General features: G+C 46.6%; 3 protein-coding genes across 6 annotated transcripts; 2 read left to right on the top strand and 1 right to left on the bottom strand.

Annotated features, from left to right (window-relative positions):
• Positions 1-16,360: 16,360 nt before the first annotated feature.
• Positions 16,361-26,744, top strand: LOC138661854 (uncharacterized). The gene is made up of 4 exons (XM_069746796.1): positions 16,361-16,577; positions 21,177-21,528; positions 22,470-22,642; positions 23,927-26,744. The coding sequence occupies exons 1-4, from the start codon at positions 16,398-16,400 to the stop codon at positions 24,041-24,043; spliced, it is 822 nt and encodes a 273-aa protein (XP_069602897.1). The 5' UTR covers positions 16,361-16,397; the 3' UTR covers positions 24,044-26,744.
• A 17,385-nt stretch (positions 26,745-44,129) lies between these two features.
• On the bottom strand, positions 44,130-102,833 carry SAE1 (SUMO1 activating enzyme subunit 1). Its single transcript, XM_069746795.1, has 9 exons — positions 102,676-102,833; positions 100,784-100,895; positions 95,338-95,511; positions 88,203-88,345; positions 67,005-67,104; positions 62,016-62,121; positions 52,590-52,734; positions 44,680-44,749; positions 44,130-44,590 (listed from the first exon to the last, which is right to left on the bottom strand). The coding sequence occupies exons 1-9, from the start codon at positions 102,765-102,767 to the stop codon at positions 44,495-44,497; spliced, it is 1,038 nt and encodes a 345-aa protein (XP_069602896.1). The 5' UTR covers positions 102,768-102,833; the 3' UTR covers positions 44,130-44,494.
• A 7,726-nt stretch (positions 102,834-110,559) lies between these two features.
• Positions 110,560-142,945, top strand: ZC3H4 (zinc finger CCCH-type containing 4). 4 transcript variants are annotated; one of them, XM_069746791.1, is made up of 14 exons: positions 110,560-110,893; positions 128,397-128,607; positions 128,797-128,907; positions 129,038-129,245; positions 129,413-129,558; positions 132,505-132,598; positions 132,695-132,813; positions 135,459-135,560; positions 136,593-136,706; positions 138,614-138,721; positions 139,140-139,912; positions 140,007-140,227; positions 140,929-141,165; positions 141,491-142,945. In XM_069746791.1, exons 1-14 carry the CDS (start codon positions 110,802-110,804, stop codon positions 142,858-142,860), a joined length of 3,906 nt encoding a protein of 1,301 aa, XP_069602892.1. In that variant the 5' UTR covers positions 110,560-110,801; the 3' UTR covers positions 142,861-142,945. The 4 variants fall into 4 exon arrangements, with proteins under 4 accessions (XP_069602892.1, XP_069602891.1, XP_069602895.1 ...); XM_069746790.1 differs by having other exon boundaries at positions 110,560-110,911; XM_069746794.1 differs by lacking the exon at positions 110,560-110,893 and adding an exon at positions 111,304-111,387.
• Positions 142,946-144,179: the final 1,234 nt, after the last annotated feature.

The raw sequence follows: 144,179 nt of genomic DNA, 5'->3' as shown, positions 1-144,179 counted from the left end.
GTGAACAATGCTCCAAGAGTGCACAATGCTGCACAAGTGGACAATGCTCCAAGAGTGGGCAGTGCTCCACAAGTGAACAATGCTCCAAGAGTGCACAATGCTCCACAAGTGAACAATGCTCCAAGAGTGCACAATGCTCCACAAGTGGACAATGCTCCAAGAGTGGACAATGCTCCACAAGTGGACAATGCTCCAAGAGCGCACAATGCTGCACAAGTGGACAATGCTCCAAGAGTGCACAATGCTGCACAAGTGGACAATGCTCCAAGAGTGCACAATGCTGCACAAGTGGACAATGCTCCAAGAGTGCACAATGCTGCACAAGTGGACAATGCTCCAAGAGTGAACCATGCTCCAAGAGTGGACAATGCTCCAAGAGTGGACAATGCTCCACAAGTGGACAATGCTCCAAGAGTGCACAATGCTCCACAAGTGGACAATGCTCCAAGAGTGAACCATGCTCCAAGAGTGGACAATGCTCCAAGAGTGGACAATGCTCCACAAGTAGACAATGCTCCAAGAGTGCACAATGCTCCACAAGTGGACAATGCCCCAAGAGTAAACAATGCTCCAAGAATAGACAATAATTCAAGAGTGGATAATGCCCCAAGCATGAACAATGCTCCAAGAATGGACAATGCTCCAATAATAGACAATGCTCCAAGAGCGGGCAATGATCGTTGAGTCGACAATGCTCCAAGTGTGGACAATGCTCGTTGAGTGGACAATGCTCCAAGAGTGCACAATGTTCCAAGAATGAACAATGTTCCAAAGGTGGGCAATGCTCCAAGACAGGATAATGCTCCAAGAGTGGGCAATGCTCCAAGAATAGACAATGCTTCAAGAGTGGACAATGCTTCAAGAGTGGACAATGCTCCAAGAGTGAACAATGCTCCAAGAGTTCACAATGCTTCAAGAGTGGACAATGCTCCAAGAGTGCACAATGCTTCAAGAGTGAACAATGCTCCAAGAGTGCACAATGCTTCAAGAGTGGACAATGCTCCGAGAGTGAACAATGCTCCAAGAGTGCACAATGCTCCACAAGTGGACAATGCTCCAAGAGTGCACAATGCTCCACAAGTGGACAATGCTCCAAGAGTGCACAATGCTCCACAAGTGGACAATGCTCCAAGAGTGCACAATGCTCCACAAGTGGACAGTGCCCCAAGAGTGAACAATGCTCCAAGAGTGGACAATGCTCCACAAGTGGACAATGCTCCAAGAGTGCACAATGCTCCACAAGTGGACAATGCTCCAAGAGTGAACAATGCTCCAAGAGTGGACAATGCTCCACAAGTGGACAATGCTCCAAGAGTGCACAATGCTTCAAGAGTGCACAATGTTCCAAGAATGAACAATGTTCCAAAAGTGGGCAGTGCTCCAAGAATAGACAATGCTCCAAGAATGGACAATATTGCAAGAGTGCACAATGTTCCAAAAATAGACAATGCTATAAGAGTGCACAATTTTCCATGAGTGGACAATGCTCTAAGAGTGGGCAATGCTCTAAGAGTGGGCAATGCTTAATGAGTGGGCAATGCTCTAAGAGTGGGCAATGCTTAATGAGTGGGCAATGCTCTAAGAGTGGGCAATGCTCCGGTGTTCTTGTCTTATGTTTACAGCCCACTAACAATGAATGAGTGTCAGGAGTCACTGAAAGCTGCCATCAATCAGCTAATCACGGGGAGACTATTGTCATCCCTAATACTATTCTGCAAAGTAGCCTTCTTACGGATGAGTACACACTCTGCATAAATTACTTTGCTTTAAAAAAAACTTTATCCATGTGCAACAGAAATAAGTCAGTGCATAATCGAGAGCTCGCTGCGGATTATCTTCTCCTCAATATGTCAATTTTAATAAGATTTAGCACAGATTTAACCTTTCATAATGCATAGGGTAAAATCCTCATCAAAGTCTACACCAAAATCTGTATTTTTAAAACATGAGGGTTTTTTCAGTATATACAGTATTTTATCCGCTATTTTTAACATTCACGTGTCCTTTTTTCCTGCAAAAAATAAATAAAATTAAGACATGTCCTGCTTTCATCCATTTTGCGGATTAAACCAGACATCAGTGTCAATGGCTCCGTGAAATAAAAAGCTAGCCCATGGATGTCATGTTTAATGGCTTAAATAAAGGAACAATTTAATTTTTCCTTTTTAGAAAAACAGATGCAACAAGGATTAGAAAAAAATCACAAATGGACCAAAAATGGGTCACGGAAAAAAAACGAAGATTTTTTTTTTTTGCAACACTTTTTCAGGTGGGTTCCAGGTAGAATCCGCCGGAAAAAGATGTCGTATGCACATACCCTAAAAATTCTCGGCTGTATGGATAAATTAATATCTATTCTATAGTTTGTCCTAATGTGTATATCTCCAATCTTCTTCATCCCTTAAGGGCACATACGTCTATAGCTCCATTATACCGATAGCATCCATCCCATAAGGGATAATGGTGTCTATAGCTGCAGCAGATCAATAATTTCCATCCAGTAAGGAACACTAATGTATATAGCCGCACTAGAATAATAGCTTCTGTCCAAAGAAACAATAATGTACTGTATGTGGCTAAATCACAAAAGAGTATATGGCTGTAACCTGGTGCGAAAAATGCAGAATAAAAAGAAACAAACTGCACTCAAATAATACCGAAACACCAAGCAGAGGTTAAAAACATATAAACTATGAATAATCAATAAATCATAATGAGTCATCACCTCTTATATAAAACTTAAATAATAGGTATAAATTCATATACATAAATTCCAACAAAAGTATGAATATATGTAGTGATGAGTGGACGTGCTGGGATAAGGTGATATCTAAGCATGCTCGAGTGCTAACCGAGTGTCTTCAACACCCGATCCTTTTGTTCTCACGGAAGATAAGCCCCCATTAAAGGTTTACGACGAAGGGAGGGCCCCCCGTACAGGAGCCGATCTTGGCTAGTAAATGATCACCGATTGGCTACATACAAGCTGCGAACATTCTACTACAAACATTCTACTCTCGTTCTCGGCAGCACGTCACCTGTTTACACCAGTTAATGTGCTGCCAATAATGATGATTTTTATGCCACCATAAAAATCATTACACGGGATGAACTTTTTACTCATTTGTCAGGCGATTGCCCAACTATTTAGAGGGGTCTATATTCGCTCCCATTATTGGCTCCTCGGAATGAACAATCATTCCCCTCTACCTCCTGAGAACATTGGCTCCCTCGGCCGGGTTTAGCGTTTATATCTACGTGTTCCGCCATCAGCTAAAAAATGGGTTTGGTCAGCTTCAACATCACCAATACTTATATGTCATGGATCCATAGGTCTCCACGTGTATGGCCACCATCTATGGATTCCTCAAGAATATGTAACATACCACCTGTTTGTTTTGCTCCTCTAAAAAAATGGATTGTTTTTCATCCATGTGATGGTCCACTTTTTCATCCATTCCGTGTTTCTGTTTTGGGTGTCATCCAATTTTCATTTACCGAAAAAAAAAACACAGATTGAGGTTTCCCAAGCCCTTCCTAGCAGATGGTTTGTGAAAAACGGACAACATTAGAATGTAATTATTTTAATGACCAATTGACTTTAATGGGAAAGTTCTGTCCCATAAATTGACCAAAATGAGGCACATATACTTTTTATTTAGACCATCAAGCTTCAAAAATGGGTATGTGAATATAACGTGTCTGTGTGCTGTCTTGGCTTGGCTTACTTCCCTCTTGCTGTCTTGGCTTGGCAGAGCGTTCATGTATTTTCAACAGGAAGAGAAGATAAATTTGCTGCCAGACTTCTTGAACATCGACATATGTTCGCTGAAAATAATGGGATGAGCAGCGCCATTGGAATTCCAATGATACAATGCTTCACTTCCAACATGTTGGGGGACTCCTATACACATGAGATGGTGGCCGGTTTGGCAAAATCAGTGGGTTTGGCCAAATTTCATCTGATGAGTATGGTGGATCTAACGTCTACTGATGACTACTCCTTGACTGGACCAAGGTTTCCTTCCCGTAAGAGACACCGATCTTTATCTCCACTAGACCATGAGTTTCCAGCTTTCGTGGACGAGTTTCCAGCTTTCGTGGAGGGCCATTGGACTCTTTTACCATTTTGCCCTGGTTTCGTTCTCTACAATATCTGCCTATGTGAATAGTCAAGGAGGTTATAATGTGTGTAAATAAGGTAATACGAACCTAGAATTCCTAAAATGAATCTCAAGTAGCTCCCTTCCTTATCTAAATGAAACTGATAAGAGCCTATAACGTTCTTAATAGAACGGAATTAAGAAAATGTCAGCAGCCGGATTGGGTCAAAGTGACCCTGCTCCTGCATGAGAAGACTCTCATGAGATGGGTGAGAGGATCCGAAAATTTCTCACTGCTGCAGTACACAAGCCTCCTTGGCATAACCTGCTTTTAACCTGAAAGCGAAGGATATGTTGTAGGTTTTCTGCTCTTAATTCAGCCTCGTGAGGCAGCGTGACTGGTCTGTATCCCCATATCACAAGAACATGCGGAGATGTTCACCACACTTGGTCTTGACCTATGCTGGTGCTCATCTCCGGAAAACCCACAGAAACTTGGCACCGAGCAGCAAGAGCTCATTAGCTGAAACTTCTGTGCCCACGAGAGAAAGCCTGGAAAGCAGAGAACGTCCTCACCTCGTACATTGCAGTGGAGGATATTGTAGAAATCTATTACATCCTTATCAGTATGTCATTTGTGGTCAGATCCTTATAATTTATTATTAACATTATCGATGTGGATACACAAGGGAGGGAGGTAGCCCCTGAGCAAAAACCACAGGACCAAACCCTCCAAAAGAGATTCACTGGACCGACCTCCTCCATCCTGAGAATAGAGAGAATATAGAACTTTTTTGCAACCCTCCCCCTTTCTTTAACCTTTTGGCCCTTTGTCTTCCTACTGAGATGAAAGACAACACCAAATTGATGGGGGGAGGGGGGTCAATATCTAGGGCCCCATGTGAACCTTGGGGAATATTTCTATGGACTGAATCTGTGTGCAAAATATTGTATCTAAGATTTATGTTTATTTTAGTAAAGCATTTCCTCCAAAATGTTTCTGTTCCTGTTGTTCCTGGAATGTTAAAAATAGAATAGAGGATAGAGATAGATAGATAGATAGATAGATAGATAGATAGATAGATAGATAGATAGATAGATAGATAGATAGATAGATAGATAGATAGATAGATAGATAGATTGAATCCGTCCTTTCCTCAACCCTCACTCTACCAAAATGCTTGTGCACGCCCTCATCATCTCCCGCCTTGTCTACTGCAACATCCTTTTCTGTGGCCTCCCTGCTAACACCCGTGCACCTCTCCAGTCCATCCTTAACTCTGCTGCCCGACTAATTCATCTCTCTCCTCGCTACTCCTCCGCTTCCCCCCTCTGCAAATCTCTTCACTGGCTCCCATTCCCTCAGCGTATCCAGTTCAAATTACTAATACTGACCTACAAAGCCGTCCACAACCTGTCTCCTCCATATATCTCTGAACGAATCTCTCAATATCTTCCCTCACGTGATCTCCGGTCCTCCCAAGACCTCCTACTCTCCTCCACACTTATTCGCTCCTCATCCAACCGCCTCCAAGACTTCTCCCGAATATCCCCCATCCTCTGGAATTCTCTGCCCCAACACGTCCGACTATCAAACACAGTCGGATCCTTCAGACGGAACCTGAAAACCCACCTCTTCAGGAAAGCCTACAGCCTGCACTGACCCCGCTGCCGCCTCATCACTACCGAAGCTACCGCCTCAACCTACTCTCTCTTTCCCCACCATCCTGTAGAATGTAAGCCCGCAAGGGCAGGGTCCTCGCCCCTCTGTACCAGTCTGTCATTCTTAGTTTGTTTACTGTAAGTGATATCTGTAATTTGTATGTAACCCCTTCTCATGTACAGCACCATGGAATCAATGGTGCTATATAAATAAATAATAATAATAGATAGATAGAGTAGCAAAGCCAGGTAGAACTGGGTTTAATCCTAGCACTGCAGGTCTTAATTAGATGCACCTTACTAGCTTTGACTAAGAACCAGGAAATGGGTTCACCTCGTGTCAGTCTACTGGGGATTGAGCAGAGTGGAATGTGTTGAAGCTGGTGAGTGACCAGCCAAAATGTGAGCTGTATCTGAGAGGGACAAGCCAGTGTCTCTCTGAATGGAGCCTGCACGGGTCAGCTAGGAAGGCTGAGCAGTCTGTGTGTTTGAGCTCAGGCTGAAGGTGATACGGAGACTTGTAGGATGGTACCTCTTCCGTGTGTAAAGTTTGCTCTGAGAGAACGGATTTTATACATCACCTTATTGTATCTGGGAAGAAAAGACTTCTGGTATTGGCAGTCTCAGAAAGAAGTTGCGAGGGAGAGGACTGTAATCTGTGAGTGAGCCCACACTGACATATATGTGCTTGAAGAATTAACTGTTTATTTGCTGCGATACTTTTGTGCCCAGAAGAGACTGGTTTTGGTTTTGAATCCCTTGGAGGTGTATGAAAGCAATTAAACTGCACCAAACTGCATTGCCTGTGTGAACACTGGGTAATGCCTATCTGAGAGAGTGAATCCCTACGATAGATATATAATAGATAGATATTAGATAGATAGATGTGATTAGATATGTAATGCCACCTCTTATCTCCTGTGCTTTATGTAATATAAGCAGCATCTTCCGCCAGACTAAATGCGGAGTCAGGGCTGAGCTGAGCGTCTGTAATGGCCGACTTCAACGTTTTCACTTTTTGTGATATTTTCTTTGTGTGGTGGAACATACACATTCTTATTTAAAGGCTTCCTCCAAACACACAGGAGAAAATAGAGAATTGGTTTAGTATGATTCATCGTGTGAAGATACAAAGTGGCACTTGTTTTTGTGGTTGTGCTCAGCGCAGCATGCCCACGTGGTTGGGCAGTCACGCTACTACGCTCTGTAATATAGAGAGGAGACTCGCTCGGAAGGATGATGAAAGTGATAACTGGCGACTGTCCTCTTCTGGCAATGATTTTTCTGCCACGGATAAACATCTGCAATAAGTGACAATCACTTAATAAGGCTACAGTGGCTTGCAAAAGTATTCACCCACCTTGGCTTTTTACCTATTTTGCTACATTACAACCTGTGTTTAAATATTTTTGAGAAACATATAGGCAGAAATTAAATTTATGGGATCAAATAACTAAAAATTGTCATGTGCATATGTATTCACCCCTTTTGCTATAAAGCTCCTAAAAATGTCTGGTGCAAGCAATTCCCTTCTTAAGTCACATGCTTAGTGAGAGGATGTCCCCCTGTGTGCAATCTGTGTCCCATGTCGGGCATGTAGTGCAGCGGTGTTCACACAGTGCGACAAATAGGCAGGGACCACAGAAAGTTCAACATAAAATGTCTTTATTCCAGAAAACTAAAAAAAAAACAAAAACAGGTAAGCGATATCCTCCGGTTCGCAGCTGGGTCCTCCAAACAGTTTGTGTTCAAACTCGCTTCCGTGGGCAGTTGCACCGCCGTATGTCTTGGGTGCTTCAGCAGCTTTGAACTTCCTGGCTCTGTTTTACATTCACACAGGTCTGGGTTGCACAGAGCCTCCTGCTCTGCAGCTTGCAAAACCAAAAACTGACAAACCCAAGACAAAACTGAGAGTTTAAATGGGAATCGTGGACATAGAGCCATTCCCAAAACCTGGACTGGAGGGAGTGAATCGCCCCAATACCAAACCTACAAATCCCTCCAAAAATAAAAACCCATGTCGGGTTTTCCAAAAATCTGACTTGGTCAACTACTTCAACCAAATCCTCACTCGCTTTTACTTTGCCTTGTAATCACAGCCGTTTTGTTGTAATCACAATGCGTTACAGCGGGTTAAATATGTCTCTATACGCATCCTGGGTGACACATACCGGCCCTCGTATATGATCCACCTCGCAGGCAGTATAAACATACCTTTTTCTGAAAGGCCACAGAGGCTGCAACACCATTACCAAGAGGCAGCACTAACCAAACACCATGAAGACCAAGGAGATCTCCAAACAAGTCAGGGACAAAGTTGTTGAGAAAAACAAGTCAGGGCTGGGTTATAAAAAAGAATCCCAATCTCTGATGATCCCCCAGACCACCATCAAATCCATTATCATCAAATGGAAAGAACCTGCTCAGAGAGGGCCACCCACGAAAACTCTCAGCCCGGGCAAGGAGGGCATTAATCAGAGAGGGAACACAGAGGCTAATGGTAACCCTGAAGGAGCTGCAGAGTTCTCAAACAGAGAGTGCACTATCCGTCCATACAACCACAATAAGCCGTACACTCCATAGAGGTGGCCTTTATGGAAGAGTGGGCAGAAGAAAGCCTTTACTTACACACAAAAATTGTAAGGCTCGTTTTAAGTTTGTCAAAAACATGGGGGACTCCCCAATTGTAAAGAGGAAGATGCTGTGGTCAGAGGAGACCAAAATGTAACTTTTTGTCCACCAAGGTAAACGCTATGTCTGGCGCCAAACCACTTCACTTCAAGAACACCATCCCCACAGTGAAACATGGTGGTGGCAGCATCATGCTATGGGGATGTTTTCTGCAGCAGGGACAGAGAAAATGGTTTCAAATTGAGGGGAAGATGGATGGTGCAAAATACAAGGATATTATTGTTCAAAACCTGTTTCAGTCTGTCAGTGATTTGAGACTGGGACGGAGGTTCACCTTCCAACAAAACAATGACCCAACACATACTGCTAATGACACACTAGTGGTTTAAGGGGAAACATGTAAATGTTTTGGAGTGGCCAAGTCACGGGCCAGACCTTAATCCAATTGAGAATCTGTGGTCAGACTTGAAGATTTCTGTTCAGCAGACGAAACCATCTAACTTGAGGGAGCTGGAGCAGTTTTGACATGAGGAATGGAGAAAAATCGCAGTGGCAAGATGTGGAAAGCTCATAGGGACTTATCCAAAGCGACTCGCAGCTAGAATTACCGCAAAAGGAGGCTCTACAAAGTACTAACTTTAGAGAGGTGAATAGTTATGCACACTGAAGTTTTCAGTTATTTTGTCCTATTTGGTGTTTGTTTTACAATAAAAAGAAAACGAAATGTTCACAGTTGTAGACGTGATCTTTACATGAGATGATGCAAACCCTCAAAAAAAAGTGAAATCCCACACTGTGAGGCAGCAAAACAAGAAAAATGATAAGGGGGTGAAAGTTTTTTTTTCAAGCTACTGTATTTCTGCATGGAAACAATGGTGGGTAGTAACACACAGATTAACCCCATTGAATGAGGCAAATCGGCAGGTGGATTTTTAGCAAATCGGAAACAGAAATCACCCAACAACAACAAAAATCTCCCAAATGAATGTACCCCAAGGTAATGGATACATGTGGAGGGTATGCTGTGGATTTTCCATTCAGAATTTGCTGCCTGAAAATCCACAGTATAATGCAGTAACTGAAAATGAGATTTGACCCAATCAACCCACACTCCTTGTAGAATCCATGCGGGAAAACTGCATGGCATGTCAATCTGAACTTCGAAAAATGAAATACTTTTTCTATCAATTTCAGTTGTAAAACCATGGTACCTTTCATGTGTTCAATTGTTTTAAGAGTTTTTTTCCACTTCAGTTTTGGAAAACCGCCTATGCATGTCAAGTCAACCTGCTCCAAACTAGGCAGTGTCCAATCAGAAGGCTGCAAAAAAAAAACTCTTCAGGAGAAAAAGCAACTTCAGGAGGAAACTACTCGGTAAACTCTCCTTTTTTCGGTAAATTTTTGGAGAAGTTTTCCTTTTCCTGAAGAGTTTCCTGAAACAATTTTGAAAAGCTTTGGAAGAGTTATTTTCTGAAGCATTTTTGTTGTTTTTGGATTGGGCAGTGCCTAGTTTAATCAATGTGCACAGTAAGTTTTTTGAGGAGACTTTTGGAGCAGAAACTCTGCAAATCATCCTCCGAATCTCAAAACTTTTCAAAAACGTTGAGTTTCCACTCAGTTTCTTCTTCGAACACTCAGCAAAAAGACTCCATGTGCTCATAGGTTGGGTATGTGCACACGGCGTCATTTAGACGGCAGCGCGACTGCCGAGTTTTTCCAGCTGACATGACATTAGACAAAACATGTGCACAGCAATCTGGTGTTGACATTGCCATGCACTATGTTCTTTTTATGGGGCGCTTTTTCTTAATCCACCTAAAAAAGCCGCGGTGTGCACATACCCTTCAAAGGTTTCTGCTTCAAAAACTCAGTAAAAAAGACTCTATCTAATAGGAGATAACTTCCAGACTTGGTTCAACACCTTTATCAACCCATCAGGTTGTTGGCCTTCCTCTTCACCTTGTTCCTTCTATTATTCCAGCCATGATGTCCTTCTCCAGTGATTGCTCTCTTTGTGTGATGTATCCAAAGTAGGCAAGTCGTAGCTTTTGAGTGACATGTCTGGCTTGATTTGTCCAAAAATCTATATGTTTGCTCTTCCTGCTATCCATTTTATTGATAAGATCCTTCTTCACCACAACATAACCATGTTACCACCAAGGAAACACATGCGGTCATCATTGTTTTCCATGAAAAAGAGCTTTACAGGCAAGGACATTGCTGCTTACAAGATTGCTCCTAAATCAACCACGTATTGAATCATCAAGAACTTCAAAGAAATCATCAAGAACTTCAAAGAAAGATGTTCAATTGCTGTGAAGACGACTTCATGGAGACCCAAAAAAGTCCAGCAAGTGCCAGGACCCTCTTCTAAAGAGGATTCAACTATGGAACTGGTTCAAGACCATTGCTGAGCTTGCTCAGGAATGGCAGCAGTCAGATGTCAGTGCATCTACACTCACAAAATATTTTGGAGGCTGGCCTGGTGTTAAGAAGGGCAGCAAAGAAGTAATTTCTCTCCAAAGAAAGCATCAAGGACAGACTGACATTCTGTAGGAAGCACAGGGATTGGGCTACAGGGGGCTGGAGTAAAGTTATTTTTTGATGAAGACCCCTTCAGACTGTTTGGAAGTATGATTGTCCCTAGGAGAAAAGATGAGCGCTAAAATCAGTCCTGTGTTTGCCAACAGTAAAGCATCCTGAGTTGGGTGGGGGTTCCTCATCCATGGAGGGGGCTCACTCACAATTTTGCCTAAGTATAGACTGGTATCTAAACCTCATCCAAGAAGAACCAACCATGCAGGAGCAATTTGGTGTTCAATGCTTTTTCCAGCATGATGGAGAACATGTCACACAAGGCAAAAGTGGTAACTGAGTGCTTCGGTGAACAAAGCATTGAAAGTTTGGGTCCATGGCTACAAAACTCACCTGTGGTCAATCCTCAAAAAAAAACAGGAGGACAAGCAAATACACAGAAATAGTGATAATCTCCAAGCACTGATTGCACAAGAATGGGCGGTCATCAGTCAGGATGTAGACCAGAAACTGATGTCCAGCCGCCGGGGTGAAGTCTTGAAAACTAAATGATCAACACTGTAAATATTGAGTGTTTACATAAACGTTCTATATTTGTCAATAAAAGTTTAAAACTGTATGAAATGCTGATAATGGGACTGCCGGGACCACAGACACAGGATCTGGACACTGAAGCTGCAAATTGTGTCTCAACATTTTGGGCCACGACTGTAGCGTTAGATAAATGTTGGGCAAACAAGCGTCCAGCCGACATATCTCTCTATGGGGAGAGAGGAGTCAACCATTGCCAGGATCAACAGAAGGATTGGGAGACTAAATTCCGACATGACCATCTCATGTCTGCAGCGCACTCGGGTGCCGATGCACCGTTTGATCCGGTACTCCGCGAACACCTGGCAGGCGTGGTGGCATGCGAGGGCACGGCACAGAGCAGATGGCACGGGGTTTGGGATCACACGGAGGGTTTATATCAGTTTAGCAACACTTCTGGACGTCTAATATAATGCGAAAACTTTGTAATCAGCCCCCATGTGACCGTTCTTTCCGCTTCCCCTCATATTATGGAGTCAGGAGATGCTATGAATAGCAGCGAAGCGGCGGCACATGGACTGACGCTGGGTGTTCTGCAGCAGCTTTGGATGCTGCTGCTGCTGAGCAGAGCCAGGATCTGCCCTCTTCTGCTCTCAGTTCCCTGGCAGTCCCAGCACATCTCATGCAGCAGCTACACAATATATTGCGCTGATTGGTCCGCGCCATGTGAATGGAGCCGAGGATACATCCAATGGCAGCGCTGCAATCGGACGGAGGACCAGTGAGGAGAGAGCGCCGCAGCCATCCAGGATACAGCGTTCATCAGCATCTCCTGGAGACACTTCCAGTTAACCCGTTCCCATGTAGCTCCCAAAGTAATGAACCAAAACAACAGCGCGGAAAAAGAAGTGCGAAACCAGACGAGGCTTATGGAGACTAGTGATAAACCAGGGCAGGATTACAGCCACCAACATGTACCAGAATGGGGATTATACTGCAAAGGGTTCACCCCAAGCGAGAAGTGAAGAGCAAGCATTAAACCGGGCAAGGGATTAGCGGGACATGCATGTAACTACGGGGACAGATATTACACCGGAGTAGGATTATACTAATAGGTATTAATGCAGGACTGGTATAAAGTCACACCTAGTCATCTGGCAGGATTATAGTACCAAGTCCCGAACCCGAGCACCGGATTATAACACAGAGATTAAAACAGGGCAGGATTATAGCGCAGAGATTAAATCAGGGCAGGATTATAGTGCAGAGATTAAATCAGGGCAGGATTATAGTGCAGAGATTAAATCAGGGCAGTATTATAGTGCAGAGATTAAATCAGGGCAGGATTATAGTGCAGAGATTAAATCAGGGCAGTATTATAGTGCAGAGATTAAATCAGGGCAGGATTATAGTGCAGAGATTAAATCAAGGCAGGATTATAGTACAGAGATTAAATCAGGGCAGGATTATAGTGCAGAGATTAAATCAGGGCAGGATTATAGTGCAGAGATTAAATCAGGGCAGGATTATAGTGCAGAGATTAAATCAAGGCAGGATTATAGTACAGAGATTAAATCAGGGCAGGATTATAGCGCAGAGATTAAATCAGGGCAGGATTATAGTGCAGAGATTAAATCAGGGCAGGATTATAGTGCAGAGATTAAATCAGGGCAGTATTATAGTGCAGAGATTAAATCAGGGCAGGATTATAGTGCAGAGATTAAATCAAGGCAGGATTATAGTACAGAGATTAAATCAGGGCAGGATTATAGTGCAGAGATTAAATCAGGGCAGTATTATAGTGCAGAGATTAAATCAAGGCAGGATTATAGTGCAGAGATTAAATCAGGGCAGGATTATAGTGCAGAGATTAAATCAGGGCAGGATTATAGTGCAGAGATTAAATCAAGGCAGGATTATAGTACAGAGATTAAATCAGGGCAGGATTATAGTGCAGAGATTAAATCAGGGCAGTATTATAGTGCAGAGATTAAATCAGGGCAGGATTATAGTGCAGAGATTAAATCAGGGCAGGATTATAGTGCAGAGATTAAATCAAGGCAGGATTATAGTGCAGAGATTAAATCAGGGCAGGATTATAGTGCAGAGATTAAATCAGGGCAGGATTATAGTGCAGAGATTAAATCAGGGCAGGATTATAGTACAGAGATTAAATCAAGGCAGGATTATAGTGCAGAGATTAAATCAGGGCAGGATTATAGTGCAGAGATTAAATCAGGGCAGGATTATAGTGCAGAGATTAAATCAGGGCAGGATTATAAAATTGAGATTAAATCAGGGCAGGATTATAGTACAGAGATTATATAATATAATATAATACCAAGTATTGAACCAGATTCTAATACAGAGATTAGAGCGGATATGATAAAATTGTGACATGTGATAACAGGAAGAACCCCCACTGCTGCCACAACCTAATAGATTACAGAGTAGGAATGAACCTGTAATGCATAGAGAATATAGACATAACACTACAGAGCTCCGGTACTATAGAGGTCAGCCAGGGAAACAGGCATTGGATTAGCAGGGCCATACTGGAAGTGGTGCATATGTTTCTATTATACTTTTCCTCTAATTGTTCCACTCCTGGTTTTGGCTACAAATACTGATGTAAATACTGACCAAATACTGCTAGTGTGATGGCAGCCTTACACACTCTGTGTCATTGTGTCCAGGAGGAGCTCACTGACAGATTCTCAGTTAACTCATTCTGCAGCCAGCAATAGATGGTGTAACACAGAATCTATAGAAGGCAAATGGAGAAAAAGACAATTACAAAACAATGATATTCTTTTTTAACTCAAAATACACGCAATTAATAAAAGTGTCCTGAAAGGTGGACAATTCCTTTAAGCTTTGATCACATGTTTTTTTAGGATCACACACAAGGAATAAGAGCTATGATGTAAAGTCATGCAAAGAGTGACCACTGGGCTCTGACAGGAGGAGCTACCGACCAGGGCGATCACTGGGATCTGACAGGAGGAGCTACACACCAGGGAGATCACTGGGATCTGACAGGAGGAGCTACAGACCAGGGTGATCACTGGGGTCTGACAGGAGGAGCTACAGGCCAGGGCGATCAATGGGATCTGACAGGAGGAGCTACAGACCAGGGCGATCACTGGGGTCTGACAGGAGGAGCTACCGACCAGGACGATCACAGGGGTCTGACAGGAGGAGCTACAGACCAGGGCGATCACTGGGCTCTGACAGAAGGAGCTACAGACCAGGGCGATCACTGGGGTCTGACAGGAGGAGACACCGACCAGGGCGATCACTGGGGTCTGACAGGAGGAGCTACAGACCAGGGCGATCACTGGGCTCTGACAGGAGGAGCTACCGACCAAGGCGATCACTGGGGTCTGACAGAAGGAGCTACAGACCAGGGCGATCACTGGGGTCTGACAGAAGGAGCTACAGACCAGAGCGATCACTGGGGTCTGACAGGAGGAGCTACAGACCAGAGCGGTCACTGGGGTCTGACAGGAGGAGCTACAGACCAGGGCGATCACTGGGGTCTGACAGGAGGAGCTACAGACCAGGACGATCACTGGGCTCTTGACAGGAGGAGCTACTGACCAGGGCGATCACTTGCGTCTGACAGGAGGAGCTACCGACCAGGGCGATCACTGGGGTCTGACAGGAGGAGCTACAGACCAGGGCGATCACTGGGGTCTGACAGGAGGAGCTACAGACCAGGGCGATCACTGGGGTCTGACAGGAGGAGCTACAGACCAGGGCATCACTGGGCTCTGACAGGAGGAGCTACAGACCAGGGCATCACTGGGGTCTGACAGGAGGAGCTACAGAGCAGGGCAATCACTGGGGTCTGACAGGAGGAGCTACAGACCAGGGCGATCACTGGGGTCTGACAGGAGGAGCTTCCGACCAGAGCGATCACTGGGGTCTGACAGGAGGAGCTACTGACCAGGGCGATCACTGGGGTCTGACAGGAGGAGCTACCGACCAGGGCGATGACTGGGGTCTGACAGGAGGAGACACCGACCAGGGCATCACTGGGGTCTGACAGGAGGAGCTACAGACCAGGGCGATCACTGGGGTCTGACAGGAGGAGCTACAGACCAGGGCAATCACTGGGGTCTGACAGGAGGAGCTAGCGACCAGGGCGATCACTGGGCTCTGACAGGAGGAGCTACCGACCAGGGCGATCACTGGGCTCTGACAGGAGGAGCTACAGACCAGGGCAATCACTGGGGTCTGACAGGAGGAGCTACCGACCAAGGCGATCACTGGGGTCTGACAGGAGGAGCTACAGACCAGGGCGATCACTGGGGTCTGACAGGAGGAGCTACAGACCAGGGCAATCACTGGGGTCTGACAGGAGGAGCTACCGACCAGGGCGATCACTGGGCTCTGACAGGAGGAGCTACAGACCAGGGCGATCACTGGGATCTGACAGGAGGAGACACCGACCAGGGCGATCACTGGGGTCTGACAGGAGGAGCTACAGACCAGGGCATCACTGGGGTCTGACAGGAGGAGCTTCCGACCACGTGAAACTTTTCAGCCAACTGTAACTTGTGACAGCCCATTTTGGGATGAAATATGTAAATGATGAGATGGAGGTGACGTCATCACTGCTGTGCATTGGGATTACTGGATTACATCCCATAATACCATTAGTGGGTAAAATCCGGGATTACATAGACAATAAAGGCGCAGCAGCCAATATTCGGGATTAGGATTGTACAGGGGCATCAGGGGTTAACGTTAACCCCCGGCTGCCCGGCGCCGAACTGACACCGCGCGGGATCTGCATGTCCCAACATGTTGATGTTATGGTGGGCGTGGTCTGAGCGCTGAGTGGCGGCCCTGGTGATGGGCGTGGCCTCCAGGTCTCCGCTCTCAGCGGGCGTGGCTTGTCCAAGTTGGCTGCTGGCTGCTCCAGTTATGCTGTTAGTGGAAGTGTGCGAGTCGTGTGTGCGCGCAGCCCTCCGTGCGACCTGCGGGAGAGCGACCTGCGGGAGAGCGCCGTGCTGCCCCGCGCCTCACCGTGCTCCCGGCCGTGCTGCGGACTGTGCTGTCTATGGGAGACTACTGCACGAAGCCCATGTCACAGCTCTGAGCCGGGTGAGTGCCGCGTATCTGCTCCCCGGAATGTGTGTGCTGCCGGCACCCGAGAGGGACTGCACCCCGGGGGCAGTGCACAGCCCGAGGCTCAGCAAGGTGCAGCGCCGGGCGCTATGGATATGTGCGCAGCTCTATACCTGCAAGCACCGGAGATTTCATTACCTTGCTGCCCCCCAATTGGGCTCCCCTGTCCCACCTTGTTTCCCCCCTCACTTGGGCTCCCGTGCCTCACCTTGTTTCCCCCCTCACTTGGGCTCCCGTGCCTCACCTTGTTTCCCCCCTCACTTGGGCTCCCCTGCCTCACCTTGTTTCCCCCCTCACTTGGGCTCCCCTATCCCACCTTGTTTCCCCCCTCACTTGGGCTCCCGTGCCTCACCTTGTTTCCCCCCTCACTTGGGCTCCCGTGCCTCACCTTGTTTCCCCCCTCACTTGGGCTCCCCTGCCTCACCTTGTTTTCCCCCTCACTTGGGCTCCCGTGCCTCACCTTGTTTCCCCCCTCACTTGGGCTCCCGTGCCTCACCTTGTTTCCCCACCTCACTTGGGCTCCCCTGTCCCACCTTGTTTCCCCACCTCACTTGGGCTCCCCTGTCCCACCTTGTTTCCCCACCTCACTTGGGCTCCCCTGTCCCACCTTGTTTCCCCACCTCACTTGGGCTCCCCTGTCCCACCTTGTTTCCCCACCTCACTTGGGCTCCCCTGTCCCACCTTGTTTCCCCACCTCACTTGGGCTCCCCTGTCCCACCTTGTTTCCCCACCTCACTTGGGCTCCCCTGTCCCACCTTGTTTCCCCACCTCACTTGGGCTCCCCTGTCCCACCTTGTTTCCCCACCTCACTTGGGCTCCCCTGTCCCACCTTGTTTCCCCACCTCACTTGGGCTCCCCTGTCCCACCTTGTTTCCCCACCTCACTTGGGCTCCCCTGTCCCACCTTGTTTCCCCACCTCACTTGGGCTCCCCTGTCCCACCTTGTTTCCCCACCTCACTTGGGCTCCCCTGTCCCACCTTGTTTCCCCACCTCACTTGGGCTCCCCTGTCCCACCTTGTTTCCCCACCTCACTTGGGCTCCCCTGTCCCACCTTGTTTCCCCACCTCACTTGGGCTCCCCTGTCCCACCTTGTTTCCCCACCTCACTTGGGCTCCCCTGTCCCACCTTGTTTCCCCACCTCACTTGGGCTCCCCTGTCCCACCTTGTTTCCCCACCTCACTTGGGCTCCCCTGTCCCACCTTGTTTCCCCACCTCACTTGGGCTCCCCTGTCCCACCTTGTTTCCCCACCTCACTTGGGCTCCCCTGTCCCACCTTGTTTCCCCACCTCACTTGGGCTCCCCTGTCCCACCTTGTTTCCCCACCTCACTTGGGCTCCCCTGTCCCACCTTGTTTCCCCACCTCACTTGGGCTCCCCTGTCCCACCTTGTTTCCCCACCTCACTTGGGCTCCCCTGTCCCACCTTGTTTCCCCACCTCACTTGGGCTCCCCTGTCCCACCTTGTTTCCCCACCTCACTTGGGCTCCCCTGTCCCACCTTGTTTCCCCACCTCACTTGGGCTCCCCTGTCCCACCTTGTTTCCCCACCTCACTTGGGCTCCCCTGTCCCACCTTGTTTCCCCACCTCACTTGGGCTCCCCTGTCCCACCTTGTTTCCCCACCTCACTTGGGCTCCCCTGTCCCACCTTGTTTCCCCACCTCACTTGGGCTCCCCTGTCCCACCTTGTTTCCCCACCTCACTTGGGCTCCCCTGTCCCACCTTGTTTCCCCACCTCACTTGGGCTCCCCTGTCCCACCTTGTTTCCCCACCTCACTTGGGCTCCCCTGTCCCACCTTGTTTCCCCACCTCACTTGGGCTCCCCTGTCCCACCTTGTTTCCCCACCTCACTTGGGCTCCCCTGTCCCACCTTGTTTCCCCACCTCACTTGGGCTCCCCTGTCCCACCTTGTTTCCCCACCTCACTTGGGCTCCCCTGTCCCACCTTGTTTCCCCACCTCACTTGGGCTCCCCTGTCCCACCTTGTTTCCCCACCTCACTTGGGCTCCCCTGTCCCACCTTGTTTCCCCACCTCACTTGGGCTCCCCTGTCCCACCTTGTTTCCCCACCTCACTTGGGCTCCCCTGTCCCACCTTGTTTCCCCACCTCACTTGGGCTCCCCTGTCCCACCTTGTTTCCCCACCTCACTTGGGCTCCCCTGTCCCACCTTGTTTCCCCACCTCACTTGGGCTCCCCTGTCCCACCTTGTTTCCCCACCTCACTTGGGCTCCCCTGTCCCACCTTGTTTCCCCACCTCACTTGGGCTCCCCTGTCCCACCTTGTTTCCCCACCTCACTTGGGCTCCCCTGTCCCACCTTGTTTCCCCACCTCACTTGGGCTCCCCTGTCCCACCTTGTTTCCCCACCTCACTTGGGCTCCCCTGTCCCACCTTGTTTCCCCACCTCACTTGGGCTCCCCTGTCCCACCTTGTTTCCCCACCTCACTTGGGCTCCCCTGTCCCACCTTGTTTCCCCACCTCACTTGGGCTCCCCTGTCCCACCTTGTTTCCCCACCTCACTTGGGCTCCCCTGTCCCACCTTGTTTCCCCACCTCACTTGGGCTCCCCTGTCCCACCTTGTTTCCCCACCTCACTTGGGCTCCCCTGTCCCACCTTGTTTCCCCACCTCACTTGGGCTCCCCTGTCCCACCTTGTTTCCCCACCTCACTTGGGCTCCCCTGTCCCACCTTGTTTCCCCACCTCACTTGGGCTCCCCTGTCCCACCTTGTTTCCCCACCTCACTTGGGCTCCCCTGTCCCACCTTGTTTCCCCACCTCACTTGGGCTCCCCTGTCCCACCTTGTTTCCCCACCTCACTTGGGCTCCCCTGTCCCACCTTGTTTCCCCACCTCACTTGGGCTCCCCTGTCCCACCTTGTTTCCCCACCTCACTTGGGCTCCCCTGTCCCACCTTGTTTCCCCACCTCACTTGGGCTCCCCTGTCCCACCTTGTTTCCCCACCTCACTTGGGCTCCCCTGTCCCACCTTGTTTCCCCACCTCACTTGGGCTCCCCTGTCCCACCTTGTTTCCCCACCTCACTTGGGCTCCCCTGTCCCACCTTGTTTCCCCACCTCACTTGGGCTCCCCTGTCCCACCTTGTTTCCCCACCTCACTTGGGCTCCCGTGCCTCACCTTGCTGCTCCCACAAGATTGTGTTGCTGCACCCCGTTTTACCTTGTGAAGTTGCTTCACACCTTGTTGGACCCTTTCTGCATTTCGTATTGGACCCATAATATTTCTACACCTTGTTACTGAACCCTTAGATTTGATATCCCACCCATCGGATCTCTGTATTGTCTTTTTGCACCCCAAAGATTTGTGTAGTTCCTCGCTGCACCCCTGGGGTCGCCATATTGCCTCGCTGCACCCCCGGGGTCGCCATATTGCCTCGCAGGGACCTGTGTTGTCACCTTCAGGATTTTTGGGCTCTCTGCACCTTGTGGATCTGTCTGTGTTGGCTAACTCTTAGACTTTATCATTGTTCTGGGGTGTTTCTGGCTGTGATTTTTGGGGTGAATTTGGTTTTGCTTGCACAAGGTGGGGTGATGTGTGTGCTGAGGGGCTACAGAGTGTTTATATTACTGGGGGCTATTCAGTGTTTAGTATTGCTGCATTGCTATGTATTGCATATGATATATATTTATTTGAGCTGTGGTCCGCAGCCTCTGCCCTGACATGTTCAGAAGGGGGTTTCCTGCTCTCTTGACTTTGAACTTGTCTGGTTCCTCCTGCCGGTCTTGCAATGATCCACCCTCACCTTCCAAAAAATAGTGTATGGGCGGCCCTGCTCCCTATTGTTTGCACTGCAGATATAGCGGATTTCTCTGTCCGTCCGATAATGCCAGGTATATAGATGATCTGCACGGTGTGCGAGCCATCCCATATAGCGAGCACACGTGGAGCAGATACCGGCTATAATCTGAGATTCTCCTCTGCGATAATGACCGATAGAAGAAAGATGAAAAAAGGGGGATCATAGGGCGAGAGGAATGCATGTAACAGCTGGATGTCACACTCCAGAGATCAGAATGTCCAGCGCTGAAATCAGACTGTTGCGGAATGTTGTGCGATATCACATGGCAAGGTGGTCATCTCATGTATATAGGGACCCTGGTATATATTCCTCCCCTCCCCCGGTGTATACATTACAGTAGAAAACAAGTGCATTGTCCTCTCTCTCCAGGGTACCGGTCACCTGTTTTGTTATTGTTGTCAGGTTACTGGGAGAGAAGCCTGGGATTGTTTTTTGTTAAAGCCCTCGTCTCGTTTCCTTAAGAGCGTCCGACACAGGCTGGGTCATATAAGGATTTTTACACACCAGTCTGTAAGATTTGTTTACAAACAGTGAGGGTAAGAAGGTGGCGGCAGCGCCCTCTACTGGTCACTATGGTGCCTTGCAACATAGCGGCACAGTGGCGAGAACGCTGCAACGACTGGGATTGCAGCGCAGGTGGAATTCGCTCTCTTAATCACAATGGGGGAAAAAATCCTAAGATTTCCCCTAAATATATGTTATGTCAGATTATACAAGTCAGTTCTAAAAAAATTTATTGTCTTTGTTTTTTTTTTTTTTCATTGTATCAGATTACAATTTCCAAAATGGCGAGACCACTTCATGATGGGAGTACCTCCGAACCCGTGGGAAAAATCCAATCTGAAGCCAGCCGTACTTTCCCCCCTGACGTCAGTGCCTGCGAAGCTTCTTCTTCTTCTACCATCTGTGAACAGAACTTGCCAGTGAGCCATCCCACTGCCCCCGCCGCCTCCCGCACCTTAGCGTCCGCGTGCCAGCGACGCCCCTCTCCCAGTGAAAACCACTGCCAGGACAGACTTGAAATGGTTAACAGTTGTGACCTTGAACCTTCCTCGACCACTTGTGAGCGGAGGCATTGCTCTTGCCCAGAATCCTTCAGCACTGGCGAAACCACTTCTTACGGTAGGTTGTGAAAATCTGAATTCTTCTTCTAAAATCGGTAGCATCGCACTATTACATATGTAACAGCTGAATCTGAGGACTGTGGCGGGTTAAGTCTGTGATAATTTAGGTTTACATTCAGGGGTACGGCACATGCCCCAAGTTCTGAGACGATGCCAACAAGACTTGTTAGGAGAGATTGCGAGCTCTCGGGGACCCGCAGATGGGCGAGACCTTGAAATGGCCACCTATTTGCATAGTTGCCATCTCACGTGATATAGTAATGTGTTGTGTGTCTGTCACTGACCAATTAGTGGTCTTCCACTCCCTTTCATACTTGGTCAGTGACCATGCTGTCCTTTTGGGTGTCGCAGTAGTGACATTGGGTCTCTTTGGGAACTTTCGAGAAACCTCTTCTCGCCATACAAGTTCACCTTTTCACTCCAGTTTACCAAATCGTTTTTGTTGCACATGTTCCTTTTTTTCTTCCTGTTTACGAAGCTGCACGTCTGGCCACGTGCCAGTTCTCCCGAGACCAGTCATGACACCCTGGCAGGAGTCCAGCGTGTCTGGAAGTGTTGGCTTCATGGTTACGCTGGCAGTGTCATGTGCTGGAATGATATATACTATATTATTTGAACTCGCCCGACTCCACCATTCCCAGCCTGTCTGAGCGTTGGTAACGGGGGGGTGTTATATATACGTTGCATCAGTGGTGACGGCCATATGACTGAGCGTCTGGATTGTCCCTCTATGAATTGAGGGGTCGATGTATGAAGACATATGGTGTAACTGCTGAGGTCATTCCCCTACATGGGGGGGGGGGGGGGGACACTGACATTGCATGCAAGATAGATGACATTTGGTCTTCAAAAGAGGTGAAACTCTTTAATTTTGCAAAAAAAAAAACAACCACCGCTGTGATCTGTATCCACAACTAAGTCTCCGATTCTCCATGCCAGGTCTCAGGCATACGGCCCATGAACACTCCCGGCTGGGGATGGACACAGATGTTTCTAATCAGAATGACGCCCAAGGAGATCGCCCCTTGGCAGGAGACATACCCGTAGAGCGGGAGATTGCCCTACGCCTGCGCAGGATTGGGGACCAAATGAATGAGCGGTATCTGCAAAGGGTAAGTTTTGATGCGATTTTACCCCCTCTGTGCCAGCGTACCCTCATTGATGTATCCAAAGTATTGTGTGAGACAGTTTATGCAGTCACTTAATATGGACATTGCAGGGTTAATATCTCACCCTTGGGGTGCAATAATCAGAGTTACAGCCATACCCCATAATTCCTGCATTGTGATCCCCCCCCTGCACGAGCAGCACACCGTGTCTTCCCTTTGTGCTGCAGATTCGCTGTGTGCTCGGCTCTGCCCGCTCTTCCTCCTTTTTATACGTGTTGCTATATTTAACCCATGACTCAGACGCCTGCCGGGATCCTGGCTCCTCCCTGCGCTGCCACCATCTGTCTTATTTATCTCCTCCCGCAATGACTAAACCTCCTAATCCACATGATCAGGACCTGATTGAGCCTTGCCAGAAGGGGTTAAGTTGCTGGCGCTGCTTTGGTGCAGCCTTCGCCCCGAGATCAGTGATAAACTAGAGAAATTAGCGCACGTAAAAACAGATGAAAAAGCGTCTGAGCTGTTCCAGCATATTTGGGGTTAACTAAAAAATATATATATTTTTCTTCTTTGGCGCATCGGACACTTGTTTATTTTCTAGCAGTTGGTCTCTAACCCACCCCCCCTCCAACCCCCCCCCCCCTTCGCCCCCCCCCCAAAAAAAAAAGTTTCTTAAACGGCATCTCCACAACCAAATTAATATGGCTGCAACAATTGAGCATTGAACATGCTTAGTTTTTAGTATACTCCATTATTAACTACAAGAAGAGAATAATATAAATCTCAAATCTTGAGGCAGCGGAGAGCCCCTAAATGTGGATCGAAGGGGAAACTAAGTAACTGCACCCTCTGGTGTCCATATGTAATCATTGCAATACTGTAATATCAGTCTCCGTGTAAATGAGTTGTAAAACATGTCATAGGGCTTGTTCACGCTTGGTGTTTGAGTTTTTTTTTTCAAATGCAGTTGATTACAGTAACTGGAAAATGAAAATTTCTAAAATCTCATTCGCACGGTCAGTTTTTTTTTTTGACCTGTAAAACGGAGTATTAAAAAAAAAAAAAAAATCTTTCAACATTACCTTTTTATCTTTTTTTTTCTCCATTAAGATGAAAAATGCATGTACCGGTAATTTCAACTTTTTTTTTTTTTTTTTTTTTTTCCACCCTAGAATTTTATGAAAAGAAAAAAAAAGCATCAAAACGCTACATGTGAACATACTCATACACAATATTAAATTTTGATGGCTGACATTTAACATGGCTTTTTTTTTTTTTTCTCCCCAGAGGCAGAATGGACAGCGGCATTGGTGGCATCCTCTGCGCTGGCATCTCACTCAGATCATCTCCGAGATTGTGGCTGCCTTGTACAATCCACTTGTAGACATTTTACCGCAGAACTAAGGCATCTTGTGCCATGTGGACTACTGGTACAAAGAATGGGGCATTTTTCCAATGCCTACTTTCAATCCCATGCTGATTTGACTTCTGCGGGTCGGAAGTCACGAGACGCGGAGAGTCTCCGGACAGCGCTATGCCGGAGTCCATTGGGCGTTAAGACAATGATTTAGAAGCGTCTGAGTCCAAGACTCTTCCATCAGATATGGGTTATGACCTGCGCGAGGCGTCGCTGGCGTCCATAAAGACATGGCGGATATGGTGAATGCCTTATCTTCCTACTGAGCTCACTGTCAGACTTTTCGTATGGAAATCAAGTGGGTGTTTGTTCAGTAAAGACATTGATAAGATGGCTGTCACAAATGGGGATTATTGGGAATGTGATTTAAGTGGTGGTGTTGAAGTGAAGGCATTCTGAAGAGTTTCGGTTGAAACAAAACTATGGCACATTCTTTAAAAAAAAAAAAAAAAAATTGAAAAAATTTTTTTTTTTACTGAGTACATGGAAAACTTTGTAGCGAGGGGTGACTCCAGTCTTTTCACTCCTCCTCCTAATGCACTCCTGTCTCTGGCTGGAAAGGGTCATTTCTCTGAGCCATACTAAACTGCCCTTGCAGCCAAATTGTGGAAATCTAGACAAGCCATACAGAAATCTTGCTGGCCTCCTTTTTTGCATGCTTTGATCGGCCCAAGAATCCTACCTTCATATACATAGAGCTCAGCATGTCGCCACTCTGTACTAACCTACATCCTGATAGCACTTAAAGAAAAAATAATAAACCTTTCTTTTCCACCCAGTCCAATACTTGACGTTTAGTCCCTGCAAAACTTTCGTATTAAAACTTTTTTTTTTTTTAATCTTCCTACAACCATTTTTTTTTTATTTGCTAATCATGGAAGGAAAAAAAAAATTTCTTCCAGGAAAAAATAAAAATTTAAGTGGTGTAAAAATCCATAAGATCCATTTACCGTATATTTTTAGTTTTTTTTTTTTTTTTTTTAATTTTTTTTTCCTGACCCAAAAGGAAAACTTTTAGATCTCAAAAGAAATGAAAATTTTGAGGTTTTTTTTTTTTTGTCCATCTAACCCCTCCCGTCCCCACCACTTTCTCCTCTCGTCTTACTTAAAGGGAACCTTTCACTTTCCGTATGTAATGTGACTCTCATATTGCATATGGTGGACGCCCTGTCTGCTAGTGGAGCGGATCATGATCAGTTCTTGCTGCTTTCTCGAGTTATCGTGCACATTTGTTTATACGATTTGGAGGGAGGCATTAAAGTCCATGTATCGTGTCTGCTAATGGATGACGTCCAAGACCACTTATGCACTATACGTTTCTCTCACAGGGCTTATACCACAGGCATCTTTTCATATCGGTTTTCTGAGTCTCGCATATCAAAATTCAATGCTACCCATGGCAACAAGTCCTAAAACTAGACTTCACTGCGCTGGACTAACTAAAACCCAAGTTTTGAATGGTTGCTATGAGCAACAAGGCTCCTGTTTACTGGCCAGCTGTGGTAAAAATGGACTTGAGGTGTCCCTAAGGGTCTTAATAGGTTACTGCCATTTTTCAATCACAAATTAAGGAACCCTTAATACCCTCTGTCCTACATTACATGGGTTAATTCCTGATCGGGCCTTGCTTTTGGTTCAGCATCTGAAGCCTTGACTAAAGTTTTGTTACCCATAGCAACCATTTGTTTTGTTCCCCAGTGCAGACTTGAAAATGAGTACTAAGGTTTGATTGGTCTGTAGACCACCTTTTTATATATTTTCGGCCATGTTGAATTGAATCACTTTTGTCAAATATCTGGAATCTGGCTGATATGACTTTTTTTATCAGTCTCCATATTGGTGCTATACTCATGACCTTTTGTATGACCACTCAGTCTGTTTTTCTGCATAGGGATTGATGAACCTCTAGTAAGGGACATACAGATGCCCATGTCCTTGTAAAATTTGCACTCCCTGACTACTTCTAATTGACTCTTGGAAATAATTTGATAACGCTGTTGTCACCCTGCGGACCTGTTTAAATACATGTAGGGATTTAACCGAAGGGCTAATCAATCCAGATGTATAGGGCCTTGACGGAGGCGATCTTCTTTCTGCAGCCACAATGTTTAGTTTCCCACTCTTCACAGCAATACCTCCCCCCCCCCCCAGATTCATTGCAGTCTCGCTGTGCGTGATTCTGGCGCCCCCTGTAGGCGAATGGCGGCTTCAGGTTCCATATTTCATTCCATGTACCGGTGACAGATTTTAATAAAATTTATTCTAAAGAGAATCAATTTAAAGGTTTAAGATATTGAAATTTTATTTTTATTTGTACAGTTTATGAAATGCTCTCTATATTTTTGTTTACAGCAGAGATGCTGAGAGAAATGGAGACGAGTATATTTATTTCTGGGTAGTCCACATACTGCATAATCCGTACAATAACCTGTCATATTTCACAACAGTTCTTATTTTCCACTAATCCAAAATAATAAAGGCCGTATCTGTCCACCATCAGGGCAGAATCCGGGGGACTTCTCACTCCAGGCTGTTATATATGTAAATACTGTACATCTGTGAAACAGAAACATCATTTTCTTTTTTTTTTTTTCTTTTCTTCTTTTTTTGTTCTGTATATTTTGTGATTGAGTTCTTTTTGTACATGGATTTTGTATTTCTTTTCAATAAAATTTGGATCTGAATTATATTTGTTGGCTTACGGTTCATTCTTGACACTTGCGGCCAATGGCTGATTCCCAGCTCTGGGGGGGGAGGGAAGGACTACAAGTCCAAGTATTGTCAAAGCAAACTGCACAAGGTTTTGCTCGATCACTCCAGTAGTCCATGACTGTAGTCTACATTGTGCTGTAGATCATTAAAGGAGGTGTGCGGCCTAAAATTACAAGTGTGCAGCCACTCTTACCTGCAGATTTGTGAATCCTCACATTGCGCACAGTGTGTGGTGTGAGGATTCTGCAGGAATGGCGGTATTATGACCGCAAGCATGCGATATACATACTCCTGGCCACAATCTGACTAGACTTTAATCATCTAGTCTGATTGTGGCCGGGTGTATGCATAACACATACTTGGGGGTCACATGCCCGGCACTGACAGCGGAGAATCCACAGTGTGCCTGATGTGAGGATTCACACGATTGCAGTCACACAGGGTGAGGTCAGATTTGGAGTTATAGACCGGACAACCCCTTTAACAATACAAATCCAATGATTGCTGATTAGGCTTTAGTTAATACTTATGGTTTATGATGGGCTTGGACTGCGACTATAAGACCCATGAACAAAGGCCACTGCAGCAAGGCGATGACCCCCATATCCTTATGTAACCAGTGCACACTACATATAGTGGTGTGACGGGGTGCTGCGCCAGCCATTCCCGAGGTCTGATAATACACAGCAAATACTCAAGTTTCTAGCTGTTATATTCTAAACCTGTTGCTTTTGATTACAAGGGTTGGGACCATTATCTTGTTTTATACTCAAATACTCTGCATATACCGTATTTGGGTGTAATAAAAAGAAAAAAACAAACATGCAATTGGGTTTGATTAAAAATGTTGCACCCTTTGCCTTCTATAGCCTCTGCATTGTACTGTCTATTGCTGGCTGCAGAATGAGTTAATTGAGAATCAATCAGTGAGCTCAATTTGAGGGGAGAGTTTGAGGCCTGCAGAAAGAGCTCAAGCCCGCCAATTTTAACTTACCCATGGGGTAGCATTTGGTATTGGGCACCATGACAACAGTAGATTTAAAGGGATTGTCCCACTTTTGGTGTGTGTGTAATATATATATATATATATATATATATATATATATATATATATATATATATATATATATATATATATATATATATATATATATATATATATTTTTTATTTTTTTTTTCACTAGCAATTTTGCACAGTTTGACTTTTACAGTCTTTTTCTTTTCCTGCACAATCAACTTTAACCCCTTAATGACAGCCAATACGCCTTTTGACTGACCTGAGATATAAGAGAATAGCCTCCCCATACAGGTGACAATCCAGCAGCTGTCGGCTGTACACTATAGCTGACAACTTTCTGCATCAGCCACGATCAGTGTTTGCACCGTCCAAATCTGTTTAACCCCTTAGATGCTGCTGTAAATAGTGACTACATCATTATAAATGGTTAACAGAGTGTGGGGGCTTCCTCTTTATCCCAATTGGTGCCCTCAGATCATGATTTTGTGGTCCTGATGTTTGCGATGGCAATTCATGACCAAATAGCGGCCTTAGAGTCTGACGGCTGTAGTAATCTGTTCAGAAGTTAGAGGCATTTAGGTGGTAAAAATACATTTTCATTTCTGTCATACCACTTTGCATTAATTCCTGTAAAGCACCTGAAGGGTTAATAAACTACCTGACAACAGTTTGATATGTCAGGGGGTGCTGTTTTTAAAATGGTATCACGTTTGGGGGTTTCCCAATATGAGACCCCTAAAGTCACTTCATAGATGGATATAAGTCCCTAAAAAAATACATTTAGTAAATTTCCTTGAAAAAATGAAAAATTGCTGCTACATTTTTAAACCTCCTAAAATCCTAAAAAACTAAAATAACATTTTACAAATGGCGCTGATGTAAAGCCGACATGTGGGAAATGTTATTTATTAATGGTTTGCTGTGATATGACTATCTGGATTAAAGGGATAATCATTCAAATTTTGAAAATTGCTAATTTTTTAACATTTTTCTCAAATGTTTGATATTTTTTATAAACACAAAATATATTGACCTAAATTTACCATTATCAAAGTATAATGTGTCACGAAAAAACAGTCTCAAAATCACTGGGATTTGTTGAAGCGTTGCAGAGTTATTACCACATAAAGTGACACTGGTCAGATTTCAAAAATTTGGCTCCGTCACTAAGGGGTTAATATGGTCTGTAGTCAGAAGTCAGCGGGAGGAGGACAAGGAGCAACAAACCCCCGGTCATAGCGCGCTGACTGATGGATTCTCAGTGGACTCATTCCGCTGCCAGCAATAGACCGTGCATCATAGAGAACTAAAGAAGATAAACTGTTAAATTTAATTTGTAATGAAATGCAATTGCAAAAGTGATTTTTAGCCCCAATTACATGTACTTAAGTAAAAAAAAAAAAAGTCCCCAAAGTTGGACAACCATTTACGTGTGATGTGCGGCCTACATGGATCAGACTTTTTTTAAAAATTTTTTTAGCATATCCCACAAATAACTGACCGGATTGCGATTTGGAGAATTTAGAAGCCAAGTTTTCATCCTGTACTCTTGTCCATCCCTGAAAAGGTTTTGCAATGGGACGGCATCCATTATCCTGCTGAAAGAGACCACTACCATTAGGCCACTGGCTTGTCTTCTTCCCATCCTGGTGCCACTTTTAGGGCTCATTTCCACTTGCGAGTAAAACGGACGAGTGCAATCCGATAAAAAATCGGATTGCACTCGGACCAATGTTATTCAATAGGTGTCTTTTCATTTGCGATTTTTTTTTTTCTCAGCCGAAATCGGACTGAGAAAAAAATCGCAGCATGCTGCGATTTGCTGCGAGTCTCGGACGAGACTCGCCAATGCAAGTCAATGGGTGCGATAAAAAAAAACGCATGGCATACGGAACATCCGTATTCCATCCGTTTTTTACGGATACCTTACCATTCTGTGTCATAGAACACTGTAAATAGTCCTGTAAATGACTGTATAAAAATAGTTACAGAGAAAAAAAACGGATTGCATACGGATGTAAAACGGATGGTGCGATTACAAAATTGCATTGAACTTGCGTGACAAACGCATACTTTTCATCCCTTTTTTCGGTCCAGATTACTGACCGATTTGTCTATCACAAGTGGAAATGAGCCCTTACACTGAGGGTCGGATCAAAATTAGCAATGCAAGTCTATGGGTCGGTGAAAAAAATGGGATAGCACTTGGATGACATCAGAGTGCAGTCCGATCTTCACTGGCTTACAATGGAAAAGGTGGATAATTTTTTTCCTTTCTCCAAGTACGAGAACATTGGATAACACTCCGACGACACACTGATTTAAAGGCTAAGCGGAATAATCAGTAAATGTTTCTTGTACTTGGAATAATCAGACATTTCATTGAGGCCTAAATAGGAGAAAGGGAAGAGGGAGATGCAGTAATCGCAGCAGTATTTCTCCCTCCTGTAGGTCTGCATAGGAAAAAAAGGGAACTGCATTTAATATAAATCTACAGCCACGCAAAGGTTTTTTTTTTTGCTTTTACTATTTTCCATGGTTTCCCCATATTGCAGTAATACATTGTGTCAGTGTAGTGCAGACATGTTCCTACTGACAATACGAGGCCGAGTGGGCGACGTCAATCAGGAAAATTCCATAATAAACACTAGAGGAAACGTCACAAATATCCTCCAGGTGGGATCTGCACCCACATGCAAAATAACTGTGCGCTTTAATAATTGTCCCCTCGCAGCTGTCCTGGGATTCCCATAGGACGCCTGTACCGAAATGGCCTCTTGGTTTGCAAGTCCCTATTGTCCCAGGGAGAGAGTGACGTAACACAACATAACAACTCGCTGTCCTCATCGACCCCGGAAGTCAGCTCAGATGACAGGGTGGTGAGTGACGCCAGCAGACATGGGACGTAGTGTTTGTCTCTGGTGCCCAGGTCTGAAACACGGAAAGTGCCACAGATTCAGTAGAGAGACAATTTTGGAAAAAATGTTTATTTTTGCATCAAAAAAGTCACACATATTGCACTGCGATCATCACCTTAGAAAAAAAAAAATGGAACAAATCTGGGAGCGTTTAAGCATTCAATAAGGTTAAAGTCAGATTTATGAATAGAGACATTCTAAAAAGTCACAATCCCGCTCTAGAACGAGGTCCAAAATCCGTTTGTGATGTCATTACCAAAACTTCTTCCCTTAACAGAAATGTGCCCGCTGTTGCCTTTCCCAGGGCAGGGCCGACTCCTGGACTGTGTGGGAACCCTTTCATTTACTGGCCCTTTAAAAAAACAAAAAAAAAACCCTCAGTAATGGGAAAATCTGTCTTCACTGAATACAGATTTTAGGTCTCGCTCAGGCTGGTTTCAAAACGCATGCGTTTTTTAAAAAAAACGCATGGTGAAAAAACGCATGTAAACGCGTGCAAACGCTGCGTTTTTTTGACGCATGCGTTTTTGCATGTGGTGAAAAAAAATGCGGCGTTTTGATGCGTTTACATGCGTTTTTTCATGCGTTTCCGCTTTTTAAACGCATGCTGAGAAATGTGTGACAGCTGCCAATCATCAAAATAAAGTACAAACCCACTATAAACAGAAATAGTTAGAGATAGGGATCCTAACCCTAACCCTAAAGGGATCCTAACCCTAAAGGGGTTAGGGGTAGAGTTAGGGTTAGGATCCCTTTAGAGGTAGGGTTAGGGTTAGGATCCCTTTAGGGTTAGGATCCCTTTATCACCTTTATGGTGGGGGGTGGCATATCAGTGTGTTTTCTGTTTGTTTTTTAATAAAAACGCATGCGTTTTTAACGCAAACAAACACGTGCTTAAAAACGCATGCGTTTACATAGACATCAATAGGTTTTTTTGCCGCGAAAAAACACATGCGTTTTTTTGCGGCAAAAAAAAAACTGCAAAAATTACTACATGTAGCATTTCTGCAACACAACGCATGCATTGCAAAAACGCATCAAAACGCATGCGTATTTAATGTTAAATACAGGGAAAAAAAAGCATGCTTTTTTTGCGTTTTTTACCACAAAAACGCAAAAAAAAAAAAACGCAAATGTGAAACCAGCCTCACAGATATCCTGCTGTTATATAATAAACTTGCTCCCTTTAGTGCCTTTCATTTTAAAAATAAATGGAAAAAAATGAAGTGAGAGCCCCTCCCAATTTTGATAACCAGCAAGGGTAAAGCAGACAGCTATGAGCTGATAATATCCGGCTGGGAAGGTCCCTGGTTATTAAGCCCACAGCCACCTGAGAAGTGGCACATCACCTGAGATTAGGCACTTTGCCTTCGCTCTTTCTGATACCCTGGTGCGTTGGCAATCTGGGTAGTGGGTTTTAAGGTCCCGCGCAGGTCCGACATAGTCCTACGCCTCCCACAACATTACCCAATTTCGGCGATAAAGGGCTATGGAGATTGTTTGCAAGGCTTTATAGGCTTATATCTATGGAATTGGGAAACCTCATGAGAGGCGCTGGACTATATCGGATCCCGCGGGACCCTTATTTTCTAATTAATTGGTGAACGAGGGGCAGGGTCTTGTCTTTGTTTCTCTCTCTTTGTATGGCAGGTAGTCATTTGTGAACTACGTCGGACTTGCAAGGATACTTATTTTCATTAAATTGGTGAACCAGGGAAAGTGTCGGAGTGTTTTGTTTTTTTTTTTTTAAATAAAAGTATTTTTTTTGTGTTTTTTTGGGGGGATTACAGGGTTAGTAATGGGGATTTCTGATAAACACCTCTCCATTACCTTGATGCCATCTGTGATTTTGGACAAATAACTAGGATCAAGGGTGGGTTTGCCAGAATCGCGTCAGTTTTTTTTAATACGACCATGGATGGACGTTGTGTCTTAATGGATTAAAAATAAAGATGTATATTATATTTTCCTCTCCTGTTACTTAGGCGAGGTTACTGATTGATTTCCTGTTTGTTAGACAATCCCTCCATGTGTTGCGGCTGTTGAACAGAAGCGAGACATGCAGCCGCAGGCACTCGGAAATTTTTCGAGCGTGCCGAAGGTACTCTGTTAGCACCCGAGCATGGGAACACCTTATCCCAGGGGTGTCAAACTGCATTCCTCGAGGGCTGCAAACAGGTCATGTTTTCAGGATTTCCTTGTACTGCACAGGTGATAATTTAATCACCTACACAAATAATGAGTTGGTGATTAAATTATCACCTGTGCAGTACAAGGAAATCCTGAAAGCATGACCTGTTTGCAGCCCTCGAGGAATGCAGTTTGACACCCCTGCCTTACCCAACCATCACTAATTGATGTCTTTTGAACAAAAGGTAACAATGTTATTAGTACAGACACACCATCATCCCAAATCCGTACTCCCCTCAGTCTTTATTATTAGACCTTACTTGTTTGTATTGCTACGTATGATTAATAAAAATATATTGAGCCTAAAAGGAAGCGGCTTTACTACGAGTCCTGGATTCCTGTTTTGCAGTCGCTGCTACCGGGAACACGACGGTTTGAGCTCAGCTCTGAGGACGATGACATGTCCTTCCTGTCTGTGACTATCCTCATGATTAAACCTCAGACTTATCAGCATTAGTTTCCCTCTATAGGCTGGACAGTGAGTCACGGGACAACGTATTCTGTGGGATTTCCAGGATGCCCCTGAAACAAAGTCTTGAAGAAATCCTACACAATGGATGAGTGACGGGTCAGCCAATGGTGGTCGTACCTAACATGCTTTGTCTCCTAGTCAACAGAGAAAGGGGGGAGGCTCCTGCTGCAGATAGTCGTCTTAGGCTGGAGTCACACACTACGTATAAAAAAAATAAAAAATAAATAAAATAAAAAATCGGTCCGTTTTTCACGGGTGAGAATCGCACAAATGTTTCATGAACAGTGATCCATGTGCAATGCGAGGATGTGATTTTTTTTTTCTCCAAAAAATATCCGTGTGTCATCCATACATAATGGATTCATGAGCAAAAGCTGGTAATTCAATTGTCGGCTTTTGCCAAATCCTTACCGAACCCGACAGGATATGAGACATGGTTTACATACAGTAAACTATTTCATATCAGTTATATTTTTATATATCCCTCACTAATAATGTAAGAAGTGTCTGTGTGTAAAATTTGGGAGCTGTAGGTGTTAAATTAAAGGGTTAATTTACAGAAAAAACTGGCGTGGGCTCCCGCACAATTTTCTCCGCCAGAGTGGGAAAGCCAGTGACTGAGGGTAGATATTAATAGCCTGGAGAGGGACCATGGTTATTGCCCCCAGCCAGCCCAGAAAAGGCGCATGCATTGGTATATGGGGTAATAAGGGGTTAATGTCACCTTGCTATTGTAAGGTGACATTAAGCCTGGTTAATAATGGAGAGATGTCATTAAGACACCTATCCATTATTAATCCAATAGTCAATTAATCCATTAGCAGCGCTCCCGGTTGTAAATGCTCCTGATATGGATTGCAGCGTGGAACATGACTGTACGGCGGACAGGTATGGGATAGTGTTGGTTTTTTATTTTGGATTTTTTACAGAAGAACGAGGGCTTTGCTTGGATTGAGCGTACAATAAAGATGTTAAACCTGTGTGTTTCTTTCTTTCATTAAGAGACTTTATTCTTAATGTGTGTGTGTGTGTGTGTGTGTGTATTTTTAACCCTTTCCTACTATTGGATTAATAATGGATTAATGGATGGGTGTCTTATTGACACCACTCCATTATTAACCAGGCTTCATGTCACCTTACATTAGCAAGATGACATTAACCCCTTATTACCCCATATGCCAATGCCACAGGGGAGTGGGAAGAGAGAGGCCAAGTGCTGGGGGCAAATGTTTTTAGCCGGGGGGCAATAACTATGGTCCCTCTCCAGGCTATTAATATCTGCCCTCAGTCACTGGCTTTCCCTCTCTGGCGGAGAAAAATGCGCGGGAGCCCACAACAGTTTTTTTGTGATTTAACCCTTTAATTTAACACCTAGAGCTCCCAAATTTTACACACAAACACTGCTAATATTATTAGTGAGGAATATGTAAAAATATAACGGCTATGCAATGGTTTACTGTATGTAAACATGTCTCATATCCTGCCGGGTTCGATAATGATTTAGCAAAAGCCGACAATTGAATTACCGGCATTTCTGCTATCTAGCTCTGTATTAAATATTATATACATATATATATATATATACATATATATATACACATATATACACACATATTATATATATATATATATATATATATACACACACACACACACATCTATTATATAATTATCTAAGGGTCACTTCCGTCTGTCTGTCAAGGAAATCCCAAGTCGCTGATTGGTCGCGGCAAAACAGCCACGACCAATCAGCGACGGGCAGAGTCCGGCGGCAAAATGGCCGCTCCATACTCCCCTCCAGTCAGTGCTCACACAGGGTTAATGGCAGCGTTAGCGGACCGCGTTATGCCGTGGTGTAACGCAGTCCGTTAATGCTGCTATTAACCCTGTGTGTCCAACTTTTTACTATTGATGCGGCGCAGTGGTTAGCACTGCAGCCTTGCAGCGCTGGGGTCCTGGGTTCTAATCCCACCCAGGACAACATCTGCAAAGAGTTTGTATGTTCTCTCCGTGTTTGCGTGGGTTTCCTCCGGGCACTCCGGGTTCTTCCCACATTCCAAAGACATAGTGATAGGGATTCTAGATTGTGAGCCCCATCAGGGACAGCGATGATGTGTGCAAAACTGTAAAGCGCTGCGGAATATGTTAGTGCTATATAAAAATAAAGATTATTATTATCAATAGTAAAAAGATGTAATATTAAAAATACAGTGGGGCAAAAAAGTATTTAGTCAGTCAGCAATAGTGCAAGTTCCACCACTTAAAAAGATGAGAGGCGTCTGTAATTTACATCATAGGTAGACCTCAACTATGGGAGACAAACTGAGAAAAAAAAATCCAGAAAATCACATTGTCTGTTTTTTTATCATTTTATTTGCATATTATGGTGGAAAATAAGTATTTGGTCAGAAACAAACAATCAAGATTTCTGGCTCTCACAGACCTGTAACTTCTTCTTTAAGAGTCTCCTCTTTCCTCCACTCATTACCTGTAGTAATGGCACCTGTTTAAACTTGTTATCAGTATAAAAAGACACCTGTGCACACCCTCAAACAGTCTAACTCCAAACTCCACTATGGTGAAGACCAAAGAGCTGTCAAAGGACACCAGAAACAAAATTGTAGCCCTGCACCAGGCTGGGAAGACTGAATCTGCAATAGCCAACCAGCTTGGAGTGAAGAAATCAACAGTGGGAGCAATAATTAGAAAATGGAAGACATACAAGACCACTGATAATCTCCCTCGATCTGGGGCTCCACGCAAAATCCCACCCCGTGGGGTCAGAATGATCACAAGAACGGTGAGCAAAAATCCCAGAACCATGCGAGGGGACCTAGTGAATGAACTGCAGAGAGCTGGGACCAATGTAACAAGGCCTACCATAAGTAACACACTACGCCACCATGGACTCAGATCCTGCAGTGCCAGACGTGTCCCACTGCTTAAGCCAGTACATGTCCGGGCCCGTCTGAAGTTTGCTAGAGAGCATTTGGATGATCCAGAGGAGTTTTGGGAGAATGTCCTATGGTCTGATGAAACCAAACTGGAACTGTTTGGTAGAAACACAACTTGTCGTGTTTGGAGGAAAAAGAATACTGAGTTGCATCCATCAAACACCATACCTACTGTAAAGCATGGTGGTGGAAACATCATGCTTTGGGGCTGTTTCTCTGCAAAGGGGCCAGGACAACTGATTCGGGTACATGAAAGAATGAATGGGGCCATGGATCGTGAGATTTTGAGTGCAAACCTCCTTCCATCAGCAAGGGCATTGAAGATGAAACGTGGCTGGGTCTTTCAACATGACAATGATCCAAAGCACACCGCCAGGGCAACGAAGGAGTGGCTTCGTAAGAAGCATTTCAAGGTCCTGGAGTGGCCTAGCCAGTCTCCAGATCTCAACCCTATAGAACACCTTTGGAGGGAGTTGAAAGTCCGTGTTGCCAAGCGAAAAGCCAAAAACATCACTGCTCTAGAGGAGATCTGCATGGAGGAATGGGCCAACATACCAACAACAGTGTGTGGCAACCTTGTGAAGACTTACAGAAAACGTTTGACCTCTGTCATTGCCAACAAAGGATATATTACAAAGTATTGAGATGAAATTTTGTTTCTGACCAAATACTTATTTTCCACCATAATATGCAAATAAAATGTTAAAAAAACAGACAATGTGATTTTCTGGATTTTTTTTCTCAGTTTGTCTCCCATAGTTGAGGTCTACCTATGATGTAAATTACAGACACCTCTCATCTTTTTAAGTGGTGGAACTTGCACTATTGCTGACTGACTAAATACTTTTTTGCCCCACTGTAATAATAAAAAAAAATAGTTACTCACCATCTGTCGGCCCCTCAGATCCAGAACAGGCCTTTACCGCTCCTTGTGACGCGCGTGTGACCACTCCATGCATTGCGATCTCGCGAGATGATGACGTAGCGGTCTCGCGAGACTGCTACGTCATCATCTCGGGAGACTGCAATGCACTCTTGGGACCGGAGCGCGCGAGGAGCATCGGTAAATGCTTCGCCTGGATCCGGGGGCCAACGGAAGGGGAGTATATAACTATTTTTTATTTTAATTCTTTTTTTTAACAGGGATATCGTGCCCACATTGCTATATACTACGTGGGCTGTGCAATATACTACGTGGGCTGTGCAACATACTACGTGGCCTTTGTTATACACTACGTGGGCTGTGTTATATACTGCGTGCGTGGGCTGTTATATACTACGTGGCTGTGTTATATGCTATGTGGGCTGTTATACACTCCGTGGGCTGTGCTATATACTACGTGGGCTGTGTTATATACTACGCGGCCTGTGCCATTTACTACGTGGCTGTGCTATATACTATGTGGCCGGCCGTGAACAATCAGCGACAGGCGCAGTCCAGCCGCGAATTGGCGTGGGATTTGAACCACGCTTCGCTAATTGGTCACGGCCGGCCGAATCCTGTGTATTCAATGTATTATTCTAAAATATTCATAAGTAAACTATATACATATTCTAGAATACCCGATGCGTTAGAATCGGGCCACCATCTAGTCTACTATATAATTGTCTAAGGGTCACTTCCATCTTTCTGTCTGTCACGGAAATCCCAAGTCGCTGATTGGTCGCGGCAAAACGGCCACGACCAATCAGCGACGGGCACAGTCCGGTGGCAAAATGGCCACTCCCTACTCTCCTGCCATCAGTGCCCGCTCCATACTCCCCCCCTCCCCCCCCTGAGTCAGCGCTCACATAGGGATAATGGCAGCGTTAACGGACCGCGTTATGCCGCGGTGTAACACACTCCGTTAAGGCTGCTATTAACCCTGTGTGACCAACTTTTTACTATTGATGCTGCCTATGCTACGTCATCATCTCGCAGACCGCAATACACTCTTGCGACCGGAGCGTCACGAGGAGCATCGGTAAATGCCTCGGCTGGATCCGGCGGCTGACGGAAGGTGAGTACAATGTGTTCCAAATTATTATGCAAATTGGATTTAAGTGTCAAAGATTTAATTGTTTTGTTTTTCAAATAAACTCATGGATGGTAATTGTGTCTCAGGGCTCAATGGATCACTGAAATCAATCTTAAACACGTGATAATTTGTTTTCCTGGTGATTCAAAATAAAGGAAAACTACTTAAAAATGATGTTCCACATTATTAAGCAGGCCACAGGTTTCAAGTAACATGGGGAAGAAAAAGGATCTCTGCTCACTAAAAGCATCAAATAGTGCAATGCCTTGGACAAGGGATGAAAACATTAGATATATCCCTAAAACTTTAGCGTTATCATTGTACTAGATTGTGGCCCGATTCTAACGCATCGGGTATTCTAGAATATGCATGTCCCCGTAGTATATGGACAATGATTCCAGAATTCGCGGCAGACTGTGCCCGTCACTGATTGGTTGAGGCAACCTTTATGAAATCATCATCGCCATGGCAACCATTATGACATCTACGTCGATACTGTGCCCATCGCTGATTGGTCGAGGCGAATTCGTGGCAGACTGTGCCCGTCGCTGATTGGTCGAGGCAACCTTTATGACATCATCGTCGCCATGCTGTGCCTGTCGCTGATTGATTACTCTCTATATTGTATCTAATTTATATAGAGAAGCTAAAAGTGCCAGAATACGTCATATATAGAACACTGCTGCTGTTTGGGAAAAAAAAAAAAGTGCCCCAAAAAGTAAACTTTTTAATAATTTGCTATAAACTTTACAATACAGTGTAAAAAATGCTGCGTGTGATTCCATCCCAACAGGGCAGCTAGGAAGGGGTTTCTAGATTAGAAAAATAGGGAAGCTCAAGAAATATGTCTCCCCCTCTCCTCAAATCTCTGGTTTTCTGCTTATCTAAGTCATGAATTGGGTAAAGGTGCAGGTTTCAATGTTCCGGCTTGGGCAAACAGGTAACATATTGGAAAAACATGGCTGGTTACTTCCCAAAAAACAAACACACACCAAAACAGCGCCCCATCTATGTACAGGTGATATGTGGTATTGCAGCTCAACCCCGGGTGAGATGGAGAACAGATGCAAAACCAGACATAACTTATTAACGTGTGGTGCAAATTTTGGAAGGACTCCTCTAAAAGGAACATATAAAGATACGTAGCTACTAGTGATGAGCGAACGTTCTTAGATAAGGTGTTATCTGAGCATGCTCAGGTGCTAATGAGTGTCTTCGGCGTGCTCAAAAATTAGGTTTGAGTCCCCGCGGCTGCAAGTCTCGCCGCTGTTCGACAGTCGCAGGGATTGCCTACCAAACAGACAATCCCTGCATGTGTTGCTCGAACATATTTGTTGAGCACGCCGAAGACACTCGGTTAGCACATAAGCATGCTCAGATAACACCTTATTCAAGCACATTCGCTCATCACTTATAGTTACCCAAAAGTTTCAATATATCATTTCCTGCCGTGACAATATGGCTGCAAAGATGTGGAAAAGGAATACGTGTCCCAGCCGCCAGCCTCAATCGGCGCCACCGGTGGCGGAGCGCAGCGCTCAGCACACGACCCGTACGGCTAAACAATATGAAAATTACCAGGCGAGGCATAATGTTCCCGCGGCAGACAGCCCGCCTACGTCTTTGCAACTAGACGAGGGAGCGGAATTAACCTGTCTTTCGAGAGAACAGTGAGTCACAAGTAGAAGACATAAGGATTCTTTAACCTTACATAGCCCGACTCCATTACATACGGCTGGGGGATTCGGAGCAGCCATGATGAGGGCGGAATGACGACAGCGGCGGCAAAAAGGAGGCGAGGAATCAAAACGGTAAATGTGACAGCGATCGTGAACTCTCCATGGGTGATCGGCGGGTGCAGAAGCCTCGGAAATGCGGAATATTCATCTTTCCAAAACTCATGTTCATTCCACCGCTTGCATCATTCCCTAAAATATTCTGAAGGATCGTTTGGTTAGGTTTTCTTGGCCACCAGTTGACATTAGGTTTTGATAACAGGCGGCTACATTTACCCAACAATGCAGACGAGCTGAAGGCTGATATCAAAGCAACCTGGGCTTCCATAACCTCTCAGCAGCACCACAGACTGATCGCCTCCATGCCACGCCACATTGATGCAGTAATTGATACAAAAGGAGCCCCGACCAAGTATTGAGTGCATTTACTGATCATACATTTCAGTAGGCCAACATTTCGGATTTTAAAATCATTTTTCAAGCTGGTGTTATAAAGCATTCTAATTTACTGAGATAATGACTTTTGGGTTTTCATTGACTGTAAGCCATAATCATCGACATTAACAGAAATAAATACTTACAATACATCACTATATATGAGATTCATTTTTTGTATTGAAGAACTGAAAAAAAATTTACTTTTTGATGATATTCTAATTTTGTGAGAGGCACCTGTATAGTTTTAGCTAAAGAGCATCTTTGCAATTGGGTTTCAATAAACATTTTGCCTTCTACAGCCCCGGTCTGGTCTTTTGCTGGCTACAGAATGAGATAACTAAGAATCCATCAGTGAGCTCCCACAGACAGGAGTTTAGGACTAAAGGATACGTGGACCTTTTCAGATAAATTCCACATGAAAAAAAAGCACACCATGTACGTAACCTTTACAGCAAATAAAAAAAAGGTAAGAAAAAGTATAAAACATACGCACTGCAATGTCAAAACGACTTGCTGTGCTTACGCTCTTGTCTTAGGCTGGTTTCACACGTCAGTGGCTCCGGTACGTGAGGTGACAGTTTCCTCACGTTCCGGAGACACTGACTCACGTAGACACATTAAAATCAATGTGTCTCTGCACATGTCAGCGTGTTTTCACGGACCGTGTGTTTGGAAAACACGGAGACATGGCAGTGTTCGTGGGAGCGCACGGATCACACGGACCCATTAAAGTCAATGGGTTCGTGTAAAACACGTACTGCACACGGATGTTGTCCGTGTGCAATGCAGGAGACAGCGCTACTGTAAGCGCTGTCCCCCCCGCATGTGGTGCTGAAGCCCCATTCATTTCTTCTCTCCAGCAGCGTTTGCTGGAAAGAAGGAATGAATAATCTTTTTTTATTTTTTTTATTTTTGTTTTTAAAATAAAGTTGCCGGTAATCTGCCCCCCCCTCTGGCATTAAAATACTTACCCAGCTCCCTCGGCGCTTACATCCTCTCAGCGTCGCTGCTTGTCCTGTATGAGCGGTCACGTGGTGCCGCACATTACAGTGATGAATATGCGGCTCCCCCTCCCATAGGGGTGGAGCCGCATATTCATTACTGTAATAAGCAGCCCCACGTGACCGCTCATACAGGAAGAGCTGCGACGCTGAGAGGATGTAAGCGCCGAGGGAGCTGGGTAAGTATTTTAATGCCAGCGGGGGAAGGGGGGAGAGGGGAACACAGGGGGTGGGAGGGGGCAGATTACCGGCAACTTTATTTTAAAAACAAACAAAAATAAATTAAAAAAAAAAAAAGAACGCTGCTGGGAAGAAGGGATGAATACCGGCTTCAGCACCGCACGCAGGGGACAGCGCTTAACTCTAGCGCTGTCTCCTGCACGGTCCGTGTGGTCCCCAGTCGGCACACGGCTGCCGCAAGTGTGCCGTAAGCACACGGACACGGATAATTCCGGTACCGTGTGAGACTGGCCTTATTGAGCTTCCTCCAACTACTTTGAGAGCCGTTAAGCCTCTATAAAAAGTGACATCCGCTTGGAACTCACAAGTATAAAGTTACAAAATGAAAAAAAAGAAAAAGAAAAGCAGCAGTAGAAAAAAACAACCAGGACACAAAAGACTAAGCTGCAGGAAAAACACTGCCTAAAAGACATTGTGTGCTATGTCAGGAGTACGTGCACACAGTCTTTTTCAGGAAGATTCTGCTCAAAAACTCTCCTGAAAAAGCATTGGTGAAACTCAAAACAATGAACACATGCATGTCTATGTAGAAAACACTTGCCTTTCATATGTTCAGGCTTTGGAGCGTTTTTTAACCTCTTCCTGTTTCCAAAGATGCAAAGTGGTTAAAAGAAATGACCCGACTGTTCCTCAGGCGTTTTCTGTTATGAAGATGTTCCTAATGGAAAGACTACAAAAATGCCACAAAGACACCCAAGGGGTTATTGTACGTCTTTTTGAGACTTCGTCTGATATTACGCTATGCTTTATTCATGAATTAATGGATTTCCAAAAACGTTAAAAAAATCACCCGATGTAAAAAAACAAAGAAACAAATAAACCCTAAAAAAGTAGAAATACAATATAAATAATAATTATAATGTCTCATGTCCGTTTGAAAATTAGTTTTTTCATCTCTTCCAAAAAATTTTATTTTTGAAAACGACGAGTACTGTAGGTGAAACCCCTTTAGGAAAAATGGCATTTCTTGGGGGAGTTTTTAGCTTCCTAAAGCAGTTTTTAAGAATTTTTCTCTCCCTGAAATATATATATTTTTTGTTTGGATAGGACAATGCCTAATTTGGAGCAGATTCCTTCAGGAAACGCTTAGGAGATGTTTCATGTTGTCAGAAATCCGCTGAGAGGAGCTCAGAAGAAGAAAGATATGGTTATAAACGTTTCAGTCAGGAGCTCGCTGACGGATCCTCAGTTAACTCATTCTGCAGCCAATAATAGATAATGGAATACTATAGCACTATAGAAGGCAACAAATGCACATTTTTTTAATCAAACCCAAAAAGGGGCGACAAATCCAAAAAGGAGGTCAGACAGAGCACAAAGTGACTGCATATTCTCCAATTCAATGGCCCAGTCGGTGGTTTCGCCAAAATGCTGTTTTTCAGGCGGAAGCCGTAACAGAGCCACTGTTTCGAGCCAAAAATGCAATGTGAGCCGGCCTTCGGCAACGTCATCAACAGTGGATTGGTGGTGGTCCGCTGTCCCTTCAGTCAGAGAAAAACAAAAAAATTGAAAACCCCTGGGTACATTGACCATATATATATTTTTTTTAATTAATTTTGCAGTTTTCCAGCGCACACAGCATTTTTTGCAGTATCTCTGAAAAGTTGTTGCAGTTTTGCCCCATTCACTTTCAATTGGATTTTCAATGAAACGTTTTAGGAGCAAATGTAAAAAGGATCCGTCAGCAGGTAAAAAGTGGCCGGGGTTTGGCAATACCTGGTACTGCCCTCAATTTTTTTTTGTTAGCCGCCATATGTTTCCAGCACTATGGCCCCATCTGCTGCACCCAATGTACTAATTTCTATGGACATTTGCCAAGGGGGCGTGGCTTACAGGGTAACTATGCAAAGCAGCCAAAAGACACGTCACTTAGAGAATGCTATGAGCGACGGCCCCTTGGTAAAGGCCACCATTACCTGGATATCGGGCGGATATTCTCACAAACAATGGCTGCAAAGCCCCCCTGTGCGAATATGGGAGTGCGGGAGTCGGCCACCAGCGCTGCACTCACTGTCTGAAGAAGGAGCGATCGCTCATGTTCAATAATGCTCCAATTGCACGTAGGATTTCGCTCCCATTGATGGTGGTCTCACCCTGACCCATGCAGAACACCATACCCATAAGATCCTACTCTGGAGCATAAGGCTGCGTTCACACAATTACTATTTACAGCACATTTTCCTGCTGCAAAAAAACAAACACGCTGCATAAAAAAAAAATAATAAAAATTGACTATTGCTCCCATTTGTTTCAATGGGTGAAAACAGCTTCTGCCGCTATCTCTGCAGACGGCAGATCGTCATGTAATTTTGGGCTACTGATGGGGCCACCTGAGCCGTGGCAATGTATTATAAATGTAAGGATAAAGACTCTTCATTACGATTTTTTTTTTTTATTATTGAAAATGAAAAAAAAATAAAAATCAGAACAGCAAAAATACAGCCAGTTATATAAAAAACACCAGGAAAAAAAAACGCATTGCGGATGGTGCGACATTTCACGGTTTCCCAGAGGCCAGAACACGTTCCACTTTCCGTTTTCCTAGAGCCGGTGTTCACCAAAACCTTCATTCGGCATCTTTATTGGAGAATAAAGAGACCCGGAGGGAACGTCGCGGCTCGGCGTCGGGTTTGCAGTTTTTGTTATTCCTGCAGGTGATGACCTGGGGGGTGCGATAAGGCTACAAAAAGTGGAGTAAAATTGGTCCGAGCATCACACGTCTCCCCGTTCACCCTCAGCGATCACCACTTGGCCCCCAAACAGTCCACAATGCCGCTGCTCTTGAGCCCGTCGAAGAAGAAGAAGTTATTATGTGGGGGGTCCCGCTGGGAAAGAGCCTGTCCACGAGAAAGAATAGGAAACATAGTAAGTGACCCACCGAGATGCTGGAGGGTCCGAGTCTGGAGGTGCTGTGTGCGCTCAGTACCTTGACCACCTCTTGGCCCAGAACACCACCTACGACCGCACAGACGGGAGCCATCTCTGAAAAACAATAGCTGCGGGAAAAGGAAAAAACAAAAGACAGAATTACAAGGGGTACATATCCCCGGAAAAGTGTGATAGTTGCCGCTCGCACCTACCTTTAGATGAAGCAGTGGCCGCACGAGCCCATGGCTAGAACTGAGTGTGCACCAGGGTTGGACAAAGTGGACACGTCAGTAGATCATGGCGGCCGGAGCGGCGCCCTATGAACCGCCTCGCACCTGCTCCTTTAATAGTAGGATCAGATGGCGCCGTGCACGGTGTAAAGACCTGAAGAGGCGCCTGGGATGGAGGAAGGTCGCAGGGCTATGGACCGGGCAGCCATGGACTACCGACATGGCCACCAATGGGAAACTGGTCCATGAATAATATGTATGGCTTTTGCGTATAGTTATGGAAGAGGCGAGCTCGAATACCATGTTGGATGGGGGCACTATTGATCTTTTTTTGCAAAAAATGATGCCTTGATGCAACATTGAATGACGGTGTCCGTAATTGTAAAGTGATGGGGGCCGTTTTCACGGTGCATCGAGTGCCCACCTTCAGACAATATATGGGTATGGGTGATATAATGGGGTCTGTTATTGGCGAAAACTACAAAAACGACCCCAACAGTGTAAAATCACACTACCACCAAGCCCCCCAATACCGAGTCCTTTTCACCCCTCTGCGCTCCCAAATAGACAGGGGTCTTGTCGCTGCCGAGGGCGCTTGTTCCTGTGGGTATTACGCGCACGGCTGGACACAATTACTGGTATTGTAGTGGGGAGTGATGCCGTACGGGCGCCACATGTGGCCTGGTGCTCACAGCTGGGATGATGAGACCTTACATGACGCCGTACGGTATTATTATCATCAGGCGATATTACAGTGTGTAATGCTGCACAGCGGAGCAGGACATTTATAATATGGAGCTTTCAGCAGCAAAATGGTGGAAAAATGAGGGCATTTTGTGTGTTATGGATTAGCGGCTTCATTTCATTCATTGCTGTATTTAAAGGGGACCGGTCAGCATTAACCCTTTGCATAGAATACATCATGACTTTAAACGATACTTTTAGCGAAAAATTATTCAAGGAGCTGCACTTGTCGGGACCAGGAGGAAGAGCTGCAAGAAAGCAGAGAGTCTGCTACTATGATCGGTCCTCCTTTATGGCTTTTTAGTTACCCCCAAGGAGGGAAGGAATTAAATTGTGGTCATTTTATCACCGATATGCAAATCATTATTTTTATATATTTTATTTTTTATTGTAAAACTTCAAGCCATTATAGAAAATTGCAGGAGGGTGCACATGATCGCAAAGTGCTGGGTGACATTTTGACAATTGGCTACTTTTGGAAAATGTGAAGGCTACGGGCGAATTATAATTACGTGTTTTTAGGGCATGTGAGAAGTATTTGGACCGGCGGCAGGTCTCCTAAACCAAACTCAACAGGCTCATATCCAGTTCTGAAACTGCAGAGTCACGTGGTCGGTTCTGGACATCGTGGTCCGCACTTGGGCAGTGAATATCCAAGTGTGAAAGTTTACTTCTCTCTCTCTCTATATATATATATATATATACGCAAATACATATATTTATACACACACACACACGCACCACGAATACATATACTTTTTTTGTACATATTTTATTTTAATACATTTATGCTACTATAAATATAATTTATGTATATATTATATTTATATATTTAAATTAGAATAAGGTTAGATATTAAGAAAACAATTTTAATGAAGAAAAAGAGGTGTGTATGTGTATGTATAATATATACAGTCATGGTCAAAAGTATTGACACCCCTGCAATTCTGTCAGATAATACTCAGTTTCTTCCTGAAAATGATTGCAATCACAAATTCTTTGGCATTATTATCTTCATTTAATTTGTCAAATGAAAAAAACACAAAAGAGAATGAAGCAAAAAGCAAAACATTGAACATTTCACACAAAACTCCAAAAAACGGTCCAGACAAAAGTATTGGCACCCTCAGCCTAATACTTGGTTGTACAACCTTTAGCCAAAATAACTGCGACCAACCGCTTCCGGTAACCATCAATGAGTTTCTTACAATGCTCTGCTGGAATTTTAGACCATTCTCCTTTGGCAAACTGCTCCAGGTCCCTGATCTCTCCACTGGTGTTCTATGGGATTCAGGTCTGGACTCATTGCTGGCCACCTTAGAAGTCTCCAGTGTTTTCTCTCAAACCATTTTCTAGTGCTTTTTGAAGTGTGTTTTGGGTCATTGTCCTGCTGGAAGACCCATGACCTCTGAGGGAGACCCAGCTTTCTCACACTGGGCCCTACATTATGCTGCAAAATTTGTTGGTAGTCTTCAGACTTCATAATGCCATGCACACGGTCAAGCAGTCCAGTGCCAGAGGCAGCAAAGCAACCCCAAAATATCAGGGAACCTCTGCCATGTTTGACTGTAGGGACCGTGTTCTTTTCTTTGAATGCCTTTTTTTCTCCTGAAAACTCTATGTTGATGCCTTTGCCCAAAAAGCTCTACTTTTGTCTCATCTGACCAGACAACATTCTTCCAAAATGTTTTAGTCTTTTTCAGGTAAGTTTTGGCAAACTCCAGCCTGGCTTTTTTATGTCTCGGGGTCTTCCTGGGTCTCCTACCATACAGTCCCTTTTCATTCAGACGCCGACGGATAGTACGGGTTGACACTGTTGTACCCTCGGACTGCAGGGCAGCTTGAACTTGTTTGGATGTTAGTCGAGGTTCTTTATCCAACATCCGCACAATCTTGCGTTGAAATCTCTTGTCAATTTTTCTTTTCCGTCCACATCTAGGGAGGTTAGCCACAGTGCCATGGGCTTTAAACTTCTTGACACTGCGCACGGTAGACACAGGAACATTCAGGTCTTTGGAGATGGACTTGTAGCCTTGAGATTGCTCATGCTTCCTCACAATTTGGTTTCTCAAGTCCTCAGACAGTTCTTTGGTCTTCTTTCTTTTCTCCATGCTCAATGTGGTTCAAGGGATTCAAGCTTCAGGAGGCTAATTTGCATATTCCAGGTGCCTTCTGGGAGAAGCGAAGTCTCCCTAAGCTAGAAGATCGTTGGGTACAGCCGGGACCAGCTGCTTCGAAAGCATCACCAAACCAGGGATTCAAGCTTCAGGAGGCTAATTTGCATATTCCAGGTGCCTTCTGGGAGAAGCGAAGTCTCCCTAAGACTAGAAGATCGTTGGGTACAGCCGGGACCAGCTGCTTCGAAAGCATCACCAAACCAGGGATTCAAGCTTCAGGAGGCTAATTTGCATATTCCAGGTGCCTTACGGCGCGCGAATTTTTGCCTGTAGGACATTATTGCAAGAGAGCTTGGCTGAGTAGATTACACAAGAAGGAAAACACACAGCAAGTCAGCAGGATCTAGGAGCAACATGGCAGATGTGACAACCTACATGGTGAGCTGCAGCATGTGCTACATGTTCACAGATCGACCAGAAGAAGAATCCAATTTCACCTGTCAGAAGTGTAGACTAGTGGCCCTTTTAGAAGAAAAGGTGCGGGGTCTGGAAGAAAGAATAGCAACTTTGAAACTCATCAAAGAGAATGAAGACTTTCTAGACAGAACAGAAGCATCTCTACTGGTCACAGAAGGTGAAAAAAGTGTCAGAGAACCTCCAAAAGCAGATGAGTGGAAGCATGTGACCAAAAGAAGCAAGAAGACCATGGAGAAATCACCAACCACACAACTGAAGAACCGATATCAAATCTTTGTAGAGGATGAAGATGGCACACCTAAGAATGAAGCAATACCAGCAAGCAAAAAAGAAAAGGGCACACAGCAACAAGTGACAGCAAAAAGTACAGCCAAGAAGCAACGAAGAGTGGTGGTGGTGGGAGACTCACTACTGAGAGGCACAGAAGCAGCCATCTGCAGACCGGACATAACTGCAAGAGAAGTATGCTGCCTTCCAGGTGCGATGATCAAGGATGTGACCGATAGGATACCAAAGCTCTTCAGCTCCAAGGACGTCCACCCATTTCTTCTGATACATGTTGGCACCAATGACACGGCAAGGAAGGACCTACCGACAATCTGCAAGGACTTTGAAGAGTTGGGGAAGAAAGTAAAGGAACTGGATGCACAGGTAGTTTTTTCTTCTATCCTTCCAGTAGACGGGCATGGCACCAGGAGATGGAACAGGATCCTTGATGCAAACAACTGGCTAAGACGATGGTGCAGACAACAAGGATTTGGATTCCTGGACCACGGTGTGAATTACTGGTATGATGGACTCCTTGCCAGAGACGGACTACACCTCAACAAACCTGGGAAACACACATTCGCCAGAAGACTCGCTACACTCATCAGGAGGGCGTTAAACTAGAAGAAGAGGGGACGGGAAGAAAAACATTAGACTCGAACAAAGACGACCCAGGAAAACATACTCTGAAGGGAGGTAAGAACATTTCTAAAACAATCCACAGTGAGGAGATTGGAACAAAACAAAATCCTCTAAACTGCATGCTCGCAAACGCCAGAAGCCTGACAAACAAGATGGAAGAACTAGAAGCAGAAATATCTACAGGTAACTTTGACATAGTGGGAATAACCGAGACATGGTTAGATGAAAGCTATGACTGGGCAGTTAACTTACAGGGTTACAGTCTGTTTAGAAAGGATCGTAAAAATCGGAGAGGAGGAGGGGTTTGTCTCTATGTAAAGTCTTGTCTAAAGTCCACTTTAAGGGAGGATATTAGCGAAGGGAATGAGGATGTCGAGTCCATATGGGTTGAAATTCATGGAGGGAAAAATGGTAACAAAATTCTCATTGGGGTCTGTTACAAACCCCCAAATATAACAGAAAGCATGGAAAGTCTACTTCTAAAGCAGATAGATGAAGCTGCAACCCATAATGAGGTCCTGGTTATGGGGGACTTTAACTACCCGGATATTAACTGGGAAACAGAAACCTGTGAAACCCATAAAGGCAACAGGTTTCTGCTAATAACCAAGAAAAATTATCTTTCACAATTGGTGCAGAATCCAACCAGAGGAGCAGCACTTTTAGACCTAATACTATCTAATAGACCTGACAGAATAACAAATCTGCAGGTGGTCGGGCATTTAGGAAATAGCGACCACAATATTGTGCAGTTTCACCTGTCTTTCACTAGGGGGACTTGTCAGGGAGTCACAAAAACATTGAACTTTAGGAAGGCAAAGTTTGAACAGCTTAGAGATGCCCTTAATCTGGTAGACTGGGACAATATCCTCAGAAATGAGAATACAGATAATAAATGGGAAATGTTTAAGAACATCCTAAATAGGCAGTGTAAGCGGTTTATACCTTGTGGGAATAAAAGGACTAGAAATAGGAAAAACCCAATGTGGCTAAACAAAGAAGTAAGACAGGCAATTAACAGTAAAAAGAAAGCATTTGCACTACTAAAGCAGGATGGCACCATTGAAGCTCTAAAAAACTATAGGGAGAAAAATACTTTATCTAAAAAACTAATTAAAGCTGCCAAAAAGGAAACAGAGAAGCACATTGCTAAGGAGAGTAAAACTAATCCCAAACTGTTCTTCAACTATATCAATAGTAAAAGAATAAAAACTGAAAATGTAGGCCCCTTAAAAAATAGTGAGGAAAGAATGGTTGTAGATGACGAGGAAAAAGCTAACATATTAAACACCTTCTTCTCCACGGTATTCACGGTGGAAAATGAAATGCTAGGTGAAATCCCAAGAAACAATGAAAACCCTATATTAAGGGTCACCAATCTAACCCAAGAAGAGGTGCGAAACCGGCTAAATAAGATTAAAATAGATAAATCTCCGGGTCCGGATGGCATACACCCACGAGTACTAAGAGAACTAAGTAATGTAATAGATAAACCATTATTTCTTATTTTTAGTGACTCTATAGCGACAGGGTCTGTTCCGCAGGACTGGCGCATAGCAAATGTGGTGCCAATATTCAAAAAGGGCTCTAAAAGTGAACCTGGAAATTATAGGCCAGTAAGTCTAACCTCTATTGTTGGTAAAATATTTGAAGGGTTTCTGAGGGATGTTATTCTGGATTATCTCAATGAGAATAACTGTTTAACTCCATATCAGCATGGGTTTATGAGAAATCGCTCCTGTCAAACCAATCTAATCAGTTTTTATGAAGAGGTAAGCTATAGGCTGGACCATGGTGAGTCATTGGACGTGGTATATCTCGATTTTTCCAAAGCGTTTGATACCGTGCCGCACAAGAGGTTGGTACACAAAATGAGAATGCTTGGTCTGGGGGAAAATGTGTGTAAATGGGTTAGTAACTGGCTTAGTGATAGAAAGCAGAGGGTGGTTATAAATGGTATAGTCTCTAACTGGGTCGCTGTGACCAGTGGGGTACCGCAGGGGTCAGTATTGGGACCTGTTCTCTTCAACATATTCATTAATGATCTGGTAGAAGGTTTACACAGTAAAATATCGATATTTGCAGATGATACAAAACTATGTAAAGCAGTTAATACAAGAGAAGATAGTATTCTGCTACAGATGGATCTGGATAAGTTGGAAACTTGGGCTGAAAGGTGGCAGATGAGGTTTAACAATGATAAATGTAAGGTTATACACATGGGAAGAGGGAATCAATATCACCATTACACACTGAACGGGAAACCACTGGGTAAATCTGACAGGGAGAAGGACTTGGGGATCCTAGTTAATGATAAACTTACCTGGAGCAGCCAGTGCCAGGCAGCAGCTGCCAAGGCAAACAGGATCATGGGGTGCATTAAAAGAGGTCTGGATACACATGATGAGAGCATTATACTGCCTCTGTACAAATCCCTAGTTAGACCGCACATGGAGTACTGTGTCCAGTTTTGGGCACCGGTGCTCAGGAAGGATATAATGGAACTAGAGAGAGTACAAAGGAGGGCAACAAAATTAATAAAGGGGATGGGAGAACTACAATACCCAGATAGATTAGCGAAATTAGGATTATTTAGTCTAGAAAAAAGACGACTGAGGGGCGATCTAATAACCATGTATAAGTATATAAGGGGACAATACAAATATCTCGCTGAGGATCTGTTTATACCAAGGAAGGTGACGGGCACAAGGGGGCATTCTTTGCGTCTGGAGGAGAGAAGGTTTTTCCACCAACATAGAAGAGGATTCTTTACTGTTAGGGCAGTGAGAATCTGGAATTGCTTGCCTGAGGAGGTGGTGATGGCGAACTCAGTCGAGGGGTTCAAGAGAGGCCTGGATGTCTTCCTGGAGCAGAACAATATTGTATCATACAATTATTAGGTTCTGTAGAAGGACGTAGATCTGGGTATTTATTATGATGGAATATAGGCTGAACTGGATGGACAAATGTCTTTTTTCGGCCTTACTAACTATGCTATGCTACACAAGGACACAGGACAGAGGTTGAGTCAACTTTAATCCAAGTCAACTGGCTGCAAGTGTGATTTAGTTATTGCCAACACCTGTTAGGTGCCACAGGTAAGTTACAGGTGCTGTTAGTTACACAAATTAGAGAAGTATCACATGATTTTTCAAAAGGTGCCAATACTTTTGTCCAACCCCTTTTTTATGTTTGGTGTGGAATTATATCCAATTTGGCTTTAGGACAATTTTTTTTTTTTTTCATTTAATACAAATAAAATGAAGATAATAATACCAAAGAATTTGTGTTTGCAATCATTTTCAGGAAGAAACTGAGTATTATCTGACAGAATTGCAGGGGTGTTAATACTTTTGCTCATGACTGTATTATATATATTAGAATACAGGTAGATATTATAAAAACCAAAAGAAAACCATTGTCCTTTATTGAGGGGCTTTGTGCGGCCCCTCTCAGACTCTCTTTGGGGTGGTATACACTCGGCAAATTACCTTGCAAAGTCTTCGGCCAGCAGATCGGGGTTGACCCCCATTGAGTCCAGCAGGTCGTTGCGGATCTGCAGTAACACTTCGCAGTCCCCCTGGAAGCTGCCGGGCTGGGGGTCTCTTCCCTTGTCTGTGCGGAACTTCATTATAACTGTAGAGACAGTAAGGATGGGAACACTAGATTATAGGAGAGAGGACATTATATTTTACCTTTACAACTGGAATAAAGCAGATTGTAGAGATATTAGGATCCACAATGAAGGGGCTTCTTCTATTAACTCCGAATTCCCACATAGGGTATGTGGAAGTGAGGTTTCTATAACCAAGAACCCCTTTAATAGAGTGTCCCAGCCAGTCACATTCAGCTAGATCAATGTGGCTGTCACTGGGACCCCCACTGGTCCCGCCAAGCTGGAAGACTATCACTACAAGTTAGAATGGAGTAGTGGTCTTGTGGCTGAAGGATCAGGTGTCCCTTGTTCTCAAGATTAGTGATCGGGCTTCCCATTCATCTATCCAGTAGGTTTCTGGCTGGAATATCCCTTTAAAGAATTATAACCATCCCCATAAATGGATATTGTTGGATAGAGATTGTAATAAGAAGCACTTTTGCAATTTACTGCTTTTTAAAACATGCAGCCGTTCTGGAGCTAGTAACAGTTTTCTTCATGGCCCGTTGCCTAAGCAGCCAGCCACCCCTGCCATTTTGCCAGAAAGCACCATGATGAAGCTGCCAGGATTAGGAGGTAACGTCACACTCCAGCGATCCTGATCCAAACAGTGCTTACAAGCTCAAAAGAAAACAGATTGTAAGTACTGCACACATTTTGCTATCAAGCAGCGGTGGTCGGTGTCCTAAGCAATGTGCGGTCATCAAAAGGAAAATGTTAATATCTCAAAGACGGTTAAAAATGTTAATAAGCGGTAAATGGCAAAATCACTTGTATTTACAAGCACCATCCAGCTATGAAGATGGAAACATTACTTTTAGGGACTTAGGCCCATTCAATTTCCTAAACCCAGCGAGTAATGGGCCTCATGGCTTCGCATGTTGACTTGATCAGCCCTTTGGACGTATCCATCCTATATTGTCTGGTGACAGCCTCCCCTCCTCCCCTGCAGACCGATTCTAGACACTGGCGGCTGACAAATGCAAATCTTACATATTCGGACGGAAAATCTGAGCCGCATTTATCATGGGAGATGGTGGAGATAAAGCCCCTGACGTGGGAGACCACCGTCGTCTCATAGCCGCTGGATCCAGAAACAAACACGAGGCAGCGTGCGGGGGTCTCATGGCTGCACTGCCCCCTACTGGTAACAGAAGAGGCCGAGCCTCTTATATAGCTACATTACAAGCAAGTCATCCTGTAACTTTAAGTATTAAACATTCCAACCATTACTTTAAATCAAGAGCCTTTTTCTTAAATTAAAGACAATCTGGGTATTAGGGAAATTTAGATCCATATGTGAATAATCCAGATTTCATAATGGCCCCCGGAGTGCATAAAAGGGGCCGACATCTTACATTTCATGCAGCTCATTTGTCAGCTGCTCTGTACAGACAAGGACAGAATGTGCAGAGCCATCACAGAAGCTAGTGTATGCAGCTCTCCTGTCACTCCCTGGTTATTTCAGAAAGGGGCTAAACAGAATCAACTCCAAAACACTACACAAAATCTATGATCTATATTTTTAAATTGATTGACATTTAGTATTTCCGTCAAATGGCTTCTCTTCCCCTGCCCGCCATATGTGCGTGGTTGACTGAGCGTGCACGTGGCTTCAATGGGGGGACAAAAAAAGGTAAAGACGCCCGTCCATGTCAGATCAATGACATCTATCGCCCCCGTAGACTGACCGCTCAGCTCGGCCAAGTGCTCGTGGGGTCTCTATGAGGGCAGTTCACACGACTTTGCTCCAATTTGCAGCTGCCATAAAGCGCACACCTCCTCCTTCATGATCTATGCCAAGGAAGCATAAACTATTCCCCTCCGAGGGCCACACTGCGTCACTTCCAAGAGCCACAATAAAAGTTAAAGGTCATTTCTGCCTCCTGGTTATAAAGGCCTGATAGATTGGAGTCCAGATAGTGGAATCTGCTCCTAAGGGAAGAATCGGGGTTCCCGTTCCCCCTACACAACACTCTGGACAGAAGGCGGCTGTGGGGCATGTGGCTCTGCCTTGGAAACTCAGCAATGGGGAGAGCCACAAACACCGACGTTAAAGGGAACCTGTCACCCCGTTTTTTCAGATTGAGATATAAATACTGTTAAATAGGGCCTGCGCTGTGCGTTACTATAGTGTATGTAGTGTACCCTGATTCCCCACCTATGCTGAGAAATAACTTACCAAAGTCGCCGTTTTCGCCTGTCAATCAGGCTGGTCAGGTCGGGTGGGCGTGGTGACATCGCTCTTTTCTTCCCCAGCTTTCCGTTGGTGGCGTAGTGGTGTGCGCATGTCGCAGTGACGAATCCACTGCGCGCACGTGAAGAAGCAGCGCGCGATCTGCGCTATTACCCCCTGTCATCGGTGGGGGCGGCCATCTTCCTGGGGCCACGCGTGCGCAGATGGAGTGCTCTGCTGCACGGGGCTTCAGGAAAATGGCCGCGGGATGCCGCGCGTGCGCAGAAGAGATCGCGGCGGCCATTTTCCCAAAGCCGAGATGCAAACTCGGCTTTGGGAAAATGGCCGCCGCGATCTCTTCTGCGCACGCGCGGCATCCCACGGCCATTTTCCTGAAGCCCCGTGCAGCAGAGCACTCCATCTGCGCACGCGCGGCACCAGGAAGATGGCCGCCCCCACCGATGACAGGGGGTAATAGTGCAGATCGCGCGCTGCTTCTTCACGTGCGCGCAGTGGATTCGTCACTGCGACATGCGCACACCACTACGCCACCAACGGAAAGCTGGGGAAGAAAAGAGCGATGTCACTACGCCCACCCAACCTGACCAGCCTGATTGACAGGTGAAAACGGCGACTTTGGTAATGTATTGCGCAACATAGGTGGGGAATCAGGGTACACTACATACACTATAGTAACGCACAGCGCAGGCCCTATTTAACAGTATTTATATCTCAATCTGAAAAAACGGGGTGACAGGTTCCCTTTAAGATCTACGGGCTGGACATAGATCTGTCTGATAATTTTCCTCCAGACTGTCAGCCATTACATGTCTCACACTGGTAACACCTCCTTCCATTTACAATAAGCTCTGGAGGCGTTGTCTTGGGGAGATCTATGTCCCTCCCAGAGATCTTAACAGCTCATTTACATAATAAGAAAAATGTGGATTCCTCAGGAATAAAGACATCGGATCGCAGATATCAAGGTATCATTTTATTCACCTTCCTATGACCTACATGTCCATATAGACGATTTAGGAGGAACGATCCTACTACCAGATTCCCCTTTAAGACTTTCCCTTGTCTATGGAACTAACCACAACTAGAGGAAAGGTAAACTGATTTTTTTTCTTCCCCCGGAGTCAATAATTTTTTTATTAATTGCAGAAGAGCAGCGAGGTCCCAGGACAATACATCCCCACCCCGCCTGGCGCTCAGGTTTCTCGCCCCTCTTGTTTATGCTCATCTTTACTGTGACCGGGATATTATTCATTGTTCAAGTGAGAAAAAAAAAAATAATAATTCAGGACACATGCCCAAAGCAAATAAAGTAATGGAGTCTGCTGGGAGGGAGTGGTGGCATCTGTCTTATCGCTTCCCCCAAGGCTTAGACGACAGCAGCGTGAGGGCATCCAAAAATAACAGCAGCTTCTGCGGCTCATCTTCCAGAAAGGGCAGGTCCCGACCCCCCGAGCACGTGCCGTCCCCACCTCGCCCGCTGCACAGCCGTCCTGCAAAAACAATGGAGGCAATATCTGCCTGCAGAGGCGAGGGGAGGCAGCGGGCACGATCCTGCGCTAATGAAGCTAGTGCGGTGCAAGAACTCTGCTTGCGGTCAGTTCATAACATTCTGCAGAGGCTAAAACTCCATCCATTGACTTCTATGGGGCTCGAGTGATTGTTCTATGGATGTATCTGAACATCCGGACGTCTGTTAAAGTAACCACTTTGAAACATCTTTTCCTACAACTCGGCAGGTCCTCGGTTATTCCTCCTGGAAAATGGGTGCTACCCAGGTCATTCGGTCACGCATCTACACGCTTCCTCACTATCCAGTCACAACTAAGGGTGTGCGTAGGGACGCAGCCGCTCCACGAGGGGAAGCGGACCACCCAGATCATTTATTCATGTATTTCCAGGAGGAATAACAGAGTGATGCAAGGAGAAAAGAAGAGCTGACAGTTCACACTGCTCTTAGGGTCCTTTAAATATTATGGGTGGCACATCCCCGTAAACCAGGAGAGATGCACGTCCATAAACGACCCAAAGCTGCAGATGGATGAATGAACTTGTCGTCTGACCGCCGCCATATTTACACAGATCAGCATTGGTGGCAGGATGGAGGCTCTGGATGACCTGGTGTAATATTCAGAACGTGGCTCGGAAAAAGCAGAAAATGGCCCAAATATTCACATACATTTGGAAAGTCAATCAATGGAATAGGGTCCCGAGCCCCCTGTACCGCCGCGGCAAGGCCAAGCTCGGATGCAGCAGCACTGAGCATGCTCAACCTCCGCTCCATCCCATCTCCTGCGGCTGTACAGGGGACTCAGATGGTGGGTTGCCATTGTGAAAAAAATTATAAAAAAAAAAAAAGCTGCTGCCGGTGAAGCTGTAACAGCAGCGGTTACATAGACCGGTCAAATCTGCTGTACTTTCCTAGAATCGCTGGTGCTCTCTCGCCCTGCCTGGACTTGCTGGGCGACAAAAACGCCCCAAATGATCCACTAATATAGACACCACTGGACCACAGGGATGGGTGTGAAATTTTGCTCAAACCAGAACCTGGAATTACCCTTTTAGAGCTTGTGGAGCGAGCGCGGCTGAGGCTCGGGAGGAATGTACGTCCAACCCGTACCCCTCCTGCAGGTCCCAGCACAGGAAACCCAGAATAGCGGAGCAGGTGCACGCCACACCCGGGCCTGGCAGAACACAAGGACGCCCTTCAGCACCGTTTCGGAGTCCAGTTGCCACGTGGGGGTGGAGTGGGCCTGGCAGACGGCAGCAGGAAGGAAGTTTTATAAACATGGACAAACATTATGATAAGAGAAAAAAAAAAAACCTCGAATGTTAGAGCTTCAGAAATCAGGCAGGAGAAGGGGGCTGGATACCAAGGAGCACACACTGCAGCTCTGCCATACGCCCGTCCTACAGAGATGGCACCAAAGGCCCAACAAATGCCCCGCACTGGCACCACATACCTGCAGCTCATCCAGCTGGATCCTACATTGGGCAGTGTGGGGTTCATTTAACGTGGGAACCTATGGGCAACATACGCTACCATATACTACAGAGGTATACCCCACACATCCGTGAGAGCGTACCCACTGGTTTATATGGGATATCAGGTTCTGTTCTGATATTTTGTGTTATTCCACAGTGTTGGAATATAAAGTACCCACTGCTCCAGAGTCCTGAGGTGGCGGCTTTATACCACTCCTTCCGACACTCTGCATTGTGCTTGGTGATGTAAGGCTGCACGCAGCTGCTCAGCCATGAAGCTCCCCCGGGGGTGCAGTTTGTGCTGATGTTATACCAGAGGAGGTCTGATGGGGTCATCACTTGGCGACCTCGCCCTCTAACTTTACGTGGTAATGATTAACCCCTTAACCAGTTCAAGACTGGGATATTTTCACCCCAGGAACATTTTGGGGATTTTTCGCACATGCATTTTTAACGGTTCTAACATTTTTTTTCTAATAATTTTTGCTACTACTTTCTACTATTGTTCTTTGCAATATATTTTTCATACCCCATTTACCATGCAGTAGAATTAAATTAACATCATAAAAGGGATTTATGTGTCACTGATCCCTGCAGGAGCACAATGGGCTGAAGCCAGGAGAGTTTCCTCCCTCTATCAAACACTTTCAATGTCGTGATCATTTTGAGTGCAGCATTTAAAGGGTTACACTGCTGACATCGGTGGAGACTCTGCTGCCAGCGGTTGTGGCGGGGGTCCAGGCTGTTTATCACCGGCACCTTTAGCCGCCATCTCTTCGACAATAGTACTTACAAGATCATCGTGACTAGCAGATCCGTCATGGTGCGGGAAACAGCAGCCCACTCCTGATGGGTATAGCTGTCATTAAGAGGTTAAGAGATGCACTCCCATACTTTTTATCCATATAGTTTATCAGAACATTGAAATACCACCCAAACGCAAAATTCGACTCTGACAAGTAGCCAGCACCCCCTGAAATCTATTCTATACTTTCAGGATGACAGATGCCCCCAATGTGCCACGGACTTGGTAATAAAAGTGCCATGACCATCACTAATCAGACCAAGAAATACCTTAAATTGCGAACTGAGTCCTAGCCGAGACCTAACCGAACTAATAGCCGAGACCAAGCCGAACCGAGTAATAGCAGAGACCAAGCCGAACTGAGACCTAGCTGAACCAAGTAATAGCACCTAGCCGAACCGAGTAATAGCCGAGACCTAGCTGAACCGAGTAATAGCAGAGACCAAGCCGAACTGAGACCTAGCTGAACCAAGTAATAGCACCTAGCCGAACCGAGTAATAGCCGAGACCTAGCTGAACCGAGTAATAGCACCTAGCCGAACCGAGTAATAGCCGACACCTAGCCGAACCGAGTAATAGCACCTAGCCGAACCGAGTAATAGCCGAGACCTAGCTGAACCGAGTAATAGCACCTAGCCGAACCGAGTAATAGCCGAGACCTAGCTGAACCGAGTAATAGCACCTAGCCGAACCGAGTAATAGCACCTAGCCGAACCGAGTAATAGCCGAGACCTAGCTGAACCGAGTAATAGCACCTAGCCGAACCGAGTAATAGCCGAGACCTAGCTGAACCGAGTAATAGCACCTAGCCGAACCGAGTAATAGCACCTAGCCGAACCGAGTAATAGCCGAGACCTAGCTGAACCGAGTAATAGCACCTAGCCGAACCGAGTAATAGCCGAGACCTAGCTGAACCGAGTAATAGCACCTAGCCGAACCGAGTAATAGCCGAGACCTAGCCGAACCGAGTAATAGCACCTAGCCGAACCGAGTAATAGCCGAGACCTAGCTGAACCGAGTAATAGCACCTAGCCGAACCGAGTAATAGCCGAGACCTAGCTGAACCGAGTAATAGCACCTAGCCGAACCGAGTAATAGCACCTAGCCGAACCGAGTAATAGCCGAGACCTAGCTGAACCGAGTAATAGCACCTAGCTGAACCGAGTAATAGCCGAGACCTAGCCGAACCGAGTAATAGCACCTAGCCGAACCGAGTAATAGCCGAGACCTAGCTGAACCGAGTAATAGCACCTAGCCGAACCGAGTAATAGCCGAGACCTAGCCGAACCGAGTAATAGCACCTAGCCGAACCGAGTAATAGCCGAGACCTAGCCGAACCGAGTAATAACCGAGACCTAGCCGAACCGAGTAATAGCACCTAGCTGAACCGAGTAATAGCACCTAGCCGAACCGAGTAATAGCCGAGACCTAGCCGAACCGAGTAATAGCACCTAGCCGAACCGAGTAATAGCCGAGACCTAGCTGAACCGAGTAATAGCACCTAGCCGAACCGAGTAATAGCCGAGACCTAGCCGAACCGAGTAATAGCACCTAGCCGAACCGAGTAATAGCACCTAGCCGAACCGAGTAATAGCCGAGACCTAGCTGAACCGAGTAATAGCACCTAGCCGAACCGAGTAATAGCCGAGACCTAGCCGAACCGAGTAATAGCACCTAGCCGAACCGAGTAATAGCCGAGACCTAGCTGAACCGAGTAATAGCACCTAGCCGAACCGAGTAATAGCCGAGACCTAGCCGAACCGAGTAATAGCACCTAGCCGAACCGAGTAATAGCCGAGACCTAGCTGAACCGAGTAATAGCACCTAGCCGAACCGAGTAATAGCCGAGACCTAGCTGAACCGAGTAATAGCACCTAGCCGAACCGAGTAATAGCCGAGACCTAGCTGAACCGAGTAATAGCACCTAGCCGAACCGAGTAATAGCACCTAGCCGAACCGAGTAATAGCCGAGACCTAGCTGAACCGAGTAATAGCACCTAGCTGAACCGAGTAATAGCCGAGACCTAGCCGAACCGAGTAATAGCACCTAGCCGAACCGAGTAATAGCCGAGACCTAGCTGAACCGAGTAATAGCACCTAGCCGAACCGAGTAATAGCCGAGACCTAGCCGAACCGAGTAATAGCACCTAGCCGAACCGAGTAATAGCCGAGACCTAGCCGAACCGAGTAATAACCGAGACCTAGCCGAACCGAGTAATAGCACCTAGCTGAACCGAGTAATAGCACCTAGCCGAACCGAGTAATAGCCGAGACCTAGCCGAACCGAGTAATAGCACCTAGCCGAACCGAGTAATAGCCGAGACCTAGCTGAACCGAGTAATAGCACCTAGCCGAACCGAGTAATAGCCGAGACCTAGCTGAACCGAGTAATAGCACCTAGCCGAACCGAGTAATAGCACCTAGCCGAACCGAGTAATAGCCGAGACCTAGCTGAACCGAGTAATAGCACCTAGCTGAACCGAGTAATAGCCGAGACCTAGCCGAACCGAGTAATAGCACCTAGCCGAACCGAGTAATAGCCGAGACCTAGCTGAACCGAGTAATAGCACCTAGCCGAACCGAGTAATAGCCGAGACCTAGCCGAACCGAGTAATAGCACCTAGCTGAACCGAGTAATAGCAGAGACCAAGCCGAACTGAGACCTAGCCGAACCGAGTAATAGCAGAGACCTAGCCGAACCGAGTAATAGAACCTAGCCGAACCGAGTAATAGCCGAGACCTAGCCGAACCGAGTAATAACCGAGACCTAGCCGAACCGAGTAATAGCACCTAGCCGAACCGAGTAATAGCACCTAGCCGAACCGAGTAATAGCCGAGACCTAGCTGAACCGAGTAATAGCACCTAGCCGAACCGAGTAATAGCACCTAGCCGAACCGAGTAATAACCGAGACGTAGCCGAACCGAGTAATAGCACCTAGCCGAACCGAGTAATAGCACCTAGCCGAACCGAGTAATAGCAGAGACCAAGCCGAACTGAGACCTAGCCGAGACCGAGCCGGGCCGAGACCTAGCCGAACTGAGTCATAGCCTACTCCTAGCCGAGTCCTAGCCAGTTTTGCGGTCAGAATACACAGGAGGAAAAATGAAGTTATAACATAGCAGCCATAGGAGGAAAAAGAAGTTATTACATAGCAGCCATTTAAATGCATGGACGTCCAGGACCGCTGTACGTTGGGGATCTTCTACTGAACCCTCCTAAAAACACTATATAAAAAAAAGTTTTCCTTCTAGAAGCTCAGTATCATCTAGTTCTTACCTTGTAAGAGGAAATAGTCGGCGGGCGTTTTCTTGAGCGCAGCTTTGGCTTTCTCGCTGTTCCAGTCGATTTCCAGGGCGTCCTTCAACTGGCAGAACTCTACTTTCTGACAAGGACAAAAAAAAAAAAAGCGGAGAAGTTTTTGAGTCGCGCTGGGAATGTTTTCTCGGGAAAACTTGAGCTGACTGTCATTTTTAAGCAGAGGCCTCCCCTCCCCTTCGCGCCCCTCTCTGAGCTCTTTAAAACATTTAGACAGCGAGAGGAACATTGATTGGGGCCGCTGCAATGTCACTGGTGGATAATGAGACTGAGCGTTCCCGCGGCTAAGGACATCGTGCTCTACTTTCTCTTAGACTTTGTTTTTCGCCAACTTTATACAGTTAGAATTATTTTTTGACAACTGTGACAAATTTTTGGATCAAGCAGGGGGTCTTCAGCTGGCCACCGACACAATGATCAATATTCACCATCGTCAGTGTTTAAAAGGGGGGGTTGCCCACTATTGATAATCCAGAAGGGTCTTTGGACTATAAAATGATTGCCAAGACTCTAGAGATCAGCTGCAATCAGGCAACAAGGGTTAGTTATCCCTGCAGCGCCTCCGCAGGGAAAATGAAGAACTGCACGCGTTTTTAATCTAACCATGTAACGCTGGTCCTCCAGCACTGGTCATTGAATGTTCAGGATCGGCGGGGTCCCAGCAGTCAGACCCTCACTCATAGAAGACTTCTGTGGGAAAACCCCGATAACTGCATAAATCAGCAGAATTATCTGTGCATCTTTCACAGGGAAAAAAAAAAATCCAAGTGACTTTTTCAGTTCAATTCAACTTTCCTTTCATATTTGACGAGCTCCTCTCGACCTGCGCTGACATAATCCCCCCAGATACAACAAAGCCGCCTCTGTTCCCCGTCCGGCTCGGCCCCCAGGTGGTTTGACCTCTTGACTTGAAACCTGCTGGTTTAATAGTGAGGATCGGGGGCGTCTGAACGTCTTAGGAGTGTACGCGTCGGCAAACAACAGGTCTACTAGACGCTAATGAAGCCCTATTGTGGATGACAGTAGCCCGGAGGAGAACTCGTCCAGACTTCACCGGCCGGGTGACACAGGATCCGCCTCACTGGGAAAGGTGAACCAGTGTCATCGGTAATGACGCTCCCAAGATGAAGGTCAAGATTACCAATGAATGAAGATTTTTACCAGGAGACGGCGGAACATAATTATCGCCATATTGCCTCATTAAGCTGTGATATGACAACACAAAAATTAACACAGGAACAATTACTTTTTTTTCTGCAAAGTGAATAAAATAAATTAAAAAAAAAACTAAAAGATAAAGGGTTTGTCCTTAGTATTAGTCTACAGTAGACCCCATGATGGTCAAAGTTATATAAAAAAAGATATTCCCACTGGATCCCCGCTGTACCTCTGCAGTTCCCCGATGGTCTACTTACTTCCTCTCCCTGCAAGGAACTTCACATGACTGCTGCAGCCAATCCACGACCACTGATTGGCTGCAGTGGTGAAGTTCCATCCAAGTCAGAAGGCAGAGCCAAGACTCATTTCTGGCCGTGATGGAACGGTACCGCTATCACCAATCGGTGAGTGCTGATTGGCTGCAGAAGTCATGTGAGGCAACGAAGCAAGTAGACTGGCGGGAGACATGGGCAGCAGTGGAGAGGAACACCAGGGTTACAATAAGGTAATTTGGGGTTTTAATTTAATTTACAGTTCCAATGTATTTTTTTCTATTTGACCTCCGGAGTGGTATGCGCAGTAAAATACTGAGCGGTCGCCGTCTTCTGCTGTTCCTGATGTAGCTCCATTGTGACCTGCCGGATCGCTCCAGTGTTGGCAGGCCGGACCGGAAGCCACTTCTACTCATGGCGAGCCAGAACGAGGATCTCATAGACTTACACTGAGCTTGTGACTGGTCAGGAGCTGCGTTCACAAGATGGCGGAACGGGACCGGTGGGACACCGGGAAGAGCGGAAGACGGCGGCTGGTAAGTATATTACTAAGGGCAGGGAACAGAAATTAGTGATACCAACCCGGCTGAGAAATAAATTTAAAAAAATTATATACACTGGAGTGGTGCTATAAGACCGCCATTGGGCCTTTTGCAGAATAACATTTTATTAGTGGTCAACCCCTCTAAAAGTCGGTCAGTTCTTCTAAAAGGAGCATTTAGGCTACAAGCCAGGAATCATTCCCAGCACCACAAGTGCATTTTTCTGCAGACTTTGTTGCATGGCTGCTGCAGATTTCTCACGTTCAATTGCAAAGTGTGAAATCTAGATATATTCAGATATAATCCTCTGCAGATGTGTCACGTGAAGACCCACAGCAAAAAAAGAGGAAGAAGAGAAGATGGAAACTCATGGCATTTTTAAGTGCACTTTTAGTATCTTTTTTTGTTACATGCATTGGCTTATAATATTTTTCAGGTTTTCAAGACTAGAAGGAAAAAAATGACAACAAACCATAGTCATAGTCAGAGCTCTGCTTGTAAAAAGACAATCCTCCTTCACTCCCCCCAAAAAACAAAGCACCAATGTATAAATCCAACCTTAGAGGGGCTCTCCAGGACTACCGTATATTAATTTGTTACTACGTGGCTGAGAACTGACATGCAGATGATTGCAAACTACCCGATTGTTCTGTCCAGCGCCGCTCTCTGCCGGCACAAATCGGTCACTCACGGCTGCTGACGGCGATTCTGTGGCTTCCACGGACGTCATTTCTGGGGCGTAACTGCTGAAGTCGTGCTGATTGACAGGGTGTGATTGCTGACGTTATGCTCATTGACAGCCAGATCCCCGCAGTTCGGCAGAAGGGAGTCAGCTGTCAATGAGCATGACATCAACAATCATACCTTGTCCACAGCTCCCTACTGCCTAACTGCGGGGAGCCAGCTGTCAATGAGCATGACGTCAGAAATCACGCCCCCGTCGCCAAGAGCCCAATAGAAGAGCTGCGAATTGCTGGCAGGAGCGGTCAGTGACTGTTCTGAGCCAGCACCGGGTAGGACAGGCAGAGAGATAGCAGCTACCTATCTCTTAGTGTTTTGGCTCATAGTAAAATAAATAATTTAGTTATGGACATCCCCTTTAAGAGCCTGGTCAGGATTACAAAAAAAAAGTGTTATGTCTGGTTCCGCAGCGGTGGTGAAGTGAATACTATCATAAACCTGGGGATAGTTTTTGCTGCCGATATACAATGCATTATCTCCTTGAGTGCGAATGATTGAGCATGTGGAAATACAATATGCCCCATCCTACCCTACGGCCACGTTTAGCTGTTTATTATGGAGCGATCTAATGGCCAGATAATATCCTCACTTGCATGTACCGTACATAAATGATTGGCATTAGTAAGTAAATTGCTTCATTAGCTGCTCATAATTAATTACCTGGGCTATAAAATAAGAAAAAAAATCAATTACAAGCTTCATCAACAGCAGCTTAATGACAGTTTCTGGGCAGCAACTTTACTTTCTATAGAGCACAAAATAAAAATAAAAAAAAAGCAAAAAAATAAATGAAAAAAGACAAATCTGTATAAACAGTAGATTTGCTGACAACACAATGAAAAGTTTGAGGCTTCTGCTTCTCAAAGCCAATGTGAGCGCGGTTCCTCGTCCCCTGTAATACATTACTAGTGTGGAATAAGCATTACGTTGCCGCCGGTCCGGAGCCTCTAAATTTAATAATGATGTCACCCCTGAAAATCCCCAAGATGGACTCCCAGCAATAACACAGGTGAACGTGCAGCGCTCCACGAGACTGTCAGTCTTTTCAAGCGTGCGAGCGTCGAGGGAGTTACGGCCCCGCCGAGACAAGCAGCTAAATTGCAAAATGTTCCGCCACCATTGTATTCTTCCAGGCGGTGCGCTTGCTCACCAGTGGGGAATAACACACACATCCCCCGAGCGGTTCTATAATTTAAATATGTCACTTTGCGAAAGCCGTCAAGTAAAAATGAGCTCCTGTTTGCAACACATAAGCATTCGGCAGCACCTAAGGCGTCCTAATTGATGTCGGAGAGGAAGAAATTAATGAGGGGGGCGGCGCGGTCCGTCGCTGCGGAGATTACATAATCGCACCGCCAGATAAAACTTTCACGGAGTCTACAGAAGAAGGCGACGGCCTCATCCCGGTGACCGCAGACCCCCCCCATTACGGCCTTCATCAGTCATCTGTGAGCAGGTCGGACCGCCAAGGAATTTCGCCTTCGGGGTTTCTCAAGTCCTCATTTAGTGAGCACAATGCCGTTCCGCTAATTAGAGAAAATCAATGCAAATACTATCACCTTAACCCCTTAACGTTATAGTGTGGGGGGGGGGGGGGGGAGGGGTGATTTACCATAGATGGAGAGTAGGCGGAAAAGATCATAAAATAAATAATGGCGGAGCAAATTATAAATCCACAGAGGATCCCAAGGATCAACAGCGCTCGCAGGAGATCTCGGAAAAGGAAGCAAGTCATAGAAGAGTGACCTGTCAGTCATGGACAAGAGGCCGGCGGTGGGCGGAGAAAGAGGCCGGAGAGCTGTGAGCGCAGGCCAAGCCCCCCACATTTAAGACTCACCAGCACAAAGATTAAAATATGGATTTCTAAAAAATAGAAACGGGGGTTCAGTTCCTTTAAGAAGATCTTCATTTGCATTTTTTCCCCATTGTGTTTACCGGGAACTACAATGGAGTGATTTTAGACAGAGTGTCAACTTATTATTCTAAACCACTTTTATCTGTCAAAGTGGACCCTGATTAGAAGACCCCCCTCCTCCATGAACAGATTTATATAATAGAATACATTAAAACTGGTTTTCTGAACAAGAGAATGATCATTATTAATAAAGCCATCTAGAACCACAATCATCACATCTATGGGCTGAACAACAGGAAGGTAGGCCAAAGGGGCTTCATAAAAACAAATGAGGGGCCGCCCGGACAATGTGAGGTGGTGGGCACGCACTGGCACTTCTTACCTTTTTGATCATTGTGCTCTCTGCAGCATCGATCTTCGGCTTTTTAGCTTCTGGGCCGTCTTCAGACTCCTGACTGGTTTTTGTAACTTTCAGCTTCTCCCTGAAATATTAGGATTTTTTTATGCTCCATATAAATCGAGAGGTTTTAGAGAAATCTAAATTAAACAGTTCTAAGAAAATAAATTACAACCCCAGTTCCGAAAAAGTTGAAACTCTGCAAAATGTAGAGAAAACAAAAAATGCAATGATTAGGAAATATATTATCACCATATTTTATTCACAGCAGAACATTGAACAGATAAGAAGGTGAACGATAGACAATTTTCCAGTTCGGTTGAAAAAAATTAACTTTGGAGAAACTGATGGCAGCAACTAGGGTTGAGCGACCTTGACTTTTTTAGGGTCGAGCCGGGTTTCGCGAAACCCGACTATCTCAAAAGTCGAGTCGAGTGAAATCGGCCGATTATGGCGAAAAGTCGAGCGACCGAAACACGAAACCCAATGCAAAGGCAATGGGTTTTTTTTTTTTTCCTCTCTCTCTCTCTCTGTCATCACTCTGCCCACGCCCCTTCATTGGCTGAAAAAAATGGCGCCAAGCGCGTCATACGAAACGCGACTTTGGCGCGAAAGTCGCGTACCGCATGGCCGACCCCACACAGGGATCGGGTCGGGTTTCATGAAACCCAACTTTGCCAAAAGTCGGCGACTTTTGAAAATGAACGATCCGTTTCGCTCAACCCTAGCAGCAACAAATCTCAAAAAAAAAAGTTGTGTCCGGGCCGTGTCCACCCTTGTGGAGCCTCTACTCTAACAGTCTAAAAACATCTAAGTAGTGAGGAGACAATTGCTGAGGTTCTGGGAGAGGAACATTGTCCTGTTCTGGTCTGATATTGGATTCTCGCTGATCCACACTTCGGGGTCTTCGTCAAATTTTTCGTTTCTTAAAAGGGACACTGTCACCTGAATTTGGAGGGAACAATCTTCAGCCATGGAGGCGGGGTTTTTTGGTGTTTGATTCACCCTTTCCTTACCTGCTGGCTGCATGCTGGCTGCAATATTGGATTGAAGTTCATTCTCTGTCCTCCATAGTACACGCCTGCGCAAGGCAGGCCCTCTCCTCGATAACAAGCTGGATGGTCCCTCTCCTCGATAACAAGCTGGATGATCCCTCTCCTCGATAACAAGCTGGATGGTCCCTCTCCTCGATAACAAGCTGGATGGTCCCTCTCCTCGATAACAAGCTGGATGGTCCCTCTCCTCGATAACAAGCTGGATGGTCCCTCTCCTCGATAACAAGCTGGATGGTCCCTCTCCTCGATAACAAGCTGGATGGTCCCTCTCCTCTTGAATTTGCAGGATAAGGCATCCATTGTTTCCATAAAGAATATCATATTTCATTCATCAGACCACAGAACAGTTTTCCATTTTACGTCAGTCTATTAGAAATGATCTTTTGGTCTAGAGAAGATGGCAACATTTCTATATTGTGTTGATATATTACTTCTTTGCATAAAACAGGTTTCATTTGCATTTGTGGATGAGACAGAACTGGGTTCACTGACCATGATTTCTGGTAGTATTCCTGAACCCATGCAGTGATTCTCCTGTGTTTAATGCAGCGCTGCCTGAGGATCACTAGCATCCAATACTGACGGTCGGCGTTCTCCCTTGTGCACATGTATTTCCCCAGAATCTCTGAATCTTTTAATATTATGTACTGTAGATTGTGGGATATTCATAGTTTTTGCAATTTTAACTTTAAAAAAAAAAAAAAAAAAAACTGGTTCACAATTTTTAGACGCAGTAGTTCACGGATTGGTGGACCTCTGACTACCTTTGCTTCGGAAAGACTCTGCCTCCCTAACATGCTCTTTCTATACCAGTTTAGTTGAGAATTGACCATCCAGTTGTTTTATATCAGCACCACTTGCTTTTTTCAGCCTCTTGCTTACTCTGTCCCAACTTTGAGATGTTTTGCTGCCAGCAATTTCTAAATTAGTTAATTTTTTTCAAGTGAAATGGAAAATTGTCCAATGTTCAGCTTCTGATTTGTCGTGAATAAAATATGACGAGAAGAGATTTCCAAGCCATTGCATTCTTGTTGTCTTTGCAATTTACTCAGCGACTCAACTTTTTTTTTTTTTTTGGGAATTGGGTTTGCACAAGACTGTACCCCGCGCTATGATCATATACTGTGTCCCCCCATTTGAAGGACAGCGCGCGTACCCCACAGGGATATGGCATGTACCTAGGATAGGTACACAATCGAGTGACCCTTTCCTATCCGTACAATATACTGCCATCCTTTCCCTGCTGTGCTGGGTGGCTCCAAAGATTGGTCGATGCATCGGTGACATGGAGATATACAGCTGTATAAGACCATGACTCGATGACGCTTATCATAAGCACGGGAATGGAAAGAAACGCGAGTGTAGACTGTCCAGTCCTGCATCCACAACCACCGACATCCACAGTGCGAGGGTCCGGCAGCCTCATCTATACATCACAGACCACATGCCCCTGTAAGAAATTAACCCCAGGGGGTCACACAGTCGGGAACACATCGGGACCTTATTGGAGTCAGTGATCGCAGGGGAAGGTGAGAACAGGACACCGACCATCACATCACGGGACCCGGCGCGTCAGGGTTTATGTTCACAGACACAAGATATCAGGCGCATCACCCACTAAAATATTTAGGGAGTTGAAGGAGATTAACCCCTTAAGGTCGCGGCTAGTTTTGGTCTTAAAAAGTTCATTCTCATCATTAAAAGTGATCCCCTATTCCCAGAATCGATGAGAGCTTACAGATCGGTGTGAGGGTCCGTCCACTGGGACCAATCCTAGAGAATGGGGTAGGAAGTGGGGTCCAATCGGAATGGAGCAGACGCCACATTAACTCTTTACGGGACCGTCCAGAGGTAACTGAGGGCTTTGCTTGGCTTCTTACAGCGGATCTATAGAGAATAAATGTCGGCTCCTCTTCTCTGGATTAGTGGGGGGCTCTGCCGGTCTGACCCTTACCGATCCCTTTAATGCTGGGAATAGCACTTTAAGGATACTGTACATACCTTCCTTGATTTGTTTTAGTCTATTTGTATGGAAATCCTGGTATGTTTTTTTTTTTTGCAGTTTTATTACTTTACTAAAAACGTAATAAAAAAATATATTTTACTTTTTTTTTTTTTATTTAGAAGTAAATTAATTCTCTGGGGCACACAGTGACTTGTGAATTCGGCAGAGTTTCTCTCTCTCCCTTTGCTGCAAGGTAAAGTTAATCACAGGTCAACTCCAACCTCTCAGGGAGTAATTGTGAGATCACAGAAAACCTGGGCTTTTACCAGTTGAAAGGCTGTAAAAAATGATGGCTACTTTCTTGTAGGAACAGCTCCACTCCTGTCCAGTGGCTGTGTCTGGTATGGCAGCGCAGACCCATTCATGTGAACAAGGTTGAATATAAGCAGCGGCTGCAGTACCAATCACAGCCCGTTGACAAAAGTGGAGCTATTTCTGGGGAAACAAAAGGAGCTATTAACCCCTTAGTGACAGAGCCAATTTGGTACTTAATGACCAGGCCAATTTTTGCAATTCTGACCACTGTCACTTTATGAGGTTATAACTTTGGAACGCTTCAACGGATCCCGCTGATTCTGAGGTTGTTTTTTCGTGACATATTGTACTTCATGTTAGTGGTAACATTTCTTCGATATTACTTGCGATTATTTATGAAAAAAACGGAAATATGGCGAAAATTTTTAAAATTTTGCAATTTTCAAACTTTGTATTTTTATGCCCTTAAATCAGAGAGATATGTCACAAAAAATAGTTAATAAATAACATTTCCCACATGTCTACTTTACATCAGCACAATTTTGGAAACAAATTTTTTTTTTGTTAGGGAGTTATAAGGGTTAAAAGTTGACCAGCAATTTCTCATTTTTACAACACCATTTTTTTTTAGGGACCACATCTCATTTGAAGTCATTTTGAGGGGTCTATATGATAGAAAATAATGAAGTGTGACACCATTCTAAAAACTACACCCCTCAAGGTTCTCAAAACCACATTCAAGAAGTTTATTAACCCTTTACGTGCTTCACAGGAACTGAAAAAATGAGGAAGGAAAAAATGAACATTTAACTTTTTTTTGCAAACATCTTAATTCAGAACCATTTTTTTTATTTTCACAAGTGTAAAAACAGAAATGTAACCATAAATTTTGTTATGCAATTTCTCCTGAATACGCCAATACCCCATATGTGGGGGTAAACCACTGTTAGGGCGCACCGCAGAACTTAGAAGTGAAGGAGCGCCGTTTGACTTTTTCAATGCAGAATTGGCTGGAATTGAGATTGGACGCCATGTCGCGTTTAGAGAGCCCGTGATGTGCCTAAACAGTGGAAATCCCCCACAAGTGACCCCATTTTGGAAACTAGACCCCTTAAGGAACTTATCTAGATGTGTGGTGAGCACTTTGAACCCCCAAGTGCTTCACAGAAGTTTATAACGTAGAGCCGTGAAAAAAAAAAATTGCATTTTTTTCTACAAAAATGATCTTTTTGCCCACAAATTTTTATTTTCACAAGGGTAACAGGAGAAATTAGACCACTAAAGTTGTTGTGCAATTTCTCCTGAGTACGTCGATACCCAATATGTGGGGGTAAACCAGTTTGGGCGCACCGCAGAGCTTGGAAGAGAAAGAGTGCCGTTTTACTTTTTCAATGTAGAATTGGCTGGAATTGAGATCGGACGCCATGTCGCGTTTGGAGAGCCCCTGATGTGCCTAAACAGTAGAAATCCCCCACAAGTGACCCCATTTTGGAAACTAGACCCCCCATGGAACTTATCTAGATGTGTGGTGAGAACCTTGAATGCCCAAGTGCTTCACAGAAGTTTATAATGCAGAGTCGTGAAAATAAAAAAAATATATATTTTTTTCCACAAAAAAGATATTGTAGCCCCCAAGTTTTTATTTTCACAAGGGTAACAGGAGAAATTGGACTGCAATAGTTGTTGTCCAATTTATCCCGAGTACGCTGATGTGCCATATGTGGGGGTAAACCACTGTTTGGGCGCACGGCAGAGCTCAGAAGGGAGGGAGCACCATTTGACTTTTTGAGCGCAAAATTGGCTGTCGTGTTTGGAGACCCCCTGATGTACCTAAACAGTGGAAACCCCCCAATTCTAGCTCCAACCCTAACCCCAACACACCCCTAACCCTAATCCCAACCTGATCCATAATCCTAATCACTAACCCTAACCATAATCACAACCCTTACCCCAAAACAACCCTAATGTCAACCCTAACCATAACCCTAATCAAAACCCTAAATCCAACACACCCCTAATCCTAATCTCAACCCTAACCTCAAACCTAACCCTAATCCCAATACACTCCTAATCACAACCCTAACCTTAACCCTAATCCCAAACCTAACCCTAATCCCAACCCTAACCCTAATACCAACCCTAATCCAAACCCTAACCCTAATTCCAGCTCTAACCCTAACTTTAGCCCCAACCCTAGCCCTAACTTTAGCCCCAACCCTAACCCTAAGGCTACTTTCACACTTGCGTCGTTTGGCATTCCGTCGCAATCCGTCGTTTTGGACAAGAAACGGATCCTGCAAATGTGCCCGCAGGATGCATTTTTTGCCCATAGACTTGTATTGCCGACGGATCGTGACGGATGGCCACACGTCGCGTCCGTCGTGCACTGTATCAGTTGTGTTTTGGCGGCGCGTCGGCACAAAAAAACGTTCAATGAAACGTTTTTTTTGTACGTCGCATCCGCCATTTCTGACCGCGCATGCGTGGCCGTAACTCCGCCCCCTCCTCCCCAGGACATAGATTGGGCAGCGGATGCGTTGAAAAACTACAGCTGCTGCCCACGTTGTGCACAATTTTCACAACGTGCGTCGGTATGTCGGGCCGACGCATTGCGACGGCCCCGTACCGACGTAAGTGTGAAAGAAGCCTAACCCTAAATTTAGCCCCAACCCTAACCCTAAATTTAGCCCCAACCCTAGCCCTAACCAGATGGAAGAACTAGAAGCAGAAATATCTACAGGTAACTTTGACATAGTGGGAATAACCGAGACATGGTTAGATGAAAGCTATGACTGGGCAGTTAACTTACAGGGTTACAGTCTGTTTAGAAAGGATCGTAAAAATCGGAGAGGAGGAGGGGTTTGTCTCTATGTAAAGTCTTGTCTAAAGTCCACTTTAAGGGAGGATATTAGCGAAGGGAATGAAGATGTCGAGTCCATATGGGTCGAAATTCATGGAGGGAAAAATGGTAACAAAATTCTCATTGGGGTCTGTTACAAACCCCCAAATATAACAGAAACCATGGAAAGTCTACTTCTAAAGCAGATAATCATCATCCAAAAGAGCAAATATGAAGCAACATAGCCATAAAATGAGTCAAATTTTATTAGAACACATATCAATACATAAGACAAAAAAGTTTATAAAAACTGGGGCAGAAAATATGCATAAAGAAAAACCACCGTAAGGAAAAATATAATACAAATACTAAATGTACCGAGATAATCAATGAAAAAAATATATATATATAATGACTTCAATATGTTAAACTGTACGCACCAGACAAATGTCAGACATGGCAATAGCCTATGCCGTGCAAAAGTGAAAACAAAAGAAAGACCGGCATGCTACATAGTCCCATCAGACAGTGTTCACATGTAATACAAAAAATGTAGTAAATCCCTACGGCAAACCAAAATTGGTTAAATAGTACACTGCAAACAGAATATCTAAATATATAATAAGAAAAAAGTTCTTAAGTAAAATGGAGCCATCCTCAAAAAATATCCAAAAAATGTTAATTAACTGTAAGAACTTAGTATGCGCAGCAAATGAACATAGCAATAAACCTATGCCTATAATGCAACCAGATGGCTAAACCAGTGTATGCAACTAAGCAGAGAATTTGGAGGGATGATGGGATAAAGACCCGTCTAAGTTTAAAGTCACATAGGCTAAACGTGCAGCAGTGCAACCGATGGGAAATAAGCAGCCATAGTAATTACCTAGCGGTGGTAGCAGCAACCCGACGCGCGTTTCGCGTGTAGCTTCGTCCGGGGATGAGATGCACTCATCCCCGGACGAAGCTACACGCGAAACGCGCGTCGGGTTGCTGCTACCACCGCTAGGTAATTACTATGGCTGCTTATTTCCCATCGGTTGCACTGCTGCACGTTTAGCCTATGTGACTTTAAACTTAGACGGGTCTTTATCCCATCATCCCTCCAAATTCTCTGCTTAGTTGCATACACTGGTTTAGCCATCTGGTTGCATTATAGGCATAGGTTTATTGCTATGTTCATTTGCTGCGCATACTAAGTTCTTACAGTTAATTAACATTTTTTGGATATTTTTTGAGGATGGCTCCATTTTACTTAAGAACTTTTTTCTTATTATATATTTAGATATTCGGTTTGCAGTGTACTATTTAACCAATTTTGGTTTGCCGTAGGGATTTACTACATTTTTTGTATTACATGTGAACACTGTCTGATGGGACTATGTAGCATGCCGGTCTTTCTTTTGTTTTCACTTTTGCACGGCATAGGCTATTGCCATGTCTGACATTTGTCTGGTGCGTACAGTTTAACATATTGAAGTCATTATATATATATTTTTTTTTCATTGATTATCTCGGTACATTTAGTATTTGTATTATATTTTTCCTTACGGTGGTTTTTCTTTTTGCATATTTTCTGCCCCAGTTTTTATAAACTTTTTTGTCTTATGTATTGATATGTGTTCTAATAAAATTTGACTCATTTTATGGCTATGTTGCTTCATATTTGCTCTTTTGGATGATGATTATACCTATTTGGAGCATTGCCACTTGACTAGGCAGGTACTTTTTCTGATTTGTTCTAAAGCAGATAGATGAAGCTGCAACCCATAATGAGGTCCTGGCTATGGGGGACTTTAACTACCCGGATATTAACTGGGAAACAGAAACCTGTGAAACCCATAAAGGCAACAGGTTTATGCTAATAACCAAGAAAAATTATCTTTCACAATTGGTGCAGAATCCAACCAGAGGAGCAGCACTTTTAGACCTAATACTATCTAATAGACCTGACAGAAGAACAAATCTGCAGGTGGTTGGGCATCTAGGAAATAGCGACCACAATATTGTGCAGTTTCACCTGTCTTTCACTAGGGGGACTTGTCAGGGAGTCACAAAAACACTGAACTTTAGGAAGGCAAAGTTTGACCAGCTTAGAGATGCCCTTAATCTGGTAGACTGGGACAATATCCTCAGAAATGAGAATACAGATAATAAATGGGAAATGTTTAAGAACATCCTAAATAGGCAGTGTAAGCGGTTTATACCTTGTGGGAATAAAAGGATTAGAAATAGGAAAAACCCAATGTGGCTAAACAAAGAAGTAAGACAGGCAATTAACAGTAAAAAGAAAGCATTTGCACTACTAAAGCAGGATGGCACCATTGAAGCTCTAAAAAACTATAGGGAGAAAAATACTTTATCTAAAAAACTAATTAAAGCTGCCAAAAAGGAAACAGAGAAGCACATTGCTAAGGAGAGTAAAACTAATCCCAAACTGTTCTTCAACTATATCAATAGTAAAAGAATAAAAACTGAAAATGTAGGCCCCTTAAAAAATAGTGAGGAAAGAATGGTTGTAGATGACGAGGAAAAAGCTAACATATTAAACACCTTCTTCTCCACGGTATTCACGGTGGAAAATGAAATGCTAGGTGAAATCCCAAGAAACAATGAAAACCCTATATTAAGGGTCACCAATCTAACCCAAGAAGAGGTGCGAAACCGGCTAAATAAGATTAAAATAGATAAATCTCCGGGTCCGGATGGCATACACCCACGAGTACTAAGAGAACTAAGTAATGTAATAGATAAACCATTATTTCTTATTTTTAGTGACTCTATAGCGACAGGGTCTGTTCCGCAGGACTGGCGCATAGCAAATGTGGTGCCAATATTCAAAAAGGGCTCTAAAAGTGAACCTGGAAATTATAGGCCAGTAAGTCTAACCTCTATTGTTGGTAAAATATTTGAAGGGTTTCTGAGGGATGTTATTCTGGATTATCTCAATGAGAATAACTGTTTAACTCCATATCAGCATGGGTTTATGAGAAATCGCTCCTGTCAAACCAATCTAATCAGTTTTTATGAAGAGGTAAGCTATAGACTGGACCACGGTGAGTCATTGGACGTGGTATATCTCGATTTTTCCAAAGCGTTTGATACCGTGCCGCACAAGAGGTTGGTACACAAAATGAGAATGCTTGGTCTGGGGGAAAATGTGTGTAAATGGGTTAGTAACTGGCTTAGTGATAGAAAGCAGAGGGTGGTTATAAATGGTATAGTCTCTAACTGGGTCGCTGTGACCAGTGGGGTACCGCAGGGGTCAGTATTGGGACCTGTTCTCTTCAACATATTCATTAATGATCTGGTAGAAGGTTTACACAGTAAAATATCGATATTTGCAGATGATACAAAACTATGTAAAGCAGTTAATACAAGAGAAGATAGTATTCTGCTACAGATGGATCTGGATAAGTTGGAAACTTGGGCTGAAAGGTGGCAGATGAGGTTTAACAATGATAAATGTAAGGTTATACACATGGGAAGAGGGAATCAATATCACCATTACACACTGAACGGGAAACCACTGGGTAAATCTGACAGGGAGAAGGACTTGGGGATCCTAGTTAATGATAAACTTACCTGGAGCAGCCAGTGCCAGGCAGCAGCTGCCAAGGCAAACAGGATCATGGGGTGCATTAAAAGAGGTCTGGATACACATGATGAGAGCATTATACTGCCTCTGTACAAATCCCTAGTTAGACCGCACATGGAGTACTGTGTCCAGTTTTGGGCACCGGTGCTCAGGAAGGATATAATGGAACTAGAGAGAGTACAAAGGAGGGCAACAAAATTAATAAAGGGGATGGGAGAACTACAATACCCAGATAGATTAGCGAAATTAGGATTATTTAGTCTAGAAAAAAGACGACTGAGGGGCGATCTAATAACCATGTATAAGTATATAAGGGGACAATACAAATATCTCGCTGAGGATCTGTTTATACCAAGGAAGGTGACGGGCACAAGGGGGCATTCTTTGCGTCTGGAGGAGAGAAGGTTTTTCCACCAACATAGAAGAGGATTCTTTACTGTTAGGGCAGTGAGAATCTGGAATTGCTTGCCTGAGGAGGTGGTGATGGCGAACTCAGTCGAGGGGTTCAAGAGAGGCCTGGATGTCTTCCTGGAGCAGAACAATATTGTATCATACAATTATTAGGTTCTGTAGAAGGACGTAGATCTGGGGATTTATTATGATGGAATATAGGCTGAACTGGATGGACAAATGTCTTTTTTCGGCCTTACTAACTATGTTACTATGTTACTATGTAACCTAACCCTACCCCTAATTTTTGCCCCAACTGCTGTTCTCCTGCCGGCCGATGGAGACAGATGGTGGGCGCACTGGGCATGCGCCCGCCATTTTCTTCTGCCAGCGGCCAGGAGGAGCAGCAAGAGGATCCAGGGACACAGGTGAGTATTGTAGGGTCCCCGAACCCCCCTATTTCTCTGTCCTCTGATGTGCGATCACATCAGAGGACAGAGAATTACACTTTACTTTTTTTTTTTTTTTTGCGGTCGCCGGTAAACAGCGATCGCAAAACAGGGGTCGGTAAAACCGACCCCGATCATGCTCTTTGGGGTCTCGGCTACCCCCGGCAGCCGAGACCCCAAAGATTCTCCCGGTGCCGGCCGGCGGGCGCACTGCGCATGCGCCCGCCATTTTGAAGATGGCGGCGCCCACCGGGAGACACGAGGAGCATCGGGGGAGCTAGGTGAGTATTGGGGGGCCACCTGGGACCCCTTTTCTCTGTCCTCCGATGTGCGATCACATCGGAGGACAGAGAAATTAAAAAGAGATCGCGTTTTGGTTTTTTTTGCGATCGCCGGTAAACGGTTAATTACCGGCGATCGCAAATGCGGGGTGGGTTAAAAAACCCTCGAATCATGATCTCTGGGGTCTCGGCTACCCCCGGCAGCCGAGACCCCGGAGAAAATCGGCCTCTGGGGGGCGCTATTCACTTTTTCCACAGCGCCGTTAATTAACGGCGCTGTGGTTTAAGTACCCTTAGCGGCTGCCGTTAAAAGGCGTATCGGCGGTCGCTAAGGGGTTAAACAGCTTTTCTCACTAAATAGCATGGATCAGTGTTGGATCAGTGATTTCTCTCCATCAGTCCCATGAAAGTGTACAGGGCAGTGGCTGAGCATGCTCACTACTGCTCCATTTACAGGAGCGATCCCTGGACTTAAGATTAGTGGGGTCTTAATGATCACACATTATGTATTACACCATGTATTTATTGGAAAAAACCCAATAATGTCAAAACGTAAACGTGGACATTTCATACACCCTGGACCATCATGAGATCGGCATCGCAGGGCGGAATCAGACGGGGTAGATTACGGCGTACTATGGACAGACGGCCAGGAGACCCCGATGCATCACTGCACACTGCTCCAATTTGGTAATGAGAAGAGAGGGAGGTGGATTTTGGGAGAGCTACCTCAGCCAACGAGCTAAATTCATCCTAAGAAGGCCATTTCAGAATATCTGCTTGGCAAATGAACAGTCCCTTTAAGCTGATTATTAATAACCATTTCTTAGCTTTTTATGTATGACTAGATGGTGGCCCGATTCTAACGCATCGGGTATTCTAGAATATGCATGTCCACGTAGTATATTGCCCAGCCACGTAGTATATTGCCCAGCCACGTAGTATATTGCCCAGCCACGTAGTATATTGCCCAGCCACGTAGTATATTGCCCAACCACGTAGTATATTGCCCAACCACGTAGTATATTGCCCAGCCACGTAGTATATTGCACAGCCACGTAGTATATTGCCCAGCCACGTAGTATATTGCACAGCCACGTAGTATATTGCCCAGTCACGTAGTATATTGCCCAGTCACGTAGTATATTGCACAGCCACGTAGTATATTGCACAGCCACGTAGTATATTGCCCAGTCACGTAGTATATTGCCCAGCCACCTAGTATATTGCACAGCCACGTAGTATATTGCCCAGTCACGTAGTATATTGCCCAGTCACGTAGTATATTGCCCAGTCACGTAGTATATTGCACAGCCACGTAGTATATTGCCCAGTCACGTAGTATATTGCACAGCCACGTAGTATATTGCCCAGCCACGTAGTATATTGCACAGCCACGTATATTACCCAGCCATGTAGTATATTGCACAGCCAAGTAGTATATTGCCCAGTCACGTAGTATATTGCCCAGTCACGTAGTATATTGCCCAGCCATGTAGTATATTGCACAGCCAAGTAGTATATTGCCCAGTCACGTAGTATATTGCCCAGTCACGTAGGTATATAACGCAGCCCACGCAGTATTTAGCAGTGTGTGCACCATATCCCCGTTAAAAAAAAAATAGTTATATACTCACCCCTGGGATCCAGCAAAGCTGTGTGATGCGGCTGCCATCTTCCATTCCCAGGATGCATTGCGAAATTACCCAGATGACTTAGCGGTCTCGCGAGACAGCCAAGTCTTCTGGGTAAGTTCGCAATGCATCTCTGGGAACAGAAGATGGCGGCCGGCGCGAGCGCATCGTCCGACGACGGAAGGTGAGAATAGCAGGTTTTTTGTTTTTTAATTATTTTTATCATTAGATCTTTTTACTATTGACGCTGCATAGGCAGCTTCAATAGTAAAAACTTGGTCACACAGGGTTAATAGCAGCGGTTACGGAGTGTGTTACCCACGGCATAACGCGGTCCGTTACCGCTGGCATTAACCCTGCGGGGAGTATGGAGCGGGCGCCGGGCACTGACTGTGGGGAGTATGGAGCAGGGAGTATGGAGAGGGTGTCGGGGACACTGACTGCGGGGAGTATGGGGCGGGCGGCGGGGACACTGACTGCGGGGAGTATGGAACGGGGAGTATGGAGCGGGCGGCGGGCGCTGTGACTGCAGTGGAGTAGGGGAGGGACTAATCGGACTGTGCCCGTCGCTGATTGGTCGCGGCAGCCATGACAGGCAGCTGGCGAGACCAATCAGCGACTTGGATTCCATGACAGACAGAGGCCGCGACCAATGAATATCCATGACAGAAAGAAGGACAGAAAGACGGAAGTGACCCTTAGACAATTATATAGTAGATAATATGGGAGGTGGGATTGCCCTTATGTCAGACTGTCACCACTCAACCAACCAGTACTACTAATGCTAATATGACCCCCGACCAGCGCCTCGGTACCCCTAACCAGAGCTGATCTGCTATGGCGCTGACTGGACTCCATGGACTGCTAATCTTCTACTTACCCAATGTAGATCTCATTGCTAGCAGCCCATCTGTTAGCAGATTTTTCACCAAAGTTCACAATACAAGTTAATATACAACTCTTAGACCTGATGAGGCTGGTGTACCAACCGTGAAAATCAATGTAAGAATGGCTGTGTAATTCTTTCTGAAAGTTTAAACTAATTCCACCCCATGATAGACAATTTCTCAGCGTCCCACCTCCCTGCTGAAATCTGACACTGCTCAGTACAAGCTGCAGCTGTCAGTCCGGCTGGGTGGATGGAGACTGTCTACACTTGGACTCTCCCACACTTTAGCTGGACTCAATATCCTCATTTTAATATTAGAATTACACACCCATGCGGACATGCTTTTTCCCAGTAAGTACACCAGTCTCATTAGGTCTAAGATATCCATTTAATGATGTATGTGGCTTGTATAGAAAATTCTGGTGACAAATCTGCATTGGGTTCAAGAAAAACAGGATTTTTGGTTGCTTACCGTAAAATCTGTTTCTTGAAGCCTCCATTGGGGGACACAGGAACCATGGGTGTATGCTGCTGCCACTAGGAGGCTGACACTATGCAAATAAAAAAAGTTAGCTCCTCCTCTGCAGTGTACACCCCACCGACTGGCATTATACTCTTCAGTTAGTGAGAAAGCAGTAGGAGATAATGAAACAAGGTTGAAAAACCATAACCACAAACTTGAGAACTGTAACGTGAGAACAGTCATAGAACAGATAACAGAAAACATTGGGAGGGAGCTGTGTCCCCCAATGGAGGCTTCAAGAAACAGATTTTACGGTAAGCAACCAAAAATCCTGTTTTCTTTATCGCCTCTCATTGGGGGACACAGGAACCATGGGACGTCCCAAAGCAGTCCCAAGGGTGGGAAAAACAGACTTCCATCAGGTCAGAGCACTGCCGCCTGCAGGATCCATCTGCCTAGGCTGGCGTCCGCCGATGCGTAGGTATGGACCTTGTAAAATTTGGCGAACGTGTGGATGGAAGACCAAGTTGCTGCTTTGCAAAGCTGTAGGGCGGAAGCCCTGTGGTGCACCGCCCAGGAGGCGCCGACTGCCCGGGTAGAGTGAGCCTTAATCCCAGGAGGGGGCACTCTGTTCTTGACCCGGTAAGCCTCCAAAATTGCCATTCTGATCCATCGAGCAATAGTCGCTTTAGAAGCTGGCTGGCCTCTGCGCGTGCCATCAGGAATGACGAAAAAAGAATCCGTCTTCCGGAAAGAGGATGTTCTATCCAGATAAATCCTCACTGCCCTGACGAGGTCTAGCTTGTTCAACGATCGCTCCAGAGGATGAGTCGGAGCTGGACAAAAGGAAGGTAGAACGATGTCCTCGTTGAGTTGGAAGGTGGAAACCACCTTAGGAAGAAAAGAAGGTGGGGGTCGGAAGACCACCTTGTCCTGGTGAATGACCAAAAACGGAGGGCGGCAAGACAGTGCCGCCAGCTCGGAAACGCGGCGAATGGACGTGATGGCCACAAGAAAGGCCACCTTCCAAGATAAAACTGATAGAGGAATCTCCCTAAGAGGTTCAAAGGGAGAAACCTTCAAAACGTCCAGTACCAGGTTTAGGTCCCATGCCTCCACAGGGGCCCTGTACGGCGGGACGGCGTGGGCTACCCCCTGAAAGAAGGTCTTAACCTGTGGCCGAGAGGCCAAGGTCTTCTGAAAGAGGATGGAAAGCGCAGAGACCTGACTCTTCAGGGAGCTAAGAGCCAGGCCCAAATCCAGTCCTGCCTGAAGGAAGGCCAAAAGAGAAGGCAGGGAAAAAACCATAGGCGGAACGCGGTTGGACTTGCACCAACGGAAGTAAGCCTTCCAGGTGCGTAGATCCTGGAAGACGAAGGCTTCCGAGCCTGAATCATGGTGTGAATCACCCGGTCCGAAAGGCCGGACGCTCTTAGAACCGCGGTCTCAACAGCCACGCCGTTAAACTGAGCGACCGAGAATTCGGGTGGCAGATCGGACCCTGGGACAGCAGATCGGGCCTGTCTGGAAGGCGCCAGGGAGCGTCCGCGAGAAGGTTGACGAGCTCCGCGAACCAAGCTCTCCTGGGCCAATCCGGGGCGATCAGGATGACCGGCACCCCTTCCGCTTTGATCTTCTTCAAAAGCTTGGGAAGTAATGGAAGGGGTGGGAACAGGTAGGGCAGCTCGAACTGTGACCAAGGAATGGCCAGAGCATCGACGCCCACTGCGAGAGGATCGCGGGACCTGGAGACGAACTGCGGAACCTTCCTGTTGATTCGAGACGCCTTGAGATCCACATCCGGAGTCCCCCATCGAAGACAAATCTGATGGAAGACCTCCGGATGCAAGGACCATTCCCCTGCCGCGAGGCCCTCGCGGCTGAGGAAGTCGGCGGCCCAGTTGTCCACGCCGGGGATATGCACCGCGGATATCACCGGAACCGTTGCCTCTGCCCAAAGGAGGATCTTGGATACCTCGGCAAGGGCCAAGGAGCTCCGGGTCCCCCCCTGATGGTTGACATATGCCACAGCCGTGGCGTTGTCCGTCTGGATCCGGACTGGAAGGCCCCTGAGGATCCTTTCCCAGTGGCGGAGGGACAGAAAGATGGCCCGAATCTCGAGGACATTGATTGGCAGAGTTGATTCCTGCGACGACCAACGGCCCTGACCCGTCAGGTGGCGAAAAACCGCACCCCAGCCGATCAGGCTGGCGTCCGTTGTCACCCCCTGCCAGTGAACTGGAAGGAAGGACCTGCCCTGGGAAATGAGAGGTGACGTCAGCCACCAGTAGAGGGACCACTTGACCCGAGAAGAGAGTCTGATCGGCCGATCCAGGGAGAAGACAGACCTGTCCCACTGAGACAGAATGGCTTGCTGAAGGGGTCGCGAATGGAATTGGGCGAAGGGAATCGCTTCCAATGTAGCTACCATTTTCCCCAGAACCTTCATGGCCGAACGGAGGGAGGGAGGCCGAGGACCCTGGAGCAAGCGTATGTCCCGACAAAGAGAGGATCTCTTGTCTTTGGGAAGGAAGACTCTGCTCTGACGAGTGTCGAGAAGCATGCCCAGAAAGATGATGCGCTGAGAAGGAATAAGGCAGGACTTCTTCCGGTTGACCAGCCACCCGAAACGGGCTAAGGTATCGAGAACAATGGACAGGCTTTCGTGGGCCTGAGCAAAGGACGGAGCCTTGATGAGGATGTCGTCGAGATATGGAAAAAGGACCAAGCCTCTGACTCTCAAGATGGCCAACAGCGCCGCCATGATCTTTGTGAACACCCTTGGCGCGGTTGCGAGACCGAACGGCAGGGCGACGAACTGAAAATGATCTCGTTGCACTGCGAAGCGCAGGAAACGGTGATGTCCGGGAAATATCGGGACATGTAGGTAGGCGTCCTGGATATCTATAGAGCATAGAAATTCCTGAGCCTCCATGGAAGCAATTACTGAACGAAGGGATTCCATCCTGAAGTGTCTCAGGCGAACTCTCCTGTTCAGCAATTTGAGGTCCAGAATGGGGCGAACCTTGCCGTCTTTTTTCGGTACCACAAAAAGATCCGAGTAGAAACCCGTGAAGCGTTCTTTTTCTGGGACGGGAACGATTACTCCGGATTTGAGCAGAGAAGCGATGGCTGAGAAGAAGCCCGGAACTAGAGCAGGATCTCTTGGAGGACGGGATTGGAAGAAACGATCCCTGGGTCGGGAGGCGAACTCTATCTTGTATCCCGAGGATACAACTTCCCTGACCCATGCGTCCTCTACTGCGGAAATCCAGACGTCCCTGAAAAGGAGAAGACGGCCGCCAAAACTGGAAGTTGGGCTGGAGTCTTGCTGAGAGTCATGCCGAGGTGGATCTTCCAGTCCTGGGCCTGGAGGATCTACCCTGGGGGAAGCGAGGACGCCAGGACGGAGTGGGCCTAAAGGACACCGCCTTCCTCTCTTGATGTGCCTGTGGCATCTGTTGCTGCTGGGAAAAGGAGTTTGACGCAGCGAAGCGACGAAAAGGCCGAAAAGAACGAAACTGTCGTCTAGGAGGAGGGCGACGAGGCTTAGCCTGGGGGAGAAGAGAGCTTGTACCCCCGGTGGCGTCCTTAATTATTTGGTCCAGCTGGGAACCAAAGAGACGAGAGCCCAGGAAGGGCAGACTAGTGAGGGACTTTTTGGAGGACAAGTCCACCTGCCAGGCCTTGAGCCAAACGGTCCGACGGATGGCAACGGCATTGCTGGAAGCTTGAACCGCACAAGACGCGACATCCAGGGAGGCGGAAACCAGGTATTCCCCAGCGTGGGAAATCTGGTTGGCAAGCTCCGCTAATTGCGCGGGAGGCGCCCCGTCCAGGATACCTCGCCGAAGATCCTTGGCCCATTTTGAGATGGATTTTGAAGTCCAAGTGGAAGCAAAGGCTGGACATAGCGCCGCTGAAGCCGCTTCAAAAGCAGATTTCGCGAAGGATTCTATAACTCTATCGTTAGAGTCCTTCAGAGATGCTCCGCCGGACAAAGGAAGCACCGTGTTGGTGGACAGCCTGGACACTGGTGGATCCACCGAGGGAGAGACCGTCCAATTGGCGGTAAGGTCTGGAGAAAAAGGATATAGCACACCCAGGCGTTTTCCCCTCTGAAAACGCCTAGTGGGGTTCTCTCTCTCTCTGGACAAGATTTCCTCGAACTCAGGATGAGGAGCGAAAAATTTAGAAGGTGGTTTGGCCCGTCTAAACGAAACCGCCTGATCTGCGGGTTCCGTAGAGGGATCCTTGATGCCACAGGTTTGGTTTATTGCCCCAATGAGGTTCTGGACTGTCTCACTCATGGTGGCAATTTGGTTAGGATCCAGCTCCGAAATGTCCTCCGAGGGCGCATCAGATAATGCCTCGCCTGACTCAGGGGAGGAGGATCGGTGGGACACCAACCGCGGGGGAGGGCCGAGTGGCGAGATGGAACGAGAAGAGGACTCAGACCGATGTTCCTGTCTGGACCTTTTGTGGCTTATCAAGGAAGGCTCGGGCGGCGGTTCCTGCGACCCGCTGGCTATGGCCGGGGTTTGCAGGGGTAACCGATCCAGCGCGGACACCAGGGTTTGAGATACCCGTGTTAAATCAGCCACCAATTGTGACAGAGAGGCGGCCCAGCCTGGGATGGGGGGATCACTCTCGGGCGGAACAGCCGGGGGATCCTGGGCGGTGGGAATAATCGGGTTGCTGCAGGACTGACACAGCGGGGAGGACTGACCTGAGGGAAGTTTGCTGTTACAGGACGAACATGCAAAGTACGTGACTAAGGCGGTAGATGAAGAAGAAGTAGGGGGGCGAGAGCGGCCCCCTTTAGAGGTAGACATTTTGAGCCCTGAAGATGCCAGTGGGTTAGGGGACAGTGGGCAGAGGGGGGTGTCAGACTGCAGTGCAGCTACTCACGGACCCGGTCCTGGAAGATGTCCCACTGTCGATGGAGTGCCCTGAGGAGCAGTATTCAGCGCAGATAGAGCTGTGACCACAGCAGATGTGCGGGTGCGCTTGCAAGAGCTGGTGCTGCTGCCGGTACAAAGTGGTGTGCACACCAGACGAGTGTACCAGGAGGAAGGGGGCGGAGCCAGATGCAGGGGCGCCGGTAGGCAGGGCACAGTAAGTCGGGCGGGAAAAAGCCCGCCCGCAGAACCGGAAGAGAGGGAACTGAAAACCGGAAGTAGGCCCCGACCGAAGCCGGGGCCTAAATTAGGGGCCGGCGGCCGAGGAAAGGAGCCGCGGCGTCGGAATGGAGCGCCCTAAGAGAGAGCTAGCGGCGCGGTCGCCTACCAGGCTGCGCCGCTGAGGGACGCCCAGAGAAGGACCTCCTGCGGCGCCAGAGCAGAGCGCCGCAGGGAGAAGCGGCGCGACAGCTTGCAAGGCTGCCGCGCTGAGAATGGTGCCCCATGAAGAGCCGCAGCACAGAGGGGTGCGCCGCACCTCCTGCGGCGCCTGGAACGTATGACAGCCCAACGTGCAGGCATGCAGAAGAACGGTGCATCCTGTAAGGGCCCCGCGCCGGAAAGAAGGCAGAGGGCCCCCATAACAGAATAGGGAGAAGAGGTGCAGAAGAAAGCGCACCTACGGATGTCGCAGCGCGACACAAACAATCCCGGCCGCGTCCTGTATGGACGCAGATGATGACAGGTATGAAAGGAGTCTGGGAGCCCCTAACAAGGTCCCCCCCCTATAAAAGATGTGGGATGGGAATGGGAGAAATACTCACCTAAAACATCCCACGCCGATACTAACCTGACAGGAAGGGTATGAGACGTCCACGGAGCTGATGGACGTCCTCGTCTCCTCCGACAGACAGGCTCTGGTGGGCGAGTGGGTGGGGGACGGAGCCAGGAACCGGACTTCTAAGCACGCTTGTGTGCTAGGATCTTGGTCCTGGAGAGGGATCTATGAGGATACGGGGTGGCAGTACACGCCGTACTCATAGTCCGCTTGTGGGACTACAGGTGTGACTGTTCACCCTGTATCCCTCCGGAAAAACCTGAAAAGAAACGACGCACATTTGTGGTAGATAAGGGTCTAATGAAAGACCCGTGTCCACCTCCTACTGACACTAAGCTAAACTGAAGAGTATAATGCCAGTCGGTGGGGTGTACACTGCAGAGGAGGAGCTAACTTTTTTATTTGCATAGTGTCAGCCTCCTAGTGGCAGCAGCATACACCCATGGTTCCTGTGTCCCCCAATGAGAGGCGATAAAGAAATGTCAGTCTAGCCCTGTACATTACAAAGTGGGAATATTAAAGAAAAGTGATAATCCGGTTTCAGAAAATATATGTTCTTGAAGCCCTCAGTGCCGAGCCGGCTGTCCATCAGTGCTGGGACGTGGTTAGAGCCGCCGCTCACTATGTACTGAGGGGTGACAGAAGCCACACCGCTATGACTGAAAGCCGGAGGCTGCTGGGAGGAATTAAGTTAAATCCCCCCCATATATCCAGGGTTCCGGTGCGCCCGCACTGATGTAGAATGTTGATAACCCAATATCTGCAAGTTATAAGTGGTTAGGAACATGACGGGTTCACTTTAATGAGCTTTGAAATATTATCAGGGAAAAAACAAAATTAATCTACAAACAGAACCCAAGAAAACAAAAAGCAAGAAGAGCACACGCCCTGCAAGTAAATGGTAAAAGGACATGTAAACAACATAGGGGACTTCGTTATTGCTAATTTGATTAAAAAAATTAAAAAAAAATAAATAAAAAAAAAGCATAAACGCCATCCCACCGCGACAAGGTGAACCCATATCGGGGCGGTCCTACCTGCCTCTGGTATTAAAACCTTACCTTGTGTCAAACGAACTCAATGTGAAAAAGAGCAGAGCAGGACAGGGGCCTGACGGACCCCCATCCAAGGGAAGATATATAGATGAAATATTTAGCTCAGAAAAGTGGAGCCATGCAGTTTGTGCAAAAAAATTACAGCAAAACCAAAGCAATGAGCTGGACTATAAGTTGCTATATGTGCAAAGTGTACGTTCGTGTTTTTTTTCTTGGGTATTGTCTGTGAAATGGTCACAGTGTGAACGTACTCTTAGACTTTGCACATACAGCAGCTTACAGTTGGGCTCATTTCTTTGGTTTCTCCTCTACAGTTTGGCTGGTGGAGTGAGGCATCCCCAAGCTGACGATACTGTATGGACAGGGGTGCGATCGCCTGAAATATCGTCCCCAGCAGGATAAAAAGAAAACATGACTGAGACATATAAATGGAAGTAGCCAGTCATCGGGCACAACTTGCCATATCCTGAATCGGCACTCTTTACAGACATTTTTATTAGCACCTTTAGGAAGGGCGGTGGACGAACTTACTCAACAAACTCATGTGCTCCGAGGTCAGCAAACGTGTATCCATGATAGCCAAAAACATCCCCCATGAAGAACTTGATGCCTTTTTTATGGCAGATCTGGTTCACCTTGACTAGGAGGTCCCGGGAGCAGCAGGTCAGACAAACCTGGAAGCAGAAAGCAGACAATGGAGCTGGATGTGATACATATATTACACGACATGGCGGGACATCGTCACATCAAGAGGCAAAGGTCTCGAGAACAACTCTGCTGCGATTTGGCCAAACACTGTGACCCCCTGCCTTTCAGGACGCTTCCTGTTGTTGATCTTTATTTCCTCCTAGACACAAAAATCTGGCACTAAACTGGAAAAAGGAGCGGGGGCCTTATTATTATTATCGAGAAAGACGTCCCTGTCAACACTTGTAGAGTATGGACTCGGAAAATGGTGCTTCCTCCCACAACAATGAGCGGCCACCATTGTTCTCTCCGTGCAGAGGCTGCACGTGCGCACAATTAGGACTTTCCTTCTACTTCAGAATGAGCTTTTCATTGCTTCTAATAAGGGGCCGACATGTGCAACCTTTTATAGATGAGGAAGTCACATTTACAGCAATGCCAAAAACAAACCTGAGAGCAGGTCGGGATAGATCCCAGAAGGCGAATAGTCAATGCAGCAAGAGACCTGCGGAATGTTATGTCATCTATGACCTGTAGCCAGTGAGGTCAACAAAATATATATATTATTATTTATTATTATAGCGCCATTTATTCCATGGCACTTTACATGTGAGGAGGGGTATACATAATAAAACAAGTACAATAATCTTGAACAATACAAGTCACAACTGGTACAGGAGGAGAGAGGACCCTGCCCGCGAGGGCTCACAATCTACAAGGGATGGGTGAGGATACAGTAGGTGAGGGTAGAGCTGGTCGTGCAGTGGTTTGGTCGATCGGTGGTTACTGCAGGTTGTAGGCTTGTCGGAAGAGGTGGGTCTTCAGGTTCTTTTTGAAGGTTTCGATGGTAGGCGAGAGTCTGATATGTTGTGGTAGAGAATTCCAGAGTAGGGGGGATGCACGAGAGAAATCTTGTATGCGATTGTGGGAAGAGGAGATAATAGGGGAGTAGAGAAGGAGATCTTGTGAGGATCGGAGGTTGTGTGCAGGAAAGTACCGGGAGACGAGGTCACAGATGTATGGAGGACACAGGCTGTGGATGGCTTTGTACGTCATGGTTAGGGTTTTGTACTGGAGTCTCTGGGTAATGGGGAGCCAGTGCAGGGATTGACAGAGGGGAGAGGGCGGGGAATAGCGGGGGGACAGGTGGATTAGTCGGGCAGCAGAGTTTAGAATAGATTGGAGGGGTGCAAGAGTGTTAGAGGGGAGGCCACAGAGCAGGAGGTTACAGTAGTCAAGGTGGGAGATGATGAGGGCATGGACTAGGGTCTTTGCAGATTCTTGGTTTAGGAATGTGCGGATCCGAGAAATATTTTTGAGTTGGAGGCGGCAGGAAGTGGAAAGGGTTTGGATATGTGGTTTAAAGGAGAGATCAGTGTCAAGGATTACCCCAAGACAGCGGGCTTGTGGGACTGGGGAGAGTGGGCAGCCGTTTACTGTAATGGATAGGTTCGTTGGGGAGGTCGTGTGAGATGGGGGAAAGATGATGAATTCTGTTTTGTCCATGTTAAGTTTTAGAAATCTAGTGGAGAAGAAGGATGAAATAGTGGACAGACATTGAGGGATTCTGGTTAGTAGGGAGGTGATATCTGGTCCAGAGATGTAGATCTGTGTGTCGTCAGCATAGAGATGATACTGAAAGCCGTGAGATTCTATGAGCTGTCCCAGGCCAAAGGTGTAAATGGAGAAGAGCAGGGGTCCTAGAACTGAACCTTGCGGGACTCCGACAGATAGGGGGCGAGGTGAGGAGGTGGTGTGTGAGTGGGAGACGCTGAATGTACGGTCTGTTAGGTATGATGAGATCCAGGATAGGGCCAATTCTGTGATTCCAAGGGATGAGAGGGTCTGCAGCAGCAGGGAATGGTCCACTGTGTCAAAGGCAGAGGACAGGTCCAGGAGGAGGAGGACAGAGTAGTGTCGCTTGCTCTTGGCGGTTAATAGGTCATTGGTGACCTTAGTTAGGGCAGTTTCAGTGGAGTGGTGTGACCGGAAGCCTGATTGAAAGCGGTCGAAGAAGGAGCAGGAAGATAGATGGGAGGACAGTTCAAGATGGACATGTTGTTCCAGTAGTTTTGAGGCAAAGGGGAGAAGTGATATAGGGCGATAGCTAGATACAGAGGATGGGTCAAGAGAGGGCTTTTTGAGGATAGGTGTGATTGAGGCATGTTTAAAGCTTGAGGAGAAAATGCCAGTTGTTAGTGATAGGTTGAAGAGATGGGTTAGGGTTGGGATGAAGACTGTGGTGAGGTTTGGGATGAAGTGGGATGGGAGTGGGTCAAGTGCACAGGTGGTGAGATGTGATCTTGAGAGTAGAGTGGAGAGTCCGTCTTCTGTAATGGTGGAGAAGTTGGTTTTGGAGGTGGAGGGCTGGGTAGTTGGGAGGAAGGGTTCTGGGGGTTGTTTACTAAAACTGTCTCTGATGTTCTCAATTTTCTGCTTGAAAAATGAGGCAAAGTCTTCAGCTGAGATGAGTGGGGAGGGAGGAGGTGCTGGGGGACGGAGGAGAGAGTTGAAGGTGTTGAATAACTGTTTGGGGTTGTGAGACAGGGAGGATATGAGAGATGAGAAGTAGGTTTGTTTTGCCGTGGCGAGCGTGGTTTTGAAAGTAGTGAGGGACTGTTTGAATGCGATGAAGTGCTCGATGGAGTGGCATCTTTTCCATCTGCGCTCAGCAGCTCTGGAAGCTCACCTCAGTTCTTTGGTCATGCTGGTGTGCCAGGGTTGTCTGTTGATTTTGCTAGCTTTGGTATGTGTGAGAGGGGCAAGAGATTCCAAAGCTGCAGCTATTGTGGTGTTATATAGAGCGGCAGCATCATTCGCATTGTGTAGGGAGCTTATGACTGTGAGAGGGAGGAGGGATTCAGAGAGTGAGTGAAGATCAAGGTGTTTAAGATTTCTGCGAGGGTGTGAGAGTTTGTGGGGTGGGGGTTGTAGACAAGGAGTGGAAAGGGAAGAGAATGTAAGTAGGTTGTGGTCAGAAAGAGGAAGAGGTGAGTTTGAGAGGTTAGATAGGGAGCAGAGGCGGGTGAAAATGAGGTCCAGTGTGTGACCATCTTTGTGGGTGGCTGTAGAAGACCATTGAGTGAGGCCGAAGGAGGAAGTGAGAGATAGAAGTTTAGTGGCAGCTGAGAGGGAAGTGTCAATGGGGATGTTGAAGTCGCCCATGATGATAGTGGGGATGTCAGCGGCGAGGAAATGGAGTAGCCAGGTGGTGAAGTGGTCAAAGAAGGTGGTGGCTGGCCCTGGGGGGGCGGTAGATGACAGCCAGTTGGAGGTTGGAGGGGGAGTAGATGCGCACAGAGTGCACCTCAAAGGAAGGGAGGGTAACAGAGGGTGGCAGTGGGATTGGGGTGAAGGAGCAGTTATCTGACAGGAGAAAACCAACTCCTCCGCCATGCTTGCTGCTGGGGCGGGGTGTGTGAGAAAGGTGGAAGCCACCGTAAGAGAGTGCCGCAGGGGAGGCTGTGTCAGAAGGGGTGAGCCAGGTTTCAGTGATGCCGAGGAAGGAGAGTTTGTTATTGATAAAGAGGTCATGGATAAATGACAGTTTAATGCAGACAGAGCGTGCGTTCCATAGTGCTCCAGATAGGGAAATTGGGGGAGTGGGGGCTGGATGAATTGGTATGAGTTTACTGTGGTTGCGAGGACGTGTAGAGGATCGTGGCAGGGGATTAAAAATGAGTGTGGGGATGTGATGAGGAGGGCCAGGATTTGGGGATATGTTGCCAGCAATGAGGAGCAGCAGACTGAGCGTTAGAAGGTGTGAGCTGGATAGGTCATGATGTGGCCGTGTGTGCCTGGCGAGAAAGGATTGTATGTGGAGGAATAGTTCTGTGGAGGAGGTGAGGTGGCTGGGGAGGATTGAGGAAGAAATTACTAGTTCCTTACTGGGTGGAGGGATTACAGGAGATAGGAAGAAATAAAGTAGTATGGGGGTGAATGTGAAAAGAAACCGAAACATAAGGGTATGTTCACACGTTCAGGATTTCCATCCTTTTTTTTTCAGGACAGTTTTTTTAAAAAACTGCAGCTCTTGGCAGAAAACGCAGGTCCTTTTTTTGTCCGTTTTTGATGCGTTTTTTGATGCGTTTTTTTATCCTTTTTTTACTGTGTGTTTCCTAGGAAGCTTTTTAGGGCTAAAATGGCTGAAAATACCTAACCCTACCCCTAACCCTACCCCTACCCCTAACCCTAACCCTACCCCTAACCCTACCCCTAACCCTATTCTAACCTTAGTGAAAAAAAAAAAAAAAATTCTTAATTTTTTTTTATTGTCCCTACCAATGGGGGTGACAAAGTGGGGGGGTGTCATTTACTATTTTTTTATTTTGATCACTGAGATAGGTTATATCTCAGTGATCAAAATGCACTTTGGAGCGAATCTGCCGGCCGGCAGATTCGGCGGGCGCACTGCGCATGCGCCCGCCATTTTGCAAGATGGCGGCGCCCAGGGAGAAGACGGCCGGACGGACACCGGGACGCCGGGTAAGTATAAGGGGGGGAGATTAGGGCACGGGGGGGGCATCGGAGCACTGGGGGGGGGGGGGCATCGGAGCACGGGGGGGCGGGATCGGAGCACGGGGGGGCAGCCACACTCCGCCCACGCACTTGCGCCCGCTCCCCCGCACTTCCTGCTGCAGCGGTTCTGCACATCAAATCGCAGTAAAACCCGCAGATATATTTTTGATCTGCGGGTTTTACTGCGATTTTGACCTCACAATGGAGGTCTATGGGTGCAGAACCGCTGCGGTTCAGGAAGAAGAATTGACATGCTCCTTCTTTTTTCCGGGAGCTATTCAGCGCGTCTTTTTTTTTACAATTTCCGGACCATGTGCACAGTGTGTCCTGTTTTCCATAGGGTACAGTGTACTGTACCCTGCATGGAAAACAGCTGCGGAAACGTAGCGGCAAAACCGCCGCGGTTCCGCGGTAAAAAACGCACTGTGTGAACATGGCCTTATAGTGGTTTTCTATTTCTTTACCTTCCAGTCAATTCCAGTCCAATTCTAGTCTAATTCATAGCAATTTAAAAATGCAATTTCTAAGATGGTCAGACTCATGGCTATGAATTTATGTGCACCTAAGGGCTCACAGCTGAGAGGGAGGATATGGGCGTGTGTGTCCAGAGCACATGTTCACAGTTAAGCCAGGTCATAAAGAGGGGGTGGGGTAGATGGCCACTCAGGTATGCAAGGAAGAAGCAAGAGAAGTGAAGTACGAATGGATAGAAAATAATGGGTAAGCAAAGAATGCCATGTGGCAATTATATGCACTTCATATAGACAGAAAGCAGAAAAGCTGAGTGAATCATACCAGGTGGGAATTATATGCACTTCATATAGACAGAGAGAGCAGGAAAGCTGAGTGAATCATACCAGGTGGGAATTATATGCACTTCATATAGACAGACAGAGCAGGAAAGCTGAGTGAATCATACCAGGTGGGAATTATATGCACTTTATATATATATATATATATATATAGACATTAAATCTTCAAAAGATGTTGGTAACAATCCATCCAATCCACACAACGAAATCAAACCATAGATGTCCATAAATTGTGTCGATTACTGAGAAATGACACAGGGAAAAAGTATTGAACCCACTTACTGAAATGCATTTAATACTTCACACAAAAGCCTTTCTTGGTGATGAAGCTTCAAGACGCCTCCTGTATGGAGAAACTAGTCGCAGGCATTGCTCAGGTGTGATTTTAACCCATTCTTCCACACAAACACTCTTCACATACTCAAGCTTCCGTGGGCTCCTTCTATTATCTCTGAGCTTTAGTTCCTTCCATACATTTTCTATTGGATCCAGGTCATTGATCGGTTCGGCCATTTTAGCAGCTTTATTTTCTTTCTCTGAACCCTTTTGAGAGTTTCCTTGGCTGTGTGTCTGCGATCATCATCTTGCTGAAATGACCACCCTACTTTTATCTTCATCATCCTGGTAGATGTAAGCAGATGTTTTTCAATGTCTCGGTACATTTGTCCACATATCCTACCTTCAATCACATGAAGTTTTCCAGTGCCGTATGCTGAAAAGCAGCCCACACCATGAGGTTTTCACCGATAGACTTCACTGTTGGCAATTGGTATGGTATTTTGGGGGTGATATGCAGTGCCTCTTGGTCTCCACACATGGGGTGCATTATCGCATCCAAAGAGTTCAATTTTGGTCTCATCTGACCGGAATATATATATATATATATATATATATATATATATATATATATATATATATATATATATCTATACACACACACACATACATACACACATGCTCACTGGAACCTTCGGTAGTTTATTCTTCTGTAACCAATGCTACAAGTATGTTTTGCAACAATTAAATTGCGATGGTCTTGAGAAAGCTTACTGGTTGGTAATGAGGCACCTATTTATAGGCCATCAGTTAAACCAGCTGATATATTATTTGTCATTAAGTGGCAGGATTGGTTTCCAATCGCTGACAGATTTCAGTTGGTGTCATGACTTTCCATGGCTTTTTGCTTCTCTCTTTCTTCATGTGTTCAATACTTCTTCCCTGTGTCATTTCTTATTAGAATTAACTGAATTTATGGACATGTATGGTTTGATTCCTTTGCCTGTGTGGATTGGATGGGTTGTTACTGACATCTGGTGAGAATTTCATGTTAATAGCACCTTTAGAAATATATTTACTTAGAAAATTGGTGATGAGTTCAATACTTATGAGTGCGGTGTTTTTATAAGGAAAGAGTTTCCACTCTCTGGACAGTGACTGACAGGAGTGATAAACTACGTTTCCATTGTATTCTTTCAGTGCACCTAGTGGCCAAGTGGTGCGGAACTCTCTTAGCCATTTTGGCTTCTAGGAGGCCCCTACGGTTGTAATATGAGGCCCTTACATAGAGCAGCACAATAAGATGACAGATGGCGACAGTGGACGATTTTATGCACAGTATGTATATGAAATGAAGGGTGGATAACACTCACTGCATCAAAATCCTTAAAGAAGTCCTCTTCCTTCTCTTCAATGTTGTCTTTATTGACGATGACCTCTACCATGGGGTTGAGATTCTGCGCCCGCTCCAGAGAAGCTTCTGCCCTGTTACGACCCTGGGATCCAATGGGGATCAGGAACTGAGCGCGAGAATCCTCCGAGGACACCTGAAATCACAGCCTGCGGTCAATATACTGACGAACAGATCGGGAGCGCTGGGACCAGTAACATGGACTGATCACATTTTTACTGATCACATTTCCTTATTGCTTGGGAATGGGCATTTAACCCTTTCCTGATAGAGCCCCATTTCCCACATATGGGGTAATAACCCTGCAAAGGTTCCACTAATCCCGTTGATTCAGACATTGTTTTTTCATGATACATTGTCCTTTATGTTAGTGCTAACTATAGGCTAATCTGTTTTGTGATTATTTAATAATGGAAATTTGCAGAAAAAAAAAATTAGAATAAGCAATATGCAAACTTTTAATTTACAACCGTGCAAAATGATTGATAAATACCATTCCCCTTACGTCTACTGTACATCGGCATCATTGTTCTTTAAAAATAAAAAAATGTTTTTAAAATTTGGTTAGGATTTTAGACGGTTGGAAATCTGGCAGCAATTCTTGCATTTTCAAGGAAATTGTATAAAATTGATTTATTTTTTGGAGCAAATTCAGTACTCGTGTGATTTTAAAAGGGGTTAACAAGTCCTCCCCTCCCATAAATAAACCCATCTTTATCAACTGCGCCCCTAAAAATATTAGAAACCTCAAAAAATGTGCAATTCCTGTGCAGAACCTGAAGAATTAGCAATGAAATAGGTTTTGTTTTATTCCCCACTAAATTGTAGCTTGAGCCCCAAATTTTTCATTTCAACAAATAATTTCTCCTATTTTGACCCCAGTAGCAAAAAAAAAAACCAAAAAAAAACGTATTTTTCTATTTTATGCAATTTCCCCTGAATGGGGAACCTAGTTGCATTTGCAGAGGTAGCAGAATAATGGACGCTCCCCATAGGGGACGCTACACCCCCCAAGGAATTCAGGTTATATAAAGTTGCTTAAAAAATAAGCATCAATGAAATGAAAAGTTAAGGGAATGTTTGCCTACGGGACTGGTACAATATCCTAGGAGCGCAGGAAGCCGCAAGGAATGTAACGTTTCCTTTCCTGCCCTATTTTGGATCTGCTACTTGGAGGGAGACCATTAATAAAAGTATTTCTGAGAATTGCTGAGCAGACAGTTCCATAACATTTTTATGTACCAGCAAACCATGGCTGCTCTTGTGGTCTAAGACTAGTATTACTGAAAAGCTAAGAGCGCCCCCTTGTGGCGGAGATAAAGAACACAGCATGTCCAGGACTTGGCCAGTGACACCCAGATGTTCGCACTGCAGAGAGGGGAATCTGTACAAATCCAATGAGAAATAAACTGAAATCATCTTGAGGAGCAAAATAAAAAAAATTTAGTTGCTCAAGTGTGAACACCCTCCTAGAATTTGGGATGTCTGTGTTCAGAATTAGCCAATCACATTTGCCCTCATGTAGTCAGTACACGGCCGCCATCACTCACAGCGATTCTGTTTAGGCCCATATAAAAGTTTCACTGTTCTGACATTTTCTTAGCAGCATGATCTGTAAACAGCTTACAACACAGCAAAGGGATCTCATTGCTAAACGCTATCAGTGTAGAAAAGGATGCAAAAAGGTTTCCAAATCATTAGATATACCATGGAGCACTGTGAAGACGGTTATCAAGAAGTGGCTTGAATATGGCACACCAGCGACATTACCAGAAGATGGACATGCCTCAAAAATTGATGAAAAGACATGAAGAAAATTGGTTTGAGAGTCAGCCAAAGAGGCCTAACAGCAACATTAAAGGAGCTTTAGGAATTTCTGGCTAATAATGCTTGTGTACTACATGTCTCAAAAATCTCACATATTCCTCATATATGTGGCCTGTTGGGTATTTTAGCAAGATGGAAGCTTTTCCTTGCAAGAAAAAACATCCAAACCCAGCTATGTTTTGCCAAAAACTACATCAAGTCTGTCACAAGCATGTGGGAAAATGCATTATTGTCTGGAGTCCAAGGTAGAACCTTTTCACTGTAATTTCAAAAGGTATGCGCAAAGTCAACAATGTGCATCACCAAGAGAACATCATACCCACAGTGACGCATGGTGGAGGCAGTATTATGCTTTGGGACTGCTTTTCAGCAGGTGAAAAAAACTGAAGCTTTAGTCAAGGTTGAAGGATTTGTGAACAGTTCCAAATAGTCAATTTTGCATCAAAACCATCAGTCGTCTCCTAAAAAGCTAAATATGAATTTCTACTATTCAGCACTACAACGACCCAAAGCGACATCCAAATCAAGAATGGCTTCACCAGAAGAAGGTTGCAGTTTTTATATAGCCCAACCAGAGCCCAGACCAAAATCCAATAGAAAACCTGTGTGTAACCTGAAGAGGGCGCTGTACACAGGAGATCCCCTGACAATCTGACAGATGTACAACAACTGCAAGGAAGAGGGGGCAAAGATTGCCAGTCCTAGATGTGCCGTGCCGATAGACCCCAACCCAAAGATGCCTGAAATTCACAGGGAACTTCAACAAAGTATTAGCTTAAGGAAATGCAAATTTAGGCAAGTACTTTATTTTTAGTTCTTTATTTTTCTTTTTTTTATTCTGAAAAGATTCCAGTTTTATTTTTTAATACATTTGGACAGATTATGGAGGAAATTAGAGGTGAAAAAGTTCTGAAATAATTCTTCTTGGGATTTTATATCCACTGTACAAGGATGGTCAGATTACCTACACTCGCAATAAGCAGATATTGGGATGGGAGCAGCGTCTTCCTAAACTAAAGGAAGACATCAAAAATGGGGTTTCAGTCTAACAAAATTTCACTTTTGTAAAACTTACCAAAGTTACAAAGAGGTGCACGAATCTCAACACTTCGGGAGCTGTTGACAATTTTTTTTTCCACTTTTTTTTAAGATCCATAACTTTTTTTTTTTTAACCACCTAAGTGGTTTTACCCACTCCCTTCCATCCCCCCCAAAAAATCCAAACCACCATGATAATTTCCATCATTGTCCTTTGGGTTTTGTTTTGTTCTTATGACGTTCACTTTGTGGAAAAACTAGAAAGTTGACTTTTTACTACAGGTCTGTGGGGTTATGGTGATACCTATTTTTTTTTCTTACTTTTTCATACAGTACAGACCAAAAGTTTGTACACACCTTCTCATTTAAAGATTTTTCTGTATTTTCATGACTATGAAAATTGTACATTCACACTGAAGGCATCAAAACTATGAATTAACACATGTGGAATTATATACTTAACAAAAAAGTGTGAAACAACTGAAAATATGTCTTATATTCTAGGTTCTTCAAAGTAGCCACCTTTTGCTTTGATAACTGCTTTGCACACTCTTGGCATTCTCTTGATGAGCTTCAAGAGGTAGTCACCGGAATGGTCTTCCAACAATCTTGAAGGAGTTCCCAGAGATGCTTAGCACTTGTTGGCCCTTTTGCCTTCACCCTGCGGTCCAGCTCACCCCAAACCATCTTGATTGGGTTCAGGTCTCTGGTGACTGTGGAGGGCAGGTCATCTGGCGTAGCCCCCCTTCACTCTTCTTCTTGGTCAAATAGCCCTTACACAGCCTGGAGGTGTGTTTGGGGTCATTGTCCTGTTGAAAAATAAATGATGGTCCAACTAAACACAAACCGGATGGAATAGCATCCGCTGCAAGATGCTGTGGTAGCCAGGCTGGTTCAGTATGCCTTCAATTTTTAATAAATCCCCATCAGTTTCACCAGCAAAGCACCCCCACACCATCACACCTCCTCCTCCATGCTTCACGGTGTGAACCAGGCATGTAGAGTCCATCCGTTCACCTTAACTGCGTCACACAAAGACACGGTGGTTGGAACCAAAGATCTCAAATTTGGACTCATCAGACCAAAGCACAGATTTCCACTGGTGTAATGTCCATTCCTTGTGTTCTTTAGCCCAAACAAGTCTCTTCTGCTTGTTGCCTGTCCTTAGCAGTGGTTTCCTAGCAGCTATTTTACAATGAAGGCCTGCTGCACAAAGTCTCCTCTTAACAGTTGTTGTAGAGATGTGTCTGCTGCTAGAACTCTGTGTGGCATTGACCTGGTCTCTAATCTGAGCTGCTGTTAACCTGCGATTTCTGAGGCTGGTGACTCGGATAAACTTATCCTCAGAAGCAGAGGTGACTCTTGGTCTTCCTTTCCTGGGGCGGTCCTCATGTGAGCCAGTTTCTTTGAAGCGCTTGGTGGTTTTTGACACTGCACTTGGGGACACTTTCAAAGTTTTCCCAATATTTCAGACTGACTGACCTTCATTTATTAAAGTAATGATGGCCACTCGTTTTTCTTTACTTAGCTGCTTTTTTCTTGCCATAATACAAATTCTAACAGTCTATTCAGTAGGACTATCAGCTGTGTATCCACCAGACTTCTGCACAACACAACTGATGGTCCCAACCCCATTTATAAGGCAAGAAATCCCACTTATTAAACCTGACAGGGCACACCTGTGAAGTGAAAACCATTTCCGGTGACTACCTCTTGAAGCTCATCAAGAGAATGCCAAGAGTGTGCAAAGCAGTCATCAAAACAAAAGGTGGATACTTTGATGAACCTAGAATATAAGACATATTTTCAGTTGTTTCACACTTTTTTGTTAAGTATATAATTCCACATGTGTTAATTCATAGTTTTGATGCCTTCAGTGTGAATGTACAAATTTCATAGTCATGAAAATACAGAAAAATCTTTAAATGAGAAGGTGTGTCCAAGCTTTTGGTCTGTACTGTACATATATATATATATATATATATATATATATATATTATGGGAGTGAATTGTGAAATTGACAATCCGTTATGAAGCCCCGCTACAGCCTGGGCATCACAGATGTACAAACATGTTGGGCTCCCAGCCGCTACAAGATCTTGGGTGCCACGCCATCATGCCAGGGACACGGTGTCACACAGGCAGTGCACAAGTCCATCATACGTGAACACTAGATGTCGTCAAGGGGTTACAAAACTTGGTGCAATTTTTGCCTGTTTTTGAACCAGAATCTACGCCGGCTTTAGGGAAGATTTCTGGTAATTTCTACCGTAAATCTTTTGGCCATAGCATGCCTTGCTACGTGCACTTGTCAGCCAGTGTCAAAGATGGTGAAAAAGAAATAAATAAAAAAATGGAAAATAAAAATAAATAAAAAAATAGACATTTTTGTGCATTAGCAGAACTGACATCAATCCTCCTACAGTTTGATGCAACCAGGGGAGAACATTTGGGAAGGTTTTAATTTTCCAAAAGCTAGCCGATCTCATGAAGGGTAGGAGAATATAAGGAAATGTGTATACAATAAATCACTCGGCACTTACCTCCTTGTGATCCATCAGGGTCAGACCCTTCACTCCGGCCAAGATGAGGTTCTTAGCCACCTCAGCGCCCAGTCCTCCGAGCCCGACCAGGAGGACCTTAGACGTCCTAAGTCTGCAAAGGAGAAAAAAAAAAGAAAAGGTAATTAGTGGGAGGAATCCAGACCCCGGACACCAAACATAGGATACTCCACTAGTAAACCTGGCTCCCCCCCAGATCTTCCCCCTCATCTCGGAGGTGGGCGCCACAAGATTCCAGGGGATTTCTTTTGGAGCATGTGAAGCTTCGAGGAGGCTTCCACGTTTTTAGACATGATGATCGAAGTCTTCCATCTAATGGTCCCGTGCCCTGAGTTCACACGGTTGTCACATACGTCGCTCACTGCTCCTTGGGCCGCTTTTCAATATTACCAATTTGGCAGAAATGATAAAGGACAAATTTAGGCAGCGGCCGCACAATATGGTGGCAGCGAGCTGCTGATATATGAGGAAGCCTTTATCTCTGCAGCATTAAGGGTCAGGGGCGATGGAGCTGCTGGCCAGTGTGAGAGCAGCACTTCCAACCTCTACTGGGGGAACAAAAAAAGCTTGGAAGCGCTGCCTAGTTTCAGTCACCGCTGCTAGACCACAGAAGTGGTCAGTAACCTAGGCAACAAGCTTGTAAACAATAAAATCCCTCCGTACTCGAGAACAAAGTGGCTTTCTAATGTCAAGCAACATGGAACAAGTCACAGCGCTGGTTTAATTCCCGGACGCTGCCCTCGAAAAATCCCAGGAGTCAGCCATCTTGGATTACAAAGGAAATATTGCAGAAGAAGTAAGATGCAAAGGGGGCGATGATGTAAGTAATAAAGCACATTCACACCTGCCCAGAGCTGGAGGGTCTTTCCCAAAAATCCCACGTTACCCCCTCATCCTTGGGTTACGGGGAAATCTCGCTGATCGCTGGGAGCCACAATAATCCCGAGTTCTGGAGTCCGAGAGTCGGACCTGGCAGTAACATCCTGCATGTAGTAGAGATGCTCAACCCCTGATCTTGGGACTAGTGGGGGTCTCAGCATTCGGACCTCCAGTGACCGGGAAGTTATCCCATACATCACGGATTGGGGATAACTGGTAACTTATGGAAACCCCCTTTATGGCAGGCATATGTAATGCAAACCTTAAAGGGGTTGTCCGGCCTCTGTGTGATCCATCACGCACACTGTCCGCTGGGAGGATTCTCCAGCGCCCGGTCACATGACCACTAGTGTACTATTTGCTTATTCCCGGCCACATTCCGACTAGACGTCACTCAATTCACCTATATTGTGGACGTCTAGTCGGCACATCACATCCTTGTGTGCACGTGTCCGCCCCAGAGAATCCTCACAGCAGACAGCGTGCGCACTGTGAGGAATCAAGTCTGCAGTTACGGCCAGACAATCCCTTTAAAGGAAACCAATCCCCTGAAGAACAGCTTTTCATACAATTCGGATGTATGAGATTCATCTGTAGAAAGTGCAAGAGCTGTAGCCTAGTTACTGCCACTGATATCGCGGGAGGTTATTTTTATTTTATAAGGGGGGGTGCACTTTATTTAAAAAGGGGAGGTCAAAAAATGGATAACCCCTTTAATAAAATACAAAGAAAACAAGATTACCCCGACATCCAATCAGAGAACAGCTTTCATTTTATATCCTGCTCTTGAAAGATGAAAGCTGCGCTGTGATAGGTTGCTATGGGCAACAAAAGAGGTAGACAGTTTACACAGTCTCGGAGGCCGGCAGCACAGCCTCCTCCTCCGTGACCACATGTACAACCTGACGATCGGTTACCGCTGCAGCCCATCACACGAAGCGCAGCATGAGCCCCCGTGTGCCTGCTATACACCCCAGTATGAAGATTACAATCACCTCCTCTGAGCCTCCAGCCCCCAGAGGCGGATCTGCCGGTCATACTGCGCGGCCTCCTCCTCACTGATCACCGCCTCCTCCTTTTCCACCATCTTTTCCCGGTCCACACACACCGAATGAATGGACGACAAAAAAAGGGGGCGGGGTCAGTTACGTCACTACCCGCCAGCCGGACACGTGACCTAACCCTAACGCCCGCCTTTTCCTCTCTGAGTCACGTGACTCGTTGCCGCGTTCTGATTGGACTCTCGAGTGGTCGATCCGTGTATAGGGTGATTGCGATGTTGATGACCAATCTGCTGAAAAAGCGTGGACTTAAAGGGGAGCTCCACTTATGTTTTCCGATATAGACGTAAAACTGGTAATATTTATTAGTAAAAAAGTGTCTGCGTTACTTTTCCTTTAGTCCAAGTCTTAGGGTATGTGTCCACGTTCAGGATTGCATCAGGATTTGGTCAGTATTTTACATCAGTATTTTTAAGCCAAAACCAGGAGTGGATCAAATAGAGGAAAAGTATAATAGAAACATATGCACCACTTCTGCATTTATCACCCACTCCTGGTTTTGGCTACAAATACTGACATAAAATCCTGACCAAATCCTGATGCAATCCTGAACGTGGACACATACCCTTAGCATCAAGTTCCTGACTGCGCCCTCTGGCGGCAACCCTGGGTACTGCATGCAATATGACTATCTGGAATTTCCCGAATATTTATCCATAAAATGGGGGGAGTTCGGAATGCTGATCACGTGCGGAGGATTGATTTATTTCAGTACATTTTTTATTTTCTGTAAACTCCATCTTTTAAACTCCAAGACACCTAATTTCTGTGCTGTAGTTTTTTTTTTCTCCCCTTCTCCTAAGGCCGGCTTCACACTTGCGAGTTTTACGGACGTAAGAGCGCAGAAACTACGTCCGTAAAACTCGCAAAACATACGGCACAATTATTCTCTATGCCCCTGCTCCTATCTGCCGTATTTTACTGATCAGTATTATACGGCTTTCTACGGCCGTAGAAAATCGCAGCATGCTGCGTTTGTCACCGTATTGCGCAAAAAAAACGCCAATGAAAGTCTATGGAAGCCCCAAAAATACGGATTACACACGGACCAGCAGTGTGACTTGCGAGAAATACGCAGCGGTGTTAGAGAGAAAAGCCGGCAATTCAGTGCGGTGTACAGTAAAATCACACTGACAGCTTACAGTAGAATAGGTAGAATAAATGTGTACACATAGAATAGGTGTATATATATATATATATGTCAGTGAGACACATATATGTATATATATTAATATTTCTTCCAGCGCTAGATAGCTTTAAAGCCGGTAATTGAATTACCGGCTTTCTGCTATATCGCGCTGGATGAAATATTAATATATATACAGATGTGTCTACTGACATATATATATATATATATATATATATATATATATATATATATAAGAAAAAATGAGTGCAGCACACATACAACCTATTGGAGTGCTGCCTTCTTTTTTGTTTGACATATATATATATATATATATACAGTATATATGTTTTTTGGTTTTTTTTACACATGGATCATTTCTATAGCGGTATGTTGGTTTTGCAAGCCTGCGAGAAAACCACGCAGTACGGATGCCATACGGATTACATACGGAGGATGCCATGCGCAAAAACCGCTGACACACCCTGCCTACGGAGGAGCTACGGACCACTATTTTGGGGACTTTTCAGCGTATTACGGCCATAATATACGGACCGTATTTTCATACGCTGAGTGTGAAGCCGGCCTAAGAGCCATAACTTTTTTATTTTTCCTTTTTTTCCAGGACAAGTTTTAGCTTTGGATGAAATCTCTCATTCACTGAAAACTGGGGGAAAAAATCCATACGTGATGAAGGGTGGAAGAAATAAAACCCAATTCCGCCATTATTTATTTATTTTTACGGTGATCATTGTGGGTTAAAAGTGACAATTCTCCGGGTCAGTGCGGTTACAGTGACACCAGACTTGTACACTTCCACCTTGTTCACACTGTCAGTATTCGGTCAGTATTTTACATCAGTTATCTGTAAGCCGAAAACCAGGAGTGGGACAATCAGAGGAAAAGTAGAATAGAAACATATGCACCACTTCTGCATTTATCACCCATAGATGTTTGTACGTCACAGTCCATATATAACAATGGCCCGTACATGTAAGGGGTTAATGAAGTGTTCTGGTTCTAGCAGGTTAGCAGAAAGTTTCTACAATCCTGTTCCTCATGAATCCATTCCCCGCAGCTGTTAAGATCTCTGCTTGCTGTCATTGAAACAAGAACATTCATAGTTGTGATGGGCGCGCCACAGCACGCAAGTCCTAATCGCATGACTCGGAGAGGTTTTATCCACTGAAAGTAAAGAGTTAAAATTCCTATTCAGTGACATCAAGCAGAGATGATGGAAAGAGAGTGACAGCTGTTTGCACCGGGCGCAGCTTTACTATCTGATCCCTATGATGGTGTTGTGTTACTGACCAGTGACATGTACATTGGGGGCCGCGCTCGCTCCATACACGGCAGGCGCCGGCTGTGCTGTACCGCCACCGTCTAAGGCTATGTGCACACGATGCGGATTCTCTGCGGATCCGCAGCTTTTTTTGCGGAGCAGAAACGCTGCAGATCCGCAATTGATTTACAGTATAATGTAAATCAATGAGAAAAAAAAATAAGCTGTGCACACGTTGCGGAAAATCCGCTGCGGAAATGCTGCGGTGTAAAAGAAGGAGCATGTCACTTCTTTTTTGTGAATCTGCAGCGTTTTTGTACCCGTTCCATTATAGAAATCCACAGGGGTAAAAAACGCAGCAAATCCGCAAGAAAACCGCTGCGGATCCACACAAAAAACGCGACAAATCCGCAGCTGCGTTTTCTACCAGGAGAGTCAGAATCCGCACCAGATATTCCTAAGCCTAATCCGCAGCGTGTGCACACAGCCTAACACCATGTGCGCACAAAGAGTTTTGGAGGCTTTCAAAAACCACAAGTTTTTATGCACAAACTGCTTCTTTCTGTTTATTCTTGGAGTTTTTCTGTTGTTTCTGCCTTTTGATGAATTTTGTTTCCTGACTTTTGAAGCCTTTCGATGTGGCGGTGCCTATTTTGGAGCAGTTTCCTTCAGATTTTCGTTTTCAAAACCTCTTCAGCAACAAAATTAGCTAAAAAAAACCACCTCATATGAGCAGCAAAGTAGATTTCCCGAAGCAATGAATTTTTTTTTTTTTAGGAGGATTTTGTAGAGTATTTCCCCCCCCCCAAAAAAAAAAACAAACACTCTGTGTGAGCATAGCCTCACAGCAGCGACCAGAGCTTGCATCAAAAGCTATTTAACCACTTATGTGCCACTGTCAAGCTCTGACAGCTGCAGTTTAGAAAAAATTAACCAAATGTGCTTTACTCATCCTCCTTGGGTCCAGCGCTGAGTCTCCGCGCTGCTCCAGGTGTCTGTTACTGCCTGCAGTGCAGATGTCCCGTCGACAGCCCTGCAACAGGTCATCTCTGTCCATGTCCGACTGACTGCAGCATTGTCAGAGCTGCAGACAGGAACAGACACTGGCAACAGTGATGTAGTCTTAGCACTGGACCTGGGGAGGGTGAGTAAAGACTATAAGTATTTTTTTCCCTTTTCTTTTTAAACAAACTGCAGCTGCAGGACAGGGATTTTTCCAGAAACATAAAATGCCTTTAAGAGGCATATTGCAATACAGCGCCCATCGCCTCTACGCCACACAGTCACGTGGAATTGGTTGGTTAGCATTAGTGATAAAGTGTTATCTGAGCATGCTCATGTCCTAATCGAGTATTTTCAGCGTGCTTGAAAAAAGAATGCTTGAGTCTCCATGGCTGAATGTCTCCCGTCTGTTTGACAGCTACAACACATGGAGTGATATTCTAACAAACAGGAATCCCTGCATGTGTTGCAGCTGTCGAATAGCCACGAGACATGCAGCCATGGAGAAAATATTCGATTAGGACCCAAGCATGCTCAGATAACACCTTATCTGAGCACGCTCGCTCATCACTAGTGGGCATATATGTTTGTACTCTCATGGAAATAGTCATATTATTTCTTGTATGAACTGCAATACTGAAATATTGTAATATATATATATATATATATATATATATATATATATATATATATATGTGTATATATATATATATATATATATATATATCCTATGTTGGGTATCACCAACCCGTTGCTTCATAATACCATTATCATTACACAGTGAACACTATAATAACATAACCCAACAATAACACTTGATGAGTTGCATTTTTTCACCATTTCACCTACATTGGATTTTTTTCCCTTTTTTTTTAAACAAAACTTTATGGTAAAATGAATGGTGACATTCAAAATTACAGCTCGTCCTTTGAAAAGAAAAATCCTCATACAGCTTGAAAAAAACCAACAAACTAATGTTATGGTTCTCGGAAGAAAAAATTGTAAGAGCAAAAACAAAATTGCTCTGGAGTTGAAGGGGTTGTCCAGGCTTGTGGGCGGCTCTATGTGACTCCTCACCCTGTGCACTGTGTGGATTCTCCAATCCTGGGAACATGGCCACACGTATGTGATTTACACGCACGCCAGTGGCCACACGTATGTGATTTGCACGCATGCGGTCACGTGCCGACTAGACGTGTGCGGCCTCGCCTGGAACAAGTGACTGGAGTGAGGCCGAACGTCTAGTCGCAGTGTGGCCAGAAATATGCAGGTCACATTCTTGTGGTCACAATCACATGACCGCCCGCTCCCTCACAGTCTTGTGGTCACATGACCGCCCGCTCCCTCAGTCTTGTGGTCACAATCACATGACCGCCCGCTCCCTCACAGTCTTGTGGTCACATGACCGCCTGCTCCCTCAGTCTTGTGGTCACATGACCGCCCGCTCCCTCACAGTCTTGTGGTCACATGATCGCCTGCTCCCTCAGTCTTGTGGTCACATGACCGCCTGCTCCCTCAGTCTTGTGGTCACATGACCGCCTGCTCCCTCAGTCTTGTGGTCACATGACCGCCTGCTCCCTCAGTCTTGTCACATGACCGCCGTCCCTCACAGTCTTGTGGTCACATGACCGCCTGCTCCCTCAGTCTTGTGGTCACATGACCGCCTGCTCCCTCAGTCTTGTGGTCACATGACCGCCTGCTCCCTCAGTCTTGTGGTCACATGACCGCCTGCTCCCTCAGTCTTGTGGTCACATGACCGCCTGCTCCCTCAGTCTTGTGGTCACATGACTGCCGTCCCTCACAGTCTTGTGGTCACATGACCGCCCGCTCCCTCAGTCTTGTGGTCACATGACCGCCGTCCCTCACAGTCTTGTGGTCACATGACCGCCCGCTCCCTCAGTCTTGTGGTCACATGACCGCCGTCCCTCACTGTCTTGTGGTCACATGACCGCCCGCTCCCTCAGTCTTGTGGTCACATGACCGCCGTCCCTCACAGTCTTGTGGTCACATGACCGCCCGCTCCCTCAGTCTTGTGGTCACATGACCGCCGTCCCTCACTGTCTTGTGGTCACATGATCGCCCGCACCCTCACAGTCTTGTGGTCACATGACCGCCGTCCCTCACAGTCTTGTGGTCACATGACCGCCTGCTCCCTCAGTCTTGTGGTCACATGACCGCCGTCCCTCACAGTCTTGTGGTCACATGATCGCCCGCACCCTCACAGTCTTGTGGTCACATGACCGCCGTCCCTCACAGTCTTGTGGTCACATGACCGCCCGCTCCCTCAGTCTTGTGGTCACATGACCGCCGTCCCTCACAGTCTTGTGGTCACATGATCGCCCGCTCCCTCAGTCTTGTGGTCACATGACCGCCTGCTCCCTCAGTCTTGTGGTCACATGACCGCCGTCCCTCACTGTCTTGTGGTCACATGATCGCCCGCACCCTCACAGTCTTGTGGTCACATGACCGCCGTCCCTCACAGTCTTGTGGTCACATGAACGCCCGCTCCCTCAGTCTTGTGGTCACATGACCGCCGTCCCTCACAGTCTTGTGGTCACATGACCGCCTGCTCCCTCAGTCTTGTGGTCACATGACCGCCTGCTCCCTCAGTCTTGTGGTCACATGACCGCCTGCTCCCTCAGTCTTGTGGTCACATGACCGCCTGCTCCCTCAGTCTTGTGGTCACATGACCGCCTGCTCCCTCAGTCTTGTGGTCACATGACTGCCGTCCCTCACAGTCTTGTGGTCACATGACCGCCCGCTCCCTCAGTCTTGTGGTCACATGACCGCCGTCCCTCACAGTCTTGTGGTCACCTGACCGCCCGCTCCCTCAGTCTTGTGGTCACATGACCGCCGTCCCTCACTGTCTTGTGGTCACATGACCGCCCGCTCCCTCAGTCTTGTGGTCACATGACCGCCGTCCCTCACAGTCTTGTGGTCACATGACCGCCCGCTCCCTCAGTCTTGTGGTCACATGACCGCCGTCCCTCACTGTCTTGTGGTCACATGATCGCCCGCACCCTCACAGTCTTGTGGTCACATGACCGCCGTCCCTCACAGTCTTGTGGTCACATGACCGCCTGCTCCCTCAGTCTTGTGGTCACATGACCGCCGTCCCTCACAGTCTTGTGGTCACATGATCGCCCGCACCCTCACAGTCTTGTGGTCACATGACCGCCGTCCCTCACAGTCTTGTGGTCACATGACCGCCCGCTCCCTCAGTCTTGTGGTCACATGACCGCCGTCCCTCACAGTCTTGTGGTCACATGATCGCCCGCTCCCTCAGTCTTGTGGTCACATGACCGCCTGCTCCCTCAGTCTTGTGGTCACATGACCGCCGTCCCTCACTGTCTTGTGGTCACATGATCGCCCGCACCCTCACAGTCTTGTGGTCACATGACCGCCGTCCCTCACAGTCTTGTGGTCACATGAACGCCCGCTCCCTCAGTCTTGTGGTCACATGATCGCCCGCACCCTCAGTCTTGTGGTCACATGACCGCCGTCCCTCAGTCTTGTGGTCACATGACCGCCTGCTCCCTCAGTCTTGTGGTCACATGACCGCCGTCCCTCACAGTCTTGTGGTCACATGACCGCCTGCTCCCTCAGTCTTGTGGTCACATGACCGCCCGCTCTCACTGTCTTGTGGTCACATGATCGCCCGCACCCTCACAGTCTTGTGGTCACATGACCGCCGTCCCTCACAGTCCTGTGGTCACATGACCGCCTGCTCCCTCAGTCTTGTGGTCACATGACCGCGGTCCCTCAGTCTTGTGGTCACATGACCGCCCGCTCTCACAGTGAGGAGTCACAAGTCTGCAGTCACATGGAGCGGCCCCCCAAGCCCAGAAAACCCGGGGTCTCGCTGATGTTTGGTGCTGATAATACACTGTTGCTTTAAAAAGCTGCACAGGACAGGTGGAGATTGTTTTTTGTTCTAGTTTCTGAGGCGTTTTATATAAAAACTCAGTGTGAACACACCCTTGGGAACAACTATGCGTCTGCCTCATTAACGTGCGGCTTGTACTTATGTACATTAGATACTTGTCCGCTCTGAGTCGAATACACGCCACACTCGCCACCATTTTGAGCTACTAGTTCAACAGGTTCGTTGAGCCCCAGCCGTCACACATGACCTTTTTCCTCGACCAAAACTTTTTTTCTAACTACAACGCCCAGAATTCTTTGCGTCCTGACGTCATTCCAACTCCACCAATCGCCCTTTCCCCCCTCCCTAGGCTCCGCCCTACAGCGCTCTCCTATTGGTTCCCTTCCGATTCTGACCAATCACGATGCTCCCCGCACCCACTCTCCGGAAATAACCGAAACGTGCGTCACGTTCGGAGAGCGGCCTCGGTTGGCTTTGTGACGTCACCGGCGGAGCCTCCTCCTCTCAGTTCTCCGCGGTCGCCATCTTGAGTCTGTCGTCTTCTCACTGCGCCACGACACACGGATTCACCTTCTCCCGGGGAACTTGCAGCCCCGTCCAATCCCCCCATCTGCCCTCCCTCCCCACCCCTCATACCAACACCACCTCACCCGAGGCCAAAGTCTAGAGGGGCCGCAGTGAGCCCACCTGACCGCCGTGTAACAGTGCAAACCACACGTGGATTCATGTGATGTAGCCAAGTGACAATAGTCTAATGGTGTAATATGGCCGTGGAGGGCACCAGTGTCCATGAATCCTCCTCCCCAACATCAAACCATGAAAGTGAACACAACCTCCTCTTCCTCCCCGCCGAAAGGTCGAGTAACGTGCCAGTGTGTGTGTCTAGAGTAAGCCTTGTGTCCGCAGGTGTGGGGGGCTGGGCTGGGCTGAGGGGGCTGCCTGCCCAAAGGTAATCTGTGCCATTCTGTCATGTCTGTGTCCTTCCCGACACATCTTTATAGTCTACTGCTCTCTAGTAATGTCTATGAGTATAACCTGTCGTGTCTAGGGGGGCTGAGGACACCCCCTTTAAGTCACCCCCTCCAAGTCCACCCCTTACCCCCCCTTTAATTTTATTGCCTTGTCATGAAGGGGTTAAGTCTTGTTGTATCCTGTGCTCTCTTGTCAATGTTGTGCTGGTGCAAAAAAAAAAAAAAATGCTGTGAATGATCTGCGGGAGGCGCTACACGGGCCATCTTGAGTGGCGCGAGCGGGGTCTTATTTTCCAGGAGTCTTCACAATCTCCGCGTCCTGTCCGAGCCGCTAAGACTGGTCCGTGTAGTCCGGAGACTTTGGTCGCATTTTATACAGGTGAGATTTGGCGAAAGTCAACTTGGCGGAACTTGACCACCAGCTTTATGACATGCAACCAAAGCCGCCGCCTTGTGCCCCCCCCTTCAACCCTCCCGGGCTTTAAAGGGGTCCTCTAGTGTTACTGCTTGTGAATCCAGCCATTGTGGGCGAGGAGAAGCCCTTTAAATGTTACTTTTTATGATGTGTTTTCAATATCTGTCCCAATCGCAGGGTCCCCTCACCTGACCACTAGTGATGAGCGAATATACTCGTTACTCAAGATTTCCTGAGCACGCTCGGGGGTCCTCGGAGTATTTTTTAGTGCTCGGAGATTTAGTTTTCATCGCCGCAGCTGAATGATTTACATCTGATAGCCAGTATAAGTACATGTGGGGGTTGTCTGGTTGCTAGGGAACCCCCACATGTACTTATGCTGACTAACAGATGTAAATTATTCAGCTGCGGCGAAAAAAAAGCTAAATCTCCGAGCACTAAAAAATACTCCGAGGACACCCAAGCATGCTCGGGAAATCTCGAGTAACGAGTATATTCGATCATCACTACTGACCACCTTATGTAGGGCCGTAAGGCCGGTCGGCTCAGGTCAGGGGACCATGTGACTAAAGATGAATAATTCGATTTGTGCAGAGGTGACTGGATGCCGGACCAGGGGAGCATGAATCGAATCGCTCATTTCTCCCGACACCTAATACTCCTGACCATCTATATTTGTGCATGTGTTCCCCATTGGGGAGTAAGCCGCTACCAGAAACACCTACATTCCCCATCCTTGTTTCAATCAGAAGAGACCCCCGTACACATGAGATGTTTGGGCGACCAAAGTGTAATGTGTCAGGGGTCATTAACGCGTAATTTTTATTTCAGAAATCATTACTACACATGAAGATAAACTTTGTAATAGATCTTATCTGAAAAATCTGCTTCTTTCTCTTTCTGAACTGATCAGTCATTCACAAAATTCTCAGTTCAAAGTTTATACATTAATGTGATGGGAGATGGCGGTGACTGGTAAGACTGTGGGGAGGGAGCAGTTAAGAGGCAGAGCTCCTCCATCTACATAGAACCTTATCAGCACCAAATGCCATATTTTATCTCTGTAATGTAATAATCTGTTTTACCAAATATAGAGTGTACTCACGAATTGGGAATGAACGATCAATCCAGGAGGAGGAAGAAGCAGATATCTGTGATATGAAATATTACAAAGTATGGAGTAATGAACTATAAATGAAACGAGGCTGACTGTTTAAAGTCCCGTCTGTGGACAGCATGGTATAGAGCAGGAGAAGCTGAGCGAAATGATATATAGCATTGTAGGAAAAGATTTCAGTATAACTCATGTTTTATACAATGAATTACCTGGTGTTTGTATACAATTGAGTCTGGCAGGCTTCCTTCTAATGATTGACAGCGTAGGAGTCCATTGCCGGTCTTACTAGTGATTGACAGCTGTAGGAGTCCAGAGGCTGGGCCTACTAGTGATTGACAGCTGTAGGAGTCCATTGCCGTGCGGGCAGCATGTTGGCGCAGTGGATTGCACAGCAGCCTTGCAGCGCTGGAGTCCTGGGTTCAAGCCCCACTAAGGACAACATCTGCAAAGAGTTTGTATGTTCTCTCCATGTTTGCATGGGTTTCCTCCGGGTACTCCGGTTTCCTCCCACATTCCAAAGACATACTGATAGGGAATTTAGATTGTGAGCCCCAACAGGGACAGCGACGATAATGTGTGTAACCTGTAAAGCGCTGTGGAATATGTTAGCGCTATATAAAAATAAAGATTATTATTATTGCCGGTCTTACTAGTGATTGACAGATGTAGGAGTCCAGAGGCTGGGCCTACTAGTGATTGACAGCTTTGCCTGCACAGTGATAACATGGAAGACTCAAACAGTGGACTCCTATAGCTTTCAGTCACTAGTAGGACTGCTCACTGGTCTCCTATAGCTTTCAGTCACTAGTAGGACCGCTCACTGGACTCCTATAGCTATCAGTCGCTAGTAGGACTGCCCACTGGACTCCTACAGCTATCAGTCGCTAGTTGGACCGCTCACTGGACTCCTATAGCTTTCAGTCGCTAGTAGGACTGCTCACTGGACCCCTATAGCTATCAGTCACTAGTAGGACCGCTCACTGGACTTACAGATGTCAATCACTAGTAGGACTGCCCACTGGACTCCTATAGCTTTCAGTCGCTAGTTGGACCGCTCACTGGACTCCTATAGATATTAGTCACTAGTAGGACCACCCACTGGACTTACAGATGTCAGTCACTAGTAGGACCGCTCACTGGACTCCTATAGCTATCAGTCACTAGTAGGATTGCCCACTGGACTCCTATAGCTATCAGTCACTAGTAGGACCGCTCACTGGACTCCTATAGCTATCAGTCACTAGTAGGATTGCCCACTGGAATCCTATAGCTATCAGTCACTAGTAGGATTGCCCACTGGACTCATAAGCACCATGTATTTCAATGAGTAAAATGCAAGTTTTGCTGAAACTAATCTCACAAAAATATCTGTTGATTTGCTTGTGTCTATAACTTGCTGGCTGCAGATCAGAGGCCCATTTCCATCATGTCGGGTTCCCGCTACCTTCCTCCTGTGGCGTTAATGTGTTTGGCAGTCGTTATTGCTCGGCTACATACTCTACATTGCATGATCTGGCAGATATGTAACCCTCTACTGTCCTGATTCCTTACTGGCATTGTCACTGGCATTATGTGCCCAGGGGTTACCCATCTACAGTAATGATCCTTGGAGAAGCAGTGGGCAGCATGTGGCTCAGGGTGTTGCCACCTCCCCTATTACCATCACTGTTAATAATTAAATTTGCTTCCTAGGTTTATCTGTTCCTGGGAAAGCTGGGTGAGAAGTTTTATGTCTGCCTTCATAGCCCTGTCTCCAGCTTTTCCAGGTGAGCCTGGTCGTTGTTGTGCGGCAGAGTCTCCGCTTTAGGTTTGTGTTAGAGGCTTTTGCTTGGCGGGTTTCACCCCTGGGGCCTCAGGAGCAGTGGCCTGCTATGTGATGTAACAGCAGTGCAATGCTGAGGCCTGGTGTAAGAGAACAGGAGGCTTTTGTCATCGGAGGCGGCCAGGCCGCAGCAGGAAGGACTGAGAAGAATCAGGAGGGTGTCATGTTTGTAGAAAGGGGTTTTCATCAGATTCTGGACTGGACTTGGCTCTGAGCTTTAGGACTGTGCTGTAAAAAGGAAGGACGCTTTGTCACATATCGCTGCCTGGCTTTTGTGGTCTGTCCAGCTAAAATTTCAAGACCCCCATACACATTAGACTAAAGTCGGCCAAACTCAAAAATTATCTAAGATATTTCGAGGACTCCCGACTATCCACCAACAGAGAAGGACCCGGCCTGCTGACCTTCAGCTTCCGATCCTTATGTTTGGCTCGGAGATAGGTTCTCTATGAAAGTGCCACAGTCCGAGGTCAAGAACAGCCCAGTGCTCCTGTGCATGGGGTCGGGGGAGATGGTTCTCGGCCCAGCGATCATTAGACTGACGGCCATCTTGTGTATGGCCAGCTATATGACAGCTGGATTTGTCCAGTTAAAAGAAGTCACTTGCTAATGGTTGGGGGTCCGACCACTGAGACCTGTATCTATCAGTAAACTGGGGCTGCTTTATCCCTGGAGGGGAATTTTTATCTCCGTTAAGAGACGGAATGACAAGTCGGACGCCCAACCGGCGCTCCATTCTTTCTGTATGGGGCTTACAGAAAAGCGGAGGGCAGCGCCCATCGGCCCCATAGGCAGTGAATGGAGGGGTGGTCGGGCGTGTGCACGGTCGCTCTACTCTAATGTGGTTCCAACAAATAAACGTTCCCCGTTTTGCCAATTAGTGCAGTGCCCAGCAGTCGGACCCCACCGATTTAAAAAGTTATCTCCTACAGTAGGGGTAGGGATGGCCCTCGATTAACTTTTATCCGCTTCACGGGGCCGATTTCCAGGGACCGCAGTGTTTGGGCCGGCAGCTGTATTTTGATGGCTGCCGGTCCATTGATTTCTTCATGCTCTGTAAGCGCACATGGTATTCACTGCTGAACGCCTTGGTGCTTGCAATGAACGGTTAGGTCCTGACCCCAGTGCCAGTATGTACTGTGTGGGCAGAGTTGGCGTGCAATTTGTACTGGCCCGAAGGGTGGTATAAATCTCCAAATGGAATGTCAATCTTTAGAAAAATGATTCCTCACCTCTGCTCTACAGAAATGTTGATTTTATGCCTCCTCATTTGTTATCTGTGAGATAAGCTGCAGTCCTGGTCCCTTATCTACCAGCCCCTAGAAAACAAACAGTTGAGTGTGTTTGGGGGGAGTCAGGGGATATGGGGTCAGCCGCCTTATTTGTCTTGGCGTTGACTTGTTTAGTAAAAGTTAAAAATGTTTTGAGTTGGTGCATGGCAGCAGTTTACCTTGGCTCCTCGGTCATCTCATCCATATCATCTCATCCATATCACCAGCATAGTGTAGAACAGCCTGGATAGTTCTGTTCTCAAGTTTGGAAGTTATCCTCCATTCATAGGATAGGGGGACAACTTTCCGAGAACCAGTCCTGAGAATCGGGGCTGAATGGTCGATCATACGAACCTTCGCTACATCCATTCTGTATGATGTCGCTGGAGAGAGCCGAGCCTGGTGTTTGGCTGGTCTTTGACAACACCATGATCAAGCACCGCGTCATTCTTTTGGTTCTTTTTAGAGCGCTGCTTCTATTCTAATTTACTGAGATAATGACTTTTGGGTTTTCATTGGCTGTTAGCCATAATCATTAACATTACCAGAAATAAACACTTGAAATAGATCACTCTGTTTGTAATGACTCTATATAATGAGTTTCACTTTTTGAATTGAAGAACTGAAATAAATTAACTTTTTGATGATCTTCTAATTCTGTGAGAAGCACCTGTATATCGTTTTATCCGACAGCTGCCTCATGTGTATTGCAAAGTGATCTAACCAGTCACCAGGGGGTTTGTGATGAGGCCCGGCTCACAAGGGGCAATTTGGGACAGTTATTGTTTTTTTTCTTTACTAGGAGTGGAGGACACTGGTGCCAGGGCAGTGCAGTAGCCCATCTACCTGTCCAATACCCAACAGGTATCATATACAGGTCTGACAGTAATCAACATGATTCCCCCCACCCCACGCACAATACTTAACATAGTAACATAGTTAGTAAGGCCGAAAAAAGACATTTGTCCATCCAGTTCGGCCTATATTCCATCATAATAAATCCCCAGATCTACGTCCTTCTACAGAACCTAATAATTGTATGATACAATATTGTTCTGCTCCAGGAAGACATCCAGGCCTCTCTTGAACCCCTCGACTGAGTTCGCCATCACCACCTCCTCAGGCAAGCAATTGCCTGAGGAGGTTTACTTGCTGAGCGTCAGGTAGCCGTAGCCATGTGCCACCCAATGTGCATCTGTCTGATGCCCAGCGGGTCTTGCTGACGACTATCGGACCAGGGCACAATACCTGCTGGGTGTCAGACATGACCTCCGTATCGGTGCAGCCCTAAGTGCACAAACATCTCTGCCACCCCAGTATCTGATCGGACAGGAGAGTTTGCCCGGGCAGCCTTTTTAAGGTTATTTTGATGTGAGGTTTTTTGACCCACAGCCAAAAAGTTTAGCAGATGAAACTCGCGAATAAGAAAGTAACAACCCATTACAATTGGAGATATAACTGCATGTGGTTTTAATGCATTTTTGACAGGGCAAATCCAGAGGTAGATCCCGAAAGAAACTCCATGGAGAACACGATGGCGCCCGAACATGGCGGGCTGTCTGCTATATGGGACGTTGTGCCTGGGCATGGCGAGCTGTCTGCTATATGGGACGTTGTGCCCGGGCATGGCAGACTGTCTGCTATATGGGACGTTGTGGCCGGGCATGGCAGACTGTCTGCTATATGGGACGTTGTGGCTGGGCATGGCGGACTGTCTGCTATATGGGACGTTGTGGCTGGGCATGGCGGACTGTCTGCTATATGGGACGTTGTGGCCAGGCATGGCGGACTGTCTGCTATATGGGGCGTTGTGGCCGGGCATGGCGGGCTGTCTGCTATATGGGACGTTGTGCCTGGGCATGGCGGGCTGTCTGCTATATGGGACGTTGTGCCTGGGCATGGCGGGCTGTCTGCTATATGGGACGTTGTGGCCGGGCATGGCGGACTGTCTGCTATATGGGACGTTGTGCCCAGGCATGGCGGACTGTCTGCTATATGGGGCGTTGTGGCCGGGCATGGCGGGCTGTCTGCTATATGGGACGTTGTGGCCGGGCATGGCGGACTGTCTGCTATATGGGACGTTGTGCCCAGGCATGGCGGGCTGTCTGCTATATGGGACGTTGTGGCCGGGCATGGCGGACTGTCTGCTATATGGGACGTTGTGCCCAGGCATGGCGGACTGTCTGCTATATGGGACGTTGTGGCCGGGCATGGCGGGCTGTCTGCTATATGGGACGTTGTGCCTGGGCATGGCGGGCTGTCTGCTATATGGGACGTTGTGCCTGGGCATGGCGGGCTGTCTGCTATATGGGACGTTGTGCCCGGGCATGGTAGACTGTCTGCTATATGGGAGGTTGTGGCCGGGCATGGCAGACTGTCTGCTATATGGGACGTTGTGGCTGGGCATGGCGGACTGTCTGCTATATGGGACGTTGTGGCCGGGCATGGCGGACTGTCTGCTATATGGGACGTTGTGCCCGGGCATGGCGGACTGTCTGCTATATGGGACATTGTGGCCGGGCATGGCGGACTGTCTGCTATATGGGACGTTGTGCCCGGGCATGGCGGACTGTCTGCTATATGGGACATTGTGGCCGGGCACGGCGGACTGTCTGTTATATGGGATGTTGTGGCCGGGCATGGCGGACTGTCTGCTATATGGGGCGTTGTGGCCGGGCATGGCGGACTGTCTGCTATATGGGGCGTTGTGGCCAGGCATGGCGGACTGTCTGCTATATGGGACGTTGTGGCCGGGCATGACGGACTGTCTGCTATATGGGACGTTGTGGCCGGGCATGACAGACTGTCTGCTATATGGGATGTTGTGGCCGGGCATGGCGGACTGTCTGCTATATGGGACGTTGTGGCCGGGCATGGCGGACGGTCTGCTATATGGGACGTTGTGGCCGGGCGTCTTGTATTGTAGGGTCTGTGCTCCTCATTCTCCGATCTTCTGGCAGCGCAGTCGTTTAGTCGTTGTGCCTGGGCATGGCGGACTGTCTGCTATATGGGACATTGTGCCCAGGCATGGCGGACTGTCTGCTATATGGGACGTTGTGCCCGGGCATGGCGGACTGTCTGCTATATGGGACATTGTGGCCAGGCATGGCGGACTGTCTGCTATATGGGGCGTTGGGGCCGGGCATGGCGGACTGTCTACTATATGGGATGTTGTGCCTGGGCATGGCGGGCTGTCTGCTATATGGGACATTGTGGCCAGGCATGGCGGACTGTCTGCTATATGGGGCGTTGGGGCCGGGCATGGCGGACTGTCTACTATATGGGATGTTGTGCCTGGGCATGGCGAGCTGTCTGCTATATGGGACGTTGTGCCCGGGCATGGCAGACTGTCTGCTATATGGGACGTTGTGGCCGGGCATGGCAGACTGTCTGCTATATGGGACGTTGTGGCTGGGCATGGCGGACTGTCTGCTATATGGGACGTTGTGGCTGGGCATGGCGGACTGTCTGCTATATGGGACGTTGTGGCCAGGCATGGCGGACTGTCTGCTATATGGGGCGTTGTGGCCGGGCATGGCGGGCTGTCTGCTATATGGGACGTTGTGCCTGGGCATGGCGGGCTGTCTGCTATATGGGACGTTGTGCCTGGGCATGGCGGGCTATCTGCTATATGGGACGTTGTGGCCGGGCATGGCGGACTGTCTGCTATATGGGACGTTGTGCCCAGGCATGGCGGACTGTCTGCTATATGGGGCGTTGTGGCCGGGCATGGCGGGCTGTCTGCTATATGGGACGTTGTGCCTGGGCATGGCGGGCTGTCTGCTATATGGGACGTTGTGCCTGGGCATGGCGGGCTGTCTGCTATATGGGACGTTGTGCCCGGGCATGGCAGACTGTCTGCTATATGGGAGGTTGTGGCCGGGCATGGCAGACTGTCTGCTATATGGGACGTTGTGGCTGGGCATGGCGGACTGTCTGCTATATGGGACGTTGTGGCCGGGCATGGCGGACTGTCTGCTATATGGGACGTTGTGCCCGGGCATGGCGGACTGTCTGCTATATGGGACATTGTGGCCGGGCATGGCGGACTGTCTGCTATATGGGACGTTGTGCCCGGGCATGGCGGACTGTCTGCTATATGGGACATTGTGGCCGGGCATGGCGGACTGTCTGCTATATGGGACGTTGTGGCCGGGCATGGTGGACTGTCTGCTATATGGGACGTTGTGGCCGGGCACGGCGGACTGTCTGCTATATGGGACGTTGTGGCTGGGCACGGCGGACTGTCTGCTATATGGGACGTTGTGGCCGGACATGGCGGACTGTCTGCTATATGGGACGTTGTGGCCGGGCATGACGGACTGTCTGCTATATGGGACGTTGTGGTCGGGCATGACAGACTGTCTGCTATATGGGATGTTGTGGCCGGGCATGGCGGACTGTCTGCTATATGGGACGTTGTGGCCGGGCATGGCGGACGGTCTGCTATATGGGACGTTGTGGCCGGGCGTCTTGTATTGTAGGGTCTGTGCTCCTCATTCTCCGATCTTCTGGCAGCGCAGTCGTTTAGTCGTTGTGCCTGGGCATGGCGGACTGTCTGCTATATGGGACATTGTGCCCAGGCATGGCGGATTGTCTGCTATATGGGACGTTGTGCCCGGGCATGGCGGACTGTCTGCTATATGGGACATTGTGGCCAGGCATGGCGGACTGTCTGCTATATGGGGCGTTGGGGCCGGGCATGGCGGACTGTCTGCTATATGGGATGTTGTGCCTGGGCATGGCGGGCTGTCTGCTATATGGGACGTTGTGGCCGGGCACGGCAGACTGTCTGCTATATGGGGCGTTGTGGCCGGGCATGGCGGACTGTCTGCTATATGGGACGTTGTGGCCGGGCATGACGGACTGTCTGCTATATGGGACGTTGTGGCCGGGCATGGCGGACTGTCTGCTATATGGGACGTTGTGGCCAGGCATGGCGGACTGTCTGCTATATGGGACGTTGTGGCCGGGCACGGCGGACTGTCTGTTATATGGGACGTTGTGGCCAGGCATGGCGGACTGTCTGCTATATGGGGCGTTGTGGCCGGGCATGGCGGACTGTCTGCTATATAGGGCGTTGTGGCCGGGCACGGCGGACTGTCTGTTATATGGGAAGTTGTGGCCGGGCATGGCGGACTGTCTGCTATATGGGGCGTTGTGGCCGGGCATGGCGGACTGTCTGCTATATGGGGCGTTGTGGCCGGGCATGGCGGACTGTCTGCTATATGGGACGTTGTGGCCAGGCATGGTGGACTGTCTGCTATATGGGACGTTGTGGCCGGGCACGGCGGACTGTCTGTTATATGGGACGTTGTGGCCGGGCATGGCGGACTGTCTGCTATATGGGGCGTTGTGGCCGGGCATGGCGGACTGTCTGCTATATGGGGCGTTGTGGCCAGGCATGGCGGACTGTCTGCTATATGGGACGTTGTGGCCGGGCATGACGGACTGTCTGCTATATGGGACGTTGTGGCCGGGCATGACAGACTGTCTGCTATATGGGATGTTGTGGCCGGGCATGGCGGACTGTCTGCTATATGGGACGTTGTGGCCGGGCATGGCGGACGGTCTGCTATATGGGACGTTGTGGCCGGGCGTCTTGTATTGTAGGGTCTGTGCTCCTCATTCTCCGATCTTCTGGCAGCGCAGTCGTTTAGTCGTTGTGCCTGGGCATGGCGGACTGTCTGCTATATGGGACATTGTGCCCAGGCATGGCGGACTGTCTGCTATATGGCGGAGAGAAGGTTTTTCCACCAACATAGAAGAGGATTCTTTACTGTTAGGGCAGTGAGAATCTGGAATTGCTTGCCTGAGGAGGTGGTGATGGTGAACTCAGTCGAGGGGTTCAAGAGAGGCCTGGATGTCTTCCTGGAGCAGAACAATATTGTATCATACAATTATTAGGTTCTGTAGAAGGACGTAGATCTGGGTATTTATTATGATGGAATATAGGCTGAACTGGATGGACAAATGTCTTTTTTCGGCCTTACTAACTATGTTACTATGTTACTATATGGGACGTTGTTTCCGGGCATGGCGGACTGTCTGCTATATGGGACATTGTGGCCAGGCATGGCGGACTGTCTGCTATATGGGGCGTTGGGGCCGGGCATGGCGGACTGTCTACTATATGGGATGTTGTGCCTGGGCATGGCGGGCTGTCTGCTATATGGGACGTTGTGGCCGGGCACGGCGGACTGTCTGCTATATGGGGCGTTGGGGCCGGGCATGGCGGACTGTCTGCTATATGGGACGTTGTGGCCGGGCATGACGGACTGTCTGCTATATGGGACGTTGTGGCCGGGCATGGCGGACTGTCTGCTATATGGGACGTTGTGGCCAGGCATGGCGGACTGTCTGCTATATGGGGCGTTGTGGCCGGGCATGGCGGACTGTCTGCTATATAGGGCGTTGTGGCCGGGCACGGCGGACTGTCTGTTATATGGGAAGTTGTGGCCGGGCATGGCGGACTGTCTGCTATATGGGGCGTTGTGGCCGGGCATGGCGGACTGTCTGCTATATGGGGCGTTGTGGCCGGGCATGGCGGACTGTCTGCTATATGGGACGTTGTGGCCAGGCATGGTGGACTGTCTGCTATATGGGACGTTGTGGCCGGGCACGGCGGACTGTCTGTTATATGGGACGTTGTGGCCGGGCATGGCGGACTGTCTGCTATATGGGGCGTTGTGGCCGGGCATGGCGGACTGTCTGCTATATGGGGCGTTGTGGCCAGGCACGGCGGACTGTCTGCTATATGGGACGTTGTGGCCGGGCATGACGGACTGTCTGCTATATGGGACGTTGTGGCCGGGCATGACGGACTGTCTGCTATATGGGACGTTGTGGCCGGGCATGACAGACTGTCTGCTATATGGGATGTTGTGGCCGGGCATGGCGGACGGTCTGCTATATGGCACGTTGTGGCCGGGCGTCTTGTATTGTAGGGTCTGTGCTCCTCATTCTCCGATCTTCTGGCAGCGCAGTCGTTTAGTCGTTGTGCCTGGGCATGGCGGACTGTCTGCTATATGGGACATTGTGCCCGGGCATGGCGGACTGTCTGCTATATGGGACATTGTGGCCAGGCATGGCGGACTGTCTGCTATATGGGGCGTTGGGGCCGGGCATGGCGGACTGTCTGCTATATGGGATGTTGTGCCTGGGCATGGCGGGCTGTCTGCTATATGGGACGTTGTGGCCAGGCATGGCGGACTGTCTGCTATATGGGACGTTGTGGCCGGGCACGGCGGACTGTCTGCTATATGGGACGTTGTGGCCGGGCATGGCGGACTCTCTGCTATATGGGACGTTGTGGCAGGGCATGATGGACTCTCTGCTATATGGGACGTTGTGGCCGGGCATGGCGGACTGTCTGCTATATGGGGCGTTGTGGCCGGGCATGGCGGACTGTCTGCTATATGGGACGTTGTGGCCGGGCATGGCGGACTGTCTGCTATATGGGACGTTGTGGCCGGGCATGGCAGACTGTCTGCTATATGGGACGTTGTGGCCTGGCATGGCGGACTGTCTGCTATATGGGACTTTGTGGCCGGGCACGGCGGACTGTCTGCTATATGGGACGTGGTGGCCGGGCATGGCGGACTGTCTGCTATATGGGATGTTGTGCCCGGGCATGGCGGACTGTCTGCTTTATGGGGTGTTGTGGCCGGGCATGGCGGACTGTCTGCTATATGGGACGTTGTGGCCGTGCATGGCGGACTGTCTGCTGCTATATAGGACATTGTGGCCGGGCATGGCGGACTGTCTGCTATATGGGACGTTGTGGCCGGGCATGGCGGACTGTCTGCTATATGGGACGTTGTGGCCGGGCATGGCGGACTGTCTGCTATATGGGACGTTGTGGCCCGGCATGGCGGACTGTCTGCTATATGGGACGTTGTGGCCCGGCATGGCGGACTGTCTGCTATATGGGACGTTGTGCCCGGGCATGGCGGACTGTCTGCTATATGGGACGTTGTGGCCGGGCATGGCGGACTGTCTGCTATATGGGACGTTGTGGCCGGGTATGGCGGATTGTCTGCTATATGGGGCGTGTGGCCGGGCATGGCGGACTGTCTGCTATATGGGACGTTGTGGCCCGGCATGGCGGACTGTCTGCTATATGGGACGTTGTGCCCGGGCATGGCTGACTGTCTGCTATATGGGACGTTGTGGCCGGGCATGGCGGACGGTCTGCTATATGGGACGTTGTGCCCGGGCATGGCGGACTGTCTGCTATATGGGACGTTGTGGCCGGGCATGGCGGACTGTCTGCTATATGGGACGTTGTGGCCGGGCATGGCGGACTGTCTGCTATATGGGACGTTGTGGCCGGGCATGGCGGACTGTCTGCTATATGGGACGTTGTGGCCGGGCATGGCGGACTGTCTGCTATATGGGACGTTGTGGCCGGGCATGGCGGACTGTCTGCTATATGGGACGTTGTGGCCGGGCATGGCGGACTGTCTGCTATATGGGACGTTGTGCCCGGGCATGGCAGACTGTCTGCTATATGGGACGTTGTGGCCGGGCATGGCGGACTGTCTGCTATATGGGACGTTGTGGCCGGGCATGGCGGACTGTCTGCTATATGGGACGTTGTGGCCGGGCATGGCGGACTGTCTGCTATATGGGACGTTGTGGCCGGGCATGGCGGACTGTCTGCTATATGGGACGTTGTGGCCGGGCATGGCGGACTGTCTGCTATATGGGACGTTGTGGCCGGGCATGGCGGACTGTCTGCTATATGGGACGTTGTGGCCGGGCATGGCGGACTGTCTGCTATATGGGACGTTGTGGCCGGGCATGGCGGACTGTCTGCTATATGGGACGTTGTGCCCGGGCATGGCAGACTGTCTGCTATATGGGACGTTGTGGCCGGGCATGGCGGACTGTCTGCTATATGGGACGTTGTGGCCGGGCATGGCGGACTGTCTGCTATATGGGACGTTGTGGCCGGGCATGGCGGACTGTCTGCTATATGGGACGTTGTGGCCGGGCATGGCGGACTGTCTGCTATATGGGACGTTGTGGCCGGGCATGGCGGACTGTCTGCTATATGGGACGTTGTGGCCGGGCATGGCGGACTGTCTGCTATATGGGACGTTGTGGCCGGGCATGGCAGACTGTCTGCTATATGGGGCGTTGTGGCCGGGCATGGCGGACTGTCTGCTATATGGGACGTTGTGGCCGGGCATGGCGGACTGTCTGCTATATGGGACGTTGTGGCCGGGCATGGCAGACTGTCTGCTATATGGGACGTTGTGGCCGGGCATGGCGGACTGTCTGCTATATGGGACGTTGTGGCCGGGCATGGCGGACTGTCTGCTATATGGGACGTTGTGGCCAGGCATGGCAGACTGTCTGCTATATGGGGCGTTGTGGCCGGGCGTCTTGTATTGTAGGGTCTGCGCTCCTCATTCTCCGGTATTCTGGCAGCGCAGTCGTTTAGTCGTCTCGTTGATGGATCGGTTGGGAAATATTGAATGTGTTTTCTCTGTTGCATTGTTAGGAACAGTAATATTATTTTGTGCAGGGAGGAATAGCTGTGACCTCTGTGCATTGTAGGTGAAGTGGTCGTAGAGCTAGGAGCACCATCTGTAGCCAGCAAACATGCTGGGAGTTGTCTTCCGCCATCGCTGCAGCTCAGCAGGGGTTAATCCAGTTCTGCTGACTTCTGTGCTTGTAAAATGGCAGCCTGTGGGGGGATGGGCTTCCTCTGTCCACAGAGCTTGCCACCTCCCAGGGTTCCCAGCACAGTCCCTGGCTGTCAGCTGTTTAGCATGAGGTTAGTTCTGCATAGCATCCAGGATGATGAGCCTCCTCCTCCTCCGCCCACCCTCCATTTTAATGACTAGTGTTTGCAGATGTGAAGCCTCGCCCCACGCCAGCCGACCTTTGAACCAGCTTCTCCTTTCTTCTCTGTAATCCCTCCTTCCGACCTGCAGCATTGCTTTATTTTATATATTTATTTATTTTTTGCCATTTTTCCCCTCCTCCTCCAAATATAAGAACCAAGAAACAAGCCCCCAGATATCTAACCCCGTGATTGCCCAATCCTGTAGCTCCTGCACTGATCACCCCACTTTTCGCCTTTTTTTTTTTTTTCTGTTAACCATTGCCGTCCTGAATCTGGTGTAATTACACCCCCCCATCTTTCTCTCCTTCTCCCCCCCATAACTGGAAAATCAAGAAGTTGCTAAACCCCTTATGTTATTACTGTGATACTGAGGATGTGAGTATGTCTCCCCCCACCCCCCCGAAACTGAAATGTCTTTTGTCAGCAGCAACACGTCGCCATCCATGCTAAGCACCTACGCAGTGACATGTCGCCTTCACTATTGCATGCAGCACCTCGGGGACAGATCGCAGCCTGTAAATCTGCACCCAAAAAAAAAAAAAAGAAAAGTATTTCTTAGGACCAGGCGTATGGCGAGGCTATATATAGAACGCCCCTAAATAGACCTCCACTGGACCCCTCAGAGGGAGTGCCCTGGTTGTGGGGGGCTCAGTCATTTATAGTATGACCCCCATCAGTGCAGGTTTTGATCTTTTATCTTATATCTTTGGTTACATGTGTGTGTGTGTGTGGGGGGGGGGGGGCTAGGAAATGTTTGCTGCCACTTGTCACAAGACTCCCTGCATTAACCATGTGTGTGCCGGAGGCCGTCTCGAGAACCCCTCCCTCCCTTTTTCGAAATGTAATCAACTTGATGAGTGCGGCAGCCATCCGCCACTCCGATTAAACTAGCCTGAGCCTTCAGCTGCCGAGGCGCAAATAACTAATAATTAGGGATGTAACGTCGGCGAAAAAGCGTTTAGAATCGACTGTTGCAAAAATTAAAAATATAACCCTCATCGGCCACGGTGGTGTTGAGAGTTGTAGTTTTGCAACAACTGAAGAGCTGTAATTAGTCTTCTAGTTGTGCATTCGATGTTTTGTTGAGTATTTTTGGGGGAATGTAAACCTTGGTGTCAGCCTTATGTTTAGCAGGTATGCCAGTAAAAGGCCCGGCTGTGTAATTTGTGCATTCATAGGGCTTCAACGGAGGCCAAAAGAAAGTCTGGTGTTGGGTTGGTAAATGTTATTTTTCTTGTATATTTTTTTTTTTCATGATTGTATAGGAACATGTAAAGAAGGCGTGATCTATGGGATATATCGGGTGCTTTCTCATTTGTGCACATGTCCAAGCCGTCTAACTCATACCACTGACCAAAAGATGTGTGTGTATATATATATATATATATATATATATATATATATAAGTATATATATATATATATATACCAAGAAGTTGTGAGCAGGTATGTAGATAGATATTTATACACCGGCTCCCTACTTTTCATATTACCCATGGATCAGCCTAGAGCCGGCCCGGTTTCTGCAGTTCTCAGGGCTAACATGTGGCTATTCTCCTCTGTAATCCGAGTATACGGCAACGTCCGCTGCCGGATATATCTGTAATGGAGCACACACCGGTGGACCCGGCCTCGGAGCTTCTTTTCTGGGAGTTTTAGTATTCCCGGCATGTACTCCGAGGATTAGATGAGCCAGCGAGTACCCTGAGTGCCTGTAATCTCATCTGGTGGAAAAGAGCAGCGATCCCGGCAGCCCGTGGAGACGTTCCTCTCTGTAGGGTTGCGGAGACTGCCATGCTGCTAATTAAACACAGGTTCTAATATGTTCGCACCGGGCCGAACAATTTGCCTAATTTTTCCTGTAATTGAATGGCTTTTTTAAGTAGAGACTTAGAAATGAGCATCAATAGTGGCAGTGCCCACATTTATTAAAGAAGGACTTGGATACTGTTGGGGGCTCGGAGTGGACGGGGCTGTTCTCTAGATCGGTGAGGGTCCGAGTAATTTGCACATGGCCTATCCTACAGATAGATGAAAACTTTATCTTGCTAAAAACCTTTTATTGGGCATTTGTGCTGTTTTTAATTTTTTAAACTTAACGGTGGGGAAGGGATTCTCTTTGAAGAAAGTAATAAATACGGTAATATTTAGCAATGGAATCCGACACTAACCCCAGCACCGCTTGTCCGCTGGATCGGAAATGGTGACCACCATTCACGTTGACCCAACAGTGAGTCACCCTGGTGGTCCAGGCGTCATCATGTCCCATCTGGCAGAGACTGAGAACAAGTATTGTTTGTTAAAATCCATTTAATTGTCTTACGTGGGGGCAACGATCAAGACCACCAATCCGGAATGGATCAACAGTCAACATGTGCACTACTGCACCATTCATTTTCTCTGTATTTTTGAAAATAAGCGTGGTAAAGTGTCTTCCATGACATAAGGCCACATAGATGTCATAGAGGGTCTCCCATTCACCCCTTAATGGGTTGTCCAGTGAAGATAATTTGATAACTTGAAGGCCGCTGGGATCTGCACCAATCAGCAGAACGGGAATTTCTATCCCCGGTAGAATGGAGCAACCCGACCGCCGGACCATTAATTCCCCCAGAGGGCTACCGAGCACTGAGCTGAATGGAGCGGCGGTGGAGCATGCTCACTTGAATTAAAGGGCCTCATCCTGGCGATCAATTTGGGTCCTGATCTATAGGTTATCTATTTTCACTGGACATCCCCTTTAGCGATGATGGGCCCCGTTTGATGAAAAAAGTGGTGGTTCATAAGCCAGATCTTCTCTGATGTAAATAGAAAGTAATGAAAACTGGTTTTATTTGGGCATGATTGACTGTTTTGTTTTGTTTTTTTTACTTTTTCCTAAACTTTTTATTTTCTCCCATTACAGGGAGGACGGTGAGTTAGAGGAGGGTGAACTTGAAGATGACGGAGGTGAGGATGCCAGCCACGATGTCCCCGAGCCGCCGGCCCCAAAGGAGAAGGAGGAGAAACATCACAGTGAATCGGATGACGAGAAGTCGCATCGAAAAATGAAAAGAAAACGCAGAAAGGAAAAAGAGAAGCGAAGAGCAAAGAAGAAAAGAAAGTCTAAGCACAAGGTATATAGAAATGGTGGAAATGATCAGAGAGCATACGGTGCGCGCTCCTGTACAGCTGTCTGACCATTATAACACCAGTTCAGACAAACTTATTTTGCAGTTCATTTATGGACTGGACTGACCGCAGGTCTCTTGACCCAAATGTTCAGCCTCATACTGTATACAATATGTTGATCTTCTGTTCCTTAGCGTCATGCATCATCTAGTGAAGAATATTCTGACTATAGTGATGACTCGGACTTCAGTCCTAGTGAAAAACTTCACCGCAAATACAGAGAATACAGCCCCTCATATCCTCCGGTAAGTGCCGTCTTCCTCTTAGTGATACACATGTTTTTGGGGAGGTTTTAGCCTATAGGATACTACATGTGAAAAACTTCATTTGGTATATAAGTACCGTATTTTCATTTCTTTATTTTAACATCATCAGTCGTACTCTCATAACGCCCCACCTCCAAAGAAGGGCTACCACAACATGGACAGCAAGAGCTATGGCATGTACGACGAGTATGAGAATGACCAGTATGGGGAGTATGAAGACGACGAGGGGGATGATATGGGTAAAGATGAATATGATGATTTTGCCAAGGAGCTGAACCAATATCGAAGGGCCAAAGAGGGCAACCATCGTGGTAGAGGTAAGCGACAGTCTGCACAACCTTGTGGATGAACGTAGTCGGCCGGGTCAGAATTGTAGGACCTCTGACCATGCTGTAGTCGTCAGTCTGCTAAGATTTGTAGTAATAAATATTGCTTAATATTTAAGGTTTAATTAAGTAACTCCATTTACTTTTTTTTCCCCCAGGAATGAGAGGAAGGATTAAGTTGATACGTGGTCGGGGAAGAGGGATGATGCGTGGAAGAGGCTTCAGAGGGAGAGGCAGCAGAGGAAGAGTTTACTCTGGAGAGGAACACCAAGATGATGAGGAGATGTACGATGAAGAAATGGAAGTGAGTGGCACAATCATGTAACAGGACATGATAACCCTGTAGATATGTGTCCCCTTTATTTTATATAATTAACAAAGCTGAACATCAGCAGATCAGAAGTTACTTGTGGTTACAGACAGTGCAGCAAACATTTTAAGTTCAGTCTCTTACGTCAAAAAGGTTTCAATATTTTATATTTGCACCGATTGTAATTTTCCATTAAGTAAATGGTACATAGAGCATCTATCACCAATCTGGCTGCACCTTTTATTTCATAAAACAATAGTCAACCACACATTGTTAATTTTTAGTAATTACCATCTGTTCATGAGGATCTATCATCAGTTTGAGCAGCTTATACTGGCCACATTGTGGAATCGTGGGTGCAGAGCTGAATGAAATGTATTTTTCAATTTCTCCTCTCCGTTGTGAAGATATTAGCTTGTCAAGTTTAATTTATTATTTCAAGGAAGTGTTACCAGTGATTTTTTTTTTTTTTTTTTTGGTCTGGGTGCAGTTACTTTTTCACCTCATGCTGACACCCATTGCTTGTGATTGGTCAAAGTCATGCAGGGGAAAAAAGCAAGTCAGAAAAAAGCTTAAAGGGAACCTGTCACCCCGTTTTTTGAGATTGAGCTATAAATACTGTTAAATAGGGCCTGCGCTGTGCGTTACTATAGTGTATGTAGTGTACCCTGATTCCCCATGTATGCTGAGAAATACATTACCAAAGTCGCCGTTTTCGCCTGTCAATCAGGCTGGTCTGGTCAGGTGGGCGTGTTCACAGCGCTCTTTTCTTCCCCAGCTTTCCGTTGGTGGCGTAGTGGTGTGCGCATGTCCAGAGTTCCGACTTCCCTGCGCCCACGTGAAGACACAGCGCGCGATCTGCGCTGTAATCCCTTGCATCGGTGGGGGCGGCCATCTTCCTGGGGCCGCGCGTGCGCAGATGGAGTGCTCTGCTGCACGGGGCTTCAGGAAAATGGCCGCGGGATGCCGCGCGTGCGCATTAGAGATCGCGGCGGCCATTTTCCCAAAGCCGAGATGCAAACTCGGCTTTGGGAAAATGGCCGCCGCGATCTCTAATGCGCACGCGCGGCATCCCGCGGCCATTTTCCTGAAGCCCCGTGCAGCAGAGCACTCCATCTGCGCACGCGCGGCCCCAGGAAGATGGCCGCCCCCACCGATGCAAGGGATTACAGCGCAGATCGCGCGCTGTGTCTTCACGTGGGCGCAGGGAAGTCGGAACTCTGGACATGCGCACACCACTACGCCACCAACGGAAAGCTGGGGAAGAAAAGAGCGCTGTGAACACGCCCACCTGACCAGACCAGCCTGATTGACAGGCGAAAACGGCGACTTTGGTAATGTATTTCTCAGCATACATGGGGAATCAGGGTACACTACATACACTATAGTAACGCACAGCGCAGGCCCTATTTAACAGTATTTATAGCTCAATCTCAAAAAACGGGGTGACAGGTTCCCTTTAAACGTGGCTTATGCAGTGTGAGACGTGTATTGTCACACAGCCCTGCTGTCCTCTGTACTCACTGTAGTGTATTGAGTAGTACAGCAGAGCTGACAATGTCCTGAGGACTGCAAGAGGTGTTTGTAATAACGCACAGCTCTGCTGTATTCCCCCCTCACTGACTGCCCTGAGATGAAAACTTATAGCGGTGTTTGTAATGACACACAACTCTGCTCTACTCTATACAGTAGGTGTAAAGATCACAGAGGAGAGCAGGGCTGTAAGGCCTCTTTCACACTTCCGTCTTCTGCTGTGCGTCGTCGTGCAGTAAAATGACGTATCGACGGACGTCATGAAAATAGTGAAAAACGTGAGTGACGCATCCAGTGTAATGACGGATGCGTTGTTTGTGTTGTTGCCACAATTTCAATGGAGAAATTTGAGGGACTCCATTGTCCGGAAGAGAGAGGGAGAGGGACTTTTTTCCGGATTTGAAAATCCTTCCAGGCATGCTCAGAGGGGAAAAACGGGATCCGTCGCTGGATTCCGGTGTGTGACGGTCAGCGACTGATCCTGCGTCCATAGGCTTCCATTATAGCCGACGACGGAAACCACAGGACCCGTCATTGACCGATTTTACGTCATGCAGAAAAAACATTCCTCTGAACGTTTTCTCTCCACGATGGACCGCTATTTTCCGATGGATCCAGTGCACGACGGATGAAACGGATGGCAATCCGTCGCTAATACAAGTCTATGGGAAAATGCAGGATCCTGCAAATTTTTTTGCAGGATCCTGCATTTTCAAAAATCGACGCATTTCGATGTGAGACAAAAGACGGAAGTGTGAAAGTAGCCTAAGGGTACTTTCACACTAGCGTTTTTTTAAATCCGTCACAATGCGTCGTTTTGCAGAAAAAACGCATCCTGCAAAAGTGCTTGCAGGATGCGTTTTTTCCCCATAGACTTCTATTGACGACGCATTTGCGACGGATTGGCACACTTCGCATCCGTCTTGCGACGGAGGCGTTGTGCTTTTGTGGACCGTCGGGAGAAAAAAACCCTACATGTAACGTTTTTTTCTCCCGACGGACCGCTTTTTCCGACCGCGCATGCGCGGCCGGAACTCCACCCCCACCTCCCCGCACCTTACAATGGGGCAGCGGATGCGCCGGAAAAATGCATCCGCTGCCTCTATTGTGCAATGCAGCAAACGCTAGCGTCAGAATCTCTCCCCGACGCATTGCGACGGGGAGATTCCGACGCTAGTGTGAAAGAAGCCTAAGACAGAAAAAGGCTATTCTAAGCTTCTCTAAGCATATGTTTTTGTTTTTTTTTTTACTCCTGGCATGATGCCTACTGTTTGATTGGTCAACGTCTTTCAGGAGAAAAAGTAACCACCCACAAAGTAGAATAACCCCCTTTCTAGCAACAGTCGGGTCCAAACTTCCAGGTTGTGGTATTCTGGCATTAAGCTAATTGTATTAAACTGTTCCCAGTATGCTGATGAGGAGATGATGGGCGATGAAGACTATGATGACTACTCAAAAGAGCTGAACCAGTATCGCAAGTCTAAAGATGGCAGAGGTAGAGGTAAGGTTTTGCTTTATGCCACATGTAATAAAAGAAATGAGAGACTGGAGACCAGAGTTATGGATTTGATAACATTTGTATTTCCCAATCTTTAAGGCTTTTTTAGGCCCCGGGGTCGAGGGCTACGTGGACGAGGATACAAAGGCATGATTCGTGGGAGAGGAAGAGGCAGAGGGAAAGGAAATGATGACGATGATTACTACGAAGAAGACGGAGTAAGCGGAATACTTTTCTCTTTGCTTATCTGTTGTAATTAAAGGGCCAGTTAAAATTCCCAGTTCTGAGGGTCAGCGCTTACTTAATCTTCCCAGTGTCTTCTGATATTGCTTTTATTTTTTATATTTGCAACTTCTCATGTATTTGCAGGTTAAGTGATCAGTTGCCGCGTTTCCCAACATCAGAACCCCTTACTAATCATGCGTACCCCCTTTGAGTCGAGTCTGAGTGACGCTTCTTTTTTCAGAGTCTGTGAGCCGAGTACACAGACACACCTAGTATAAGACACACCTAGGGTTAAACAACAGAAAATAGAAAACATAATATTTCATTCTAATTACAGCTGCCCTGGTAATGTAACAAAGTGCAGGAGTTAATGTCATGAACGTTGGCGGCCTAGGGCAAAAAAGGTGTAGAAGTGGGGATCATACCTGTGGTCTAATGTACAGTTGTGGCCAAAAGTATTGACACACCTGCAATTCTGTCAGATAATACTCCCGTTTCTTCCTGAAAATGATTGCAAACACAAATTGTTTGTTATTATCTTCATTTAATTTGTCTTAAATGAAAAACACAAAAAGAATTGTCCTAAAGCCAAATTGGATAAAATTGGAAAAATCATGTGATACTTCTCTAATTTGTGTAATTAACAGCACCTGTAACTTACCTGTGGCACCTAACAGGTGTTGGCAATAACTATATCACACTTGCAGCCAGTTGACATGGATTAAAGTTGACTCAACCTCTGTCCTGTGTCCTTGTGTGTACCACATTGAGCATGGAGGAAAGAAAGAAGACCAAAGAACTGTCTGAGGACTTGAGAAACCAAATTGTGAGGAAGCATGAGCAATCTCAAGGCTACAAGTCCATCTCCAAAGACCTGAATGTTCCTGTGTCTACCGTGCGCAGTGTCATCAAGAAGTTTAAAGCCCATGACACTGTGGCTAACCTCCCTAGATGTGGACGGAAAAGAAAAATTGACAAGAGATTTCAACGCAAGATTGTGCGGATGTTGGATAAAGAACCTCGACTAACATCCAAACAAGTTCAAGCTGCCCTGCAGTCCGAGGGTACAACAGTGTCAACCCATACTATCCGTCGGCGTCTGAATGAAAAGGGACTGTATGGTCGGAGACCCAGGAAGACCCCACTTCTTACCCCGAGACATAAAAAAGCCAGGCTGGAGTTTGCAAAAACTTACCTGAAAAAGCCTAAAACGTTTTGAAAGAGATTTTTGGGCAAAGGCATCAACATAGAGTTTACAGGAGAAAATAGAGGCATTCAAAGAAAAGAACACAGTCCCTACAGTCAAACATGGTGGAGGTTCTCTGATGTTTTGGGGTTGCTTTGCTGCCTCTGGCACTGGACTGCTTGACCGTGCGCATGGCATTATGAAGTCTGAAGACTACCAACAAATGTTGCAACATAATGTAGGGCCCAGTGTGAGAAAGCTGGGTCTCCCTCAGAGGTCATGGGTCTTCCAGCAGGACAATGACCCAAAACATACTTCAAAAAGCACTAGAAAATGGTTTGAGAGAAAGCACTGGAGACTTCTAAGGTGGCCAGCAATGAGTCCAGACCTGAATCCCATAGAACACCTGTGGAGAGATCTAAAAATGGCAGTTTGGACAAGGCACCCTTCAATTATCAGGGACCTGGAGCAGTTTGCCAAAGAAGAATGGTCTAAAATTCCAGCAGAGCATTGTAAGAAACTCATTGATGGTTACCGGAAGCGATTGGTCGCAGTTATTTTGGCTAAAGGTTGTGCAGCCAAGTATTAGGCTGAGGGTGCCAATACTTTTGTCTGGCCCATTTTTGGAGTTTTGTGTGAAATGATCAATGTTTTGCTTTTTGCCTCATTTTCTTTTTGTGTTTTTTCATTTAAGACAAATTAAATGAAGATAATAATACCAAATAATTTGTGATTGCAATCATTTTCAGGAAGAAACTGAGTATTATCTGACAGAATTGCAGGGGTGTCAATACTTTTGGCCACAACTGTACAGTTTATTGGGGAGTTGAAATAAAGACTAATGTGCATCAAATACCATCCTTTTACTTTAACAGTCTTGTTCCTAAAGAGCACAGCTACCTTTATTGTGGCGTCACCTACGTGCTACGATAGCAGATTGCTGCATGGTTACCGGACATGTGAACTCAGTCTACAGCTATGTCAACACGCAGCATGTGTTTTTTTGTTTTTTTCTGCAGCCTAATCTTGTTTTCTTGGCCGTCTATGTTTAATACACTGGGTTTTATTCACCAAAAATGCTGCAAATCCCGTTTACATGTTTTGCACTTTGTCATTGTTTTCTATGGATGAAAAAAATGCCATAGAATTGACATGCTGCAGATTTAAACAACGCTGCCGGGCTCATTCAGTAAAAAGAAAAGTGTGCATGAGATTTCTGAAATCTCATAGCTTTTGCAGGTACTGTCAAATGCAGCTGTTTATTTGCATTTTGCTGTGGCTTCTTCCAGGGGCACACACTTTTTTAGGAAAATGTTGTTTCTTATGCACAGAAATATGCACAATATGTCTATATTATGCTCAACGAAGATGGGATCTAAGGCAGCACAAATATTCCACTTAGTAAAGCCGCACATAGCGATAAGTCTTCTCACAATCCTCTTTGTTGATCAGGACGGAGGGATGTACAGAAGTGACTATGACAAGTCGTACCATCGGCAGGACAAGAAAGGGAAGGTGATCTGTAAATACTTTGTGGAGGGCCGGTGTACCTGGGTGAGTACAGTTTTCTTTGAAGAGTTACTTCAGTAGAGTGAACGCCTCGTATGCAAAATTTACCTAAGTAAGGCTATGTGCACACGTTCAGGATTTCTCGCAGAAAATTCCTGAGAAAAACATGTAATTTTCTGCAAGAAATCTGCATGTGTTTTTGATGCGTTTTTTTCCGGACATTTCCCAATGCATTTTGTAGTGGGAAATCCGCAAAAAAAAACCCGCAAAATTAGTGAACATGCTGCGTTTTTTTACCGCGAAAAAAACGCATCATGTGCACAAAACATGCGGAAATCATTCTAAATGATGGGATGCTTATTGTATGCGGGGTTTTTTTGCGGTTTTATAACGTTTTTATTGGGAAAAACCACGAAAAAACAGCAACGTGTGCACACAGCCTAAAGGTGCAAATGTCTAATTACATGGCTTTTCTTTCACTGTAGTCCACCGATCAGTACTTGGAAATAGTGTATTCTCTGTTAGGGAAATCATAGAAGTGCAAAACTCAGGCTATGTGCACACGTCAGGATTTCTTGCAGAAATTTTCCTGACAAAAACCGGACAATTCTGCCAGAAATCCGCATGCGTTTTTTTGTGCGTTTTCCCCCAAATGCATAGAATTGCGGGAAAAACGCAGAAAATCCGCAAAAATAATGAACATGCTCATTTTTTTTTACCGCGATGCGTTTTTTTTGCGGAAAAAAAACGCATCCATGTGCACAAAACATGCAGAATGCATTCTAAATGATAGAATGCATCATGTATGCGTTTTTAATGAGTTTTTATAGCGTTTTTAGCGCGAAAAAACGCAAATAAAATGCGAAAAACCTGAACGTGTGAACATAGCCTGACACGTCATCGCTGGTTTGCCTCCTACCTTAAAGGGTAGTTTTTCAAAGAGATGCACATGAGCGTCCTGCTCGCCTCTAAATGTAGAACATCATTTTTATTTTTTTTTTAAAGATTTTTATTTTATGCATAATGTAATGCAGCTGTACTTTTCTTTCCTGATTGCAATTCTTCTGTTTTCTGCAGAGGGAACAGTGTAATTTCAGCCATGATGTGGAAGTTCCAAGACGCCGTGGACTTTGCAAGTTCTATATGACGGGTTACTGTGCAAGAGGAGAAAGCTGCCCGTACATGCACAATATCCTTTCTGAAATGATTGAATGCATGGGTGTCGTGTATGTCTGTAACATGTATGGCGCTGATTCCCCTCCGTGCAGCGCTGGTGCTGGCTGTGTCATGCAGCCGTCACTCCAGCTCAGATTGCATCAGGTTAACCTCTTAAATGCCACCGAAAAGTCCATTGGCTTTCACATGACACAACTGCGGGGTGCTGATGGGTTTGCTATGGGACCCTGGGGGTCTTCTGAAGGGCCTCCATGTGTATATATATATATGTATAGTATATCAAGGGTAAACCACCACCCTTTTCTCCCAATATAAACAGGAAAATGAAACCAATAAACCTGAAAAATGTATCAAAATATCATATGTATCCTAGTTATATCAGTAGAAATGTTAGTTCGGTGGCGAAAAAGAGTCCTTGCAGAATTCCATCGATTGTTATTGTTTCAGAAAATGACAACACAAATTAGTGGGGGTTTTTCCTACAAAGTTATGCATTTTTGTCACCATTTTAAAAAGAAATGTATACAAGTTTGGTTTCGCCGTTATCGCGCTGACTAGGAGAATCATGTTACCCAGTCATTTTTACTGCACAAGTAAAGCCGTAAAAGCAAATCCCTAAAAACAATACCTGTGTTGAGTTTTTCACCATTTCCCTGCACATTATATAATGAAATGATTAGTGTCATTCAGAAATGCACCTCGTCCTGCAAAAGTAAGCCTTCATATGGATATGTTGACGGAAAAATTAAAAAAGTTATAACTCTTGGAAGCAAAGGTAGAACTAAAGTGCAAAAATGAAAAATTGCAAGATCGTTAAAGAGAATCTGTTAGCCGATTTTGCTTTTTAATCTAACGGCAGCATGATGTAGGAACAGAGACCCTGATTAAGTCAATCTATAACTTGCTGGTCTGCTTGTTGTCATGTTGATACAATCAGTTTTCTCTGCTGCAGATCTAGCAGAGCTCTGAATGCTGAGCCCTGTATGACCCAGCCCACACCGCTGTGGCAATTTTGTCTATACTGTGCATAGACAGAAAGCTGCCGTTCAGTGGTGGAGGTGAGGCTACACAGAGAAGTTGACTAGGAGGCATGAGACACCTAGTCCTGTAGTGATAATGTCTTGCTGATAAAGCACTGATTGCATTTTAACAGCAACACACAGCCTAGTAAGTGGCACATAACGGAATCAGGGTCTAAGCTCCTACATCATGCTGCTCTTAGATTTTATAGCATTTCTTGTATGCCTTAATGCACACACCGCATGCTCAGTAGTAATCTTCCCTGCATCTATTTTAGCTTTCTGCCCATCAGACCAAACTATAAATCGAGGCGCCGTTCCTACAGCATAGTTTGAGGAGGTCCTTAGGCCCCTTTGACACATCCGTTTTTTGTCATTGGTCACAATCCATCGAATTAAAAAAAAAAAAAAAAACGGATCCAGCGACTGATGCCGCCAGATCCGTTTTTTCCTCATAGACTTGTATTAGCGACGGATTGCGATGGGTGGCCTCACGTTTCATCCGTCGGATCTGTAGAAAATTGTCCGGCGGCCAGAGACAACAGACAAAGTAACTTTTTTTGTGTATGTCGAAAAAACCGGACAGCGACGGATTTGTTGCCATCAATCGTTTGCTGGAATGGAAGCCTATGGCGCCAGATCTGTCAAATGATAGAATCTGGCGACAGATTCTGTTTTTTTTTAACTGAGCATGCTCCGATCCAATTAGCCAGATCCGCTAGTTGGATCCATCCAAAAACCGGATCCGTCGCATCAGTTTTTCACAATCTGTGACGGATCCGTCGAGCCAACGGATTGTGACTGACAGCAAAAAACTGATGTGTGAATGGGGCCTAACTGACCATTCGGTGTGAGAAGGATTGTACCATGCTTGTAGTGTCTTCTCCTTAACATTTCTCACATGATTTCCCGTGTAAGCTCTATCACACTACAGGCAACTGTGTCAATGGCGATGAATGCATGTTCTCACACGATCCGCTGACCGACGAGACCCAGGGATTGCTTGATAAGGTAAGATGGTGGGATTTTTCATTCTGTTCTGTGCAGGTGATTGCCTTGGTTATCGGCCTCACTGCAGTCTTGGAGTGGCCGGTTTCTTAGGCACGGACAGTGGCTCTGAAGCTGGCCAGATCACTAGATCCTCCCATGCTGCAGTGGTAAAGCGTCGTCTGCTAGCAGCCTGGGAGTGGGCTCAGTTCAGACCGGTGGTGCGGCCATGCTCTGGTCCAAAGTGTCAATAATCAGGAGCGCACTCCTCTGCAGACAATAAGACTGGAGCGGTGCTGCTGAAGCATAAGAGCAGGCAATTCAATTAAGCATACTATTCCTTAATATACAAGTGTAGGTTCACTGAAGGGAAAGCCTTTGCTTGAACCTCTATGAGCCTGTGAGATCTGTGATGTTCTGACAGTACGTTGTATCTCATCAGATATTAGCTGAAGACGCAGAAGCTGGTGCCGAAGATGAGAAGGATGTGGAGGAACTAAAGAAGCAAGGAATTAATCCTCTACCGAAACCACCACCTGGAGTCGGCCTCCTTCCTACACCTTCTGCTCCAACAGGATCGTCTGGGTCTTGTGAGCCATTGTCCCCAACCTCTTTTCCACCTAACGCACCTTTATCAACATCTGACAGTTCTAGCTCCGGACCAGGTCCTGGAGGGGTAATTCCAGATATCCAAATGCCTGGAAGTCCTTTGTCAGGAGGCAGTGTTCAAGGAGCTTCAGGGCCAATTCCCGAAGGCCCTTGTCAAGTTATTGGAGGTCTCGGTGGTCCCATGCTTAGTGGCGGCCCGATGCCAGCTGGACAGATGCTTGGTGATCTTATGCCTGGTATTCCAGTCCCTGAAGATCCAATGCCAGGAGGCCCCATGCACTCGATGCATATTGGACCTGATGAAATCTTTCCTCCTGAAGGCCCATTACCTCCTTACCCAGGCGGCCCTATGCATCCCTACCCAGGAGGCCCCATGCCACCTATGCCAGTAGGACCTGGAGTTCCAATCATGTCCCCAATGCCGCATGAGCTTGATCTTGCAATGCTTGGAAGCCCTGAAGATGGAGGCCCACCACTGGACCTAATGCCAGGAAGTCCTGATGGATCTGACCTTATGGATCCACAGATGTGCCAACGAAAAATACCATCACTGTTTGAAATTGTGGTGCGTCCCACTGCCCACTTGGCTCACAAACTAGGTGTTAGGTGAGTTATGGTGAATAACAAGTCCTTTTATTATATGTAGATAGGAAACTTCAGCATTTTAATATATCGTTTTTGTCTTGATTTATTTTTTTAGGCCACCCGGGCAACCAGACGGACCTACAGGACTATCTCCACAAAGATTTCCTGGCCCCATACATCATGAAATGGGTTTAGAGGAAGGTCCCCCTATATTGCCTTATGGACCCGAAGAGGTCCCTGAAATGATAGTTGATGGTCCTCCTCCCCCAGACTTCTATGGTGAATATTATCAAGACCCCAGTTTGGAAATTGACCCTAACATCATGGGAGACACAGGTATGTGTAACCTTTCAAGGTTAGTTGAAGAACCCGAGGGTTATTTGACCGACATCTGCAGTGGATGGATAGTTATAATCTGTTAGCATATAGGTACATGCGCACACAGTCAGAATCCCTTGGATGGTCGGTGTATGCCCAAGTAAAAAACGAAAATGACAAAATCTCCTTGTCCTCAAGGGAAAAAAGTGACTTTGTGTTAAAGGGAAGCTGTCAGTAGGTTTTTGCTATGTAATCTAACAGCAGCATGATGTAGGGACAGAGATTCTGATTCCGGTGATGTCATTTAGTTTACTAGGTGCAGAAGTTGTGACACAATCTCGCTTTTCTATGCTGCAGAGCTCGAATGCTGAGCTGTGTATAACTCCGCCCACATCACCGCTAATCAATGTTGGGGGCGTGGTTGGACTAGGATGCACGAGACACCTAGTCCTGTAGTGATAATCTCCCTCTGAGAACACTAGTTTTATTGAAACAGCAAAACACAGACTAGTAAGTTACACATCGCTGGAACCAAGGTCTCTGCCCCTACATCAAAGTACAAAGTGTGTTCTCTGCTGCATGATTCATAGGACATATGATTGGCTGTTTCTAATATGACCAGAGTTTGGTCCCTACAGGCTACCATTGCCGACTTTCATGTACAGACAGATAGGAATTTTTCCATATTTTCCAGTAATACAATTTCTTTTCCCGACTAGGTGTCTATGAAGACTATGGCAGACTACAGGAAGACCCCCGACAGTACCATGAGCAGCCTCCAGAGCAGGGTTCAGAGAATCCCGAAGCCCCATCCTCTTTCAATAAAGTCAATATTCCGGACTTTTTGCCCTCTGCCCAGCGTGCCCTATTCCTGCGCATCCAGCAGAAGCAGCAAGAAGAAGAACGGGCAAAAAGGTCGGCTGGAAGCTCCCTGCAGGAAAAGGACAATGAAGAAGGTGATGAAACATTCTGTATTTTTTCTTTCTTCAAGTTTTATCAACAAAATAGCTATAAAATAGGAGAAAAAGGGGCAAAAGTCTATTAATCTCCAGTGTATTGGTAAAGAAGGGCACCTGCTGGAGAGTGGTGGTACTGCACCTGTATATTGGTTTACAGCCTTATGCCGTGAAGTAAATGTCCGTATATTGTAACATATCGGATATAAGGTCTATCCTACATGATATCACATCAGGATTTACCTGCTGTTCCATGGTGAATGAAATGGCATTATTCTGCTTATATGCTCTATGTATTAATCTCCGTATGCTTTATTTTCCGCAGGTGATACTGGTAACTGGTACTCCAGCGATGAGGAGGAAGGTGGAAGCAGTGTGACTTCGATACTTAAGACTTTGCGGCAACAGTCTTCTAACCGCCCGACTCAGCAGGTCCCCGCAAGAGACCCTGGTGCCAGTGGTCCCGTTGATACCCGCCTAAAAAAGAGTCAGGGAAACCGTCCCACAGATCCCCGTTTGTCTCGTGATCCCCGGATTTCACGAAATACCGATTCCACCCCAGCTGAGGCAGGGCTCAGTGCCCCAAGGTTGGCCAGACAGGCGCCTCAGTCAAAACAAGACTCGCCAGTTAGTAAGGTGGCTGCGGACGAGGAAGAAACGGAGAGGTTTCTGCGTGATAAAACTGCTAATATACCCTTAGATCCTCTCCCTGGGCAGACATTACGAGACCCACGCAGCCAGCTACAGCAGTTCAGCCACATCAAAAAGGACATAAGTTTGAGTAAACCAAGTTTTGCCAGGACTGTTTTGTGGAGTCCTGAAGACCTTATCCCACTTCCCATCCCCAAACAAGACTTTATGCCAGTGCCAACCGCATTACAGGCTATGCCAGTTCTTGATCCACGGCTCAACCGTCCAGCCACTCATGACCCCCGTCAGCGGGCATCTGCCCCTGATGCACCAGCACCTAATTCAAGCCTCCCTGACTTCGAACTATTATCTAGAATTTTGAAGACCGTCAATGCTGCTTCTGTGACACCATGTCCTGCGCCAGCCCCCACCGAGAAACCTTGTGATCCCCGAACTCGTAAACCGCCTGCTGACCCACGGCTGCAGAAAGCAACAGAGCCTCCGAAACCCCCCGAGCCCAGCCAGCCCCTTCCAATATTACCTCCTACGGAAAGCACACCGACAATTGCCCCCTACGATCCCCGTGTGCTGAGTGCAGGCGGGTTGAGCAAGCCTAGCGGTCAAAGTAATGTTCTGAGCAACATCAGCTTATACGACCCCAGGACGGGGGGCAGCAAGACCTCGACTGAGGCTGTGCCGAGCGATGTGGCACCAAAGGGATCGGAGAACAAAGCTGCCAGCAAATCAAAAGAGCCCCTGTTTGTGCGCAAGTCTGCTCTCGACCAGCCAGATGCCGACAAGCCAAATTCGGAGCCTGCCACGGATCGGTACAACAGTTACAATCGGCCACGTCCTAAGACCCAAACTGCTTCTGAAAGCAGCCAGCCCGCTGTCCACAACCTCCCCGTCCCACCCGTCTACGGCTTGGTCAAGCAGGCGGCAAAGTCCGGCAGCGGCAGCCCCTTCGCAGGCAATAGCCCAACGCAGGAAACTGAGCAGGACGCTGGTTCCTTGAAGGATGTTTTTAAAGGATTTGATCCCACGGCATCTCCATTCTGCCAGTAGTGTTCATACCATCCCAACCGATATATATATATATATATATATATATATATATATATATATATATATATATATATATATATATATATATATACTCCGAAAATGTAAAGTTTCGGCACTCTGTTTTTAATGATTGATCTGTGTCTTGTTTAGTGACTGACGCTTTCTTTTTGTACATTATTTTAAAAGGTTCCCTTTATCCGCGTACATCCGTATATATATATATATATATATATATATTTCAAAGAACAAATCCACTTTAAGGAGACCCGTTGGCTCGCCAGACATGTTGGTTTTAGTAAATTGCCATTCTCCATAAAATGACAATCCTGGATCATTTTTCCTGGAATTTTGCACTTTACAGTACCTTCTGGAAATGCATGGGAAAAAAAATTGGCTAGAAGTTGTTTTCATTCCCTATATCAGTCGGTACATCCCTAAAATGCCTGACACTGCATGGGAAGCCGAACACTATTTTTTTAATATATATATTTCCAGGAGGAATAACATAGGGACGGAACAAAGCAAATCATAGGAACAGACGCGCCAAGATTGTTGTTATTCTAAGGCCAATGCAAGTATTTACTGAGTCAGGCGAGCCGACGCGTTTTCTTTCATCCCAGTATGTGTAGTCGTCCTCCTCCGTCGTGTCACATAGTGTGAACAGGCAGCTAAGTTCCTAATTTACTGTACAGAAAGCCGGTTATGTTCTCTCATCTAGCTCTGATATTGCTCTGCTCGTCTGTCCCACCAAGCGGGGATTTTGTGAGGCTTGGCCGTGACAGACGTCCCACTGTACATATATATATATTTATATATATAAATATCATTTTTATACCACATTTATGTATGTGCTATATTCTAGAAAGAAGAGAAAATCGACAAGACCAAAAAAAAAGTATTTATAATGAAAGCCGTGAAAACTTGCCATTGGAGTATTGTATAATGGTTTATTTATGTCAATCCGACCTAGCGCCGCCTTGTTAATTTTTTTTTTTATCATGTCCTCAAAATACCTGGAGATGTTTTGCAAATGAATGCCGACTTCAGTTTGAATCTCTTATTCTCCGTATTGGCCAGGACTCCATATAAAACTGTAGGATCATTTACAGTCATGTTGGTTCTCTTGCAGTTTCTTACATCTCTCTGAACAGGGTCAGGGTGGGGAAAAAAAGGTTAATCTGTGGGTATATTGGCGTTTCCTTCCTTCTATCATGTGTATAGGCCATAATCATCGTAAGTACATATTTTCAAGTATTAGGGACAAAATGGTTCATGTATTAATAGCTAATAATGCGGTGTCTTGTGTAAATATCAGTGAG

Source organism: Ranitomeya imitator, chromosome 2 (assembly GCF_032444005.1).
Source record: "Ranitomeya imitator isolate aRanImi1 chromosome 2, aRanImi1.pri, whole genome shotgun sequence".
Taxonomy (NCBI): Eukaryota; Metazoa; Chordata; class Amphibia; order Anura; family Dendrobatidae; genus Ranitomeya; species Ranitomeya imitator.
This window is presented reverse-complemented; position numbering and strand designations above follow the sequence as displayed.

What these genes read in the sequence shown, in the direction of transcription:
- LOC138661854 (XM_069746796.1), top strand. Translation starts at nt 16,398, where the DNA reads ATGCTGTTAGTGGAAGTGTGCGAGTCGTGTGTGCGCGCAGCCCTCCGT. An exon ending in ATGTCACAGCTCTGAGCCGG is followed by an intron (nt 16,578 to 21,176) that starts GTGAGTGCCGCG and finishes TCATTGTATCAG; the next exon opens with ATTACAATTTCCAAAATGGC. An exon ending in ATGAGCGGTATCTGCAAAGG is followed by an intron (nt 22,643 to 23,926) that starts GTAAGTTTTGAT and finishes TTTTCTCCCCAG; the next exon opens with AGGCAGAATGGACAGCGGCA.
- SAE1 (XM_069746795.1), bottom strand. Translation starts at nt 102,767, where the DNA reads ATGGTGGAAAAGGAGGAGGCGGTGATCAGTGAGGAGGAGGCCGCGCAG. An exon ending in CCCTGATGGATCACAAGGAG is followed by an intron (nt 95,512 to 100,783) that starts GTAAGTGCCGAG and finishes CTGTGATTTCAG; the next exon opens with GTGTCCTCGGAGGATTCTCG. An exon ending in GGAGCACATGAGTTTGTTGA is followed by an intron (nt 67,105 to 88,202) that starts GTAAGTTCGTCC and finishes CTAATATTTCAG; the next exon opens with GGAGAAGCTGAAAGTTACAA.
- ZC3H4 (XM_069746790.1), top strand. Translation starts at nt 110,802, where the DNA reads ATGGCCGTGGAGGGCACCAGTGTCCATGAATCCTCCTCCCCAACATCA. An exon ending in AGGTCGAGTAACGTGCCAGT is followed by an intron (nt 110,912 to 128,396) that starts GTGTGTGTCTAG and finishes CTCCCATTACAG; the next exon opens with GGAGGACGGTGAGTTAGAGG. An exon ending in GCTCACAAACTAGGTGTTAG is followed by an intron (nt 139,913 to 140,006) that starts GTGAGTTATGGT and finishes TTATTTTTTTAG; the next exon opens with GCCACCCGGGCAACCAGACG.